This window comes from Schistocerca serialis, chromosome 4, assembly GCF_023864345.2.
Source record: "Schistocerca serialis cubense isolate TAMUIC-IGC-003099 chromosome 4, iqSchSeri2.2, whole genome shotgun sequence".
Classification (NCBI taxonomy): Eukaryota; Metazoa; Arthropoda; class Insecta; order Orthoptera; family Acrididae; genus Schistocerca; species Schistocerca serialis.
The window spans coordinates 788,413,974-788,558,152 of record NC_064641.1 but is presented as its reverse complement, the minus strand read 5'-3'; the positions used below and the strand labels follow the sequence as shown (position 1 = coordinate 788,558,152).

Genomic DNA, 144,179 nt, shown 5'->3' with positions numbered 1-144,179 from the left:
GGGCATGGATATGTGAGTGATGCCTTTAGATTAGTTAGGTTTAAGTCGTTCTAAGTCTAGGGGACTGATGACCTCAGAAGGAGCACCGGTACTATCTTACAAGGTGTCCCATGACTTTCGTCGTCTCAGTGTACACTACCGCTGTTGTCTACCGGTATTGGGAAAGTAAGCGTGGTAGGTTTTGTTGAACGTGTCGCGAAACACTGCAGGAAGTTCATGAAAATTTTAAATGGAATAGCGTAGATGGTACGATACGAAGGCTTCGTCTAAGAATACGAGAATTTGATTTAATTTTGTAATATGGTAACAATCTATTACCTGACTCTTTGCTGATTATCTGTGAGCATTTTATGGGACTACTTTCTGGAGACATTTACAGTTTTAAATACTCTGCGTTCCAACTTCAGTGACACAGAGGCTGACGCCGAGACGAGTGCGCTGAAGGATGAACTAGATGACGTTCAGGTATGCATCGTAACAGTACCTACGCACCGCCCGTACCCTGTCTTCATGAAACAAGATACTTGCAGATACAACTCTATTCGTGGTTCCTTACTTACGAGATGAAGCCACCGACCCGCTCTGGTATTCTGTGGGCAGCTCTTGGCGCTGATCGCTGCACTCTAGTAGAAAGCAGGCCAACGTGTTTACAATGGGCGAGGTTGCGGCCCAGTAAGCGGTCCGCATCCTAGAGTTCGCCTTCGTGACCAAACTGCTGCCTGCCAAAGGCTAGTGCGCAAGTACATCACGGCCGCAGCGTCTACCTACCGGGGAGACTAGAAATTATCTCGTAGACCTCGCTGTTGGCCTCCATTCGGAATTCTCTGATTCTCACGAATACGTTAAGTTTTGAAATTTTGCCTATCAAAAATCAGTGTCCGTTGTGTAGGGTACACAAAAAAAAAAAAAGAACAGGAACAACATTTTGTATGAAAAGTCTCTTACGATCGACTTTCTGTAGTTCTGTTTTCATGGGCTCTATTCCTCACACCCCAAAAGAAGACCATTTATAACTTTATGACACATACGGCGTAGCATTAAGAACGTCATTAGTTTTTCTTGTCATATAAACATAATGCATTTACGACTCTTTCAGTTCACAGAGTATCTAACCCTGTCAGATCTGCGTTAATAAAATACAGCAAAAATGTATTTGTCAATGAAACCGGTTGTTTCACTAATGTAAAACAAAAACCTCGATTGTGCTCGACCTCATGCATGGCACGAAGCTTCAGAGTTTAGCAATTATGTAGTGTAATTGCAGGAGGAGACAGTGTAAGTAGGCTGTTTAGGTCTTTATGTTGACAACGCCACGTAGTGCCCTGTATGAAAATCTCTGACTGCGCTGTGTGGCTGTGTGGCTGGTTGGGCTCATTGTTGGAATATTCGTTTGTGTAGTGTTGGGCAGTTGGAGGTGAACAGCGTGTAGCGTTGGGCAGTTGGAGGTGAGCCGCCAGCAGTGGTGGATGTGGGGAGAGAGAGGTTACTATGAGCGGACGAGATGGACGTGTGTCTGTCAGAAAAAGGAAATTTGTAAGACTGGATGTCATGAACTGATATATATATTATGATTTTTGAACATTATTAAGGTAAATACATTGTTTGTTCTCCATCAAAATATTTCATTTGCTAACTATGCCTATCAGTAGTTAGTGCCTTCAGTAGTTAGAATCTTTTATTTAGTTTGCAGTATTGGCGCTCGCTGTATTGCAGTAGTTCGAGTAACGAAGATTTTTATGAGGTAAGTGATCATGAAAGGCAGAGGTTGTTGTAGGTCAGGGCCATTCTTTTGTAGGGATTATTGAAAGTCAGACTGCGTTGCGCAAAAAATATTGTGTGTCAGTTTAGTGATGATCAGAATAAGTGAAGAGAGAACTGTCTGAGAACGTACAGTTTTGCTCACCTGTTTCAGTATCAAATAACGTAGAAGATTACCAGCACAGTCATTCTTTACATACAAAGGAGATGTTTCAACAGATTCGAATACAGAAAGCAGGCTGTAGTGAATGTAGGTTACACTATATAGGCATTTCTGAAGAGGTTTGCACAGGATAGATCAATCTGGAATCCTACATCAAACCAGTCTTCTGTTTAAAGATGGCAAGAACAACAGAAATTAACAGGATTAACTGATTCAGAATCAGTTATTGATAGAACTCACCATATTCCTGTTATCATCCGCCATACACCTCTACTTAGGGCGTCCTCTTCTCGAACATTACGATTAGTCATTACTTATCTTTCCAAGGGTGACCTAGTCTGCCGTCCTTCTGCTTTATAATATCAATACACCATATCCATAATGAATCGAACCGGAAACAGAAATAGCGCTGGGAAATAGAGAACATGGTTACTACAAATATGAACTTCGGGCAGAAAGTTGGTTATCCCGTTTGACCTGACGACGTAAGCGTTCTTCTAGAGGCACTGGACAAAAATATGGGAACACCGCCAAAAATGCTTGCTTGAACATACGAGTAAATATGAATGCTAGTAAAGCCTACAAGTTGCGATGTTGTATTTGACCACAACGGCGCCTGTGCAATACGCTCAGTAAGTTCCAAATGTCAGTCGCGGTTAGAACAGTGTTCTGTGTAGTCGTGAGGCCGTTACGTCCGATCTAAGAGGTCGAACGAGGGCAAATTTTTGGTATTCGTGTATGGTATTGCGTAAATAACGGAATCGAAGTGTATGGTGTTTAAGGAGGCACCACATCGAAGATTTATAACGCAAACGGGGAAAACGGATAAACTTCATCCGCTGAGTCACGACGCGAACGAAAGTGACAGACGGTCCTTGAAGAGGATTTTGATAAAAAATAAGAGGACGACCGCTGCAAAAGTCACTGCGGAACTGAATGTCGGACTTCTGTAAAGTCTGGAATTTAGGAGACGAGGTACTGGCAGAAGTAAAGCTGTGAGGACGGGGCGTGAGTCGTGCTTGGGTAGCTCAGTTGGTAGAGCACTTGCCCGCGAAAGGCAAAGGTCCTGAGTTCGACTGTCGGTCCGGCACACAGTTTTAATCTGCCAGGAAGTTTCATACAGGACCTGTATTTTTCCATTCCGAGACGACTGGAAGCTGTTTTGAATGCCAATGGGCTTCCTACATCGTATTCGGCAATGACTTGTGTTGTTTTTTCGTGTTTACATGTTTTGTCCCGTTGCTGTGTTGTCATATCCAGTACTTCGGAGTCCGAAGGTACTGGATGTTGAACATCTGGTCTGTCTACTTGAGTCGTGCAATAATTGAACAATTCACGGTCTCCTGTCACTCACGGGTTACGAGAATCGCCGCACGCCCATCTTTACCCCCCCTCCCCCCCCCCCCCCCACCTTCTGTAGAGGCTGTATCTTACATCCTCATACATCCGTACGTCCTTTGAAATGAAGAAACGTATGTGGGACTGAGGATTTTCCATAGAAATTTGGAAACTTTTGGTAAACTGCTGAGGTCAGTCCCTAGGCTTATACACTACTTAATCTGACTTACACTAAAGACAACACACACACCCTTGCCCAAAGGAGGACTCGAACCTCCAACGGGCAGGGGAGGAGGGGAGCCGCAAGAACTGTGGCAAAACGTCCCAAACCGCGCGGCTGCCTCACGCGGCGATTTTCCATAGACGACGGAGCGAATGCTGAAGTGGTTTACTGGCTCAAATGCCACTTTCTGTGTGAAACATTTGTGCCAGCGTACAGTTCGCTGATATCACATGAGTGATTGTTGAGAAAAATGAAGTTATAGTAAAACTAGTGTTCTGTCTTCTCAGTTATCTCTTTACTGGTAAAAACGCAGGGAGACGAACTCTTACATGCGACCGAAAAAGATGTCTACGTAAAACCATGAGGTTAGGAGATCATTTGCAAAGACACGCAAAATAAGTTAGCCAAACACTTCAAAGGCCCTGATTTTCTTCTCAAGCCTTGCTCTGGCCACAGCCGTGCTCCATCCTCGATGACTTCGTCGTGGACTAGAAGTTGAACACTGATCTCCATTCTTCAGATGAAAATTTTGTAGGTATAGGTAAAGATCAAAATATGCAGTACAGGCTGTTGATGTTTGTAGGTGTTGTTGTTATGCAGAGACGAAATGAATTAGGGCAAATTAGGACACATACAGGACGTCATGAAGCGTATTGCTTTGGTTGGGTGCTACGACCATAGATTCTCCTTCACTTCGTCAGCTGCAGCTTATAAAGCCATGAAGGGAGAGAACATACATCTGCAACAAAGAACATCAGTTGCTTCTGAATCAGTAACGGAGGATGCGAAAGAGATATCGACCTTGGCGCAGATGCGAAATTCTAAACAGACAAACACCAGAGCGAAGTTTAAACGCATCTGCTTACTGAAAAACATGAATTGATGCGTGTTTCATTTTCGACGGGAAATTCCAATAAGCTGACTGAAACAGTTGTCAACCTGCGAAATTTTATATATTTACTACGCGTAACAGTTGTTTCCCGCCGAGTTCGTTCACACTTAGTTTCTAATTTGGAATTTGGAATATCATTCAAAATATTGTGAACGTTTCCCATCTTTAATACTTCTTTGATTTTCCTGAGGGAAGAGTTAAACTATTTATTGGCTAGTATTCCATTTCATTAACGAGTATCGGGCAACAACTACGTGTCATAAAAGTCTATGAGGAGCTAGAATTTTTCGTGCTTATATCAAGAAGAATAATTTTTGCATTCGCAAGGCACTTTCTTGAACGACATTGTGCAGTGTGCTTTTATCACCTACGTTACCAGCATTGCGACTGAGGACACAGAAATATACTTCTCCTGGAGAGAGACATGTGAGGCTCTTAAGCTTCGTTGAGAACGAGCAGAGCAAAACGTTGACTCTACGTCATTAGAATCCATTTTCTTTAAAGACGATTTATGGGAAAGTCTGGAAACACTCAGCCAATAATGACTGGAGAGTCCCTAACACTAATGCCTGGAATCTTCCAAAGAGCAGTGACTGTAGATTCCATTTGACTACGTCTGCATATTGCCGAGGTGGCTGGAAAGATAAACTTAAAGAATTCTGCACAGGCTGTAAAGCGGAAAGAGGTGTGGGTACGTGGGCAACTGATGGCGCTTTAAATTGCCTCAGTTTGTGTAATAACACCATAAAATTTAATGGTCGCCTTATGCAGTGCAACACTGTATTATTCGGATTCATCGACTCGTCTACTTTCCTGTTAAGACGATCTTTTCTAAACTTTTAAATGTGTTTATCAAAATCGATACGTTTCTTCTGTCTACGATTAATGTAATACTGGAAGCGTCCGATTATGTACTAGGAGTTGAATGTAATGAGGTCCCTTGCGGCAGCTGTGAACGGATGTTCCTCTACCATATACATGTTACGAGCATAGGTGATCGCTTAAACGTGTATTGCGGGTATATTACATTGTGTCTAACAGCTTCGTACTTTGCTGTTAAAATATTACGAAAATAATACATGCCAAACGAAACAAGAGACAATAGATCATTCTACGGTATATATTAGTCTTGGTCTGTGGTAATCCGACAAGTCTGCTCTGTACTAACTTTGAAAATGTCTCTTCAGCTGCAGAAACTGAATGTTCTTATTCTATTGCGCAAAAGAAAACCTGGCTGGAAATTTAAATAATTTCTTGTAACGGTCTCTTTTTGCTTCAAGATCTTCAGTCCTTTTTCCCAGGAAGCTGTTAGGTTGACCTAATGTGGTGTAACATTAGCGTAGTTCAGTGAAAAGTTGAATTTAGTTTCATATGACGGACGCTCTTGATGTGGCTACACTGAAGTTAAAGAGGCAAATGACTCAAACTCCGGTAAGGCGATATCATTCCGTAGCATCCCGACTAGATTGCACGCTGGCAAGCTAGAGTATTTAGGAGGCACCTAAGGAGCGTTTTCTGCTACTCTCACAGGGTATTGCATTATTCAAGTGTTATTGTTTTTCACGTGTCCTTGCAGGAAATTTAATTGAGTAAAAAGTTTCAGAACACGTATTATAGTCAGTCTAATGGTCTGGCTATGGGTTCCTCTTTTACAATTAGCCCTATAGTATTCTAGTCGATTTAGAACAAATTCTCTTACAAGAAGAGACACTGAGTTGCAAAATTAAATACTAGATCAGGTATGCAGATGATGTGTTGTTTTTAGGGATTGGTACCAATGGATAATTAAATACATCGCTACAACATTTAAATTCCCAACATAAGAAAATTAGTTCACAATGGATCTGGGTGGCTCTTCCATAAATTTTTAGTCTTTAATATAGAGATTATCGCAAGAATATACATACTTAGCATTTAGAGATAAATAACATGAGAAACGATAACCCCTGCAAGCTCCCTACATCCACACGGTCACAAACATGCACCTTTCTATTTGATGGTACATCGCCTCATATATGTTCCATTATCTGAGTTTGCCTTTCAAACAGAACTACAGGCCATCAAATTTATCGTTTTCAGTTGTTGCTACAGCTCTGCTCCGAAAATGCCTAAATTTTTACCAGTTCTGTACGCTGACAAACAGGAACCAGTCAGTAATAACAAAAATTGGTGCATCACCCCATATGTTGGTATGCTGACAAAATTTCAGATAACCTCTCTAAAACTTTGAAGTCCCGCAACTGCAGACCTGCATTTGTAGTACTAACAGCACGCTAGGGAGAAACTGCAATCTTTGACAGAGAGTGGTGTCTATAAAGCCACATGCAAGCACTGTCGTGAAGTATATGTTGATTAGTGAGGCAGAGCTGTGGTAATTTGGTTATAAGAACGTGAGAGAAGCTGGAGGTTAAGAAGGACAGATTCAACCTTTGCCGAACATTTTTTTAACAGAAAACAACCCATATGACGTAGAGTGTGAAGTATTACATTCTGTTACGAAAATCAGAAAGACGACCATATTCGAAGTACTGACAGTTAATAAACATACGACACAGGGTGGCAGCGTAGTATAAAATGACCAAACTCAATTTACTTTTCCGCCTCCAATAAATTAAGTTTTAGTGATATAATTATTAGATTACGATTGTGTTACCTTTAACCCCACAAAAAATATTATTTTTTGTTTTTAATTAACTGTAACTATCACACAAAAATATAATACTTTCCTTTGTATAAACATTAAACAGGCCATCAATTATATATCTTTTGTAACATCTGCAGTAGTTACACATCATTTTATGTGTGTTCGCGACATTCAGTTGTCACCGGACGATGGCCTAAGAAGCCGAATTCCGGTTCGTGAGCAAATAAATATAATTTTGCAGAACATTAGGAAAGTGTTTCCTATTTAACATTTTCCTTTTCTTTTTTTAGGCACTTTTTCTCAAGAACATCCATGGATCTGTAGCAGCATTCATGTGCGGACTACTGTGTATTTGATGTGAGTACATTAAAATATATTGTTATCTTATTTAGAGCTGACAGTCGCATGAAACCTTTTAAAAGATATCATCGTTAACTTTCACTGCTACAATTATTAATTTATGGAATTCACAACTGCAAATTCGACCGTGACGCGTTTTCAAGAGGACCACAGCGAAACTGTGAAAACTGAATGTACATAGAGTGTCATGCACATAGCTGTTATATTATAGACCGACACATTATGTGTATGAGCGTGTGTGTGTGTGTGTGTGTGTGTGTGTGTGTGTTTGGTGCGTGTCACTACATTTGGACCTTTGAATGCGTTGTGCCCGCCAACTGCTTAAACTGCCATCAAACAACATGTGCCGGAGTTTGACGTTATTTATACACATAATGCCAAAAACGGAACTGAGTATATAGCTTACTTCATTTGTATTATGAAGATAGTCTCGTGTTCGCTTAACGTGGACGCATTCTTTCAGTTTACATAGTCAATCTCTGGATATATGCCATGAGTTGACGCATATATCTTTTGTTCTTAAATTCTGACATGCTCTGAAGCAAGAAATATCTATAAGGTATATTTGTATAATATAAATGTCACGTGCATAGTATTATGTAAGTGAAGTGACACGACTGTGTATGTACAATCCGTTTTTGCAGTTTCAAAAATGGTTCAAATGGCTCTGAGCACTATGGGACTTAACATCTATGGTCATCAGTCCCCTAGAACTTAGAACTACTTAAACCTAACTAACCTAAGGACATCACACACATCCATGCCCGAGGCAGGATTCGAACCTGCGACCGTAGCAGTCGCGCGGTTCCGGACTGAGCGCCTGAACCGCTAGACCACCGCGGCCGGCTTTTGCAGTTTCACTGTGGTTCAATAGAAAACGGCTAAAAAACGAAACTCCAGTTGTTGATTTCATAAATAATGCTTTCAACAGTCAAAGACGTCGATGTTAGCTTTCAAACGCAGCATCACGTTATCTGAGAATGTTATTGCCTGCTTAGGCCTATTGGCGATCCGTAACTTCGGATTTGTGTGCTTTTCAGTATAAATGTAATTAGAATGGAAGAAATTTACAAGCAATAGTATTTTCTTTGAGGCTATATATACACCATCTGCGGATTACACTACACACTATCAACTTACTTTGAGATAAAAACATTCTTCACTTCGTGACGGGATATCAGTCTTTTGCAAACTATCTTCTCAGTAGTACCACTGGACAGTTACATATATGCAATATGTTCTGCTTGGCTTAATTTATATGCTGGACTAGATTTCAGCACTATCATTTGAAAATGGCACATACGCGAAATCGCGAACGTGAAGTACATAAATCCAATAACAACCCAGGTGGAACGTGCCACTTCTGAAAAAAAGTTATGCATTTCTAATTAAACTGAAGAACTGTTCTCAAATCTTAAAAAAAAAAAAAATCATAAGCATTGTCTGGTGGCGCAGTGGTTAGCACACTGGACTTGCATTCGGGAGGACAACGGTTCAAATCCGCTTCAAGCCGTCCTGATTTAGGTTTTCCGTAATTTCCCTAAATCGTATCGGGCAAATGCCGGAGCAGTTCCTTTGAAAAGGTACGCCCGATTGTCTTCCACGCCCTTCCCTAAACCGAGCTTGTGCTTCGTGTTTAATGACGTCATTATCGATGGGACGTTAAACACTAATCTCTTCCTCCTCCTCCTCTGCTAGTTAAGTCTCATAGTGCTCATGATAAGGTAGTTCGTTGGTAGACAGTTTGTGCATACCACTGACATTCTAGGCATGATCATTAATGGGAAAAGAAGAAAAAAACTACCGTAATCTCTCATCCACAGACAGTTGATTTCGTCACTGTGACTTTTGTAAAACGAGGCAGTTTTTGTAAGAGGGCTTATGTAATACTTTTATTCATTCAACGTTCAACAGTTAGTTTTTGTGTGTTAGGGTTGCATTAAAATGTCACAAATATTCAACGGAGAATTATCTTGTTTAAAGCATTAATAGTGGAAGTATCGAGTTTCTTTTGCTGTCTAATTCACGTGTTGTTGTTGCTGTTGTTATTCTCGTTCTTGACTGCTGTTCTGATCGACACTCCGGTGACTGCTTTATTGCAGCTCTCCAAGTGAGCCTTTTCATTTCTGCGTAACTACTGCAAGCCACATCCATCAGAACCTGCCTAGTGCAGTCGAGTCTTTGTCGACATTTCCAATTTTATCGCTTAAAATTTCCATCTATTACTAAATGAACCATCCCTTGATGCCTCAGCGATGCGTTCTTTCAGCCAAGTTGTGCCGTATATTTTCTTTCCTCCCCGTTCGATTCACCATCTTTTCATTACTTACGCAGTCTACCCAACTAATCTTCTGCATTCTCCCGTAGGATCACAGTTCAAAAGTCCTTCTTCTCATCTCGTTTATACCGATTATCACTCACTTTCCACGCCCATCCACATATTTCAGAAAAGAATTTGTAAAACTTAAATTTATTTTAGGTGTTAAATTACCAGTCTGCATTTTACATCTTCATTACTTTCGCCACCATCAGTAATTTTGCGTCATAAGATTTCCATTGCTTCACGTGTTCCTACGTTTCCCGGACTCCAAACTGACTCCCAGTTCGGCTTCTAACAGTACTAGTGTCTTTCTGCGGACAAGTCGCCTTAGTATTTTACAACCATGCCGTGTGAAACTGATGGTTTGATAATACTCAGACCTGTCAGCACCCGCTTTTAATTTAGTATAGATCATAAAATTGCAGAACATGAGGAATCTATATGCAATTTATTTCCCTGGAAATAGCAACTGAGAGAGGTGGTTATATTAAATTTCAGCCTCGAGTTGCATAAGCGAAGAAACTTTACCTAGGTTTCGGCTATAATAATGTAGCCTTCTTCAGAAATGCCACAATATAAAATTAAATTAAAACATGCCAGATATTGGCCTTGTCAAACTTCAAATGTTAGTACCACAGTACATAGTCATAAGACTGCGTCTCTTCTACTAACGTTTTGCCGTTAATTCACATCAACGAGCAAGACAGGTGAGCCACGGGTGGGTTACTGGGTTCAGTGCTATACTTGCTTTCGGAAAACGCTGGCAACAAACTTCAAGCGGCTACCATGACTCATATGAGAGTCACAGGTTCTCCGTATCTAGCCACATCTGCACACTGAAGGAATTCAACTTTAAAATAATTTCCTTTCTTCTCAAGAATTAGAATTCGTTATTCTCATTGGTCTTTTTTTATTTTAAATATCCTGTCAGCCCAAGAAGTTTCGAGATAGGATCAACAAAAATAGAGAAACGGGAAGATGGTGGTTTTAATGCTTCACGAATTCTACATACTATCTCCTCACTTGAATACAAAGCACAAAACGTTCATATAGCCATGTGAAACTGTCAGAGAAGTCCTTTGGGATGTTGAAGTTGCGCGTCACATTGGCTTGAACGTCGGTTATATCGTCGAAGCGTTGACCGTTCATGACTATTTCTGAACTTTGTCGTTTGTGGTAGATTCGTATTGATATTTTCCTAAAAAGGACGGTCCGCATTTTGCATTTCAATCAAGTCACAGCTGGCGTCCACGCTTTTTTTTCGGTAATCAAGGTGTATGTGATAAACTCTGCACACACTTTTCTCTTCTTCATAGGATTCTAGAGAATGTCTTGAATACTTAAGTTGGAGATGCTCATTTCGTTGCTCCACTGCGATTTGTGACACAACAATGCTGACATACTACACTCGCTATCCCACTACCTAACACTACCTGCTCACAATTGACACGTCGAATGCGCATCTGTCGTTTACGTTTTTTAGTTGAAGCAGCCACGTAGTTATTGCGCTGACGTTGCTTACACGTCAGGAATAAGATCAGTCTCAGAACATTTTGGACAGGCGATGTATTATCGGACATGATATTGCCATGTAATATTGTAAGAATTGTATCAACGATAGCAGGAATCGTTTAAAGATAATCGATAAAACAGTAGCCGTGATTCATTGAACGCTATTTGTTACTTACCGGCTGAGGTACAGTGATGCTAACATCAATGTTTTTGTGTTCCGTAGGCGTGTGGAACATATCCTTATCAGAGGATCCTCGGGTTCAGTAAGTAATGCTGGAATGGTTTCTTTTTCAAGGACGATTCCCTTCGGCGTCCTTTTCGAAAAATGCTCCAGCTCAAATGACTCCGCTGATAACGGCACGTCAATCTCTTCCTTCTTCCTAAAAATCTGCAACAATAATCGTGAATCGCTATTTTACATTGCGTATTCATTTTCCTTCGGTTTCTATCATTGTAACGTAAAAGTTAGTTCTTACAAAAAAGTAAAAACTCTACAATTCACTGTTAATAATGCTATTTATTGGCAAAAAATAGTGCTCCGGTTTCGAACTGTCAGGTGCTTCTTCAGACGGCATTGTACGTTTAAAATTACTTTTAAAAAAAGACACAGGATTTTCGATATAATAAACTCAAAACTAACTAAGCTCTTATCTTAGAGTGTCTTTTATGTTATTTTAATCCAGTGTTTTTATTATTATTTGGCTTGAGTTTATTGAACCATACTGCCAACAGCTTGGTATAAGCATAAAATTACGTTTACAGAGAAATCGCAATATAAATAGTTTGAACAATGATTTTAAGCTATTTCACATTCTCTACATGGGCGCAATACTTACAGTTGAGGTATCTTGACTAATCAGCTGCAGACAAAATACAACATAAAAAAGACAGCACAACAGAAATTGGGAAGCATACACTTGGAAATTATAGTGTTCATGCAACTGCAAATAGAGCACCAGATTTTATACACGAACGTTACAATCTCGTTATGTCCAATTACGGTGAGGCAGTCCTCCTTCTTACATTTTTTTCTGTAAGGCACCACCACCCCAAGGAATTTTCGTCACAACAAAAATCAGCAAACACCACATGTACAGCATAAGCTATATGTAGTTTTAAATGTGAACAGCCGTTGGATGATGAATCTGTCGGTCCGAAACCGACTTAATAGATGGCATTATCAAAATTAGCTCATCGCTACTTTTACATTATTGTAATAATTAACTTGTAAGCGGGAGTACTTGCACGAAATACAGGGTTAATAAAAAAGATTTCAGTTGGTATTACAGAAAAACTATGACAGATAGAAACACATTGTATATGTCACTGGATGTAGGAAGATCTGAAGTTTTATGCTTCCACAGACAGCGTACAATACAATCAATATGAGTACCATGCGTTACTCGAGAAACGTCGAAACGGTAATCCATTTCATTCCATTCAACAGGTCCCTGTTTATTGAATCGTCAACTTCGACAGTTCGATTTCCCAGCTCTTGAAGAGATGCTGCCATAGGTGGGACAAAGACTCTGTCTTTTATTTACCCCCACAGAAAAAAATCGCAGGGCGTGAGGTCTGCTGACTTGGGGGACCAAAAGCAATGAACAAGATCATGTTGTCCACTTCTTCCAATGCAACGTTGTGGGTTGTTGTTGTTGTTGTTGTTAAGATAACGACGCACCTCAAGGTGAAAGTGAGGCGCCGTGCTGTCATGCATAAAAATAAAATTAGTGGAATCTTCGTGAAATTGAGGAAACAACCAATTTTGCAGCATGTCCAGGGATGACATTCTTGTCGCAGTTTTCCCCGGAAAAAAGTAAGACCCACAAACGTTTTGAACAGGAACGGCAAAAAACATATTCAGTTTCAGTGAGTCTCTTTCATGCTAGATGACATCATCATCATCATCATCATCATCATTTAAGACTGATTATGCCTCTCAGCGTTCAGTCTGGAGCATAGTCCCCCTTATAAAATTCCTCCATGATCCCATATTCAGTGCTAACATTGATGCCTCTTCTGATGTTAAGCCTATTACTTCAAAATCATTCTTAAGCAAATCCAGGTACCTTCTCCTTGGTCTACCCCGACTCCTCCTACCCTCTACTGTTGAACCCATGAGTCTCTTGGGTAACCTTGCTTCTCCCATGCGTGTAACATGACTCCACCAACTAAGCCTGTTCGCCCTGACTGCTACATCTATTGAGTTCATTCCCAGCTAGATGACAACGCCAGTATTTTGTTACCCTCAGTTTCGTACATTAAGGTGGTTTATTCTACCCGATAGATGAAACATCGATTCGTCCGAAAAGATGAAGCGTTCGGAGAAATTGTTAATTTGCCATACCCCGCAGAAACGAAATGCAAAATTCGTATCCTCTTTTATGGTCGCCAGGACATAGTTGCTGCAGTAACAGCGAATTCTAAAGCTTCATATGCAGGCTTCGTTTTAGAGCACACCACACCGTTGTTTGAGGGAATTGAAGTTACTTACTGGCCTTCCCGTCCTGTGGGCTTCCGAAGGGGGGGGGGGGGGGGGGGGGGCGTATGAACGCATCTCGGATACCCTCGATATTTTCACCAGACGTGCTTAGCCGGCCTGTGTTCTTCCCTTTGTATATGCAACGAACTTCCAAATATTTTGTGTGCCAGTCAAAAATTTAATTGTGCACAGGCGGCTTCCTGCTGAATCGACGGCGGGGTGCAAGTTGCACTTGAACAATGGGTTAAGTTCGCGCAAATTCCAACACAAAAATGATTTCTCTTATGGTGTAATCTCGATGTTGCTAAAAACAAACAGCGCAGCTGTGTCAGAACGTTGAACCTTCCTCTTTTCAATGACATACGCAGTGTGTTTCTATCTTTTATATTATGTCTGTAATAAACAACTGAAATCCGTCCTTTCTTTTTGAATAAATTTGTGAGGGAATGGAAGTAGTTGCTGTGTTTCAGTGGAAGTAAGTGGTGCTCTCGATCAGCGGGTTTCGCGTCTCAGTAATAACATTTTGCCGTCCAGCATTTGAAGAGCGCTCGGTATTCGGTTCAGCTGCCTGCTACAGAAGTTGCAGTTCATACGTCGAGAGCAGTGTTCGTAAGTGCGAACTTCACACCCGACTTGGCTATTATTGCGCGCGAATCGCAGATCCGTGGAGCGTGACTCGAGAGTCCGCCGATGTCATTCTCCTTTTAATGGCCGACCATTAGGCTTTGTGACGGCTGTCGACGAAATAATGACCGATGCGGCCGGTCGGAAACGACGGAACGGGGCGAGGCGGCGGCCGGGGTGCGGACAATAACTGATTGTTTCGAGCGGGCGCGAGAGATTCGGCGAGCTGGAAGCGGCGGCGGCCTCCCGCCGTTGCCGGTCTAACGGAATTCTTCGCGGCCCGGCGGTCATCAGTTCGAGCCGGCTCTTTGTCATGGAGATTATGCGCGCTGCCAGGGGACACACCGGCCGCTCGGCCAGTCGTCTTTAACAACCGGCGGCCGGACCCCGGATTAAAATAAAGGAGCATAAAGGCCGACCTCGACCGCGCAAGAGGGACTGGAATTAACTGGGCAGCCCCAACCAGCACCCCGCTATGATGATACTGTTTTCCGGGCCCATTGTGGCCTTGTTTCTGCTCGCCGTGTCCCACCGTCTGCCGCCTCGTGCTTCGCGCTTGCATTTGTGTGTGTGTGTGTGTGTGTGTGTGTGTGGATGAGAGAGAGAGAGACCAGGCGAACAACGCGCGCGGTGCTGACCGCTGGCAAATGTTTAGCAGCTGTGCGCGTGGGAACAATTGAGTTCTGTAGCGCACGCAGTACCATATGCAGATGGTGGCCGAGCTATCCAGCGGAATCAAATTATATAGGTCCCGTCCGAAGCGAGCTTTGTATGAGACTTTCAATGCCGAGGCGCTGACGAGAATTGCTGCTTTTGTAATTGCAGTAACACCATAGGCACAGTGCTCCTGCTAACTGCTGGAGTCTCTTATTATCAGCGAGCTAGGTGACGCTCTGATAAGACACTGCACACGTATTCGGAAGAGTAGCGGTTTGAAATCTCCGTTAGTCCATCCAGGCTTAGGTTTCCCGTGATTTAAACATCGTAAGGTAATGATGCCCGAGCCATGTTTTAAACGAAACTCTGTAATCCTGGGATTGAACAGGAAAGAGATCAAACTCATGACTGGAATGATGACCGGCCATGGGAACTTCAAAAAACACCTATACACAATGACCGAGCGAGGTGGCGCAGTGGTTAGCACACTGGACTCGCATTCGGGAGGACGACGGTTCAATCCCGCGTCCGGCCATCCTGATTTAGGTTTTCCGTGATTTCCCTAAATCGCTTCAGGCAAATGCCGGGATGGTTCCTTAGAAAGGGCACGGCCGGTTTCCTTACCCATCCTTCCCTAATCCGAGCTTGTGCTCCGTCTCTAATGACCTCGTTGTCTACGGGACGTTAAACCGTAATCTCCTCCTCCCTCTATACATAATGGGTATAATGGAAGAGGACCCTAAATGTAGGATCTGTGATGAGGGTGAAGAAACTGCATCACACCTAATCTTTGAATGCATGGCATTGGAGAGTAAAAGATACAGAATCTTTGGGACAACTAGACCTGAAGAAATTGTGTCTAACAAAAAACTGGTAGAGGGACTCCTTGCACTATTTAAGGGCACTGGTTGGCTTTACTAGATATACAGGGAGCGATACCACACAATAAACCTAGTTTCGGTGTGTGCAGTGGCGGGTTAGACCTAAGCTGTTTTAGCTCTCCTGTTAAAATCAATCAATCTATCCCGTGATTTATGATTTGCAGTGTCTATGTTGTTAAGAAGTGTTATGCAATGTTCCTTCGAAATGCCTGCATGTTCAAACAAACATTTCGTCGTACTTCTTAACAACACAGGTACTGTAATATCGTATGAGGCATATTCGGAAAGTAAGGTCCAGTTTGGCGCGAAATGGAAACCACTGTGTAAATCCGATGGAACTTTGCACAGTGGGCAGTGCCTTTATTGTGCCGGTCGATCGCTTCATGCTGCTCTTTTCAGTTTTGAGCGCGAAGTGATCACGTAGAAATTCAAAAACAACAGTGTCTCCGGCCAAGTATGTGGATCTGGTGAGAGATTTCGCCTGAAGCTATGCAGCCCACATAGCATAATTGTCATGCGTTTCTTTCTTCAAGACAATTCTCAGCCGCATTCTGCAGGGGCAGTGAAGAAGTTCCTGTACCGTTTTCGATGGGAAGTCTTTGATCACGCACAATACAGCCCTTAATTGGCTCTCTCCGATGTTCATCTCTGCTCACATCAACCGCTGGCTACGAAGACAACATTTTGGCACAAACAACGAAAGGCAGACCAGCATAGAGAATTGGTGGAAAGCACAGGCGGCTGCTTTCTGTCACAAGGATACTGGAAAGTTCGTACAATGCTACGACAAATGTCTAAGTCTTAGCGGTGACTATTTACAGAGGTAGCTGGAAGGTGTGGCTAACTGTCGCGAATAAAAAATTTTTGATTGCGGTTTCCAGTTCGCAACCGATCGGACCTTACTTTCCGAACAGACCTCGCATTTATCCGCCAATACGAGGCAGTGACTTTCAGTTATAATGGCCTCCTCTGTCCGGGAATTACATAATGTGTACGAGTGCAAGTCGTGACGCATGTACGGCGACATTCGGAGGTATGGGTATGACTGTGGCTAGTGCACAGACAGCCAAAGAAGTTAAGGGGACCGCTCGCGTGAAGCTGAAACTCCGGGTTCGTTTCCCAGCCCGGAAAAGATTTTCATGTCGTCATTCCTTAATACAGCTGATGGTTGTCCGTATTCCCAACTGTGAATACACTTCATGAATCACCTTGTTTTCCGTAAATCGTTTAAGGCTTACGGCTGGGTGGTTTCTTTGAAAGGGAACAGGCGATTTCCTTTCCTTTCCTCTCACAGTCCGACCTTGACCTCTGTCTCTAATCACCTCGTCGTCGACGTGACGTTAAACCGTAATCCTCCCTCCTCCCTCGTTCTCGTATAATTAGTCAACGCATCAGCGATGGGGGGTGGGGGGGGGGCGAGGGGGGAGGGGCGAAGGGGGCAGGATAAATATTTCTCCCCACAAACGTTCCTAAAATTTTATGGTTCTGCTCCCACTTCTCTGTGTTACAAAGGAGTACAAATTTACCATAGAGGCGTGTCATGTAGAGCTACATGCTACTTTCCTAGTTCCAAAATTTTTATTTAATGACGTCGCACCGGAGACGTCGTGATCATAGTAACTGAGTTTGGTGAACGATGATTATTAGATATATTTTTTTTAATTTTCATATTGACCACCTAGGATCACGTAACAACTTCAGTTCCTCTTCTTTCCTTATTGTTTTCTATTTTTCCAGTACTCCTTCAACTTCTCCTCATGTTGTCTTTTCCTTTCTTCTGTCCACGAGCCGGCCGGTGTGGCCGAGCGGTTCTAGGCGCTTCAGTCTGGAACCGCGCGACCACTACGGTCGCAGGTTCGAATCCTGCCTCGGGCATGGATGTGTGTGATGTCTTTAGGTTAGTTAGGTTGAAGTAGTTCTAAATTCTAGGGGACTGATGACCTCAGTTGTTAAGTCCCATAGTGCTCAGAGCCATTTTCTGTCCACGTTGTTCCCGATTTCTTATTTGTTCTGCGCTGAAAGTCTTCAAAATTTACTATTTTACTTTTTTAAATTTTGTTGCCTGTTATTTCCGATTCTTTGGTGTTGTTTCTTTCTATTTATTTCTTTATTTCTGCTATCGTCGGTTTCTTCTTCCTGAAATGCAGGAATATTTTTTTTGTCAGCCTATTCTCATTCACTGGTAGAGGTGTCCACTTATATATTATTATAACTATAACAATTCTTTTTCTGCTAATAAACAAATAAAGAAAAAAGGAGAGAGATTGAAAAGGAGTATAAACATTAAAATCGAATAAAAAATTTCCGAACATAATTTTTAATTCCCACAAAAGCTGCTTCAAAAATTTTGGCGTGAGTTTTGATTAATATTGAAACTTCTTACGTATAATAAAAGGATAACAATATAGAAATATTGGATGTTACTAGTTGGTACCTATACAACACAGGTATTGTTTAAATATTAAAGAACTCTGACAATACGTGATATTATAAGTGATACCCCGTAAGTCCTCGCTCCTGAATTGCACAGTTAGGAATCTTATTAGCGTAATGTTCTTATTAAGAGGATGCATAAAATTAGTAATGTCCATACTGTATGCATCAAGAAAAAATTCACACTGGACTCGCATTCGGAAGGATGACGGTTCAATCCCGCGTCCGGCCATCCTGATTTAGGTTTTCCGTGATTTCCCTAAATCGCTCCAGGCAAATGCCGGGATGGTTCCTTTCAAAGGGCACGGCCGACTTCCTTCCCTAATCCGATGAGACCGATGACCTCGCTGTCTGGTCTCCTTCCCCCCAAAAACAACCAACAACAAGAAAAAATTCATTGACTTCTTCTGGGTGGTCACCAAAGCCTCGATAAATTTGAAAACATTCTTTCCATAAATCTGTTTTTTTAAAACAGCACTTTTTCAAGCAATACTTGCAACTTTTCAGCGATGCTCTTTTCCAGAACATAATAACATACCTGAATTAAATGGCAATCAAAACATAAAAGAATTTACAGCTGCATCGAATGTAACAGATTATATAAACAGGGTGATTATTTGTAATAGATGTCGATACGCCATTCTCGTGAGGAGTAAAACACATAAATGACGTACCATACACAGGTACGTTTAGCATAGTCGTCAGTGATGTGTGTGAACATATATTCCAGAATTTGCTGCTTTTGGCTGTATACGGCTATTTTATTATTACTCTTATTATTACCGTTGTTATACTGTATTTTAGGTAATGTACACTGACGACCATGCTATGCGCAACTGTTCATGGCATCTTATTTATGTTTTTTACTCCTTAAGAGGATGATGTAGCCACATCTGTAGTAAATAATGACATTGTTCTTGAGAAAACGCTACATCCAGTGCAGTTGTAAATCCCTTTATATTTTCAAATCTATTGAATGCTGGTGTGTTGTTATGATTGTAAATGCGTTTGCCAATGATCGACGCTCTTAACTACCGTGTAGTACTTAATAAATGATTGTTTCCAAATAATAGCCTGGTGGAAACGATGCATTTATTCCAGTAAACATTAACATCACAATCGAAGGCGCAGCTGACAAATTAGTAACTATTTAAATGCATAAAATATGTTCAATGATTCTGTAATCCAGAAGGTGTCATTTGCTTCGTAATGTAAGTATTGAGGATGAACCGCTTCGCATCCCAAAATAAATAAATAAATAAAAAATAAAATGAAATTAAATTAAATTAAAAAATGAAATCTATTTCGCGTTTTTTTTTTTCTTTAACTAGGCCACTGACTGCAGCCACTGTACTGATTCGGGAAGTTATGTATCATTCACATTGCCAAACTAGCACACAAAATTTGTTGTTCTGTATTTTAGAACGAACAAATATTACCCTGGGAAGGTAGTTTTCACGTTTGCTTTCAGTTGGCATTCAACAACGCTCCACCAATCTTGTATAAACCTGTTTCATAGCTAATTATTCGTGAAAATGTACGGTGCACATTCTTCCCTAGCATCAACTATTTTATATTATAGGCTTTCAATCTCTGAGCGTACACACGATGCTATGCACTTCTCCGTCCAGAGATATAAGACCACTTTTGAATTGAGTCGCCTACATCTACATCACTCCTGTATAAATCTCCAACAACTTCATATGAATTTCTCTTGGCAACGAACCTGCGAAAACAGATTTTATGATGGCCCAGAATTCCACTTTATACAGTTCGATACTATTCGCATAACACGACCACTTTAAAAAGCTCTACAAATAAAACTATTCCATAGATGAAGTTGACTCTTGACATACGTCACTGTTGAAGATGTACCAACGAAATGAATCCAAAATTTTCGTTTTTATCATGTGTGTCCTTGTAAGATCTCGTGAAATTTCCTCCTTACGTTATTACTGCATGTTACTTAAAGTCGTGTTTCGTTCAGTTCACGGGTGAAGCGCTGGAAAAATGTTTTCTTATACGCTTTTGTGCGAGATGCAAATAATTTATCTTCACTGTCTGTGAGAGAATGTCGTGCAGGAGAATGAAGCAAATCCGCAGATTCCACTCCGAGAGGAGACTGTAAATTTCAAAGAATAGTTATGTGAGCTATAAGACGCCTTTCTTTGGTCGTGTCTGCGAGTTAAGAGCTCCTGGAACTTTTCTTAAATTTTCTCACCAGCTAAACAAGCCTACGATGTTTCGCACAGCGCTTCTTTGAAATGATTCGCTGTCCTCTGAAACAGACTCCATGCATTTGAGAAATAATCCAGCAAGGGCTGTACAAGAGTTTTGTAAACTCTCTCTCTGGTAGACAGAATCAGATTTCTCATTATCATATCGATGAATCGTAGCTTGCTATTCCCTTTACGTACAATTGATTTCACTCAATCGCTGCAAGTCATACCCTCATACATTGCTACTGGCAGATATTTTATACGTTTGACTGATCTCATTTGTCACTCATGCATTAAAGGTACCATTTTTACATTCCGTGAAGTGCACATTTCTGATCATTAAGGGACAGTTTCCAGTCTTAAGACAAGGGATACTACAACGTGTTTAAGCGGGTAATGTTTTCTCTTATTCTGATCGAAAACGTTGCTACTTCGGTTGCAATACCAGTTGTGCGTGCCCGTGCGTGCTTGACGGGTTCTCGAAATCGAGAGCGTTTATACGCACAGAGATATAACGCTGCGCTTGCTGGAACATTACGAGAAAGTCAACATGGCAGTCACAGCATTATTCAGAAGTTACCGTGATTCGACAACAGACAACCGTTAACATTTGTCACAGAAATTTCCGAGCGTTCGCCGTTTATGAATACAGAGTAAATGCTCTGCAGTCAATGCAAATGGAAAGCGCAGAGTACCGCAAACGGTTCATCATTTCGCTACTCGAGTTGATACTGTCCCGCTTAATGAAATATGTGCTGTCGACGGAAACGAGCCGTTATTGGGCGTTTTGAACATCCATCCGTGGAATATTTGTTTCAAAATCGCCGCCCCTCTTCGTGTCCATTTCCAGCCATTTCGATGTAATTCCGGGGGCAGTAATGGCGCCTGAGTGACGGCGCACACGCGTAATCAAAGTCCCGCCATTATCTATGCGGGAGGCGGGGGTGGCGGCGTTTGAGAGAGCACGGCTAACCGGAGCTTTATTCGTGCCTTAAGGGCGGCATTTCCCATTCTTATACTCTGTCATGCACAGGACAACAAATTGAAAGAGGCTCGCGTTTGAGAGCGATGCACTTTCACTCGACGTCCGGAATATCACAGGGCGGAGGCCGAGATAGTTTTTGACTGCTGCGGAATGAAAAACGTTAACTGTGATCTATTCTGAATGAAACGGTGATTGCCGTTCTCAAGAACAACTGCGGGATATGGAAGTGACTTTGCGTTTAGTGTATTGTCAGGTGATTAACTATAAGGAGTTTACCGTGGAGTGATCAAAGGAGGCACAGGTGATTCAGCAAGAAACGCCAACACAGGGAATTAGTAACGGGGAGTTAAATGTGTTATTGTCCAATAACGGGATTAATTATTTAGAGCGAGCCTCCGTGACCGGGCCGGCCCGCAACGAATCTTGCATCGTAATGCTAATGACGACTTCCGGCAAGCGCGTCGAATTATACAAACATGACCGGTAATTTTCAATGCTTGCAGGAAGTGGACGACCAATGAAGTGCGACACGGTAGTACGAGTGGAAAAAGGCCACCCCGACTGGTCCCCCCTTGTTCCGGGATTCTCCTGCCGTTTCAGCTGCTAGCGTATTCATGTCGGTGCTAACTGGTAAACCTGTTTTAAAACGTTATACGGTCATATTTAATCATTATACGCTTGAGTGTGTTCTAGGTTCGCTCTATTATCGTATTGTACTACTCCAAACAGCAACGAGATGCGTCGGTGCAATCACTCAAACTAGCGGTTAAGCCAAAAAATACGTATTTTCTCGAAAGTCTGTTTTCGTTTACAGGAAGGTCATATGATCAACGCTTGTCTGCTAGCTGATCTTGTATACAAATAAATATAATGTAATGCAATATCATATACACACCCACCTGCGTCATAATGCGTTTAGTTCCGTCTTTGCAATGTGGCGCAATTCCGTATTAATGTTTCGTTCACGTTTGTTTAGGTGTGTGTGTGTGTGTGTGTGTGTGTGTGTGTGTGTGTGTGTTTTGTTCATATTAGTGTGGTCTAACATTGATGAGAATTAAATCATTCATACTTTGAAGGAACAACAGCCAGTTCAGGTATCCAAAAAGTAAAGCAAGGTAAGCCATCCCAGGCTTTGCTTTTTGGACTACTTTTTCTCTTCAGTATGAAATTTTTTGTGTTTTTCAAATCTTTTGACTTCTGGCAGCATGTTCATCTAGTGTGCCATATAAATTTGAGCAGAAGACATGGCTGAGGCGTTACCACTTAAATATAAGAGCTGTGATAAAATGAACATATACCTGTATGGTCCATCTCACCCATAGACCTATGGGTGAGATGATCCATCTCACCCATAGGCCCTCACCCATGGGTGAGGCGGACCAGCGACCACAGCGCCCGCCTGAACAGCGTGACAGGGAAGCCATATGTTTATGTTTTCATAATTATTTTGTGGTACCTGAAGATGAAACTTAAAGCTTCGAAATAGATCGCGGAATGAATTAAGAAAATTGCTAGCAACTGAAGCTGAGTTTTATTCTATAAATATGTTCCTCGATTGCGTATGTTCACCTGATCAAATACCATTTATCAAAAGTTGAGCAACATTCATGTGAACAGCAAACTCACTGAATCCAGTCGTTTTCTTTATTACTTTCGTAATAGATTTCACCACGCCCAACACCTTCACCTTCATCCCACTCATCAAAATTATTTTCTTAGTCTTCTACAATGTCTGCATTTGATGAACTTGGTGAGCTACATGCAGTATTTTTCTTTTTCAGTTTCTTCAGTCTGTTTTCCTCTTCACTATTATTTCCTTTTTGTGATCTTTTTGTGCCTTTTTTGTTTCCTTTCTGTTCTTATCCCTCTTTTTCTTTGCAGTTTCAATATTTCCAGGAGATTTTAACCCTTTGTATATGGCTGCTGCCTTTCTCTTAAAAATCATGGTTTTATGAATAGAAGGAAAAGGTGAAATTTCTTCCAAAATGTTTATCTGTGTTGGCTTGTATGTAGTTAGTTTTGAGGTGGTAATATTTGATGTTTTAGGTGGAACCCGAAGTTGTATCAGTGAAGAAATATGACTCGCGGAGATAACTCTGCTCTTTCGATGAGCTCTAAAGTGGTTGTTCGGCCTTTTTTTTTAGATTCTGCACTTCCATTGGTTGGCACAGACGTATTTTCCGTCAATAAGCAAAGTCTGGGACTGTGGTCATCTTCAGTGGTATTATTCTATAAGTCTTGAAGCTAAATTTAATTGTGCTCCATCTCTTTCACATTAAAAAAAGTGGTCCACCTCTCCCTGTTTTCTGGAAGAGACGGACCACTCCGACTTCTGTCGTCTGCAGTGGCCATTTTAGATTGGTTTCATGCCTGCAAATTCGCAAGCTTGCATTTAAAGAAAACTATATCAGTATTGTGCAAACTAAAGTTTCATACGAAAATTATGTAATTACATGATAAAATATTCAGCTTATCAGAGCAGAGAATGTAATTTTTCTCCCGAATTAACACGAAAATGAGAGCAACACTTTGCTATTAAGTTTGTTCTAGCAGCGTATTTGTGTCCGTCTCACACAGTGGCCTAACTGCCCCGGACTTACACACACTATTACTGGAATTACTCATATCTGTCAGTTATCCAAAGTCATATAAATATGTCATGCACATAAATATGTGAGTAGATCATAAATTGTTAGATTTCACTCTAGATGTCACTGGAGTGTTCTAAACATGACAGGGTCAAAGGGTATCCTTCCAGAGCGGCTTAAGGTCGACCGATCGTTTAAATCACGTTATGAAGAAGACAAATGCCCATCCAAGATTTATCGTAGGAATACTCAATATTGTTTCACATGAGCAATTTTGTGGTTAAAATCGTCTACTCGTGTTGTGTGTCCGTTAACATGCCAAGATGTAAATGAGCCGCCAACCCCGTCGCGAGTTGATCGGTGAGGTCTATGACCGATTGATTGTGTCGAGTGTAGAGTACTAAAAATCCTCATTGTGCTGAAGACTGCGCATGCGTAGAGACAGCGGTACTGTGGAGTCGTTTGCTAACGTCGGAAGTTATAACCGAATATTGCTGCAATGTGTGATATTATAAAAAAGGTTTTTGTGGTTGTGTGCTTTTATTTCATTGTTCGCTTCGCGTTCATAGCACGTTGCAAATATGGTATGAGAGCTTGATTACTTTTCCTACCAGTGTTGTGCCACAAAAAAACAAATCTCTGAAAGCGAGAAACTATTTCGATTTAACAATACCTGGACAAAGAAAACGTCTACGTTTTACATCAATAAGAGGTTAAATAGATAAAAAAGGTTTTTAATTATTTTTTTCTGTTTTAGATAGTGAAAAGTTGGCTCTGTCGAAAGAGGAAAAATATTGTCGGTTATTATATGTCATTTAGAAAGAAAACAAGACACTAAGGCTAAAGTGAAAAAAAGAGGATATATATACTGCTTTCTAAATATTGTTCGATGTGTTTATTTGTATACATTTTCTCCAGCAAATAAGTGTTGATCTTCAAGCGACGTGACACTTTTCCTATACTTTCAACTCTCAGTAGTGGGAAGAAATGATCATACGACCTTCGTCAAAAACATACAGTATGAATTTTGTTATGGTTAATAAACTCTGTTGACATTACTATTACTATATTCCAACTTTTGTAAGGAAAGTCCCTCATTACCTCACTTTCACCATTCAGGCGCTAATTGCACAGCAGACAGCACACACAACACAGGTAATATTTTGGCGCCGACTACAGTTAAAGTAGAGAGGGTATAAAATCCATACTGGCTTAGCACGAAAAGCATTTTAAAAAAGAGGAATTTGTTAATATTTAATATAAATTTAAATGCCAATCAGTCTTGTTCGAAGGTGTTTATCTGCGGTATAGACTTGTACGGAAGAGAGATATGGAGACAAGCAATACCGATAACAAGATAACAGAAACTTTTGAGATGAAATGTTGTGCTACAGAAGAACGACGAAGTTTAGATGAGTAGATCGAGTAATTGATGAGGAGGTACAGGATCGAATTAGGAAAAAAAGAAATTTATGGCATAACTTGAATAAACTTTATTTTCGTGGGCAGATTATCAAAGACTTCTGTAGTTGTGTGTTTGACTACTTTCTGTTTCGAGGTTATATTCAATAGGCGGAAGTGAAGATCATTGACAGCTGTCGCACGCTCTCGATTATTTTCACGTTAATAGTGGTGAAGCTGAATGAAATTAGACGATAATATTTACCATGTCGGCACGAAGCAACAGCAAACGCTCAAAATGTAGAATGTAGTTTACAGTATCATTTGCATATTTCAATTCATTAACGAAGCAAGCATCCGTTGTCTCTCTAACGAGACTTTATCGGCTTCGCATTTGAAATTTGATGACGTTACTTAATTCTGGCATGCAAGTGAGACTGTGTACTACATATTAGTGACTGGATGAAACTGTCGATTCGATCAGGTGTCAGCGTATTTTTGGCTTGTGGTAACATCGTTGTTTTCTTGTTGGGCGAGCATGAATCGGCACTGACCGGGGGATGCTGTGCACCCTGCTGGCGCTACCGCCTATAACGCACCTCGCCCTCGCGGGTGGCATACGTCACACCCCTCAGGCGCTCTGATAACAGCAGTTGCCTCTCATATTCGGGTGCTGTAAATGGGGTTGTAGATACAACATTGAAGTAGAGACATATTTTCCAAAAGGCATCGATATACATCGACGACATAGTTCAACAGTACATCGACATCGAAATGCAATGTCAAGTGCCGATATTTTTGTTTCATATTATATTTTTTTCACAATTTTCGATAAGTATTTTAAGTTGTTCTTCTGAAATTGTAGTAGAATATAATTTTACTTTCACTGTGGGGAAGGAGTCTTACTACTTTTTGATCTTTCATCACGTCCAGTCTTTCTCTTTGCCTGTATGAAGCAAGTATAGATGGCACAAAGAAGTCCGATTGCACCGGGAATCGGCGGTGTGAATGGAATCACAAGATATCCAATGGAAGAAATAGCATACCAGTGCGTTAAAAAAATTTCTTCACATTCGCAATCTTCAAAAGCAGTTGCGAAAACTGATGAACAAAAATTTAAATGACAAGTTTGGTCTTTGCGGTGGGCAGTGACGTGCGAGGGGAAATGCTGCCGTAATCGGCGCTACCAACAGAAACTGCGACGTTTAACTTCACCACGCCATTTTGACAATACAACTGATAGTTCGCTGGCGTTTGCAGAAATGAAAAAACAAGTAAGTCGATATGAAGTGTTCCAGACAAATCCGGTATCTGACGAAACCGAACGACGAAGCCATCGGACACCTTTTATTGTGCCACTTACATGCAGTTACCATTGTTAGCAATGTGGTTATCGCCAAGCGTGAACGTGCATCGTTTTCCTTTCAATTCTTGCAGACTGCTAGCTTGCTGATGTACAGAATGCCTAATAATAAATCAATACTTAAATATACGGCTCTAAAACTGGCAGCATATTTACAATGTGCAGCTGATATTGTTTTGGCGGGTATGTCGATACTTTTCCCACCGATACAAAGATATATCGGTAATTTTCTCGATATTTCTATGACCGATAATGATATTTTTTTAAATACAGATATATCAAAAATATCTACAGTCTTAACTGTAAACTGATCTACCCCATAGCCAAATGCTGACGGTTGTAGTACAGAACGAAAATGTCGTACCATTATTTGTTTGCCTTATCTCATTGTAAAGAATCATGTTCACACAGACGGCATATGTAACTTTATACTTAAAACTATAAATAATTATCGGATGTTTTGTACTGATACTGCGGCCAGTTACTTTATGACGCTCCTTTTAAACACTGTCATTGTTCCTATAGCCAGTTCCCGGGACACAGTAGGTTCATCTCCAGATTGTATGTATTTACAGCCACCTCATGTTATATGCCAGGTGCAGCTAGTCACTGGATTTGTGAAACTGGAGAAAACAATTGGAATGTATAAAGATTATGCCTTTTTATGCACATAAATAAAGGCTGACATGTTAATTTTGTCGCATACTAGTTATGTAAATCCTGAAGTTGTACGTATGGCACTTTAAAGTGATCCTTTACAGAATAATGCAGCAAACGTAGCACGTAGATGCACTTAGTTTGACAACTCGTGCGTAAACACACGACTTAAGCGCCAAGAATCATAATTTATGAGATATGACACTTTTTCAATCAAGTTCTTTGGCATTTCGCAGTCAGTTACGCTAACATCATCTTGTACTGGCAAAGCTGCATACGCACCAAATACATCTGAAGCTTTGGATGTATGAGACGATGTTGGTCCAAGTATACGACAACAAGTCTTCCGAGAACTGTTTCCAGTCATATCAAAGAACTGATTTGGCAAAGTGTTGCATTTCATAACTTGTGATTCTCAGCGTTTAAGAGAAATTTTTGAACGCAAGTTGTGAAAGCAAGTGTATCTAAATGCTGTGTTTCCTTGGTTAGCGTGTAACGGATCGTCTTAAAGTGCCATACTCACAACTTTGGGAATTACATGACGTTTAAGAAGCAAAATAAAACAATCTACTATCTACGTGCAAAAACCGGTAGAATCAATGTAAATTCCAATTATTTTCACTATCATCACGATCCCAGCGACTAGCTGCACCTGGTATAAAACATAAAGAATATACAATTACTGTTTCTTTTTATAGCACTAAAAAGGGACTGGTTGCAGAATCAGTACAAAGCATGTGATATTTTAACCATAGCACCAGGTGTTTAACGCCATTATGGCTAATGTGGATAAAAATAATTAAACGCCTCGAAATTATTTTTTTAAATTTCTTACTTATCAATCACTGTAGATATGGAAGGGTTTGCTCCCTCGAAAGTGACAATTTTAGTATGTAAGCCAAGAACATTGGAAACATGCGATATCGAAAAGTCAATAATTAGTTTCTCCTGATCAGCACGTGTCACTTGACGAAGCGAAGTGTATAGCTGGAGCGACACTGGTGCAATAAAACCCGTTGTACCTTTGACCAAGGGTTCCCAAAATTTCCCCTGAAGGGACTCTTTTAGAATCCTAGTACTTTGATGTAACATCTTGTTTGCTCTGAAGGTTAACAAAATTTTGTAATATGAGCAAGACTTGTTTTATTTAGTGATTACTTCAGTTTTAAATCTTAACTTATAACACAGAAATCATAATAAAATTTTTAAATAATAAGAAAAATGTCGAAAAAAACTAAATATTATTAATAGTTTTTCGCGGTGCACTTATTCACTTCCAACGGATCACCACTGTCCGCGGAACACAGTTTTGGAAACTTTGCCTTAGACTGTGTGTCTTTCTACACTAATTTAGTGCTTGTTACAAACAACGCACGAAGCAACAAGAATGATACAATTCAGATTTTCTTCCTTATTTTAGATAACCCAAAAGGGGCTAATTTCAGTTTAATTTCGAAGTTTATCACGTGTGACATCACGAACTGTACGATTACTAGAGGCAGCTGCTATTCAGGAAGCCTGTTCGCTTGCGCGAGCTGTCTTGTTGCCATTCACCTCAGCTTCAAGATGTTGCCCCCATAACCTCTATGGGAAAAATGTACTTAAAGAAAGCGGGTGAGTAATTTACTTTAATAGAAAAGATTAATCTTCTAGAGTCTAATGCATCACGTTGTAGTGTATTGAACAAATAAACAACATTCGACCCGGTTTTCGGAAAGAAATAAAGAAAAAACGTAGCTGCAGCCGCACAGCAGATAGCAGCTGCTGTTTTTGGGTTGCCCATTGTCACTTTATCGCCACGAACAGTGCACGGGACCCAGAATTGAAAACGGAACTGAGGGAAAAAGTGAATGTAGCTTACCCACATTCAGTTCGCATAACTGACCACACTTTATTTGGGCGGATAACTGCCCAGTTAAAACGAAGGTGTTGGGCGCCTTACGACGCGTTGGTTGCTTACGCATTTTTATACCATTTCCGAAAAATTGTAGCAACTCATTTTCAACCTGGACTGATACACCCACTCGTTCGCTCTCTCTCTCTCTCTCACACACACACACACACACACACACACACACACACACACACACTCAGGCGCAGCACGATGCGAACAGTGCTGCCCTCTTCGACTGAACTAGCAAGCCCAATTGATGGACTCCGTACCCCATTCGCAAACAGCGTACTGGGTCTAAAATTCGAACACTGAACTCTAGATGAACACGTCCTAAGCAGATTGGCAGAAAATGCCGAATTTTCGGCTTCTTTTCATTGGAGAGGGCAATGCTGTCGAACTAGAAATAAATATTGTTTTCCGATAGTGGAACGAAGCCTCCAAGCCGTGTCGTGATTGGCAGATTTTTGAATTCAACGACTGATTCTAAAGCACTTCTTACTTTCATCTGATCTCATCTTTAAGCCATTTTCATGATTTTGGAATAATTCTACATCTACATCTACACCTACACGGATACTCCACAAAACACACTAAAGTGCCTGGCAGGGGGTTCATCGAACCACCTTCACAATATTCTTTATTTTTCCAGTCTCGAACACTGCGGAAAGAACATCTACAATTTTTCGTCCGAGCTCACATTTCCCGTATTTTATTATGATAAACGTTTCTCCCTATGTAGGTCAGCGTCAGCAAAATACTTTTGCATTCGGAGCAGAAAACTGATGACTGCAATTTCGTGAGAAGATTCCGCCGCAACGAAAAACTCCTATTTCTTAATGATGTTCACCCCAAATCGTCAATCATGTGCGTGACACTCTCTCCCCTCTTTCGCGATAATACAAAACGTGCAGCTCTTCTTTGAACTTTCTCGATGTATTCCGTTAATTCTAACTGGTAAGGATCCCAGACTGCGTAGCAGTACTGCAAAAGAGGACGGACAAGCGTAGTGTTTGCAGTCTCTTTAGTAGATCAGCTGTATTTTCCTAGTGTTCTGCCAATAAAACGCAGTCTTCGGTTTGCGCTTCCCACAATATTTTCTATGTGTTCTTTCAAAATTAAGTTCTTCGTAACTGAAAAACAGCGGTATTTAGTTGAATTTATGGTCTTTAGGTTTCACTGATGTATCGCGTAACCGAAGTTTAACGGATTCGTTTTAGCACTCATGAGGAGAACCTCACAATTTTCGATATTTAGGGTCAACTGCCAATTTTCGCACCATACAGATAACTTTTATAAATCGTTTTGCGATTTGTTTTGGTCTTCTGATGACTTAACTAGGCAATGAACGACAGCATCATCTCAGACAACCTAGGACGGCTGCTCATATTGTCTCCTAAATCATTTATATAGATAGGGAACAGCAGAGGACCTATAACACTACCTCGGGGAAAGCCAAAAATCACTTCTGTTTTACTCGATTACTTACCGTCAATTACTACGAACTGTGACCTCTCTGACAGAAAATCACGAATCCAGGCGATATTCCGTAAGTGCACAGTTTCACTACAACTACGAGGAATTTCTCGATGAGAGGTAGATGTATTTTACCCTTGAGACGACGATGTCCTTCGAATCAAGTACGATGTTTTGCGGTTATGTACCGTGCACTACATTTAGAGAATGAATCTGTCACTCTGTAATGGAGCGTGAAGTGTTTTGAAACTTCCTGGTAGCTTAAAAATTTGTGCCAGACTAGGTCTCGATCCCGGAATCCTGCCTTTCAGAGGTAATATTTTTACATTCTGAGCTGTCAAGGCAAAGCTCACGACCGCCCTTACAGTTTTTGTGCTAGTACCTCTCGGCCCATCTCCGTAGCGGAGGTCGACTTGGAGGTGAGCCGGTTCGAATCCTGATGGTTGGTGAAATTGTCACTGCTAGGATTTGACCAGTGCGGGAAGGATAAATGGTGGGGTAATGTTACTGATCACCAGTCTTTGCGCCAATATCCTGGATTAAATTCAATCCTCTCCGCAATGTCTCTTGAAGTGAGAACGTGTGACATTGATGATAATGATCCGTCCGTCTGATGGGTCCTTGGTACTATTCGAGAGAAGTAGGCTATCTGCCGGCCCGGATTTCACCTTCTCCCATCTCTCATGTTCCTAATACAACGCAAACACACTCAACAGTAAACACGCTTCGACTATACTCACCTACACTGTACAAATAGGCGTACGACAGAACACTCACATATCCGCAAGGAAAAGGCCAGTATACACGGTGGAAGAACACCTTTAACAGCAGGTGGGTAAACTCACCCTGTGGGTTCTCCCAGCTAACAATACCATACTTTTACATTTCCTTTTAAAACTAAAAAAACTCCGCCCGAACAGGCCAAGAAGATCCAACGGTGCCGACAGGCTGCCGTGCCATCCTCAGCCCACAGGCGTCACTGGATGCGGATATGGAGGGGCATGTGATCAACACACCGCTCTCCCGGCCGTATGTCAGTTTATGAGACCAAAGCCGCTTCTTCTCAATCAAGTAGCTCCTCACAAGGCTGAGTGCACCCCGCTTGTCAAAAGCGCTCGGCAGACCGGATGGTCACCCGTCCAAGTGTTAGCCCACCTCGACAGCGCTTAACTTCGATGATCTGACGGGAACCGGTGTTACCATTGCGGCAAGGCCGTTGGTCTACATTTACTTTCAGTATTACTGAATTACCTTCCAAACTTTACAGACATTTTCCCACATACCATTACCCGCAAAATGCAAAGGTACGGGTTGTATTCCTTATCAGGCTCACAGTTTTAAAACACCAGGAAATTTCAAAACAGCACGAAATCCACTGCAGAGAGAAAGATTCATTCTGAAAACATTCAGCTAGGTGTTTACCAAGCGGTTTCTCCGCGATATCCTTTCCACCACTACTCCTTATTCCGCAATGTGTGTGAGAGAACTTCAGTGAAGTTCCCAAAGTACTACGGGGATAATGACAAAGGTGAAGCTGTATGTCGTGCCTCCATAGCTCAGGCGGGGTGCCGGTACGGTAGCTCAGCGTGTTTGAAAAGAAAAAAAAAAACAAGAAAAATTGAGTGAAGTTTTCATCAGCGGACTTGGAGAGGTGTCTTGTGACGTCCGCATAGGACTACTGACGAAAACTAACAAAGAGACAGATAAAAATGGTTGAAATGGCTCTGAGCACTATGGGACCTAACTTCTAAGGTCACCAGTCCCCTAGAACATAGAACTACTTAAACCTAACTAACCTAAAGACATCACACACATCCATGCCCGAGGCAGGATTCGAACTTGCGACCGTAGCGGTCGCGTGGTTCCAGACTGTAGCGCCTAGAACCGCTCGGCCACCCCGGCCGGTAGAGACAGATAGGTAGAACGAGAAAAAAGATCGGTAATAGCATTTCCCGCGAAAGATGAGTTTCTGAGTTCGATTGCCAGTCCAGCACACAGTTTTAATATGCCAAGTAGGCTCACTCACTACAAGATACGGTCGTCATCACATTTATGAGCCTACGACGTTTGGTTCCCCTTGATGGGCACCGAACAAGATGGGGCAGTGGTCATTTCGCTAAGCTCGTACGTATTACGCATGAACAGAGCTCAAATACTCTATTGGTTGACCTGTTTACATTTTGGCTGATTTCTGTAAATCACTTCAGACGAATGCCAATTCAGTTACTTGGAAAACATCAGAGACGATTCCCACCTGCGTCGTCGCAGTGGTTAGTACACTGGACTCAGATTCGGGAGGACGGCGTTTCAAGCCCACGTCCGGCCATCTTGCTTTAGGTTTTCCGTGGTTTCCCTAAATCGCTTCAGGCAAATGCCGGGATGGTTCCATTGAAAGGGCACGGCCGATTTCCTTCCCCATTCTTCCCTAACCCGATGAGTCAGATGACATCGCTATTTGGTCCTTACCCCAAATCAACCAACCAACCGACCGACCGACCTACGCCGTTCCTGAGTTGGTGATTCAAGTCTTCATCATCTCGACGGGACGATAACCTATCACCTTTCTTCCATGCTGAGGTTCGAGCGAGCAGGTGACCAACACGGATGCCGGGACAAGTGGGAATGGACTGTTTATTTTGTTCCTAATGTTGTGAAAAAGCGGTAATTGGGAAGACAGTGACCGAGAGCGATAACGTTCTCAGAATCAGTTTCAAAATGTTAAAAATACCATCACAGTGGTGAGCAACTGCGAAGTAACTAAGTTTAAGTTCCCGCAAACATATACGTTACGTGACATTGAATTGCTTGAAATAACTGAGACAGCACACATCTCAACTGTCCTTTGTCACGAGTATTCAGCCTTTATAAAAATAAACATATCAAGATGCTTTTATGGAGGCTCTGCGTTGCCCGATACAGATTACAATTTTTCCGTCTTGTAACAATTACTGTGTTTCTTTAGAACAACACCGCCCACCTTTATCATTTATCCAGAAGATACTCATTTCATTGTTAATAATTTATGTGGTCGGTACGTAGATAAATCTGTGACGTATAATATTGGACGCACTTCAAAAAGTATTTAATATTTTTCATCGTATTTAAAAACATTCTCGATATCCAAAAGGCTGATTTCTGATGTGTGTCGGTTAATAAGCGTAGCTTTAGGTAATCGATTGATCACTGAAAGTGTAATGGCTTCGTGATTTCTTGCCGCAACCGCGTCGGCAATAGGATTTCCAGGAAGCTCGGCCACACATTCTCGGATTCTTCACAGCGGTCGTGAGACAGACGAATATGACCAATCGAATGCCTTGGAATGATTGATGAAGTTACGGCGCCCTGGTCGAGCGAATGTAAGTTTCACAGGTGGCTCGGCTTCATTTCCTGCCCGATGAGCACGGAAGCTCACTCCTGTTTGAGAAATAACCTCCGCCTATGTTGCCTTCTTAATGCCGCTTCCACCAACTGTTTGACCGCTGTGCGAAGCCGTAGCATGATATAGCTCTTCTGCTTAAGAATGCCAGAGGCAGCGTCGCTAACTTTAGCTCCTGTAGCTACAGGAGAGCCAGCGACGCACTTATAAATTTTGAACGCTCTGCGCGCTAACGTGATTTTCTTTTCTTCTGTCTTTTCTGTATTATTTTCTTTCGTCCCGATTCCGGTACTCGTCAGAAACAGATTAACATAAACGTCGCTATTAGTGAGAGGAATTCCCCTACTGTCTGTGACACGCTTGGGGATGTTATTAAATGTATTATTCGTAAAACCACACAGTTAGACTTGCTTCTGTACGAATCGGTCGTTTCTCTGTTGAATTCCGAATAACTTTGGAAAACTACTCGCACTTGCCCGTATAATAAGTACCATGAAGTCATATTGTGAAGCTGCATCCTCTCGCATCCCCCCCCCCCCCCCCCCCCCCCGCCAATCCACACACTCTCTGTCTTGAAGACATACGCCATTAACGCTTGCAGGCACCTAGGAGATAAGTTTGCCGCTCTGGGCACTAAAATTAGATACCCAAAATGTCGGCAAATTAGGTTATTGCTTCAAACTAAGGGAATAATGCGTTTGTATCAAGTTTCAGACTCGAACAAAGATAACAATGTAAAGTAGTGCATTTCACTAAATTTAAAAATACAGTGATATTTTACTACAGTATTAACGGCTCCCGCCTGTAGCCAGTCATGCTATACGATACCTGGGAATATCAAGTGAAATGAGCGTATAATCTCGGCGACCCGACTTCATTCCCAAGGTATATACAGGGTGGTCCATTGATCGTGACCGGGCCAAATATCTCACGAAATAAGCGTCAAACGAAAAAACTACAAAGAACGAAACTCGTCTAGCTTGAAGGGGGAAACCAATGGCGCTATGGTTGGCCCGCTAGATGGCGCTGCCATAGGTCAAACGGATATCAACTGCGGTTTTTTAAGTAGGAACCCCCATTTTTATTACATATTCGTGTAGTGCGTAAAGAAATTTGAATGTTTTAGTTGGACCACTTTTTTCGCTTTGTGATAGATGGCGCTGTAATAGTCACAACGTGTAAGTACGTGGTATCACGTAAAATTCCATCAGTGCGGACTAGCCTTTGCACCAGTATCCTGACTGAAAATCGAAGCTTCTCGGCTGTCACTCGCAATTGTTACCTCTGATGGGGACGTTAAGTGACACCGGCCCCTTTGATGGCTTGGAGGGCCTTATGCCGGTACCAGGTTTCACACACTCTCTTCTCGGCCATCATCGCATCAGCTAAAACACACAATCTTCTAACGAAAATATTAAAATGTTAGTCGGTATGATTCTTAATATGCGGGATTCTCGTAACCAGTAAATAAGAAATACCAAAAGAGAAAGAAAAGTCTGTACGTATATCGGACCCCTTAAACTTCGTCACTGACTTATTCTGCAGTATGTCCAAGATAAAAGCCACCCACCGAGTGGGTGCTGCAGTGGTCACCCCACATTCGGAAGTACGACGATTCAAATCGATATGATTTAGGTTTTCTGTGATTTCCCTAAATCGCAAAAAAGTAACATTATGATTTTACTGGTTTCCTCTCACCCAATATTCTGGTCACGTATCAGGACGGGTTAATTGTCACGGCTAGAATTGTTGCCTATGGACTGAAGTTACTGTGAGTGTCTTTTCGTCTTTCTCTGAGTTATCAAAGTAAAGTGTACCGTATTATGGGAATGAAAGGGAGTGTTTTGTTAAAGCTTGCGTCCATACTGGTTCCTTTAAGAAGGTTCGTGAAATTTTTCATGATCCGTTTCCGAACTTCATTATTTCTCCAATATATAATGCTCAGAAGTTGATAACAATATGACGGTCCAATGGCGATGTTTCTAATTGTAAAAATAACCATAAGCGTTCAGTCCAAACTTCGGGAGCGTTTGTAGAAGAAAGGAGGAGCTTGTAGGCCATCCACTGCGAGGTTATCAGCGCGGAAGGAGCGTTTGTCAAAATTTTGCAGAATATTAATGCTAGCCCGATAAAATCTGTCTGGTAGCATTCGCAACATACAGGTGTTGAACATACGTCTTGTCATTCTCTACTTAAGTCGTCTTCACCTGAAAACCTTACCGTGGTTTGGTATATTCAGGCATTAGTTCCAGCTGATAACGGAAACAGGGTTAAGTATTTCGACTGATTGCTTAAAAAGATTGTTGCTGGCGAACTTCACTCGAAACTGTATTTTATGAGTGATGAAGCTTCGTTCCATCTTTCCGGCCATGTGAACAGCCAGACTAATCGCTACTAGGCCACCGAGAAGTCTCATATTGCGCATCAAATTCCTATTCACGACAAAAAAAGAACAGTTATTTTGGAACGCCGTTTCTTGTAGTCAAACTGTAGACCCGACGCTCTTCGAAACCGCTGTCTGTACAGACATTTGTCTTCAGATTTGCGACAACTTCCACTCAGTTTAAAAAAATATGAGAGGCAGTTCTGCTTTTCCCCGCAATATGAATCTACGTGCCAAACATCTCGTCAATTGTTGTCTCGTATTCATGAAGCCTTCTCAAAGCAACGGACAACAAGCAAAGATTTGTAGCAGCCTCGCGCGCCGAACTCGTCTGCTTTTGATTTTTGTCTGTGGCGATATCTAAAACGAAAAAAACCTTAAACCCATGACCAACAAAAGCAAAACATCCACCAGAGTAATTAACTTCTACTAACTGGGGTTCAGATGCATGTACAAATTTGGAAAAAACCTCACGGTCACCTTTGACTAAAATTCTTTATTTGAACAACCCAGTGTTGCCCTAATCAAAAGTAAATAGTTGTGCTTTATCGCATGTCAGAACCTAAAAATCATCTGGCATATACGTACGTCATCAACGTATTCCTGCTCTGTGCCTTTAACTGTACGATTGCATATATATGAGGCGAGAGCAAAACTAGGTACATCGTGAAAATGACGCAAATCAACATACTTTTACTGTAGTGAGGTACCCGCAGATTAAGATTTAGATGTTAACGACGGAAAAATATGAATGATTTAAACCATTTTCACGATATACTTAGTTTCGCTCTAGTCTAATGCAGACGCAGTGTTACAGGTAAAGACCCAACACACGAATGTGACACCGACATGTATGTATGTCGGATGATTTTTAGGTTTTTTCATGCGTCAAAGCACAATTATTTCCACTTGATTACCGCCACAAGGCTGAAATTGCAATAGCGAATTGTTCAAATAGAGAATTCTGCAGTCAGAGGCGACCATGACGAGATCAATGTTACAAATGGCTCTGAGCACTATGGGACTCAACTGCTGTGGTCATCAGTCCCCTAGACCTTAGAACTACTTAAACCTACCTAACCTAAGGACATCACACACATCCATGCCCGAGGCAGGATTCGAACCTGCGACCGTAGCAGCAGCGCGGCTCCGGACTGGAGCGCCTAGAACCGCACGGCCACCACGGCCGGCGATCAATGTTACAGTTTTGCGTAAAGTGAGATTGAATGTGATTTCACGAAGACAGAAATACAAGAGCGGCCAGTTGTAACATACGTTGTAGTTTTTAAATTGTTGTAGTCATTTAAAGTATTTCCTATTTTAAATGAAAAGGAGTCTTTATACACTGTCCAGTCTCATTAATGTAACCACCTTTCAAAAGCCGAAACAACCAACTTTTGCAGCGCGAACCGCTACGGGACGTGCAGAAAGAGAGTCCATGAGGTTCTGGGAGGTATCGACGGGAATGTGGAGCCATGCTGACACCAATGCTGTGGACAGTTGCGATGGGTTTCTTGGTTGAGGATCCAAGGCGCGAGCGGCCCGATAAACGTGATCCCACAGATTCTCAACGGTATTTTAATCCGATGAGTTTAGTGCCCAGGGGAGTACAATAAATTGATCCTGGTGCTCTTCGAACCATACAAGTACACTGCGAGCTGCGTGAAATGTTGCGTTGTTCTGCTGGTAGATGCAGCCGTGCCGAGGGAAAACAATCTGTATGTAGGGTTTGGACGTGGTCCCCAAGAATAGATGCATATTGTTTAGATGCATTATGCCTTCCAGAATGACGAGATCACCCAAGGAATGCCACTAAAACATTTCACAGACCATAACGTCCCCTCTTCAGACTTTAGTGTTTGCTTTCAGACGCTTCACGCCGTACACGCCAACAGCCGTCTGTCCGATGGAGCACGAAACGTGATTCACCTAAAAAAGCCGCCAGTCGTAACTCAGTGGACATCTCGTTGCGGTATTGAGGTGCAAAATCCTATCTTCTTCGCCGATGAACGGCATTGAGCACGGGTGCATGAATCAGGCGCTTACTGCGTAGGCCCATACGCAGCAACGTTCGCTGAACGGTCGTTGAGGTAACAGTTTTGCTAGCCCATTAGTTCAACTGGGCGGTCAGTTGCCCAACAGTTGCACGTTTATTCGCCCGTACAAGTCTCCGCAACCGTTGTTCACCCTTGTCATCTATGGCCCGTGATGGGCCACAGTTGACTCGCCGCCGGCTTTGAATAGCGCCATTTTACCATGCACGGTACCCTTTAACCAAGGCGGCTGGCGAACAGTTTACAAACTTAGCCGTTTCGGAAACGATTCCACTCTTGGCACGAAAGCCAAATGATCACGTCCTCTTGGACGTCAGATAAACTGCTCCGTCTCCCCATTACGACAACTACTACCCTGTTTTCCACGTTACCCTCCACAGCTAGTGCTGCAGCCTGCCGTGTGTGAGTGGTTACTGCATGCTGGTGGTTCAAATGGCTCTGAGCACTATGGGACTTAACGTCTGAGGTCATCAGTCCCCTAGAACTTAGAACTACTTAACCCTAAGTAACCTAAGGACATCACACGCATCCATGCCCCAGACAGGATTCGAACCTGCGACCGTAGCAGCAGCGCGGTTCCGGACTGAAGCGCCTAGAACCTCTCGGCCACTGCGGTGATCACGTTAACGTGACTGGACCGTGTGTGACATGGCCGCTTTTGTCTTGGACGTCTCTAATACTTTTGCGGCAGTAATGGGAAACTACTACAATGTTAGGAAACTCCTCCCTTTCATCCTTTTTTTTCTACTTCAGTTTCATAAGCCTCATTATTCAAGGTCCGTTTATCACGTTGATATGTGACGTTACAGAAAATGAAACAAGTAACTGCTTCTTCAATCCTGTAGTGAAGCAGTCTTGTAAAATCACCATCTCTTTTCAGCCAAGGAACCAGATATAACTAGAACGTACGTTTTCCTAACGAATGTATAGGTTACACGGGACAATTTGAATAATCAGAAATAACATGTATCTGATAGCTGTAGGCATGGGGCTTGTCCAGGAATAAGCAGCTTAAAAGAAAGAACGTCTTTACGTCTCGTCCACGTCGAGCTCAGAAGTAACTCGCTGTTACGGTCTTGAAGGGATATTCCCAGCAGTCTCCCAAAATAATTTCGTGAAGCTACAGGAAATATAAATGTGGATGAACGGAGGGGGGGTTAAACTACACCAATTGTGGTAAAACGCCGGTCGCAGTGGCCGAGCGTTTCTAGGCGCTTCAGTCTGGAACCGCGTGACCGCTACGGTCGCAGGTTCGAATCCTGCCTCGGGCATGGATGTGTGTGATGTCCTTGGGTTAGTTAGGTTTAAGTAGTTATAAGTTTTAAGGCACTGATGACATCAGATGTTAAGTCGCATAGTGTTCGGAAACATTTGAAACATTTTGTGTTAAAACGACTGCGTCACCAGGATCGGTGAAAGAGTCAACACGGTCGAGCGATTATGAACAGAATATGCGCTTGTGTTGAAAGCAAAGTAGACAGATAGCAGGTCAACTGCACGTACAAAGTTCGTAAATTCCACGCAGATGAAGCAGTCCTGTGCTTACTTGAAATGAAAAAATTGAAAAGTGGGGTTCAAATTTCTGTTCAGCCAGCCTGATTCATGTTATCGCAGTTTCTGTAAATCATTCAGGCATATCGACAATTTCGTGATCCATCTCAATTATAATGAGCTTGTGCTCTAGCTCTGATGACCTGGTTGTCGGAAATTTCTTTCGTGTCGCTGAGGGACGGGCTTCAGATATTGGCTCACTTAAAGTTGAGTTTTCATTTCATGTCCTGAAGCGCGTACAGGAATCGTTTATGGTGTGTTCCTAAGGCTAACCTGCGCCGTATCCATGCGGTTCTGGTAGTGAAGTTGTCAAACATCCATTACAGAAATCGTGAACTGAAGTAACTTTTCTTCTCTAACTCTATTTAAAGTACAAACTTAGGAATCTGAACTGGATGCATATTTAGACATTAGTAACGTACTGATGATAGTCTCTATACCTGATACTACATGTTACTGACAAGTTTGTGGGTGCATCAAGAGAGGAGAGCCGGAAAACTTACATACACTGTATTCAGCTAACTAAGTAGTACAGACAATTACGATGCATATGGTAAAGCATTTCGCAACGGTTCTCTCAGTTTCATCGTTACGTGGATTAATAGTATCTCAGTATAAGATTTATTTACTACATAAAAAGCTATAACTATGCAAACTTCTTAAAAATCTCTTTCCTTCCACAATGTCGCCTGCAAGCAGTAGTTTGGACACGCTATCATATTTACCTGACTGTTTAACATTTATATGATGCCTACTTTAATTGCGGTATTCAACCACATAACACGTATCGAGAGCGCAAGCACTCATCTTCAGATTTTATTCAAGAAACTGCACCATCACAAAGCTTCTCCTATATTCAGCCATAGAGTCTAAAACGTAGCCGGATAACTTTCTTTGTCTTGCTATAAAACTGCAATTCGAAAGCTAGCGTTTGCAGTATGGACAGCAATTTTACAGTAGGATAAAAGCATCTAGTTGGGTATCTTTAATATCATGACGAGTAAGAGGTTCTTAAACCTAGAGCACAAAAGAGGGGAGAAAGTGTTATATTACTACTAAACCAATGTACCACTCCAAATTTACTGAAAGGAAGTCATAACTTATAGGCCGCGCATCAGTTAATTGGCTCTGAGGACTATGGGACTTAACATCTATGGTCATCAGTCGCCTAGAACTTACAACTACTAAAACCTAACTAACCTAAGGACATCACACAACACCCAGTCATCACGAGACAGAGAAAATCCCTGACCCCGCCGGGAATCGAACCCGGGCGCGGGAATCAGTTAATTACAATTATTAGTTCTCGATGGTATGTTACATACCAGATCAAGTATAAAAGGCCTGTTTTATACGCTAGTGTAATCGTCCATTTTACGAGGGTTCAGTGATCTAGGGTTAATGACATAGTTTCTTGGGCAAAACCTGAATGTGAGAGTTTGTATTCTCGAAAGTCATATTTGTTAAAAGTGACGAATAATTTGTGGAGCTGAATGCTATAATTGAAATACATACCGTGTATAAACTTGTTGCTATTGCGAGTAGACGTCACAGTGCCCATCCACAATGCTCCTATACGCTTTAAAGGGGCAACGTTATACTGCAAAGACGGCAGAAAGTTCAAGAATAACAAATATAAAAATTATCGATTAACTGTTTCGGTAATATTTATTTTAAAAACAACTACGTTTCCAAACGGCCATGCGATCAGCATCAGGTGTATTAAGATGATTTCACATCATGGAATTTACTTTTGACGTACACATGCCTCGTGCGTTTGTCATACAGCGACGTGGGCTGGATAGGTGTCGTCTTCCACTGCAGAAGCAACATTAACGTTATTTATAGCACTGAAACGTGTTATACACAGTTCTGTACTGACAAAAATTGAGTCGAATATAATCTTCGACACCTCTATTAAAGCCCTGTAAAGGAATAGGGCAGGAGCGTAACGTTGAATGTCAGGAGCAGAAGGCTAGATAATAGACCGTGGCCTTTTCAGAGGGACCGTCTCGGCATTGGCCGAATGCTGTTTAGGGAAATAGCGGAAAATCGTGAATGACCGAACAGGGATTTGAACGCAAGTATAATGCCTTAACCACGACACCCTCCTGAGAGAAACAAATTGGTAAGTGTGTGTTGTGAGTAAGACTTGGTTTAGTGCCGCGAATGTCCTACGATAAAAAGTAAATATGACGTGTTTTGAGAGAGACATTCCCCATTAAGGCACTACGTAATTTACCTCTTGAAATGTGATTATTACATTTTGTTTCGTTTGCTGACAGCAAATGTAACTCCAAGACGTTCGGTCACAGAAATATCATGTTTGAAATATCTAAAGTAGTGTACGCTCGTCTAAAAACGTCTGATAACAGTTAACTAAGAAAGTATCTTTTATTATGTTCATTCTGATATCTGTATTCACAGGTTTTCAAATCTCTACTCCACAAATAGGAAAGGTATAGTAGTTACTTGTTTCGATACCGAATGGTAATTTTCTTTACTGAAAAACTTCCTCGCCGGTATTAATTGAAGGGTTCCTTTTTAGTTATGCCGTTTTACAATATAGTATTACCCACGCGTGCAAATATTGCATTAGCCATATATTTTCTTATGTGCTGTGAAGATACATCGGCACGAAAGTTGCTTTGAACAGCCGGCCGAAGTGGCCGTGCGGTTAAAGGCGCTGCAGTCTGGAACCGCAAGACCGCTACGGTCGCAGGTTCGAATCCTGCCTCGGGCATGGATGTTTGTGATGTCCTTAGGTTAGTTAGGTTTAACTAGTTCTAAGTTCTAGGGGACTAATGACCTCAGCAGTTGAGTCCCATAGTGCTCAGAGCCATTTGCTTTGAACATTGCCGTCACTCGATGAGAGATTCACTAAACCAGCTGAGACGTTCAAATACGTGCAGAATCTAAACCGCTGTCGCACTATATTTTTCTCGTATGCAGATTATTGTTGGAGCGCAAACTCACTTTGAACGCTAGTCGAAACATGATAGAAAAGCATATATCAAAGGCTTTGTGTTGCTCTTTCTCTTTCGAAGAAAGAGACAGAAAGAGAGAGAGAGAGAGAGAGAGAGAGAGGGAGGGAGAGATGCATCCAAGTACGAAAGAATTTCAAAAAGTAAATTATGCAGTATTATATCGGGTTAAGTAATTCTGTTTCAGCTGCACTACGCTTCAAAGAGACATATATACGTTACAATATTTTTCAGCACACTCAGACAGTCTTCATAAAACAACAGTCTGAACTCTATACCATGGTTGAGTACCTCGATGAGAGAAATCCATCCCTTGGTCACGGAGCCTTTTGAAAACATCTGCATGAACGTCCGCATCGTTGGAAAATATCTTTTCCCCAGATGATAATTCATCCTGCCGAAATTATGCAAATTGCATGGTGCAGTATGTGGACTTCCTGATCAGCTTCACCCATGTCTGTGCGGCCTTGTTCAAACTGCTGGCGCCTTTTCATTTGGCGCGACGTTGCAGTTGGTCCACATACCGCCAGAATTTGATGGTGAATCTTTGTACAATTTAGACATTTTGCCCATAAGACACGTAGCGTCTCGCGTGCTTGTTTTTCTTTTGTTGGCTTTGGCCAGCAAAGACCATACAGCCAAGTGTAGTTACAAAAGCGCAATATTAACAAAATTGCTGTTTCCACGGTAGAACAATAAAAAGAGTTCGATGCACAAATGTAAATACTTATTGCAAAATAAAAACACTAAAAGACGAACACCAAAGGGCCAGCAGCAGTTACAACAGTGCCAAGTTAACAATAGTGTAATTATCACAATAGGACAACGATAAGAGCGTGAAGTACAAAGATAAGTTCGTTATATGAATTAAAAAACACAAAATTACGCCTTTGGGATCGAACCGGGCCGGTTGCAGAGGAGAATGACATCCACAGCAACTTATAATTGAAAGCTTTAAACGGCATCGATTACAAAATAAAAACATAAACAGACGTCCCAGTTTCCGAGCCGGGCTGGTTCCATGGTAGGAAAAGATCCACACAACTTACAGTCCCGCGTTCTTCAACTGTGGAGTACTTAGTTGCGTAATGGTCTTAGCGTAGGGCAACTTGCGTAACTTCTGAAGTCGCTACGTGCAAAACAACCGAAATTTTGTGTACCTGGTCACCGCTGGTATGCCGAAATAAATCCGTACAGTGATTGCGTAGGCGCAGTGTGTGGATATATCTGTGACTGCAACTGCAGAACTGAAAAATAATTGAAATAGAAAGACAATTTTGGAGAGTCAGGCAGAAGACTGTTTTGTACGTCTAGTCACTGTAAACGAATAGTAATGAGGCTAAGACTGCAGGAGTAGAGTGAAACGCTGAAAATTTCTCTTGCTAGGGAAGACTGCTGTTATCTGCCTTGAAATAATACTAGTCGACACGAAAACATAAACTCCTTGCTGCGAACCAAGATGTATAAAATGAACGGGATGAAACGTTCGCATACGAAACATTACAAAGTACCCTCTGCTACCAAAGTTACAGTATTTTCATGTTTTATTTTTAATACCTATTATCAAAACTCACTCATAGCCGGTCAGACTGAGAAGGATAAAATTTATGGTCGTGTAGTGGGAATACGCAAGGACAGAATGACCAGAAGGGTACTGGAGCCAAGAAGCAAGGCAAGAGAAAAGAGGCAAGAGCCGAAAGGACTAATAGACAGGCGTGGATCGGAGGTTCGGTTCTGGGAAGGGTATTTGAAGGAATGATCACTGTTTGTTACTGTCACACTCCCTCCCCCCATGCTGAATATCATCTGCCGTTACTCCCACTTTTAACATGCACAAATGCCTAGGACATTAATAATAGGTATTAACAGTAGAATATATCAGGTATCTTAATGTATCATTAATCTCTTTACATCGGTGTTTAGAAAATAGCCTTCGCTTAATTTCCAATAAATTGGAATTCAGATAACACATCGCTTTTTCCGAAAATTTGAGAAACACATCATGCAGTTAAGAACCATAGTTGCAACAACTATGACTACTTGATAAATAACACGATATAAAATTGAAGTGTGCACTATTAGTATTTCACTTAGTGCAACGGTTGTTAACAAACATCAGCCGACTGTGGCAATGTGAGGGTAACCGGGCAGAAAGCCGCTTCCATCGGTTGTTTCCGCCTACACTCGGGTTAGTTTGTTACTTTTTTTTAACGGAGAGTCTTTAACTTTCCGCCTTGCCTTACTGAACTACTTGTGGACTAGTGATTCTGCCCGTGGACTGAGGAACTGTGTCAGATTTGTTGCTAGCAGCAGCTATGATCAGCATATGAGTTGCGGCCTTTACTTCGATGGAATGTTTTCTGATGCTGTCAGGCTGCAAAAACAATCCCTCGAGCATGCACCAAAAAGTGTACTGTGTTAAACATAGCTTGTAATTTCTAGACTCCCTTGCCGTTTTTCAGACTTGTTCATGTTTGCCATGTTATTGGCAAAGAACATCAGTGAGCACTTTACATTTCACTATAAAGTTTATTCAGGCAATCCACGCATAATTTTACTGTTGAGTATACTGATTTCGACTGCCTAGTCATTGTCACAATTCATAAACATTCCTTAACCAATGGCTTTGTTAACCCTTAACTCACGAGGTGACATTTCTGTAACGTATGCTACGATATGTAGTCTTGACAGCCCTACGTTTAAACAGAAATCGAACTTGTAATTCATTTAAAAATTTTAATGTAAGTTATATGATTTTATTACGCAAAGTAGAAGGTCCAGTATTGCCATTTTATCACACAAAATCACCTACTTTTGTTCGGTTTTTTTAAGTAGAACACATAAACAAACTGATAGAGAACTGATTTTTACATTCTAGGAAAATATAGTATCTCTGTAGAAAGTAAATTTTCACATAAAACTAAGTTATAGGATTTAAAACTTGAACATAAAAATTGCAATCGTTATGTAAAAAAAGGAAATTTACAAAACTGAGATTCAGAGCTGATATCTACATTTTTCTTTACCGCCGCTCATAACACATTTGATTTTAACTAACACTTTAAGTATTTTACTGGAGAATCCCCAAAGGTTCCTATCACTACTGTCCTGAAATTCTTCCCCTGAATGATCCTCTCTTTCGCTAGCAGAACTCTCATCACTGGGTTCTGCAAAATCGTAGTCCTTTTCGTCGATTTCTCGACCCTTTTCACTGACATCTTCTTCCATTCACCAATTAAACTTTTTTACCAAACTTAGGTTCGTTAAAATTGACACGCTCCTGCGAACACATTTAGTACTGTACCGAAGGAAACTGATACGTAATTGAAGAGGCGCGGGTTAGGAGACCCACAACACGTCTGAACAACACGTGAAGAACAAGCAAAAGCGGTGATAATGCACCCGACAGTAAAACATTGTGGGGTTGGCGATTTAAAGAGACTAGGAGGGGTATCGAAGCATTCCGCCAGAACTGACCTTGGAGAGCGAGTTCGTAGATCACCTCACGGTCTGATAGAACTCACCTCGTGAGTTAAGGGTCAGAGCATGACAGAAGTCTATGCATTACTGAGGCTCCTACAAGACGACTCTAATAAAGTCTATGATAAATGTTATTCTCTCTCAGTTTTCATGCTACTTTATTCTACGAAAGTTAGATGAGACATTTGGAAACTGATGTATGTAAAAATATGAACAATTTGTAGTGCAGTCTTTTCTTTGGGAACGGGGGAGGGGGGGGGGGGGGGGTGATGGACCGCATGATCGTAATTTAGTGTTCTTTGGAGCAGGGGATGAACACCAGGACACCGTCTCCCCTTGAATCCACCACTGTTATTATACCAAAGAACGAATGGTCTGAAATGACTATCGAGGAAGGATAACTGGTGATATTTCCCAGAGCTGAACAGTGGGGAAGGGTACAGGTGCAATATGACAATATGAACACTCGCTGATTAGTTGGTATGGTAGAACAGTTGAGGAAGAAGAGGGGGAAAGAACGAAGAGTTTTTGGGAAGTAGATGGAGAACACGCGACCCACGAAAGTGCTACCGACGTCACATCGAAAAGGAAGAAATAATAATTGTCCATAAAAGTAAAGAATATATTAAGCGATTACGTGTTGAGGTACAGGTCAAATTCTTTCGGTGTCACTGAGTTGGAAGATAGTGGTAGTGTGAAAAAGTTTTCCGCACTTTGCTGCCGCGACGGAGGCAGCAACACCGCCGGCAGCGGGCGGTATAGGAGCGCAGATCGCGGCGTGGGACGCGTGCGTAAGCGGCGAGTGTGGCCCGCGGCAGCGCCGGAGTATGTGTTGTGGGAGGAGCGAGCGCGCGCCGCGCGCCGGCCCGAGCGGTCCCGCCGCCGCGCCAGACCCCGCCCCCCACTCCGGCCAGCGCCGCGCCGATATGCAAATGCCACCAATAGTCGTCAAGACTCCGCCCCCGTGTTCTCTCATTACACTCCCGCCCGCTCGCCGCTCTCTCTTGTTTCAACCCGTTCTCATTTACTCTCTCCTCTCGCGCGCGGGCCTCCTCTGCTGCGCGCTACTCCTCCTCGCCGCGTGGGAGGGGAGGCGCTCCCACCGCGCCCCGGCCCGGCGGGGTGGGGGGAGAGGGGAGGGAGAGGTGCGCGCGGGGACCGGACCGGTCCGGCCCGGCGTCCGTTGCAGCGTCCGCGCCGGCCGAGTTGCACGCCGGCATTTACCTGTACGTGTGCGTCCGAACGCGCGCTGCGTACTTTGAATAATGTGTCGCGCGCGTGTGAGTGGACAAAGTGCGCGCCGTGATTGGCCCGCGCCCGCGCCCTCTCCCCCGCCCAGCCCCGCCGCGCGGTCACTCAGGAGAGCGCTCGCTTCCCCTCCTGCACCTCTCGGCTGCTGTGTCTCTTCTCTTCGCCTTTCTCTCTCTCTCTCTCCTGCTCTCTCCTCCCTTTCTGCTCGCCTCTCCTGAACTGGTCATAATGTAATGACCACAGAGACTAAACGTGTTATACCGGCGGGGCGGCGCGGGACACAGGTATCGCGGCGGGGTCGGCTGCTGGCGACTCCCAGTTTTTGTTTCGAGCCGCGCTATCCGGCCACGCGGGGTGCCGGCCAGCTCGCCGCCCCTTCCACACCCCTCCGCCCCCTCCCTCCCTCGCTCGCGCGCTCTCTGTCTCTCGCTCTCCTGGCCGCGCGGCTCATCACGTGGTCCTCCCCTCCCCCCTGGCGCTGACCCCCTCCCCCTCCCCCGCCCGCCTCTCGCGCGCTTATTTTCCGTAATTAATTCGGACGAGCAAGCGGCGGCGGCGGCGGCGGTGTCTCTGGCAGTGTGGTAATTTAGTGTGGCCGGTGTGCATGTCCGCAGCGCAGCGCAGCGGCGGCCGCTCTCGCTAGTCGACCACGGCCGGCCCAGCTGTCAGCACGCAGAAACCGGCGCTGCTCGTCCGCTCCCTCGCTTTCTTCCGCACAAGTGGAAGAAGACGGAGACGCCGGCGCAGGAGCACCACCCGGAGGAGGGGGAAATGACGTAGCTTGTTGATGCTCGCTTTTTTTCTTCCCCCCGAGTGTGCATTTTTTTGCCTCGTAGCACGTGGCTGTTTGAGCAGCAGAAGGAAGAGGAAAATAAAAAAAAAGCACGTGCTGCGCGGCTGACGAGCGTCTGACGGCTACTGTTTAGCTGTCCCTAACAGAGCCGAGAATATTAATGAGAGGACAAGTTGATTGCAAAGTCGACTGCGCGAAGCGTACGCTTCGCGTAGTGTAAGCTGTCATGTATGACGGAAAACATTTTGGACACTCCGAACTGCAAGTAGTTTTAGGTATCAGGTGCAGTGTAAGTGGTACTTACTTTGAACTGTTTACATTAAGTGATCTTAATAGCCCCTACCTGGCGACCTGGAGGTGAACACACACTGACGTGTTTAATTGTCATATGGTGTAAACAAACGGCAGACAGGTTGTTAACCAGATAGTGAATGACAGCTACTCCTTACTGCTAGTAGGATACTTTACTGTGAGTTCAGGACAAGTGACAACACTGCCCCAATAGTGACGGTCTGTTCCTCATTGGACTTCCCTTATAGTGAAGTGATTAGTGTGATTGTGTAGTGTGAAGGAGACGTTCATCTCTACCGCTGCCGGAGTTATTCACAATAAAATGTAAGTACAGCGAGCAGATATGCAGCGTAAATAGTACTTGTAGTTTCCTATAAAACATTTTCTGATTAACTGGCACCACCAGCGCATTTTACAGAAGCATCTGTTACGTAGCAACGCCCAGATCGAGATATCTGCCTATAGTGAACCATTGTTTAGCAGAAATATCAGTCGTCAGTAAAGGCAAATCGGTGCTGTTCCTATGCAGCATTGGTTACTATGGAGCTGTTAGTGTGTCTTGGAAGGGAGAAGGAATTAGTAGTGTATAGTGCCCGGTCTTCTTAGTTACATAGCCCAAGTTACAGACGCAAAAATACCATTACAAGGGTTAGTACTGTAGTGACAGTACGAGTATTTGTGGAATATTTATTCTGTTCAAAAGACGGCATTGACATGTATAATTTATATAACGGCTACTGCGGAAGAGAGGCCGTAAAACAAGGAAGGCGTGTATTTGTTTTGTTCTACAAAAACATGACATTTGAGGATGCATAAGATCACCAAGAAAATATGATTTAAGAATAGTAATGACTTCCCTGCTGGTCTCGTTCAAGCCAATATAAACATGACATATTTTCATTGAAAAGATAACACAGTCAGCGGCATGTAGCCATCGCAATACTCTAAGAAATACAAATATTTCGTCTCGATCACATAGTATTTTTATTAACATATACAATGTCAGCTGCTCACGATACTGCAGCGTTGTTCGTAGCCAAGCATTTTATACCGTATGATGGTGCACAAGGCATTGAAGCCTTGTATTTATATTTACCAAAATATGTTGCGAGGAAGACAGAAAATCTTTACAGCAAACGCTTCCATTCGTAAGAGTTTTTGATTGAAGCTTCAATTGCCTATTGGTAGTAGAATGTGTACCTCCCCAGAACTGATGTGACTCAGCTTCACATATTGGTGAATCACTAGCATGTGAAGTCTGACAAGAGACTATATAACTGCGTGCAGCTCGCCACAGTATCGCAATTTGGGTCGGTGACAGAATGTGTCGCGTTTTCAGTACCAGTGACAATCGGACTCGCTGTCACATGGGACGGTAATTCGCACGCTCTACTTCGTGGATTTAACACAAAAGCACAAAAAGACAGGAAACTGGGAGAGGCGGGACGCAGACACGCATGAAACGACGAATCACAATGACCTAATCCAGCGAACAGCGCTGACTCGCGTTGCTGCGGGCTTTCTCATCAGCGTAGCTGTCACTTGGAGCTTGCTCTGTGCTCAACGAGAAATTATTATCACGCCGAACGATATATCACACTGTACGTTCTGTCACGCAGTGCGGTTGTTTATAAAATCTTTCTAGATCAAACCTATGGAGATTTAAGAACTGTGTGATCACTGACAATGACAATCTGTTTATTCGTTCAAAATAGCCATTTGCAATGCTACATCTCTGACGTTCAATTCGTATTGAACCGATACTTTGAAAAACATCTTGAAGAGAATGTTTCGACTTGTCCTGAAGAATGTCTTCAGACTTGTCCTAGTACAGTAACAGAAAACTTTAATTCAACCCCAAATTGTTGAATTATCATCTGTTAGTTGCGTCGCGGCATTATTTCTGTTTTTATACCATTCACCAGCTGTCATGTAGTGTAACATTCGTCGATTCGCTTACATAAGTGGATCTAAATTCTTAGTAGAATTTTATGTGCCGAGAATCAAATGGAAATTAACACTTTGGTCATCAAAATCTGACGTATTTAAAAGCGGTCTGTGCAGAAATCAAAATGTGTGTGAGATTCAGATTTTGTAGCGAACGTAGCTTGTCATTCTTTCGATATAGAATTTTGTGACATGACAATAAGAACAGATGTGTACATTGTTTTCGTTTCTTTTTTCTTTAGAAAATAAGTTATACGATATTCCATCAATAAACTTAAACATCTTCACACGGTTTCATTCTTGACCCGAAAATTATGCAAGCTGTAGTCCTGTTTTAAAAATAACAAATCTGTCGACAAATTCGCGCCTATTGTGGACATTACACTACAAACTTTTATGTTGATGAGCTTAATGGACATCAGGCTGTGCGTAATGAAAACCGGGAACAAGCTGAAGTATTCAAATAACTGTTAGTGTGAAAATTCTGCTTCGGATTAAGGTAAAGTTTCTTGGTTACAAGTAAGACGTCATGTACACTATCACCGAAAAACACACGAAGTTCTTTTTACACTTTAAGTTGTGAAGCAATGAAGAGTACCATTACATCTCATGTGGTCTCTGTGTAGTTCCTACGAACTCCTGCTAAAAGGTATCTACAGTTTCTACTTGCCACCTTCTGTTTATGTAGATGTATTGTTTAAGGCGATACTGAATGTCATGTTAGAATAGTTTTACGAAAGAGATTGTAATGCTTTGTAACATGCACGCTTAGAGAGAAGATATGTTAGAATATCCTCAAATCTGCTTTGATAGGTGTAGCTTGCAGCTGCTGAGTGTTTTAAGCGACTGTAAACTATGGCGAGCGTTTGTTTCATAACCAAGATTCTGCGACTAATGATTCAAGAGTTGTGGCACTAATGTTACACTTATCAAAAAGGTGACAGGACTCTGAATACGCTTCTTAGGGCTAATACTAAGAGACCAACGTTTCGCTGGATACTGAGAACTACGATTTCAACATACATGTATTTTTAATCTTCATTTGGCAGATCTGCTGCGTATTTTTTTCCACGGTTACCTAAGAGCACCAACGGTTTGGCCTCAGCAGGCTGTGTGTCGTACGTATATGGCTGAGAAAAGGACGCTGCTTTTGTATGGGATATTAGTGGTGGAATAACCTATTGCATGGGACAAAGATTCGCGATGGCATCTGCCTAGTACGTAGTATCCGTCATATTTCACTGGTTTAATGAAAGTCAAACTCGGTCGTTTTCCGTGGAAATCCCTAGCGTTTGTATAAGTCTCACTCACATCTCTGCCAGTATCTTTACCTTTTGTGTAATGATTATAAGAAACATTCAGTTTTCTTGTTTATAGTCGTTTATTCATATCTAGTCTCAGGCAGCGGCTATTGTTCTACGACCGGCGACTATCTCCAGCAATATTGTTTAGTTGTTTGTATTGTTTATTTTGCCGGTGCCGGTTTTACTTTCTCCCCATAAATGTATAGTTATTCGACGTATTATGCCGTTGATAAATAAGTGGGAGAGGAAAAGTAAAGACTTTATTTGTGGACTTGAGAGGTTCATATGAGGAGAACTCATGATGTATTTATTTTAAAGCATTAGTTTGAAAGAAATGAACCAGTCACACTTTCAGTCGCATTCGCCAGTGTGTTGGATGCGATGGAGTGCGCTCTTCAGAACTATTATACATCATAATAGTGGTTGTCTCGTAGTTCTGTCAAAGTCAATAGTTTAGGTACTGATCGAAAAACTCAAGTTTTTAATAGGAGACGACAGCAAATACGATCGACTTTCAAAAAGTGGGACGACTCGATGTAACTTATTCTGTATGAAAAGTTTAAAGGAATTTTATCACTCAGTATTTTGAGAGAGAAAACTTATTTCCTTGCAAAAGTAAATACTATTTAGCGTTCGATAATATTTGGTCTTTTTAATAACAAGACATGACGTTTGCTTCTCAATGAAACATTAGTCAACTTCAGTGTATAAAAATAATGTATTACATTTCAGTCCCTCTCGAATACTGAGCTAACTGTGGGGTTTCAGGAACCATTTCTGTGACTGGGTATTGCTTGGACGATATGTCAGCCAAAAGGGGGTTACGTCAGAGAAAGAAAGAATTTTCGTCTGATGCAAACTGGGTCCATCGATGATTACAATAAGAAGTCTTGGCTCTTTCATGTAACCTTCTTACATTAAACGTCGACACAAACAGACATGCATCCGTGTGTTATAGACCTGGGAGCGGCTTCACCATGAAATTGCGACGTCTTTAATCCAAGACCCTAACGGGTACGAAAAAGAGAGCCTAGCCACTCATTTGAATAACTATTTTACATAACGTGAAAAATGTTTTGGAGGATTAGGTCACCTAAATGAATTTTTCGTCTCGGAAGTACACATGATTACGTTGTACCCCGACAGGGACGCAAAGTATTGTATTCAGATAAACAACGTTGTGTTCACGATAAGAGATAATGCTTGCACTAAATAATTTAACGGCATAGTAGTTTTCCAAAATTGCTTTCGGTATAACAGAAAGTAAACACTTAATAATGGAAATAGCACTGCCAAAATTACCTAAAGTTGGCAGGAATAGCTAGTACTGTAGTAATACTTGGATTGCCCGTACCGCATGAATAAGAAAGGAGAAAACTGCTGCTGTATTGTCATGTAAAACCCTAGTCTTCATCAGTTCAAGTTCATAGTTTCCTTAGCTCGGTTTCAGATCTTCTTTTAGTGACTGTCAAGTCGACATGCAAAAGAAAATTTACACACCACCGCTGAAATTGCAGCCACCGTTACAAAATTAAGATCTGCTCATATGCTTCAGCTTTTCATGTGTCGAGAAAATGGAATCAAGTAGCATCTCCGGCGATGTCTTCGCCTGTCAGTCAGCACAGAAATGAGATTGCTGTCGTTTGCTAGAAGATGTGGGGAATTCCAACTGCAAAGATTACATAGTTTCTTCGCGAGATTATAAGTTAAATCGAATGGCGCCAAATTCTGTTCTGAAGTGCAGTTTTGATGACAGTGCGACCTAAAGTACGACTGTGGACTGATATCTACGACTTGTTGCCGTTTGCAGTGGCAGCTTTTTCTAGGGAACGGAATGAAGGTGGAAATTTTATAACTGTGTTGCATGTGAAACCTTTTCAGTTTTCAAGCAATGTGTAAGACGCTGAAATCGAACCGGGAAATGCAGAGTTTAAATCTCAATCACATTTTTCCAATTTAGCTTCTGTGTGCTTCTCGTAAGCACGTAAGTCGACTGACGGGTCGATTGCTTCAAAATTTACGCGTGTAGTCCCGCCTCCACTACATCGGCTAAGATCTAGACGTCGTCCAGATTTCAGTGAGCTAAATTGAGAAAAAAAGGAAACATTAATCTTTCATGTTTTCCTCGGATGTATCCTATTTTATCAGCGTCAAATAGTAATTCGTATGAAAATTTGGAAGTTTGCGTCCAGTGTCGTAGATCTCTCCTTAAGGACCCGTGGCAGTAGTAAGCTTTATTTTTTCCTGATGATGGAAAAGGGAGAAAACGTTTAGTGTCAACTCACACTGACGTGGCCAACATTTAGAAAGACTTTCCTGGAATTCAGCTAAGCAGTTAAAAGACACAGTAGCTATTGAACTTCAGTATAGATAATACTTCTTCAAAACTTTATGCTACTTTTGTAGACGTTAAGGACTATAAACATTCAGGGACCCTTCGCTCACCATAAGAATTAGAGATTGGATCAGTCGCGTTGCTTTTTCCAACATATCATTGAAGAAGCTGTTACTGCGTCCTAAACACCTCTTCGTTGACTGGGGGCTCATGCCCAATACAGGACAATGATATGAGAGCAGGTGCGCTCCTAGAATTACTTTAGATGAGTGACAGAGCGTGGATAAGGAGCGATTAGATTCAAATTCCCCATCAATCCATATTGAGGATTTAGCATTATTTCCGTAAGTAATTTGAGGAGAGTTCCGGGATGTTTCCTAAAGAGAAGGCAACGCTCTAGATCTGTGTTGAGTCAGGGTTTTTGCTTAATCTTTAGTGGCTCCAACCAGACGTCAATGTCTAACCTTTCAATCGTCCTTCCTGTATAGATGGGACGTTAGGCCTCATTTGGTAAGAAAGTTGTTGGGTTTATTTTGGATGGAGAGACAGCTGCTATAACACTTGTAGTCCACATCTAGACTCTGCGAATGGCTAAATTATATTGGCAGAGGATATCCACGATCTCATACCGTTCCATTCACAGATGGAGCGACAAGAGAATTTTTGGTTATATGCATCTGGGCATCCTTCCAATAGTCTTAATTTAACCTTTACGGCGTCTTTGTGCATCTTCCGGAGGAGTGGGTGTCGATTCTAATTCACAGTGCGTGCCATCATTTGTGACAAATATCGGGATGCCAGATTTGAAAACCGCACTTCTGATTTATTGTCCCTACCTTCTCCTGTTCGATTTTGTACTCTGACGCTAATGACCTTTTTGGCGACGAAGCGTTAAGTTCAAAGCTTCCTTCCTCCATGTGAACGATACGTAGAAGCCCACAAATTACTCGCGCAGTCAGTCCAGAAATCCAGCAACTGACCGTTCTAAAGCAAATTTTTAAAACTTATTTAGACCTCTTTGTAAGTGCCTTACAATTTTTAGAATCTCTATTACTATTTCTCGCCAAACAAACTGATCTGTGGTGTGTGTTTCTGTTTGCGCTCAATATATGCTACTAGTTTCACATTCTATGGACCCCGTGAACAGGACTCCAGTATAGGCCATCAAGCGATCTCTTCCGTAAGATGAATGCGATGCCAAGAATGCTATGTACAATCACGTCTGAGGCAGTGATACAGCAGTGTTAGCAGAATATATGGCATGTGGCCTGTCACCATTTCAGCGTCAGTTCCAAATTCGCTTCTTATTTATTCAAGCAGCGGGTATGATTCGGCCTCAGGAAGTTGGAGTGAACTGTGTGTAGGTCGTCCCACCACAAAATTCCGATTATCAGTGTTCGGTGCGCCGGCTAACAGTTACTCTCAGTTAACGCAGGGAATGTATTTGCAATTGCGAATATGAATCACCTCGGCTGTAAATTGGAATGACGACATTGAAAATTTATCCCTGTCAGAAGTTGAACTCGGATTTCCAGCCTTACGCGAGCGATCGCCGTCACCGCTTCGGCTCTCCGTGCACGAATTACGGCCAGACACAAATTTCCACATGTCGTCCGTGTGTCACAACCTGCACTCGCACGTTACGTACATCCTCTCCAAGAGGGACATATTTATTGAAACTCGAGGGCCTGATATTGGTGAATAAATACGAAAAGTACCTGTATTTTAAAGAAGTACGAAGCAATGTTCTTTCGGACATCGTAATCCTCAATAACACAGGGCACGTATTTACGGTCAGTATCTAATAGTCGTAAACAGAGGAAATTACACGTAGGTTGTCTGCAACTTTGACAAGCGACCACGAGAATAAGTGCAAGGGGAATCTGTTTTGTTGACGCAGGAAGTCAGATTAACGGGAAATACAGAGACGATTTAAAGAAGTGCGCTATTTGTCAAGGGTTTATTTAGCCGAGAGCATTTCTGAAATGCTGAATAAACCGCAAAGGGGAGGAGCTGCGAGAAGGTGCAGTGCATCACTTTGAACCTTGCTCGTGAAATTCTTGAAGTTAAATTTCCAAGAAACCTCATAAATCTTCAAATGTGTTTGAAATCTTGTGGGACTTAACTGCTAATGTCATCAGTCCCTAAGCTTACACACTACTTAACCTAAATTATCCTAAGGACAAACACACACATCCATGCCCGTGGGAGGACTCGAACCTCCGCCGGGATCAGCCGCAAAGAAACCTCAAGAAACGTACTGCTGCCTCCACTGCGAGTGTGCTATAACAGTCATGAAATAAACCCACGTTATTTCGATTTCATACATAGGATTCCGACGATAATGCTTCTCCCTAATGCGATAGGAAGATGGGACTAGATTCTACCACGCTTTGTTTTGCCGCCACACCCCTTGTGGTGGTTTGAAGAGGTACAGCTGCAGAAGTTTTCTGTAGTGAGATCGTAATGGTACAGCAGGTTAAAGGGCAAGAATACCTGTAGTGGTGTTCTATTTTTTCAACCTCACATGAGTGTGGCGCCTTCTGGCAGTGAAGGTCGTGCAGAATGTCCGTCCAAGAGTCGAGCCGGCGACTGGCGGCGCGCGAGGCGGGGGGTCGTGGCGACGCGGCCGGCTCGCAGCGCGCAATCGCGGGGGCGGGCGCGCTCATTGCAGCCTCACGGCCGCCGCCGCCGCCACCTCCCCTCGCGACGCCACCCCCGCCGCCACCGCCGTCGCCCCCGCCGCCCCCGCGCCCGGCCGCCCCTCGCGCAGCAGCATTAATTACATCCCCTCCACCGCGGCGTTGCCGGCGGAGGCGGCGGGAGCCCGAGCCGGCGCCTAGCGCCGCCGCCACCCCTCATGCAAATACGGGCCGGCGCAGAAGAGAGGCAGCGCGCCGCGCCGCAGGACGCACCACGCGCGCCACCCGCACTCACTGCCAACACTCAAAGTTCCTAAACACCTGCTGTGATCCGATCCGGGGGCACTCCTTTTCTGTTCCGCGCGCGCGCATCTCTGCGAGGGGAGGGGAGGGGGAAGCACGTTCCGGAAGACTGTCTGTCTCTCTCTCACACACTCTCTCTGCCGCTCGCTGTATACTTTTCGTTTTCACTCTGTCATCTCTCGCACTCCCCCCGCCCGCCGTATACAAATCTCGACCGGAGCCTCGCGCCCAGTGCCACGCTCGTCACACGACACATATTTTCTGACAATTCGATATTTTTGCGAGGGAAGTTTTTTAAGAGACTCACACGTGACGCGCTAACCTGCCGAGAGTCGCGGACGCCGCCGCCGTGCCGGTCATCGCCGCCGCCGCCGCCCGCCGCCGCCGCCGCCGCCCCCGCCGTGGCCGAGCAGCACCGGTGCCCGGGCGTCGCGCATGAGGACATGCAGCGCAGCGCCCTGCGAGGTGAGCTAGCGCAGCGGCCGCGCAGTGCAGAGCGAGGCGGCCCGGGCCCGGGCGTCGCGGCGCGCCGATGCCGGCGACTGCGGCCGGGGCGCCCGGCAAGCCGGCGGCGCGCTCCCTCGCCTCGCGTCGCCCGCCGTTCCCTTCTCTGGCGCTATCGATCCGGCCGGCCGTGCTCTCGCAACTCCTCCTCTGCTGCTCGCGTGTCCCTTCCTAGTACGCCACGGCACGGGGGCGGCCGCCAGCCGCCTCTGGCCTTGTTTCCTCCACCCCCGGGCCCCCTCTCCACCCTACCCCTCCTCCTCCACCTCCTCCCCACATGTTTACTACAGCATTTCAACCTTCCGCGCCGTCCCTGTCGAACATGTACTTACCGTCAGTTTCTGCAGAAGCACGTGGGCGTTCTCGGAACTCTGCCAAGGTTGACTTCCTTCTCGTGTGCGAGCTTCTGGCTCTCCCGACGCTGTGACGAACGCTAGTGGGGTAAACACTGGCAGCTGACCCGGCGAGGCAGCTGAACAATCTATTAAAATCTTCTAATGTTTCTCGCCACCTCGAGTAGCTAGAGCTCTATGCCCAAAACCATCGGCCTTGTTAAGTGGTACCTACCTCACTGCCGCCTGGATTATTGCACAGTCCTAATACAGAGTGACCTATGGCAAACGGACTTATTTAGTGTTGAAAATTGTATTTGAGATAACGGCCGCCAGTTGAATGACCGTGCAAATCAGATATTTGTCGTTAACCTATAATTTAACAATATTAGGAAAAGGATGGAATGCAACTCACCGTAGAGATGACCCGTTGAATTGCAGATACGCAAAAGGAAAATTGTGTTACACATTATGCCTTTCGGCCAAAGCCTTCTCCAGGAAAGAAACACCTAATGCATGCATGAACGCTAGCACCAGCAACTCCGCGTGTTTTTTGCTGAAGAAGGCTTTGGCCGAAAGCTATAATGCGTAACAGTATTTCCGTTGTACCTGTCTGCAACTCAGTGGGTCATCTTTACTGTGAGTGGCGGTCTATTGTTTTCCTAATATTCATGACATTTTCAACTTGGAGTTTCCATTGTCTGATTTACCAAATATTTTCGTATAAATAAAGATTTTATTCTTAAAAAAATCAACGTACTACCGTTCATCCGTTTTTCATAGGTCACCCTGTAGCCTTATATCCCTCACGGAAATCGTTAGCTACCACTTGACGGTAACTAAGCCAAGTTTGAAGACCTGAATATGGCAAAAAACTCGGGAAAATAAGTTAAACCGTGTCGCTTCGAAAGTACACGTCTGTAGAGGCTAGTATTCCGTCAGCAAACGTATTCGACACCACTGCCTGTTCACGCATCTGTACGAATTTTGGTCAGCGTACATGTTGCGACGCTTTTTCTACGTAACGAAATTGAACAGTTACGAAGAACCAATATCCGAGACGTACTGTAAAACAAATGCATTACTTTCATTGTGTATATAGCGGAACAACGATAAGAGCAAGCTAAGACCGCGGTACGTGACAACATTTCCTTTTTTTTGTTTTTTTTATCGCCTCCTATTCGTGAATGAGCATAGGATAGGGATGTGGCCCCCGTCGTGATCTGTACAAGCTTGTCGAATATTTAGATGTAAATGCTCGCACTGACGTATATTAACAATTTAATAGTGCCCGCATACAGGCAGCTAGTGCGAAAAACACGACCTTCCTGCCACGGTCAATCTCATGAATAGCTGCGAACTGTACATCCTCGTTACGTTTCATGTGATTTTCAGTTACAGCCCCTAGCGCTCCGCCACTGTAGTTCTAGAAGCTGGACGCTACTAGATATTTCGGTCTACCGTAATTGTGAAGTAGGACGACTGTGCAAACGCCGAGAAAATTCAATTTCGAAATCACTCGCAAACTGTGCTTCTCAAATGGCTTCGCATAATTACCATCCCCAGCTACTGATGACTCAATTTAAAAGGGGAAATAAAATAAAACGTGCCGTTAACGACCTGTTACGTCCTTCTCGCTCTATGAGAAGAGCACTCTTTTTCGGAACGCGGATAGAGGCAGATTTTCCGCCTATTTTGTAAGTTGGTGCGTCGTTAGGATAACGTGCGCTGCGTAGATCCTGTTCGTAGCGTGACTCGTACACATTGGAGGAATGCGATTTCGTAATAACGGGGTGAAGCACAAGCGAGGTGGATTTTGGATGCTTATCGCACCCGATCACCTCACAACTTCATAAAGAGTTCGCCACATTCGCGCCGCGTCATTTCACAGTCGGTTTGCGGACCGCCTTATTCGCCAGGAGCAGAGCTTGCTTTCTTAACGTTGCCAGTGCTCAAAGCCACGGTTGTTTCCGAACGCACCTCATACCGACAAGACTGCATCTGCTACCTAGAACTCCACAGCGGTTGTGGCGATAATAGCGGCTGAGCATCCAGACGATACTGTGGGGCGAGCGACGGCCGCAGCCAGCGGCTAGCCTGAGCGCGTGTGGACTCACCCCCTGTCCACAGCCCACTGGCCTAGTAGTGGAAACGTCGCGGCCGGCCGCCACAAGAACGAAATTCCCCCAGCGTATTCCGCCCTCCCCTGCCGGCGCACCCCCTCTCGCTTCCGCCTTTCCCCACTATTTATCTGCGCTTTTGCCCGTTCCTGCCGCTTCTTCCGGCGCTTTCCCTCCTCCCTTTACCTATACAGTTTTTTTTCCCCACGTTTGTTCCCTCCGCGCTTCCGCTACGGTCCGCTCCGCTCACGGGCGAGATCCGCGATTGACGGGGTAGGAAGGCCCGAACTGAATGAAATGTTGGCGCTGCCAGTCTAGACTGAGGGAAACACTGTGTGTGATGCGGTATCGCAGCGAGGGGGTGGGGTGACTGGGAGAGGGGCGACAGCCAGCAGGGGGAGGGGGGCGGGAAGATAGCCTGAGCGCTCTTGCATGTCAAAGGCAAATACGCCCCAGATACCAGCGCTAGATAACCTTACATAGCTCTTCTGCCCCCGTCACAAACATTATGATTAAAATGCGGCGTGGCCCGGCGTTCCGGTCGTGGCCGCTTATCTCGATTTAAATTGCTTTGACAGTCGTATATTGCCCTCGTTTGTCGAAAACATCGTGATTAACGTAACTCATTATGTTTTTAATGGTAATTTACGTAAACAATTTCCTGCCGCTGCTCTTCCCCCGGGGTGACGATGGCGCGCTTACCGCTCCCCGCTTGGCATGGGCGACGCACCGCAGATGGCCTTCGCCGATGCTGGTGACCGCTCATTGTTTCCCCCGAGTCTAAATTCTCGCGTCGTCTTGCCGGCCAACTGGAGGCAACCGATAGGCGTGTGCGTGTACACCGCCGATACCGCTACGAGTTCCTTACTATTATGCCTTCCCCACTAGCCAAAGCGCGTGCTTTGTTAGCGTTTAACGGCAAACACTTTACGCTCTGCACTCTGGTTGGAATCCCTGAAGATTTACACGCTAAATTCCTTACGTTATTACGTGCGACAACAGCGAAATATTCTGGACTACAGCGAATATTCTGCTACGTAATAGCTAGTTGAATTGTGCACCACCTATCACGTGCGCGTGGATGTCACATGCGCATTTCGTGCATAATTTGTGGTAACTAACAAACGACTTCGAAATATTAGGTAATAGCCTTTTCACACTGTCGCGGAACCCATCTGCAGGCATGCAAAGCATTTCTTTTCAGCGTAAGTTGACAAAATATTTGTGTCAGATACACGTTTTAAGTACTAGTCTGTTAAGAAATCTCAATTCCCAGTTGTAATTCCCTGTCCTCAGGCCGAAAACTCGGTGACAAATCGATACGTAAGTTTTATCATGTAACCTTTTGTGTGAAAATTCACCGACTATAATTTCCTGTATTGATTATTAACGTTTTTGAGTAACAATTTTTCACCCAGTAGCTCCTAGAGATCTCGAAATGAACGTAATAAGCTGTTATCGGATTCATACCTATCCACATGTTACTGTCACAAAAATCTCGAACTTTTCAAAGAAAGAAAAGTTATAAAAAGTCTATACAGCGATTTTATCGCAGAAAGTGCGAAACGAAAACAGCTGAAAAGAGTATACGGCTTTCTGCCTGTGTGTTACGAACAGTCACAATCTCTTTTATTGATTCGCTGTTACGTAAAACTTACATCTGATCAGAATGGACTCAACATTGAACTAAGTAGCACAGAATTAAGATATTTGTCAGCGAGTGATGGTTAGCAGTTAACATAAGATACTCGTAACACGCTAGAAAGCTTTTATTGTTCTTCCTTCGAAGGTTTATGACAGCATGAAATATTTAGAAATGTTTACCAAACTGTTCGTCAAGATGTGTTTGGATTTGGATGGAATAGACGGCAGTGTATAGCCACATTATAATGTGAACGCAAGCTCTATTATCAGATACCATCCGGAGCAATTTTAGTAGCATTCGAGTGTTAATATAACGCGAAACTACAAAACTTAAGTTCAGTTCAAACGTAACTGTAGTTAATATGGCTCCAGGTATAGTCATAATATTGTCAGCCTCCGCAAATAAACAGATGAGTGTGGAGTAAGTTACACGAGAATTCGCCTCTAATGGCGTTTTCCGCTCTAGGTTTTCGCAGGTACGACAGATGAGCGGCACACACTTTCGTGTGAGCTTAGTTCGATAGTCAAGTACTCTGACAGAATTACTTCGTATTTGTTAGCTCAACAAGGTACTAAGCACACTGAAACGGACCACATTCCGGGTTGGCTTTACACGTGATAATAGCGTTTCCAGTGCAGAAAGTTGTGACGGTGAAATTCGTCCCATTTTATTAATCGTTCATTTTCAGAGCTATGGGGCCTTACGGATACTCACTGGTGTCCATAGTACTTGCGTGAGAAGGTCGTAAGAAAGGGCGAAACAGCTGCATGTAGTTTCCATTCTGTGGCGCGGAGCAAAGAGAATGCTTCATAAGGACGTTGGTGGCAATTCCCACGTGAGGATAGGTACGTTAGACGTTTTCCCATATTTACACCTCCCCTGCAGACGCTTCCAGTAATGCTCAGTAATACTGATTTGTTAACTGCCTGAAGCCGGAGGAAACTTCATTTGAAATTCATCTTTCACGTCCCATAAAACATATATCTCACGTAATAATGTTCCAGTAAACTCACCTTCGTTCCTCGAGCATGACGTGACCGGCGCAAATGTGAACACGCAACGCGGTGGGGATTATTTTTATGAATGTTATACAGCTACCCATTCCGTCAACTGTTTCTTATCGCTCTGTTTTTTCATACCATTTCCGCGTTCAGCTTATGCTACCCTGTCTCTTTTTAGAGACTGATTCTTTCACATCATTGCTGTAAATCGATACTAAGGACGTAAAGATGAGTGACAAGTGAGATTTTATAATTTAATTTGCTTATTAATAGCTTTCAAAGCTGTCAAAATGAAGAATCTGAATAAAATAAATAATGTAAAACCTATATCCTATAGAAAGCTTTGAATCCACAAAAGACATTTAGCGAAATTAGAATTCAGCTGCTGACGGGCGTTGATATATATCAACGGGGACAGGTGAAACTGTGTGCCTCGACCGGGCTTCGAACCCGGGATCTCCTGCTTACATTGCAGGCGCTCTATCCATCTTTATTTTTTAATTGTTCTCATTTTTTCGATTTTGTTCGTTGCATTTGTTGGGTGCGGATGTCCCAGTACACTCGTTCTAGTTCAGTGTTGAGCCGTTGACTCAGTTTTTTATTACAGAGGGCAGCTAATCCTCTGACCGAACACGCTGAGCTACCGTGCCGGCTCTGGCCCACCGACGGCACAGAGGATAGTGCGACTGCAGGGACTATCTCACGCACGCCTCCCCCGAGACCCACATTCTCACCTTATATGTCCACACACTACATTCGTAGTGTCCCTACCCAACACACTCATTACTCGTGGAAGACATTCTTACCAAGTCTCGTAAGAGTTCGAGTGATATGTGTGCATCCACACAGAAGAGGAAGGTCATGGTCGGTATTTCCAGAACTATATACTTATATGGATATGGCGTCTATTCTTTCGGACGGCTGTAGGTCATCAGTGGTGTCTATCCATAAAAGTACATAACATTTAGCGAGGTTAGCCTAGTCTGACCCACCACATATTATCTATGTAATGCATTTCAGCAAAGTAATTTTATTTTACCGGCGGGTATGTAATTACGTAGTAGGATTTAAATATCAGTGTAACTAACGCCTAAAATATCGTTGATAATTGTTGATCAAATGTCGCTTAATTTTTTTATAATTGCGTTGTTTCTTTGAATAAAAGAGGAAATTCGATTACTGTGATGTTGCTGACGTCTCCCTCAGTGCCGCACTGAACTAAATGGCTGGAGATAAAGACAATGGAGACGCGGTGTTGAAATGTCTGTCTGTTATTCTGACGTAGGTTTTACACCATTTTCTTACGTCAGTCGGGCTAACGACTGTATAAAAAGCCCGCACCCTATCTCCGTCTCCCCACTTGCTCCTATCCCAACCGCGCTACTCCCAACTGAGTAGAACTTCCTGGCGACATGGGCGACAACAATACACTTGCTGATCTGTTATTGGCTAGTCACTGTCGCCTTATACCCGCATTATAACCAAAGATGTTCAGACCGAAACAATTCTTTACTAGACATGAAACCATTGCCAGAAGTAAAAGATTATATTAAAAAACTAGAAACCCGCCTCGATTGCGAAAAAAGCACCTAGTGTTAACCTAGGTTTCGGCGTAGATAACTACACCTTCTTCAGAACAATAAAACCCACAAGTGGCTGAAAAGACCTTTGTCAATGATTAAAAGGCAAACACCAACAGTACATGTATGTATAATGTACTGTTTGTGTTTGCCTTTTTTCGTTCATAAATGTATAGCTATGGTGGTCTTTTAATCATTGACAAAGGTCTTCTTAGGCACTTGTGGGTTTTATTGTTCTGAAGAAGGTGTAGTTATCTACCCCGAAACCTAGGTTAACACTAGTTTTCTAATACATTAACCAACGATTGATGACGCGCTGCGATGTTGAAGGTTCTTAGAAGTAAAAGACGTGATGAGTGGCCGACAAAATCTTAGGACAGACTGAAGATTGAAGGCCTTAGCTGTGGATTCGTAGTGTGACGCTACACTTGATAATAATAGTTTTATTGCAACAGCACTGTCCATCTAGTTATCTTAAAAGATAAACTAAGTAAACAATTTTTTTATTGCATGTTCCAGCCTCGCGTCACAAATTTGGTATAATTACCAGATCACCATCAGATTATCTGTACTCGTTACGTAGCAGCTCCTCAAATTAATGTGAAGAGACCAGGAGGAGGCACGCAGAAATATCTGGGTATTACAATCGCGTTCTCTTCCAAGATATCAGTATGGTGTGAGCCCTTGCACAATGGCCATGAGTTCAGATGTTAAAACAGAAGCATTCGGGCCACGTTAGAGCAGTCAGAAACTGTATGTGTCGATAGGTACCCACTATTTTTGTGAGCTTCTCCTTTATGGTTCAAATGGCTCTGAGCAAGCACTATAGGACTTAACATCTGAGGTCATCAGTCCCCTAGAACTACTTAAACATAACCAACCTACGGACATCACACACACGACCGTAGCGGTCGAGCGGTTTCAGACTGAAGCGCCTAGAACCGCTCGGCCTTCTCCTTTATGTATGGAGCTGTATTTCATTGATGTACCGCATAACCCACTCAGTTGCTTTATTGGCGGTATTTAACTACTTGACGGATTCCGAAATTTTACAATTTCATCCTCAGATATACTTGTGGGAGACCATCTCAATTTCAGTGTTTCGGTTGACATAGACTGCCACAAACACATCCCGAGATGAAAGCATATAATTACGAAATCGATTATCTGAATTACATGCCATTAATAAAATAGATGAATAGATTTTTTATTTGTTCTCGTATCAGTAAAAACAAACCATACATATGCTGTTATGAGTACATTACTTTTGCCCAAAACTTGGCCACTTGCAATGTATTTTCTATTCTTTCATGAAGTTAATCTTCTGTGCTGGAGGCTTCGCTCAGTCGGCGTTGAAGCATATGATGAACAGTAAGGTCTTCTCCACATTCACTTGATCAGTGTAGCCCCATATCGACAAATTAGCCTTTGATCTGCCAACTCTATATCTTAGTCTATCCAGGGACTTTCAAGTCGTCCTTCCCTCAACGGAGCAAAGGAGATAAAGTTTCAGAAATTCCTTTACAGCCAGAGCGAAGGCAGGTCGTAGCCCTCCATACTTCGGCCTAACTTTTTAGCAGTGTTCTAAGTGCCGTCGACGTTCTAAGGAAACGCATCATTGATTTCAGACGTTGCCGTTGCGGTTAGGATGGGTTGTCTTCTGTTGCACTTTGTTTCCCCATTCGCAGATATTTCTCTTCGAACAGGAGGTGGTGATGTTCCTGCGAGGTGGTAAAGCGTTTCGACTGGAGTGGATTTTCAAGGAAGATGTTACGATTCTGCAGGTGTCATTGTCCACCTGTGCGGCAAGTGTTGAATTATACATGACAGGACATGCGTTCTCTGCAACAGAACAGCGTTTCAGGTTGAGTACCCTGCTGTGATCTGGCCACTTTCCGTAGAAGATTGTCCCTGGTGAAACTTTTGACTCGCAGTGCTTCTTGGAAATAAGAGACCTGCCACGTCTCTTTCCGATTTTGGGGTCTCACAGTGTTCCAAGAACTACGCACTCAGTACCAGCGCCACATACTGTGCATACAGGAGACACACTGAAGTTGTGACATGCGCAAACCAAAATTGACGGAAAGCGTCCCGCCATTGAAAGACCACGTAACAAATATGGAACTGCTATCTTTGTTCTACCACATATCCAGATTGTATCCGCAGTAGAAGAGATTATCCAACAACAGTTTGTTAATTACCGTTAATTTATTGTAGCACACATACTTCGGTCAGATGCGACGAAACAGTAATGTAGAGAAGTCGTTACCATAGGTAACACTGCGGTGACGTGCCATAAAAATCGTTTTCCAGTGGGAGAAGTTTCTTTGAAATAAATACGTGCCGATGGTAGTAGCCGACCTCGGGGAAGATCAGTTTGGATTCCGAAGAAATGTTGGAAGACGTGAGGCAATACTGACCTTACGACTTATCTTAGAAGAAAGATTAAGGAAAGGCAAACCTACGTTTCTAGCATTTGTAGACTTAGAGAAAGCTTTTGACAATGTTGACTGGAATACTCTCTTTCAGATTCTAAAGGTGGCAGGGGTAAAATACAGGGAGCGAAAGGCTATTTACAATTTATACAGAAACCAGATGGCAGTTATAAGAGTCGAGGGGCATGAAAGGGAAGCAGTGGTTGGAAAGGGAGTGAGACAGGGTTGTAGCCTCTCCCCAATGTTATTCAATCTGTATATTGAGCAAGCAGCAAAGGAAACAAAAGAAAAATTCGGAGTAGGTATTAAAATACATGGAGAAGAAATAAAAACTTTGAGGTTCGCCAATGACATTGTAATTCTGTCAGAGACAGCAAAGGACCTGGAAGAGCAGCTGAACGGAATGGACAGTGTCTTGAAAGAAGGATATAACATGAACATTAACAAAATCAAAACGAGGATAATGGAATGTCGTCGAATTAAGTCGGGTGATGCTGAGGGAATTAGATTAGGAAATGAGACACTTAAAGTAGTAAAGGAAATTTCCTATTTGGGGAGCAAAATAACTGATGATGGTCGAAGTAGAGAGGGTATAAAATGTAGACTGGCAATGGCAACGAAAGCGTTTCTGAAGAAGAGAAATTGGTTAACATCCAGTATAGATTTAAGTGTCAGGAATTCGTTTCTGAAGGTATTTGTATGGAGTGTAGTCATGTATGGAAGTGAAACATGGAGGATAAATAGTTTGGACAAGAAGAGAATAGAAGCTTTCGAAACGTGGTGCTACAGAAGAATGCTGAAGGTTAGATGGGTAGACCACATAACTAATTAGGAGATATTGAATAGGACTGGGGAGAAGAGAAGTTCGTGGCACAACTTGACTAGGAGAAGGGATCGGTTGGTAGGACATGTTCTGAGGCATCAAGGGATCCCAAATTTAGCATTGGAGGGCAGCGTGGAGGGTAAAAATCGTAGAGGGAGACCAAGAGATGAATACACTAAGCAGATTCAGAAGGATGTAGGTTGCAGTAAGTACTGGGAGATGAAGAAGCTTGCACAGGATAGAGTAGCGTGGAGAGCTGCATAAACCAGTCTCAGGACTGAAGACCACAACAACAACAACAACAACAGCACGTGCCGATGAATCATTTCGCAAATCGTCGGCGTAGGCACTAGTTATGAAACCGCTGGGAGATTAAACGCGAGGTGATAACTGCGTAGTGTCAGACACTGCAAGAAATTTACCGACTGTTTCAAGACAGTGCGTGGAGCGGCTCTGCGAGTGACTGCGTCCGGCGGCGAGAATTTTGTGCAATTAAGGCCGCGTTGTTGGCTGGGAGGAGAGTAGAGTAGCGCTTCGGTATTGACGCTGCAGCCGGCGGGGGGCCGCTGTTTTTACGATCGCGTCCCAGCAGCCCCGCCTCGGCAACCCCCACACTGGGTAGGCTGTAGGCTGCTTACTGTCGCCACCTGGCGGCCACGTCACGAACCGCAGCCCCAGTTTAGCAGGGGTGTCTCGTGTTCTGACTGTGTAGTTGCGAAAGTTTGTGCCTGTTTCTGCTCCAGTACAATATGCAACATTTTGATTACAAGCAAACTTCTGCGTCACTTTAGCAAATCGGTGAAACCGTGTAGGGAAATTGAGCATTGCTCCATATTAAAATTACTAACTTACAGAAATAAATAAATGTGTTCTACGTTTATAACGCGGCATTATCTCCACTAACGTACTTAGTTTTCTGATACAAATTTCAAATGTCTTTAAATTTCAGTTGCAGTAAATAACAAATAAAATACCTACAAGTATCTTACATTTTTTTAAATTCATCATTTTCCGCTTTGCCTGTTAAAATTATGTACGTGTAAAAATCCACCATTCCAGTTTCGGTCTTTATCTATTTTCATTTGTTTGCTTATCAAAAGAGAAGTCACATATGTTATATAGACAGCCTGTGAAGATGGCCACGAAGTGACGACATCTGTTCATATTTGATATTTTTAAATATTGATATGTATTAAAGCATAAATTTTTTGCTGTGTTCCACTTGGAAAAGGCCGAAACGACAGTAGAATGTATAAAGAAATAATTTTAACCGCTCAGAGCGACAATTGTGCCTATCGCTAAGTTTTATATGACTGGGAATCCCACCCAAGAAATTTAATGGATATTTTAAACTTTGTCGCCATCGGCCCTGTCGGATTCTGCTCATTTACCAGGTTCGAACTCTACTGTTAGAGCACGCAAGTTTTATTCAATCTTACAGTATGATCAACTTTTCCAGTGTCGATTTCGCCTACATTAAATCACACAGAAAAACAACAAATTCATGGGAAATGCTAATTAATTGCGTTGGTGGGATTTCTTTGAAATTTCAACGATGCAAAAGTTTGATTGTCTTACAAAGCTAACCGACAAAGGTTATTGAGGATATTACTCTCAAAACTGTTAAACTTTCACACCGGACCATTCTATACGGTTTATTAAGACTAGATTGGGAAGGCGACCTTCATTGTAGAGAACCTGTGAAGGGAACGGTCAGACTTTGCTTGAGGTTTATTCCGCAGCCATCTCCACTTACGAAAGCATATGCCATAATCAATACTACGAATTTAACAGCGCAACATGTCATATTTTCTCGTTTAGTTGTGTGTTTTAAAATCTTGAATATGGCTGGAGGCAGCAACTGTGTTGTACTCTTCGTGTAAGAAAAGGTGAAAAAATAGTGAAATCAGTTGCAATAGTAAAACGTTTATTGAAAACCTTTGACCCAGGTTTCGACGTCCTTAAAAACGTCCTCTTCAGAAGATCGCTGATGAATACGCGTCACACGATGACGTGGAGGTACGTTAGATATGTAGCCATAAGGTATAAATCCACTTCCATAACAATGAAACAACAAAATATCGTGCTGACATTCATTATTATTTCCTTCACAAATGCGGCTAGTAAACTCAGTAATAATAATTTACCCAAATTTTAAGTAGATGGCTTGTAACTGTCCTCTCCTATGAAGTTAATACGTTTACTAAACAGAGTTAAAGGTTATAACGAAGCATTTGTAGTTGTTCCATTTTCTTCACACTATGTTCAGCAATATCTTGCCAACAGATTTACTGGATGAATAACAAGTACACTGCTTTTGTTGCTCTTCAACCTTAAATATGGAATCGTACTACCAAGAAACGGAAGAAACCACAAATTCCTCAAGATCTACAGGCCTTTCTCTGTATTTTCTTTTCCTTAAATTTCTTTGTCTTGAGGCGGACTACAGTAAACAGTACACTGTACTTCCTGATGTAACTTATCGTAGCTTTTATACGTGAAATATTGCAGTTATCATCGTCTACATTGCATGTGTGAACAGTCGCGAAAAATGCTGAGAGAGATGACATCTATTTTATATTTATAGACGACAGTAATTAGTGAACTGTGTAATATTATTTGTCTTACTTATTTCAGTCCTGTATCGCGAGAATGCACTAAACAGTATTTAGATCCATGGTGAGATAATACTGACAAACATATGAATAATGTTAGACTGTTTCTTCGTTATAGAGCTCGGACTTCCAAACTGTTTACATATAGTATTAAAAAAGGCTTTTTTTATTGTTTTGTTAGTGTTGAATTTTTACGACCATACAGCCATCTCCAGTAGATATATGAAAATACTCTTGCTTACTCATAAAATCACACTATTCTGTAGTCAGTTTACCATTTCGTTTACAAATACGCACGACGAGGTTGTCATGTCGTACCTGAAGAACAGTGATAGGTTCATGATATTTCGAAGAAAAGTTACAACATATATATAATACACAAAAATAATAACTTAAAAAGTTCCTTTATTGTCTTGTCTCTCTGCTACGGAAGTGGCTCTGTGTTGCACTTCGACAGCCGCAAGGTATTCCGACAGCAATCTGAAAATGTTGTCGTCGACTGTTATGAGGAGTGTTCCCATCCTGAAAGGACAACTGATAGAGAACTGACACCAGTCGCTATTTGTGGCACTGACTCAATAAATGTTTTTTGTTATTTGGTATACCCTGCAGGATGAAAAACGTGGAGGGTATTATTGTCATTGCCGGCCGCGGTGGCCGTGCGGTTCTAGGCGCTCCAGTCCGGAGCCGCGCTGCTGCTACGGTCGCAGGTTCGAATCCTGCCTCGGGCATGGGTGTGTGTGCTGTCCTTACGTTAGTTAGGTTTAAGTAGTTCTAAGTTCTAGGGGACTAATGACCGCAGCAGTTGAGTCCCATAGTGCTCAGAGCCATTTGAACCATTTTTTATTATTGTCATTATTGTCTATTAACACGAAGTTTTGCCGGCGCAGAAGTCGTCTGACGAAGCCTAATCACATAAGAAAATTTGTTTTAAGACTTGCTGCTTTAATTAGCACTGGTACTACAATGGCGGCACTGAGAGAGTTTTTTAAGGTATTCTACTTTCTCCGGTAGTACGCGGCCGCGTCTAGAGAAGACGGCAGCAGGACAGCGACACAAAGGGGCTAGGAAACCTGTTCCCCTGTAAATAATTCTGAAAGGAAAAATGAGGGGTTGTTTAAATAATAAATCAGTGAATAACAAGCTGTGGGTGGACCTCCCCCACGGGCGCCCTGCTCACAGAGGGCAGCAGACGAGTGAAGGCCCTAGGCCAGCAACTAGAGAACAGCGAGAAGTGTCTCCACAGCCTGCACACGTCTGGTCCTACCGTCTTTAATGGCACCATCAGGTCTGATCGCGGTAGACGAGCAAGCGAGATATTTCACACAAAAGATTCCGCTTTTGACAAGCTAAGTCTTTCACAGAAACTTCCTTTGCCTCGCTCCCTCGAAACAACTCTGAGCGCACGCTCGGTTTTTTAGTATTGTGACCTTTTAGAAACGATGGGTTCAAAACTGGTGTCGAAGTACTGCGTCAGTGGACGCTTGTTTCACAGAGAACGGAGACAAACGAAAATAAATTTTTGACGGGGCCAACTATGAACTATCGTAGGTAAAATACGAATTCGTTACAGTAACAAACTTCCGTTTGTTTCTTTTTAATTTACTGTTTATGTGATGTGTCTGTCTGTCTGTCTGTCTACAGTCAGGTACAGAAACTATCGCTGAGATACATTATTTCAGCCGTAGCTGTGCCGATGAATAAGACTACACACGTGTTCTTCTTACCTACACACAGAACTCACACGACAGATTCGAATCATTGCTGTCGTCTCAACATTGTTGGGGATCAGCTCGTTGCTGTGAAGCCGCACGTATGACCGGGGACAAACCTTGTCTTGTTTCGGTTCTATTAAAAATTTCTCAGCTTTGGTAGGCGTATGTATTGGTTACACTACATGAATATTTTCATGCTGTCGTCGCACGGTCTTCACAGCATTCCTTGCTCTCCAGTTCGTTAAAACTGACTGTGTCTTCAGCATTCAGTTAGTGCCTACTCCTATTTTATTCTCCCTGGCTGTACCCTACATGAATTCTTTTTATTTTAGGTGTGTCCATTGATGAGAGATTAAATTGGAAGAAACACATTGATGATCTGCTGAAACGTTTGAGTTCAGCTACTTATGCAATAAGGGTCATTGCAAATTTTGGTGATAAACATCTTAGTAAATTAGCTTACTACACCTATTTTCACTCATTGCTTTCATATGGCATCATATTTTGGGGTAATTCATCACGGAGGAATAAAGTATTTATTGCACAAAAGCGTGTAATCAGAATAATAGCTGGAGTCCACCCAAGATCATCCTGCAGACATTTATTTAAGGATCTAGGGATATTCACAGTAGCTTCTCAGTATATATATTCTCTTATGAAATTTTTTATTAACAACCAAACCCAATTCAAAAGTAATAGCAGTGTGCATAACTACAATACTAGGAGAAAGGATGATCTTCACTATTCAAGATTAAATCTAACTTTGGCACAGAAAGGGGTGAATTATACTGGCACTAAAGTCTTTGGTCACTTACCAAATAGTATCAAAAGTCTGACAGATAACCAACAAGTATTTAAGAAGAAATTAAAAGAATTTCTGAATGACAACTCCTTCTACTCCATAGAGGAATTTTTAGATATAAATTAAGGAAAAAAAAGAAAAAATATTTAAAAAAATAAAAAAATAAAAAAATAAATAAAGTTGTTATATTAACTTAAGTATGTTGTTAAATTAACCTAATTATGTCATGTATTGGAAAATTTGACTCGTTCCACATCATTACGAAATATCGTATTCATGATCCATGGAACTAGTATTAATCTAATCTAATCTAATCTAATCTGATGTGAGGCTGCCTTTGTAACTGGGAACGACAATTGAATGCAATTTTACGCTAGAATGCATCGTAGAGTCTAAAAGAAGGTTGGTTAAAATTTAGCATTCATATTCGGAAGAAGCGGTGTTCACGTACCATTCTGCACATTGCGCATAATTTATCTCACAGTTTCGTTGGATAACACGAAGCTCTTGTTAAGCTCCTTTTAAGACGACTGCGGCATTTCCTTCGCCCTTCCCCTTTTCAACTGAACCAACGTTCAGAGTAGTAGTTCTTGCAATACGCTCGATAGTTTCCATGATCAACTATGTCGCTTTTTTTCCTGACACACTCAGTTTTTCAATATAAATTCAGTATTTTAGAAGTTGACAGAGATGTAGATTACGTTCTATTTCGCTTTCTCTCTCCATATCAGCATTTTAAAAACCGAACAAAATAATTTTATTTTCATGTCGATAATCCGTCTTAAACATTTCACACCAGGACTGACACACAGAGATTTACTTCGCCTACATTTCCCCCAATCATATTCAAAACTAGTTCCTTTCGCAGTGGGTATGACTAGTAACATGTGGAATTTTCTAAGTGAGTATCTGAAAGGACTACAACCTTAAATGTTTTGTATGACGCAAGTCTGTTTCCTAGAGCAGTGAAAGACGTTTTCAGGCAAAGGGGTGAAATTTAACTTGTATTAGGGGAATGAAGACTTGGTTGAGACTTTCACCCGAGCAGCTTCGTTGTTTAAAATGAGATCTGACTTACTGCGGTGCTCATTCGCCGTGTGAGTTACATGTAACGTTTCAGGACTCGGCTCCAGTGTGTAGAATTGCTGCTTGTAAATAAGTGTAAAGGACTTTGAGGTATAGGCGGTACATGTGTTCGCCGATTAACTTTTGTTTAAAAAAAAAATCCGTTAACGAATACAAATGGTCTCTGTTACAGTTCATCCGTGCCCGTTAATTTATTTGAAAAGTGTAATCCCTTGCATTGCTATACTTCTGCTCGAATGTCAGGGTTTCTCCTACATACATTCCGTCATTACCAGGTTTTAATGTACACGACACAGATCACTTTCCACAATTTCAAAGTAACATTGCTTTTCATATCTGACTTTCCTAGTAACGATAATGTGGTGTATTAGGATAAACGAGACTCCACAACATTACGTTCCGAAGTATTTCAGCTTGCATAGATTGCTATAAACACAAACAAAAAGGCGATTCCCATCGAATTTCTTGTTGAAGTACCAATAAGAGTAAGTTGGCCAGGAATTCAAGAAAGTGTTCGTGGATATTTCATTCGTTCATTTTTGTTTACTAGCTTTCTCCATCAGCATAAATCAGACGCTCTGTCCGTGATGTACGTATAGTGTAGTTAATTTTTTTGCAAGGTATTTAATCTGTGTGTTTCCTTTATCGAAAATATTTGGTGAAGTTGTTTAGCCTCAGGCAGCGTTTATAGTCAACTACAAACTAAGAAAAACCTAAATTGACGCTTTTCTTCCTTCAAATTATGAAAAATAATCTAGAGCTTCTCTGTAACTAAGCTATTATGTGTAGAGAATTTTGTAAAATTTGTGACTGCGTTCTTCAGTCGGGATCGTGAAGATCTGATTCTTGTTCGTTTCCATCTCTTTTGCTTAAACATTTTTAGAAATAATGTTTGTGTTACTCCGTATCGCTCGGGGGTTACGCCTATTAAACTAGATATTGAAAACCTAGTTCGTTACTTTCTTCAGGTATGGGATAACGTCGGTTTCTGACTGTAATTGTGTATTTCTCGTTCAGAAGAGGACATACATAAGAATCGTCGAAAGGAAAAAAAATTTTTAATGTCGTGTCGACTGTAGGTAAATCGGGTATGCAATGTGCTGACCAGACACCATTGCAAGGGTCTACGATAACACCGAAGAATTCTAAATAGTCAAATTGGCAATTCAAGTAAAATTATGGAGAGTTTTGCTCTTGATTTATTAGGAGACGGACGATTTGTTACAGTTCAGTTTCATCGAAATTGGCTACCAGGTGTTTCGTGTACAGAGTCAGAGAACGAAGTATATGTGCTTTTGAACCTTACATCATGAACGAAGTGTTGGATAAGAATTATATTAACAATTCATAAGGCCGGCCGTGGTGGCCGTGCGGTTCTAGGCGCTTCAGTCTGGAACCCCGCGGCTGCTACGGTCGCAGGTTTGAATCCTGCCTCGGGCATGGATGTATGTAATGTCCTTAGGTTAGTTAGGTTTAAGTAGTTCTAAGTTGCAGGGGACTGATGACCTAAGATGTTAAGTCCCATAGTGCTCAGAGCCATTTGAACCATTTTTTTGAACAATTCATATCCGCTCTGGAAACGCGGAAAAGTTCACGATTTCCCAAAAAAAAGTTAGGACTTAACAACACCGTTACTGATAGAACCTAAAAAACAAAGAGTGATTCATGAGCGATCCGTAACATTTCAAGGAAGACTGTTTCATCACTAGAAATGTGCAAAGATGTTAAGAGGGTTGTACCGAGACTATCATAAGCATCTTCTGCAGCGAAAGAATGTCTTTTACGCAAAGTAAACTCTAGAGATCTTTGTGACTTAATTACAACGTTACCTAACGATTTTCCACTGTGGTAAGACACTGGAGACTTAATGAGGATGAGCCTGACTCGCATCGCAATCTGTCTATAAATTTAGCTTTTCTGTGGGTTTGCCCAAAAATATTACTGACAGTCTCAAAATTGCTCACTTCAACGAGATCGCCCTCGGATTCTTCTGATAAACGTGTGGATTGTGTTGATATCTCTGGAGACAAACCGACACTTTTCTTCTTTGGAAATGGGGAAACTACTATAGATCCTCAATTTAGCTGACGTAATGTGCGCTCGGTGTTCATGACCTGTTTCTGACATCACACATACGCATTGGTCAAGCTCAGTCTGATTTTTGTTCGCCCTCATCTTTTTTACTTAAATATTTCTTAAAATAACATGTTTGTATTACTCTTTCTCGCAACGGGGGTTTGTATAAATATCTTAAACGAGCTAATGTAAATATTTGTGATTGAACCCTTAGTCTCTGAGAGCGTAAGAATTACAATGGAAAAGGTAAAGAACAAAGAGAAAAAGATAAGGATAGAGAGAACGTCTTACAGTTATTTATCTGTTTATAGCGGAGTAGTGCTCTCTCTTCCAGCTTTTAAACGGAACGTAAGAAGCAATCACATTAATTCGCTCACGTTAATGGTGATTAACTCTGAGACTGTAGACTGAATTAGTTGAACGAAGCAGCCACTTTTTATATGGCTTTATTTATGCGAAGATGTGTACCGAGGCGAGATTCATCTTTAGTTGGCGTAATACATTTCTATCTTCGTCAGAATAATGCTTTGATCGACTGCATTTTGAATACCGCAGCTGCCTTTTGTTCTATAAGCTGTAGTTCCTTCTTCTGCCTAAGCATAGTACAAACATCTTTCGGTTCAGTGATACTGCGTAGCATTCGCCATGTGGCCGACAGTGCCAAAGGTGGGAAAAAAAGCTGCAAGTCAAGAATAAAAACCAGCTGCAGCGTTCAAAACTCGTTTGACAAAAACGGCTTATTGATGACGTTACAAATGCATTACGACAACTGATGATGGGTGAAAAGCAAAAACGCGATTTTGTGTAAATAGAACTTTGTGGAAAGGAGATAGATGCAGTATTTCATCGAGTAAACGAAGAAATAATGTATTTTTCGAACTGCTTTGTCATTTGTGTATTTGATACACAACGCGATAGCAATGGAAGTTTAGGAATGTAGCTCCGTTTGGTTGTATTCAACAGCTAAGCCGCCTCTGTCCCCCCCCCCCCCCCTTCCGCATCCACTGTCACCCACCTCTCCCCATGTCAACCACCAATCTAACAACGTAATAACTCTCTCTCTCTCTCTCTCTCTCTCTCTCTCTCTCTCTCTCTCTCTCTTTCTTCCTTGTTGTTGGAAACTTTTTAGAAAATTGTAAGCGGAAAACACAACAGATTATGTTACTTTCTATGAGTTCATCTACATCTACATCTCCATTTATACTCCGCAAGCCACCCAACGGTGTGTGGCGGAGGGCACTTTACGCGCCACTGTCATTACCTCTCTTTCCTGTTCCAGTCGCGTATGGTTCGCGGGAAGAACGACTGCCGGAAATCCTCCGTGCGCGCTCGAATCTCTCTAATTTTAGATTCGTGATCTCCTCGGGAGGTATAAGTAGGGGGAAGCAATATATTCGATACCTCATCCAGAAACGCACCCTCTCGATACCTTGACTGCAAGCTACACTGCGATGCAGAGCGCCTCTCTTGCAGAGTCTGCCACTTGAGTTTGCTAAACATCTCCGTAACGCTATCACGCTTACCAAATAAACCTGTGACGAAACGCGCCGCTCTTCTTTGGATCTTCTCTATCTCTTCCGTCAACCCGATCTGGTGCGGATCCCACACTGATGAGCAATACTCAAGTATCGGTCGAACGAGTGTTTTGTAAGCCACCTACTTTGTTGATGGACTACATTTTCTAAGGACTCTCCCAATGAATCTCAACCTGGTACCCGCCTTACCAACAATTAATTTTATATGATTATTCCACTTCAAATCGTTCCGCTCGCGTACTCCCAGATATTTTACAGAAGTAACTGCTACAAGTGTTTTGTCCGCTATCATATAATCATACAATAAAGGATCCTTCTTTCTATGTATTCGCAATACATTACATTTGTCTATGTTAAGGGTCAGTTGCCACTCCATGCACCAAGTGCCTTCAGTCGGCACACTAATTAGTCACCGAAAAAACCTGAGATAGCACAGTGGCTATTCAAGACACGACACGAACGTTGCAGTTCTATCTAGTCGCCCTACGGCGAGCAGTCCACGTGCCGATTGTCGCTGCCTGGAACCGGCTAATGACTTAGCCGCCCGAAAATGGCATAGAGGCAGGCTGGCGCAGCGCGGCGATGAATTCTGCAGGAGCCGGCCAGGCCCACTTCGCCACCCCCCCCCCCCCCAAGAACACACACACACACACACACACACACACACGCACACGCACACACACGGGGAGAGAAAGAGCAGAGAGAGGAACGCCGACGGCTGATAGCACCGGCAACGGGGGCGAGATTACGGAGGGATTGCTGCATTGCAGTCGCTCTTCCATTAATCAGCGCGCGCCTCGCACACACAGCGCCACACAAACAGCGAGCAGAACAAACGAGTGAGCGCCGGCAAAGGCCGCGGCGCTGCCCCATTGGGCGTCGCGACGCCGCTGTAAACAGTTGGAGCCGACGCCGACGCCGGTGTCGGCGTAGGCCAGGTTGTCCCCGGGCTGCAGCCTACGACGCCGCCTCCGCCCCCGCTGAGCTCGTGCATTATTACGGCAAAAATCTCATTTCTTTTTCCGGCTGCTCGTGCGCACACTTTCTTCCCCCCCTCCCCCCTCTCCCTCCTCCACGGCGCGCCCCTACCACCCGCTGCCGCGAGCGTCGTATTGATTCTCGTTATAATGAATTCCATCGGACTGTTGTCGGTCGGGCGGGCGGCACTGTAATTTCGTTGTTTGGCGCGGCCGCCCCAGCCGATTCCGCCGCCGCTCCGACCTGAAGCTGAAGTTGCTGCCTTCTTCAAGACGACTGTCGTCTGGTGTGCCGTGGTTTCACGTGACCAGGAGAGCTTCGTTAACTAGTGATCACTACTGTCGCAAACCATTCTGCTTTGGTTATCGTTGGCCGATGCAAGTATCATTTTGTCAGCTTGTCGTAGTTCTCTTCAACAAAAAACTAGGAGTTCCAGTGCAGGCGACAGATACTAAAGTCTTCGAAATTTCGCTGTAATAGTCCATACAGTATTTGTACGGTTAATCCATCCTATCAGTTTAATAAGTCATGGTTGCAAAATACTAACACGAATTATTTACAGAAGAATGCAAAAATTGGTAAAAGCCTACCTCGGGCAAGATTAGTTTTGTTTCCGGAGAAATGTAGGAACACGCGAGACAGTGCTGACCCTGTGACTTATCTTAGAAGATAGGTAAAGAAATGGCAAACCGAAGTTAATAGCATGTATAGACTTAGAGAAAGCTTTTGGCAATGTTGACTGGGATACTCTCTTTGAAATTCAGCGGATAGGAAAGTGCCATGAAAGTGGGATAGAAAATGAGCACCAACAAAAGCAAGGGAATGAAAGGCTCTACACAAATTCTACGGAAAGCAGACGGTAGTTAAAAGACTCGAGGGGCAGCGATTGAGAAGGGAATAAGACGAGGCTGTAGTCTGTCCCCTATGTTATTCAATCTGTAGGAATTGAAGTTCATAGAGAAGAAATAAAGTCCTTACGATTTGTCGACGATATTGGAATTCTGTCAGAGAGAGCAAAGGACTTAGAATAGTAGTTGAGCGGATAGGAAAGTGCCTTCAAAGTGGGATAAGAAAATGAACACCAACAAAACCAAAACAAGGACAGTGGGATGTAGTCGAATTAAATCAAGTGACGGTGAGGGAAATAGATTAGGAACGAGACATTTAACAGTACAAGAGTCTTGCTATTTTGGATGCAAAATAACTCACTTAGGCAGAAGTAGAGATGATACAAAATGTAGACTGCCAATGGTATGAAAAGCGTTTCTGAAGAAAAGAAATTAGTAGCATCGATTATGAACTTTGGTGTTGGGAAGTTTTCCTGGAAGTGGAAAATGGACGAAAAACGGTTTAGTCAATAATAGAATAGAAGCTTTTGAAATATGATGCTACAGAAGAATGCTGAAGATTAGATGGGTAGATCAGGTAGCTAATGAGGAGGTACTGAACAGAGCTAGGGAGAGAAGACATTTATGGCACAACTTGACTAAAACAAGGGTTCGATTGATAGCACACATTCTGAGACATCAAGGGATCACCAGTCTATGGAGGGAAGTGTTAGGGGAGAGATGAGTTAACATCTTAGAGGGAGACCAAGAGATGAATAAAGTAAGCAGATTCAGAAGGATGTAGGCTACAGTAGTTATTCGGAGATGAAGAGGCTTGGACAGGATAGAGAAGGATGGAGAGCTGCATCAAATCAACAACAACAACAACAACAACAACAAGAATGGTAGTGACTCGATTCCCACGTCCACCATTTTGCCGCATGTTTTCCCCGCTTGTTTTTTTATGAGCGACAAAGACATGCTATTTATTGTTTATTTATTTGGCCCTCAATAGCAAACGGCCATTTAGCCAGATAAGAGGTAAATAATTACTATACAGTACAAAACATAAATTGATGGCATAACATGAGAGCATACAAATACAAGTTTGGCAAAGGGTTTACAACCCTGTTGTTCATTGACAAGTATGTAAAATATTGAACAACAAGGTTTGGTAATTTAAAGGAGTAGATGGGAGAACAATGTAACAACATTTATGATTAACAGAGCTTCTGTGCCACAAAAATAAAGTAGTATACAAGTAACTTATAGGTTTAACAAAGGTATTTGACATGCTGTGAAAATTTTTATGGGATACGTAACAGTCAATTGTTGCGGCATTATAAATTTAAGAAATCAGACGAAAAGAATAGGAACAATAGAGAGACAAAGTTCAGTTACTAACTTGAAACAACTAAGCATGTAAAATGCATTTTAAAATGAAACTGCTGTTAACATAGTTCTCATTGCTATGTTATTACTACATCTGTATATCGGCAACTTATAAAAATTTAAAAAGCTCTTTATTATGTGGGGGATTACTCAAAGAAAATAGAATGACGGCACTTGTGGGCAACTCTACTTTCAGACGACGTAATTGTTGCAAAAACGGTCGTCTGTCTCCCTCCCATTTTGCACATGCAAAGAGGACGTGATTGATGTCACCTTCCGTAGTGTTAGTGCAATCGCAGAACGGGATTGGAATAATTCCAGGTCGGTGGATGTGCATCGTAAAACTACCGTGTTAGAACCTCATACGACAGTCATTGGGTTTAAACATCTGGGTAGGCAAACTACGTAAAACAAGGGTCCACATGGCATAAAATGCTGAACATAGGTATAATATCATCCACTGAAGAAGTGAGAAGTATTCCCTACCTACCGTATAGCATGGAAGTATATATTAGTATGACAACTTCCACGTATAAATGGGCTTGAATCGCACATTGGTACTTTTGGACTAGAAGCTGATGTTTGCATTGTGTAATACTCCTGTTTAATTTTGATAGCTAAAATCTTGGAATAATTTAGCAGCCTAGCTTTGATTTTTGTCCCCGTTGCCTTTTGGTTAAGGATGATCGACTCTTTTTTAATTTTTTTATTGGATATATTGCAACGGAACATCAAAAATGTTCAAATGTGTGTGAAATATTATGGGACTTAACTGCTAAGGTCATCAGCCCCTAAGCTTACACACTACTTTACCTAAATTATCCTAAGGACAAAAACACACACACACACACACACACACACACACACACACACACACACACACACACACACACACACACATGCCCGAGGGAGGACTCGAACCTCCGCCGGGACCAGCCGCACAGTCCATGAACGGAACACCGTCTGCATAAATAATATTGGATTTAAATTAGGTTTGTAGTAACCAAGACCTTGGTTGATTGCACTATTTAAAGAAATGCATTCTTTTTTAAACACAGTGGTAGACAGTCACTACCTTCGTCTTAAAGGTTTACTTTTAATCTCAAAACCGGTCGAGTACATCAAAATATCGTCACACGTTATCCTAGTGATGCGGTCCACCCTGGAATAAACTGACTGGCGCGGTTTACGCGAACATTGGTAATCGGCTCTCTGTGTTTTAGTGTTGAATTTTGGTAAAAAGTACATACTTTTTTTCACTAATCAGTATAATTGTAACGATTTAGAGAGAGTCTACGCGGGGCGAGGGCGACATTCAGCCGCCACTTCGTCCATCCACCTCTTTCCATTAAGCAATCACGACGACGACTCTCTGTTCACTGAGCAGCACTATCACCGACCCGGCACACTCGGCGCTCAGTAATCGATCTCCTACCTACGCATGACCCGCGTGAGTGCGTAGTGAATAACTCTGAGCAATGCATCATGGATCGCTTACGACTGCAATTTTGTATTTGCATTAAGATTACATTTCGATCACTTATCGAATTTAAAGGAAAGAAACCTTTGAGATAGTGACTTCGTTCCTGTGGAATAGTTTAGGATTTCCCTCTCCGTGTTAATACGAGGTGGTACCCAAAGAAATTATTTTTTAAAAGCTATATATTTTCAAATTGTTCACAAAACAACTTTGTACCCTTCAAAATACTCTCCATTACAACTAATATATTTTGTCCCACCGGTGCTTCCACTGTTCGAAGCATTTTTTGTAGTCGTGTTTAGAAATGGCTGACAGCTCCTCCGCCGTTTTTTTTCTTGACTTCTTCAATATTGTCAAATCGGTGTCCTTTCATGCGCCTTTCCATACGTGGAAAAAAGAAAATGTCGCACGGAGCAGTGGCAGGCGATTAACGTGCGTGCGGCAGCAGAAACATGCTATTTTCAGCCAAAAACTAACAGATACGGCTGCGCGCGCAGGTGCGTTGTCGTGGTGGAAGAACCAATCTCATGTCTGCCACAAATCGGGTCCTTTTTTACGAACACTGTTGCGCAATCTTCTTAAAACTTCCAAATAAAAGGTGTCATTGATGGTCTCACCTGGGGGAACAAACTCTGAATGAACTACGCCCTTCACATCAAAAAAGTAAATCAGCATTGTTTTGATGCTTGCTTTAACTTGACGATATTTTTTTTGTACGGTGGCGTCTTCCATTGGCTTGGCTATGGCTTTGTTTCAGGGTGGTAATCATGGTACCATAACTCTTTGACAGAAAATCTGGATAAATTTGGAGCTGTTTAGAAGCACGACATGTTTCAACTCGACGTTCTATTTCACTGTCCGTCAGAACCCGAGGAACAAACTTGGCAGCAAGCCTTGTCATTCCCAAATCTCCCGTCAAATTCACTGAGCGAGCTACAAGATAGCCTAGTAATTTCTGACAGTTTATCAATTGTCTCTCGACTGTCTTTAAGCACAAGCTCTCAAACTTTTTCAATATTCTCGTCGATTCGTGCAGATGATGGACGTCCAGAACGAGGTTTGTCAGCAGCCGACATCTCGCCATTTCGAAATCGAGCAAACCATTCACACACTTGAGTTATTCCTATAGCGTCATCTTGGTAAGCTGTTTTCAACATTAAAACAGTTTCAGCAGCATTTTTACCGAGCAGAAAACAAAATTTCACAGCTGCACGTTGATCGCTTAAACTTACCATCATAAAAAACGGAACAAGAACAAAACAGCGGTAGCAAAAATAGTCACTGCAGATGAACAGAGCCGGCCATAGTGGCCGAGCGGTTCTAGGCGCTTCTGTCCGGAACCGCGCGACTGCTACGGTCGCAGGTTCGAATCCTGCCTCGGGCATAGATGTTTGTGATGTCCTTAGGTTAGTTAGGTTTAAGCAGTTCTAAGTTCTAGGGGACTGATGACGTCAGATGTTAAAGTCCCATAGTGCTCAGAGCCATTTTTTAGATTAACAGAACAATCCGGGTCGACAACACAGGCGGCACTGAACTGGCAATGAGTTGCGCTATACAAGCCTAGCGGCAGAAATGCGTACTACACGAGTTCTGCTCACGGCAATGTTATTCCGCTTTTTTTTTATACCCCCTCGTAATTTATAATTTAACTAGTACGGGTAACAGTCGTCGGTATAGGCACGAATTTCTCAGAAGAGACCACGCTGTTTCCAGAGGATGACTGAGCCGAGTATTCACGTCAGGATAAAATTGAGACGCACAGTGCCACTTTTTTCTGGTTTGATGGGATTGATTACACGTTCTGCGAATCTCCAACATCGTACGGAGGTAATGATTTTAATTTTGCACCTATTCGGGAACGTATTTACCATTCGCACCAGAAACTGATGTTTTTCCTGACGTAATACGTACATTGCGTGATACTTCGCATGAGCAATATATAAAGCGACGCTAAATGAAATATTCATTCGTCAGAAATGAGCCACGCAAATCGGCCGTCAAGTCCATTTTATTTCCTGAACGTACCTGCTCGCCTTCGTAGACGTCTTATTGATATTTATATAAAAAAAATCCAATAAGCAGTCGCTGCCGAACCGCTCCGCCGCCACCTGAGTGACAGCTGTATTACTGCCTATCAAATGCGCTCGGCATTCCAGTAATGACTTCTCCATGGCTTTTGCTCGGGTCGAAATAGGTTTGTAGGGATTTACCCTCAAGGGTTCTGCGCCAAGCCTACGCTGTAGATCAACTGGTGATGAAGGGTGCCTCTCTGCGCGAAAATTTCTTCCTTCTTGGTGCAAAATGGCGATACTCGTAACGCCATTAATAATACTTTGAGCTTAGTTAGCATATATCATAACTAATTTGACTTCATTGCCGAAGGACTTCAAAAGAGATCATAAAGCTTACTACTCTTCTTCGATATAGGTATGTTTAAAAAATTTTTTTCGTAGAAGTTTTTCGTAGTGGATAAATATGTTGCCTGACCACCATATGCCCAATATACAGTGTAATTAACCGGAATTAGCGTCGTTTTTCTGAAATTTCGGATAGGATATCTTGTGTGCTTCAGCGCAAAACGTTAAATCGAATACTGTTCGTTTATTTTAACAATGAACTTCCGTATGAATCCCGCAAAGATCGGTTGATTTCTCTCTTATTCAAAACTGTCCTAATCGCATGTGATGGACTTAAACCAGTTTATCAATATCAATTCTTATGAGTCATCATCAGAAACAATAACCTGTTACGAAAGTAACACGCCCTGTTGTCATCAAGTGCCCAACTTGAGTGTTGGATGACTTAACTGAAGTGTTACTTTTGTACCAGGATATTGGTTCAGGCCATCAAAAGTTTACTATTAGTTTAAAAAGTATTTATTTTATCAAAAAAGACGCCGCAATTACATTGTCGGTTGTTTTCGTTAGCACTAAAAGTTAAATGAGCCATACTCTATTCTTTCATACTGTGGAACACATTTTCTATTCACTCACGTGACCAAGCTATATTCAGAGATTACCTTTTTTAATATGACTTTTTAGGAAACAGTTCTTTTATTGGGTAGTCAAGCTAACGACCGCGTAGGGCATCACCAAACTTTCAACCTATTTTCGTAATGGATATAACGTATTTTCAACTTGTAGATGCGTGTCCTTCAACCGAATAGGAATACCGAGAAGTGGAAACTAGGTACGTTCGGAATAGCGCTGTGCTATCGTTGGTGGCGTCCTTAACGACGAAAACAAACATCTGAGAATATTAAGAACACGCCATCTGTTCGGCCTGCCAGTTCGTTTCATGATGTACTTCGTTTAACGTATAAAATCTGAACGAGAGTTCAGAATGATTTCACGATCAAATTACATACTAGTATACACATAAAGAGAAAATGTCTGATCCTAAACATAAATCGTTTTCATAAAATACTTTCCGTTGGAGAATGTAAGATACGTTGTAACGTCTTATCCACCTAAGATATTTCCACGAATGATCGGTGCAAATTCTCCTATGCAGCACCACCACACCGCTTATAGTAAGGGTAGACATGAAGAATGTCCATGCTACGCTACGCAACGTGAACGTGAAGCGAAACACTAAAAAGAAGTGACTGCGAGTCTTCTCCTGCAACGGTTGGCTGCCGTAGGTGCTACTCGGTGGAAGTACTCCATCATCGTCCAGTTTCTCTGTTCATCAGAGTGTAACATCTTACGACTCGCACAACATTACCTCATTGCCTCTAGAGAGTTTACAAAACATTACGATGTTGATAAAATGGTAGTGAGGTGGGATGCAGAGGGCATACGTGAGTTGATAAGGTATTTGAGGTGGCAATAGCTATGGCGAGACACTACAGCATTCGAAAATATATGCATTAGAATTGCGCAAAGAAATGGCTTTGCAAGCCGAATTGACTGTATACTGCATCCGTTCGTTCATGCAATCAAATCAGTGGTAACCATTCTCGCTCATTCCAGTCATGTTTTTTTCGATATGTTTCATGTGTGTGTGTGTGTGTGTGTGTGTGTGTGTTTGAATTCCTGAGGCTCCAAACTGCTGAGGCCATCGGTCCCTAGACTTACACACTACTTAAACCAACTTATGCTAAGAACAACACACGCACCCATGCCCGAGGGAGGATTCGAACCTCCGGCAGGAGGGGCCGCGCAATCCGTGATATAGCGCCTTAAACCACGAGGCCACTCCGCGCTACTGTTAAATGTGGAATTACGTGAAGTGTTCTCTCAAGCTATCACGTACTTGGCTTTGGGACATAGTCCACTCAGCCAGCCTTTTATGGAACAAATTCTGCAGATTAAATATCATATACAATCTCTCTCTCTCTCTCTCTCTCTCTCTCTCTCTCTCTCTCTCTCTCACACACACACACACACACACACACACACACACACACACACACACACACACACACACACTAATCATGCAGAATATTCACAATCGTTAACAAACGCTGTAATTAGATCTTGACAAGCTCAGCCGCTAGCAGGATATACGACACACATGCGATGTCAGAAGCGTCTTTATTCTCGTGGGGTGTTGTCCTTGAGGCACTAAACGTTGCATCATACTGGTCGTCGCATGTTGTCATAGTGGGTAGCCAAAGTCGATCTGGTCGATGTTTTCCGCACCACAATTACATGGGGGTAAGTCATCGGGTATAGACAATGGAGGTGCAGTCGGAACCGTCCATCGATAAAGCGACGGTTCGTACGACGGAACAAGGAAGTGTCTTGGTCGCGAAGGGATGTTTGGTAATATGGGTGCGTGTCTTCGCCTTAGATGGTACGTTGAGCGCTACTTGTTGTTCCATAGGGTTATTACTTGCAGCCGTACGTCTCCGTCCCTATTTTAAGATAACATTCTGATCAAACACCTCGAAGAATTTGTTCAGGACAATACAAAATTTTCACTGATGTCGGTACATATTCGAAAACACTGTGACTCTTCGCTACTGGAAAATCACAAATGGTGTACAATAAACTGAAATTATTTGTCTTTTGTACCCTAAAGCCGACAACTTGAGATCAGAACGACTCCAATGATATATCCCGTTTATTGCGCTCGCAGTTTACCGTTTATTCCTGCAATTGTCAACAATACCCTAACGGCTAGAAACGTAAGATGAATGTATGTCATTTACCTGTGAATAGATATGCTCCTCCTAATTATCAATAAAAGTAATATGAGTTTCCAGATCCAACGAGATTGAAATGCAGTCACGTTAGACTGTCAATTTTTAATTATTTTTAAAAAAACGAGAAAAATTCATTTATAAGAATGTGCAGTGGGCTGTCTCATATCTTACGTATTACAAACATCATTGGATCCTAAACCATGCTCCGGAATGCACGACGATCTAAAACAGTCTTGTTTAAAGCAACGCCACAAAAAATTGTTATCTTTGACCTTTGCGATGCTGTTTTAATCATATGGCTCTAACAAATTGGCAAAAGGCGCTCTTTACGATATTTTGTACTTAACTATTGAGAAATGTGCATGTCCGTACTTGGGTTCAATACTTCGGAACTGACAGCGTCTGTCCCAATCGTATTCAGTTGCAGAAGATAACAAAAAAATGGTTCAAATGGCTCTGAGCACTATCGGACTTAACTTCTGAGGTCATCAGTCCCCTAGGACGTAGAACTAATTAAACCTAACTAACCTAAGGACATCACACACATCCATGCCCGAGGCAGAATTCGAACCTGCGACCGTAGCAGTCGCGTGGTTCCAGACTGCAGCAGATAACAGAGCAAAATGTATTTCAGTTGTAGTGTGGATTATTCCTCTTCCCTTACTACTCGCTCTTACATTATCATCACGTTAAAACAATGGTAGGCGATTTGTTACGAGATCGCAAGCGATTTCAAACTGATAACTGTGACTGAATTTGAATTTTTCTCTTGTTTTGTACTGGCATGCTTTGAAAATAGAGTAAGATATTCTGGTTTTCGGATGGTTCATTTGTTTACTGCATTGCTGTGACTTGTTTTAGCAGAGTGATTTTCAGTAAATGTCAGTAAATTTGAATTTAGGAACACGTAGGTGCGTGCGGTGCCACGTTTGAGCACCTATGTCTATATAGGCGTTCACGACAGATACACCCCAAGCAAGCTTGCTGCTTAATAATGTTGCGTGAAACCTCAGCATTCCACCTTAATTCTTCCTCCACGTCACTTCCATATCAGAAGAAACGTGACGCCACCTGCATAATAGCAGCGTGGGAGAAGTGATTACTTATTTCGTACCAATTATACCTGGCTTTTCTTTCGTAAGACGGTAATATACACGGGAAAAAGTATACGCTTCGATTCTGCTTTTTATTCTTTCCTTCCACATCCGTTCCAATACAGTGTTTAATGAGCAATATCGTTTGCACGATTTCTTTGGTTACAGCTGTATCGACGCACCCTATTATTATTAGCGACGCCGTGTTCTTTCCATGAAATTACTTCGCAGCTAGTAATTCCGGAAATGTTAAGTACAGTGACCCTTGATCAGCCGATACAAGCTACTGTTGTACCTGACACCGAGTAAAATTCAGTTTGGAATCCATCTCTTAGATTTTTTTGTAACTTCGTTGATGTGAATACTTCACTAATTTACAGAGTGCGTGTATATAAAACGATATACGAGCTCGACCTTTCCCTTTCGATACAGGGGAAATTATTATATAATTTGTCTCACCAGAAATTTCTAATTATTTTATTTTTTTAGAGGTCTTGTGACAGAGTAGCGAAAAACGTTCAGTGTCAACCGCTTTGATATGTGTCTAAAACAGTAGTAATTACAGCGTATGGGACTGTATGAATGTTCTGGGCCCGACGTAAAGCTCCGATAGTATTGATTTCCAGCATCTCTGTTGTACTGATCTTAGTCTGAATTTATTTCTTTAACATTAACCACAACACATTCATTGTGTGGCATATTGCATTGATTGGCCTTGCGGTACTGAACTAAATTACGAACTATTCTGAGAGCGCATCCTATACACTGTAAATTCTCCGCCGAAATAAGCATCAAGTCATTGCTGAGTGAGTCGAATTTACGCCTCCATACACACCGAAAACTGACGACTCCAAGTACTGCGCGTCTGGACTAACAAGCACTCATTCTTGCATCACCTCCTTTCAACTCAACATCAGAATGGCTTTCTTAAGGTATTCCATTTTGATGTTTCATAAATGTTTAAAAGAAAACGTGTAAGCGTTGTAAGGTATGGTCGTGAATATAACCGGTCAAAGGTGTCATGGTGAACGATTTTCTTTCTGGTTTTTGTAAAACCGTTAATCACTAAACGGCTTTCTTTCCCTGGAGGCGTGCACGTTGATTTATTTCCCGCAGTGAAATTTACGTTTAGCAGAAGTGACTATGAAAAGTCACCTGTTGGTGGCTTCAACGTAAGGAGTGAATATATATTGACGTAAAACAGAGTCGGACATAAGGAGCGCCCTTGTAAGTCTTACTCCACTCTCTTTCTTCCATAATACGAGAGATACTTTTTATTCTGTATTTGTAGCCTACTCCTGTTCGTACGGAAGATGGTAGTTGAGAATTAGTGACTACTAACATACGGATTTCAAAAGCTCACTTAGAGTTATTTGTTCTCGTGTCAGCGAACTTCCTAGTAGATTGGGATTTTACGCTTAAGATAAGCGGCCCATTGAAATGAAGCATGTATTATTTGCCTTTAAATATCGTTACGGAAAAACGTTCGCCGTCACTTGTTCCATCACCATCCGTCAGTTTTTTGATTCAGGTGCCATGTATTTTCTAATTTTCAAATATAACTTCACTCATGAGCCGAAAAAGACTTGCCTTCTCACGCACAAAATCAGATCTGTTTAAACAAACGCCTATTCGGAGTTATGTGTTGTTAAAATTACTTTCCTAAAAGGTAGGTTAGTTAACTCACTAAAATTAAATAAAAAGTCTAACAAGTTATTCAGGCAAAATTTCGCTGTTACGCCTATAGAAATGCGTAACTGTGAATAATATTCATTTGAACATTAAGAGACAGACTACCTTCAGAGAATATATTGGTTATTTATCTTACACGACTGTTAATGAAGAGTGTGTTGTAGTTCATCGGTTAAGAAGCTACATTCTTTTTGCGGAGTATCAAAGTTCATATCCCACCAGGGACTTTTTCCAAACCACTGCGTATTACGTTGTCAAGTCCTTCTAATGAGCTTATCGTATCCACATCGAGTTATGCTTTCATACATAACGCATCACATGTCAACAGGACACTTTATTCTCCTCCCGCTTAACACGAATTGACGAAATAGTGCAATATCAGTGATCATAGATTGTAGACAACATTGGCGGAAATAGTAACTTTTGAATCGGTACCAGTACCACGAACTTCTCTTTTTTTTTAACTGTCTATCATTTTAATGTGGCCCGTTTCGTGGGTCCGCAGCTCGTGGTCGTGCGGTAGCGTTCTCACTTCCCACGCCCGGGTTCCCGGGTTCGATTCCCGGCGGGGTCAGGGATTTTCTCTGCCTCGTGATGACTGGGTGTTGTGTGGCGTCCTTAGGTTAGTTAGGTTTAAGTAGTTCTAAGTTCTAGGGGACTGATGACCATAGATGTTAAGTCCCATACTACTCAGAGCCATTTGAACCATTTTAAATTTTGCTGTAGAACCATTTGAACCCGTTTCGTGGCAGCTACGACGGACAGTTGTTCCATCAAAATTAAATGCGGCTAAGCCGCTGATGGTACAACAGTGATTACATTATTGTAAACTTCGATCATTTTTCTTCAACAGCCGATCCTCTAACTCTTGGAAGTCCAGACATCCCACGACATTCCCGCTTGTAGGCAGGTGAAACAGTGGGTGAGATGGTGAGTTTGACGAAGAGATTCTGAAGAAATTCACAACGCTGGTAAATATAGTAACACTAATAAAACGTTAATTAATGTTACGGTATGTTGATAATTTTTACTTTGGGACTCTCTAATTACAACTGAATGAAATACAGTGTTTGTACTTCACTCTAAAAACACCACAACCACCATCATACAATCATGGAACGATGCACGAAAATATTCAGAATATCGGAAATATACAAATGAAGGAAAATTACCAATTTCAGACAGCAATTGCTGAGAACAAACATGCGATAAATGAGCACACTCGCATCGATAGGGACACTCTACTAAACTTAATAAAAGAAATGATACGATAAAAATTTTCCGATTATACTTGGAGCCATATTAAAACGTACTTATCCTCTCTCTCTCTCTCTCTCTCTCTCTCTCTCTCTCTCTCTCTCTCTCTCTCTTTCTCTCACCACAAAATTTGTTCAGTAGTTCAGATTCAACAGTTGGCAACACCAAACAAAACATAACTCAAAACACGTGTTCAGTTCGTGGTGCTGCGAAGTCTGAAAACAAAAATCCACATGACAATTATAAGAAGCATATTGGCGCTAACAAAAACACAACATGTAGAACTACTTCTATGAAACCTGTAAGTCGAACTTTAAATTATTTCTACACCATCGAAAAGCAAACTGCCATAACCTATATACACAAATTCTTAAATGTAAACTAAATAGTATAAACAAAACTATGAACATATTCCAGGCCACTGAAGATGACTTGCAAAGAATAAAGGCGAAGCGCGTATGGCACAAAAAATTTGTTTCGTTCATTTGCAACCGAACGGGGTAGCGCTGTGGTTAGCACACGGGACTCGCATTCAGGACGATGACGATTCAAACCCGCGTCAGGTCATCCTGATTTCGGTTTTCTGTAATTTTCCTTAATCGCTTAAGGCAAATGCCGGGATGATTCCTACGAAAGAGCACGGCTGCTTGCCTTCTCCATCCTTCCTTAATCTGAGCTTGGGCTCCATCTCCACTGACCCTTTGTCGACGGGACGTTAAACACTAATCTTCTCATTCAGTTTTAATTAGAGGATCCTAAAGTAAAAATTGTCAACATATCGTAATGTTATACGTAACTGTGGATGACAGGACTGCTAAAGTTGAAGGTAAATTAATGTGTTTCTGCGACAAATTAAAGTGATATTAAGATCCTCTTTTACCCAATATCAAAATTTTTGACGTTACGATTGAAGATGGGTGAAAAATCAGAACACGACTTTGCATAAATATAGCTGTGTATGAAGTGTCAGGTTGCTGTATTTCTTACAATAATTTAATCCGCAGCCAAGGAGCTTATCCACCATCATCAAGGGTAAATTAATGCATAACAATTTATTCAGCGAGGCTACGGCGATTCCTTTCCGTATATCTGTAATCAGTGCTTTATTTATAAAAAAAAAAAGTTCGAGGATACTCCGACATTGGATATAATGCAGTTCGCACACGAATTATTGACAGTTTTTGGTTTTTTAGATGCAGTAGAACAAGTAAAGTAGTTTGTTAGTTTTCTGCTCATCTCTCACCTCCAACTTCACTTACAAGTTGCAACGAAAGACAGGACACACTGTAAAACTTCTCACAACCGACAAGAACGGAACAGCAAACGCAAACGAATTAAGAACAACAAAACAAAGATGGCAATGAATCGCGAAGTATCATGGTAGCGGGACCGTAGAGACATCTATCGGTAGCTCGGCGTTTGAGCGTACGCATATCCGTTGAGCACAACCATCGTCCACTATTGGCGGGCGAGGGCACTGCACGCTTGTCGAACTGGCTGCCAGCCATTCAATTGTCGAGAACGGTTGCCGCAGCTTCGAAATGCTTGAAACAGTCAATGACATCGCTTTTCCCACCAAAAACTGCACCGGTATCGTTCGTATTGAAATTACCAACACGAAAAAATGAAATAAAAAAATTTACGTCCGTGAAATAAATCTTTGGAACTCTTCCAATTTCTCAACATCGTAAAAAAATTCACTTTGTCGACGAAAAAGTTTAGGGGTACGCGTCCCACAGCGGTCCCCCAGAAAAACAGCACCGTCTGTAATGAACTGGTAGTTGACGAGACGTTCACGTCTATCTTCCCTCACTTCCGGTCAGTTATTCACGCATAGGTCATCTCTTTGGCCACAGTGGTTTCTCGTCATCTATGGTGATTATGTAGTGTTAGTTACAGCATAGCAAGGGCACGAGCGGGCCTGCAGTCAGAGACAGGTGGACAGCGGAGCGTTGCATCTGAGAGAGAGAGACTCCGGGGTGCATACCAAACAAATATTGCGCGGCGATCAGCGCTGGCGGCAGCGTGAAGCGAAGCGTGGCAGGCATTTGTTATCGGCGGCGGCCATCTGCGCCGGCTCTGACCCGCGTTCTCTGCGCTCCCCCGACGCACGATGACGTAATTGCTTCCGACGTTTGGAGGGCCTTCCACCTGCTAACAGGGGCAAGGTCGCCTCGCCGGAAGCATCTGGACAGCAGCGCCGGCGTCGGCACGCACCTGCTGCAGAGGCCCGCGGCCAGGCTCTCCCACAACAAACACCGAACACTCCCCTCTACACATCCTCTGGAGCAGAACACGGGGAATACCAAAGAAACACACTGATCTTTGTCAAGACACACTGATCTTTGTCAAGCTCCATATAATCTTACGTGGTGTTGTTTTTGTTGTTGATTTCAGTCGGAAGACTGGTTTGATGTAGATCTCCACGCTAGTATATTCTGTGCAGTCCTTTCATCTCTGTATAACTGCAGTAACTACAGGGTGTTTCAAAAATGACCGGTATATTTGAAACGGAAATAAAAACTAAACGAGCAGCGATAGAAATACACCGTTTGTTGTAATATGCGTGGGACAACAGTACATTTTCAGGCAGACAAACTTTCGAAATTACAGTAGTTACAATTTTCAACAACAGATGGCGCTGCGGTCTGGGAAACTCTATAGTACGATATTTTCCACATATCCACCATGCGTAGCAATAATATGGCGTAGTCTCTGAATGAAATTACCCGAAACCTTTGACAACGTGTCTGGCGGAATGGCTTCACATGCAGATGAGATGTACTGCTTCAGCTGTTCAATTGTTTCTGTATTCTGGCGGTACACCTGGTCTTTCAAGTGTCCCCACAGAAAGAAGTCACAGGGGTTCATGTCTGGCGAATAGGGAGGCCAATCCACGCCGCCTCCTGTATGTTTCGGATAGCCCAAAGCAATCACACGATCATCGAAATAATCATTCAGGAAATTAAAGACGTCGGCCGTGCGATGTGGCCAGGCACCATCTTGCATAAACCACGAGGTGTTCGCAGTGTCGTCTAAGGCAGTTTGTACCGCCACAGATTCACGAAGAATGTCCAGATAGCGTGATGCAGTAATCGTTTCGGATCTGAAGATGGGCCAATGATTCATTTGGAAGAAATGGCGGCCCAGACCGGTACTTTTTGAGGATGCAGGGACGATGGGACTGCAACATGGGGCTTTTCGGTTCCCCATATGCGCCAGTTCTGTTTATTGACGAAGCCGTCCAGGTAAAAATAAGCTTCGTCAGTAAACCAAATGCTGCCCACATGCGTATCGCCGTCATCAATCCTGTGCACTATATCGTTAGCGAATGTCTCTCGTGCAGCAATGGTAATGGCGCTGAGGGGTTGCCGCGATTGAATTTTGTATGGATAGAGGTGTAAACTCTGGCGCATGAGACGATACGTGGACGTTGGCGTCATTTGGACCGCAGCTGCAACACGGCGAACGGAAACCCGTGGCTGCTGTTGGATCACCTGCTGCACTAGCTGCGCGTTGCCCTCTGTGGTTGCCTTACGCGGTCGCCCTACCTTTCCAGCACGTTCATCCGTCACGTTCCCAGTCCGTTGAAAATTTTCAAACAGATCCTTTATTGTATCGCTTTTCGGTCCTTTGGTTACATTAAACCTCCGTTGAAAACTTCGTCTTGTTGCAACAACACTGTGTTCTAGGCGGTGGAATTCCAACACCAGAAAAATCCTCTGTTCTAAGGAATAAAGCATGTTGTCTACAGCACACTTGCACGTTGTGAACAGCACACGCTTACAGCAGAAAGACGACGTACAGAATGGCGCACCCACAGACTGCGTTGTCTTCTATATCTTTCACATCACTTGCAGCGCCATCTGTTGTTGAAAATTGTAACTACTGTAATTTCGAAAGTTTGTCTGCCTGAAAATGTACTGTTGTCCCAAGCATATTGTAACAAACGGTGTATTTCTATCGCTGCTCGTTTAGTTTTTATTGCCGTTTCAAATATACCGGTCACACACACACACACACACACACACACACACACACACACACACACACACACACACTCCCAATCCCTTGATGTCTCCTGATGTGGCCCTATCAGCCAACTCCTCCTTTTAGTCTTGTAACATAAGGCTGTCTCTTTCTCAATTGGATCGAGTACCTCTGCATTAGGGCCTAGTTATTCGCTCTAACCATCTAATCTTCAGCATTCTTTTGTTGCATCATATTTCAAAAGTTTCTACTTCTGTTTATGTTCCACGTTTCACTTCCACACAAGGTTACACTACACACGAATATCTTCAGGAAACTCTTTCAACTACTTAAATATACGTGGTTGTCAGAAACAGTCTGAAAATCTTGTAAGGGTGTTGCGGTGTAGGTAATGCTGAGAATCAATTGTTGAGAAAAAAAATTCCATAAGCTGAGCCGTTTCCGAGATAATTACCGTTGAAATTAGCCAATCACGCCTCTGATCTCGCAAATACAAGAGGCCCGCCGATGACAACAGTTTCACCAAAAGTGTACTTCGTTTTGTTTCCTAAATCCGAACGAGAGAGCGATACAAAAATTGGACGTAGTACGGTAGTAAAGATCATCAGTCTCGTGCGGTATCACCTACGCTATGAGAACAACTGACACTAATCGTATCTGGCGGGCCGCTTGAATTTGTGTGCTCAACGGCAGGTTTGGCTGTCTTCAATGTTAGTAACTCGGAAACGGTAGAAGTATCGAATTTTTTTCTTGACACTAATTTCTCAGCTCACCCTACACTGCAACAGCCGTACAAGCTTTTCAGACTATTTCTGACCACCATTGACGATTGTATTTTTAGAAATGCTTGTCTTGCTATTATCAGTCTGCATTTTATGTTCTCACTATTTCGCCCTTCGTCAGTTTTCAGTCAAAATTAAAACACCCATCTGCTGTATGGTGCAGAATAATTACCGCTAGCAGTCACAAAAGCTGATTTTACTTAACACCCAACCGGTTTCGCGTCTGTGCACATCTTCAGCTGGTCTGTATTCATTTACACGTTTCCTCACTTCTGGAAGTGGTTAAGCCACATGTGTTGAGAATTTTCAACTCTTGTCACTAAAGCATTTCTAATTTTTTCAGTATCTGTTTAATCACCATCACATTATTTCCTTCATATTTAAACAGTTAATTCCAACAATCAATGTGAAAACATGTAAATGAATGTAAACCACCTGAAGACAGGCACAAAGGTGAAACCGGTCGTGTATTAAATGTTGAAATGTGTTTGAATTCCAAAGGGACCTAGACGTACACACTACTTAAGCTACCTTAAACTAACTTATGATAAGAACCACCCACCCACCCACCCACACACACACACACACACACACACACACACACACACACACACACACACACACATTCGAATAATAGTATGATTTCACGATGAGTTGGTGATTTCGCGGAGATTATTCGTTACGTATACTGCTTAAGATTTGAACAATGCTTGACATTCAGTTCCGTCGGAGGAGAGCGAAATTCTTAACTATTAGATGCAAAAGTTATTGTCGAGGATAAATGAGAAAACTAAGACTACATCCTTAGATATACAGTTGACTGGCTGTATATTTTCCCTCATATGTGAAGTACGTGTGAAACAAAGATGCTTCCATCTATCTCCATGAGATTGCAACACTGTATCCTACTTTTGTTCTACATTGGACTACAGTGTGTAGGCTCACATTTTTTTGTTGTTATAGTTTCTCTGTATTCTCCCTGCGACCGTGGCAGGCTTCGTATTACTCGTATGAGCAGTTCAGGAATTTAAGGACATGTAGAGGTGTCGTACTCACAAAAAGAGAGTGTATATTTTTGAATCTGTTAAAAAGTAAGTTTGAAATTACTGGTTAAAAATGATAAAGCTAGACAAAATTATATCGATCCAGGTGTTCAATACAAGTAAACAAATATACTGTCTATCAAAAAAATGACAACTGTAATGGAAAACAACGTGTACTAACCAAAGAAAATTTGAGATGTTTTCCAACATCCGAGAGAGATACAGACATTTCCTCTTTTATACTGAGCCATATCATCTGCATCTGTCGTAGCTTGGGGACAGGTTGACACTTGATTGTGAATGTCCTGCAGCAGAGCAGCTGTAATGTCTCCACAGAGTTGCTTCTGTGGAAACACAACATTACACACAAGCAATGTATCTGACACGCAGCCTTATCAGTGATATTAAATAAGGCCGCTGCTAAGTAAATAAATAAAGATCTCAGTCTTTACCTTTTTTATAGTGTTGGTGTGTACATCACCCTACAGCGATATACCTTTTCGAATCAACTGTGACATATCTTTTCCTCAATTAATCTTCAGGAATAGCTTCTGGATAATGGAACATTCCTATTTCGAAGCTAACAATATGCTCGAATGCATTAGTGATACGGAAAATGTACGGACAGGGAATCACATATGAGCGTAATGTTAACTCAAAGATTGTCCCCTGGCTTAATACGATTGGAGAACCGGTGCTTCTAGCAGTTTGTATGGGCAGTCAAAACCGTAATACATTTTTTGTTTTGTATTCTCAAGCCAGACTTTATATTATAATATAGCCTAGCACGATTACGGCTTCCCAGTGACATCATATCATATTTCAAAAAATACGATTAGTGTTGAATTGATGTGCAGCCGAGAGCGAGAAACACGGCGATATATATAGTGTGATTCAGCTTCAGCTACCTGTTGGTTTTATACAACCTGCAACGCCTTCAAATACCACGAACAAGATTTTCGTATTTTCTCTATCGCTACACACAAACTGTCCTACAGAAAAAAATGAACAGTGTCTTTTTGTAGGAAATTTAATGCAGTTAAGTTTTGTACTGGGATAAGTTCTCGACGGAGGTCGATGTTTTCTAATCAATCAAGAAAGACGTACTTCAAACGCGTTTTTCTGGAATAACTCCAAAACCGTGGCTTCCATGGGAGACATACCCGAGTTCGAAGTTTAACTACATTACATTTACTACAAAAAGGTTCTATTCATTTTTTCTGTAGAACTAATAGTTTGCGCAAAGCGAGCGAGAGAGTATTAAAAATTTTTAACAGCGTTGTGGTTTCATAAAACTGTAGGGCCAGCTATGGATGCAGTCATTTGCAGGGATGTGAAATAGAATGATATGATGATCACCTAGGCTCAGCTGTAGGTAAAGTAAACTTAGATTCATCGGGAGGATACTGGGAAAATGCTGTCAGTTCTACAAAACGCTTGTGCATCCCATCTCAGAATATTGCTCAAGTGCGTTGTACACATACTAAGTAAGACTAGCAAAGGATAATGACCGTATGCAAGAGTGAGCGGCACAAATGGTCAAAGGTTTGTTTGACTCGCGGTGAAGTGTCAGGGAAGTGTTAAAACAAGTGAATTGACAGAGTATTGAAAATGGCTCTGAGCACTATGGGAAAGGGACCGATGACCGTAGCAGTCTGGTCCCTTTAATCCCAGAAACCAACCAACCAGCACTATGGGACTTCTGAGGTCATCAGTCCCCTAGAACTTAGAACTACTTAAACCTAACTAACCTAAGGACATCACACACATCCATGACCGAGGCAAGATTCGAACCTGCGACCGTAACGGTCGCGCGGTTCCAGGCTAGAGTATTGAAGATAAACTTCACTTATCCCGAGAGGGATTATTCATAAAGTTGGAACAATCATTATTAAGCGAAAAATGTTGTGACCAACGAAGCAGTGCTATCTAAAACTAACTGCAACACTATTTCAGCTATCTTGAAGCAGAGACGACTCATCTGGCTGGGACACGTCCACCGTGTGGGTCCTGACAGATTACCACGTGAGGTGATGCTTGGAGAGGTCTCTATAGCCAAAAGACCTGTAGGACGTCCTGTATTGAGGTTCAAGGACTCCTGTAAACGAGATGTGGAGAGCTTTGGAATCGACACAAGCAGATGGGAGGCACGGGCTAGCATGAGACCAGAGTGGCGTGATGATATATCATCTGGAATGTCGAAGCATGATGAAGGCTTGTTAGACAGATTAAGGCAGAAAAAGCTTCGCAATGCTACCACTGCTCCTGCCTCCGCAGCCAGATACACTTGTGACAATTGCGGCAAGAGATGCCGTCCTGCCATTGGCTTGACAAGTCATATGAAAATTGCAACCCATAAACACACAGACACTGCAACAATCATGTACCAAGATGTCGTGGCCAATATATATATATATATATAGGACCGTAAAGACAAAATTAGACTCGCATTCGGGAGGACGACGGTTCAATCCCGCGTCCGGCCATCCTGATTTAGGTTTTCCGTGATTTCCCTAAATCGCTCCAGGCAAATGCCGGGATGGTTCCTTTCAAAGGGCACGGCCGACTTCCTTCCCTGTCCTTCCCTAATCCGATGATGAGACCGATGACCTCGCTGTCTGGTCTCCTTCCCCAACACAACCAACCAACAAAATTAGACTAATTGTAGCATGCACAGAGGCATTTGAGCAGCCATTTTCCCCGCGATGCATACACGCCAGAACGAGAACTTGCGGCACAATGCTAAGTACCCTTTTCCGTGCACTTCAGAGTGGTTTGCATAACATGTATCAAGATGCAAAGAAAGAAACAGTGATGGGAGATGCGGTTATTCAAGAAAACTGACTCTTGAGAGACGTCTAGAGCAGCTCATGATGCGACCAACGCATTAGACAAAATAAAGAGGATAATTAAAAATATGTTTGAAGATGGCAATGCCGGCCGCGGTGGTCTAGCGGTTCTAGGCGCTCAGTCCGGAGCCGCGCGACTGCTACGGTCGCAGGTTCGAATCCTGCCTCGGGCATGGATGTGTGTGATGTCCTTAGGTTAGTTAGGTTTAAGTAGTTCTAAGTTCTAGGGGACTGATGACCATAGATGTTGAGTCCCATAGTGCTCAGAGCCATTTTTTTTGAAGATGGCAATGAGAACGTAAAATTGGTACCTTTGAAACAAACACAATTCACGTTTTACAGCGAGTACCAGGATTTCGTAAACGTTATAACGTTCTATAGAGCTACATCAAGGCAATTGTCGCCGTCTTCATGTGATATATGTGGTGCTCTGATATAACACCAACCCATGTCGCACATAAATGTATGGGAGGGGCCCTCGCCGTAGAAGGCAGTGAGGCTGGCGCCACGGCTATGGAAGCCGAAGCAGATCCGTCGTCCTTGCGGCTGCGGCTGCGACGCTGGAACAGAACTCTCCTAATGCGGAACTTAGTGCAGCGCAAGCGTGTCCGTATGTTTCCTTAGTCGCTCTAAGCGACCTCCCCAATGACTACGTAACGGGGGAGCTAGCCTTTCGCGACCAGGCCGAGCAAATGGAGTCAGAAGGAGATGTACTGGTATGACCGTCGAATAAAGAACGTCGAAAAGGCCACCAGCACGGTATTCGTTTAGGAGATGTGTCTGTCTCGTTCCCGTGCCGGCATCTTTGAAATAAGAGCTGCTGCCCGGGCGTCCTTGTTTTATAATGTTCGTACAAGAGGGGCTGCATCTTTTTCCCAGGCTGGTATGACCTTTTACAGGTAAGTGTTGCGTATCTGCGCAGGTTACGAGAATCAAACTCGAGCTGTTTTGCCCTTAAAGACGAACCTCCGAATGTCAGGTAGTGTGTTAAAGGCGGGGAAGAGGACAAAGAAAAAAAATGGGCGCAACAGCGTATTTGTTTCGTGTGCTCCGAGTGATCGCAATAAGTGTAAATATGATTTCTTTTGTGCTAAGTTATGTGAAAGAGACGCTTGAGACCGCGGCCTGTGGACATGAGAGAGCGATACCATACATTGTACAGATTTATTCGAGCTCAGTAAGAGCGAGTGCAACTCCGTTTTCTTCAGTTGAAAGACACAAGAATCGCAAAGCCTAACGGGTGTGGAATCACTCGTCAGTTGTAAAATGCTGCCAGCAGTCCAACTAGCACAAAACACTGTGCGTAGGGATGCAACGGTCGAGCAATTCCTCAAAGCCGCATATTTCTGTAGTTGAGGTGGTGTAAAGGGCGACGCCAGCTGACAGTAGATGACGGGAAACGAGTGATGACTCACGCTGTACCCTGTGCCAATTCGATGGGAAGAGTCTCGGTTTAGTGAATGCTTGGAGAACGTAGCTTGTCATCACGTGTAGAGTCAGCAGAGAAGTACGGAGGAGGTGATGTTACGATATGGGGGTGTTATTGGTGGGTAGGGTGTGGTCACCTTATTGCGCTTAAGTAAGCTGTAAATGTGGAGGGCTATAAATACCTTTTAAAGCATTGTGTACAGGGTACAATAATGAGCAGTTTTGAGGCGATTTGTTTGTATCAACATGACAATGCTCCATGTTAAAAAGCATTTCTGTGAGGCAATTATTTGTGGAAAACAACATTCTTAAATGAGGAAAAAATTGGAAATTTGTGGTAAGGTCTTATGGGACCAAACAGCTGAGATCATCGGTCCCTAAGCCTACAGACTAATTAATCTAACTTAAACTATGGACAAAACACACACACACACACACACACACACACACACACACACACACACACACACACACACACACGCACACGCACACACCCATGCCCGAGGGAGGACTCGAACCTCCGACGGGGGGGAGCCTCACGGACCGTGACAAGGCGCCCCTGACCACGCGACTACCCCGCGCGGCATGAAATGAGATATTTTTGTATTTTTCATTTTCTAAAATTTTATCTCAGTTGCATGAACATACAGTTTTCCAGCACTCTTCACCGGGTTCGGGCTGACACGTCCTTTCTCAAACCACACACCTTGTTATTAACCTAACTAGTTATACAGTATAATCTCAAAAGGCGCGAATAACCTATGTACAGAAAGTAAAACTGCAAGCAAGAAATACTCTCATTGATAAGTCAGGCTGTGTGTCTGAATGACACAGTGAAAGAGAGTATGTGTTGCAAACAGTTGACTTCCTGCACAGAAGCCATTCGTGCCTTTTGACACCATATTGTACTACTAGTTAGGTTAATGACAAGGTGTGCGGTTCGCGAAAGGGCGTGCCAGTCTGAAACCGGTAATCACTGCAGCAAAATTGTATATTCATGCAGCTGAGAAGGACAAAATAAAGAAAGTTATCGGATTTTCTCAATACTGATAAGTTGCGGACCTACCACACCGTGGTAAAATTCCTCCAATCAGCATATTTCTGAAATGGACTGGCCTGCCCAGAGCCCCTACCAGAATCAAATAAGACACCTTTGGGACGAGCTGGAAGTCGACTTCACTCCAGACCACAGCGTGCAACATCACTGCCTTCTCTGGTTTCGGCTTCTGAAGAAGACTGCGCTCTCATTTCTCCACAGACATTGTCACCTCATAGAAAGTGCCAACAGCAAGGTTCAAGCCATCATAAAGGCAAAGAGTGGACACACCTCAAATGAATATCCACTAATAGATGTCTGGATACCTTTGATCACTTGGTGTACGTGTACTGAATCTTCCTTCATTCTTTCCGATCACTGCTGTTGCAACAGAAGCGGGACTGTTCTTCTTATGCCGTAGTTTAGATTCTCAGCAGTAATGTAAATGCTAATTTCTGCTGTCAGGATTGCCGCACATTTTTGGGCTTTTCGTAGCTAATACTGAGCCATGTGCGGCGATGCTAGATGTCCTTCTCCCTGCCGAAGTGAAAGGAGCACGAAGAAATTTGTACTAGCAAATGAAATTCGTGTTTTTTTGGTGTTGTCTTTCGTGTCATTGATACACTCGGAGATTAGAAACCAAACAGCTTATTGCTATACCAAAAGTCGCATTCCGTAGTACACGTTTACTTGGATCGACAGAAGTTTATAACCCTATCTGTCTTGCAATTAGTGACTGGTGGTGGCAGCACTGACGGACAACTCAGTGCCCATGTCGTGAATATGTATGTCTGCGTTGTTTTACTTGAGACTATTTCCATAGCTGTCATGCCTTTTTCTGGATGGTCTAGCCTCTCAGTGGCGAGGTTTTCTTCGATGCATGGAGCAAGGCGTCGCAGTGGTTAACAACTAATTCGCGCTGGAGGCTACATGTTTAAATCCCGGTACGGCCATCTATATGTAGGTATTTCCAGTTTCCCTACACGCGAATATCGGGGTGCCTCTGATTATTTTTTACCGTTTCCCTTGCCGTCCAGGATCTGTGCTTCGTCTCTGATAATCTCGTCGCCGATGAGACATTTAAATCACAATTTTCCATACTTCCTTCATTTTTCTGTTGATTTGAAAATAGAAACGAAATACCTGAAAGTGTTGTTCTCCGCTCTCTTATTCTGCCAGCTGGCTGGTATTTTGATGATCGAGACATTTTAAAACATCTGACGCTGAACCGTGCCAGAACAGTCATAAATACAGTAATAGATATTCTGTTGTCAAAAGATACTGCTCGTTTTCTATTCTGCGAGTATTGTGACTAGTTATCATATCAAAAGTACTGGTTGCACATTGTGCGGGTATATGGCGTTAAACATATTTCCATCGGTACCCTTGCGTATTTTGTATTGAAACCGGGGACCTAGAAACGACGGAGAGGCTTCGCCCCGCCATAGCCCTCAGTGGTTCACAACCCCACAACAGGCCACAGTAGTCCACCCACCCCACTGCTGCCCCACACCGAACACAGGAGTAACTTCAGATGTTTGCCTGATAGAGTAATGGTGGTGTGTGTGTGCGTGGAGATAGTGTTTGCGCAGCAATCGCCAATATAATGTATCTGAGGCAGAGTAAGGGGAACCAGCCCACATTCGCCGTGGTAGATGGAAAACCGCCTTAAAAACCATCCACAGTCTGGCCGGTACACCGGACCTCGACACGAATCCACCGCGCGGCTAGCTGGGCGGGCATTGGTAACCTTACTTGACTTTATTAAAACTCGGTGTAGCTCAAGACAGCGATGAGAATTACCTTGGAAGCTAGTCCTACAGTAAGGGAACATCTCTCACATTTGAACAAAACACTATGTTTCGGAAACAGGGGCCGAACATAGAATGTAGGTGCTTTTGGGACTTAACTGAAACCCTCTCTAGAACGCGCCACTAGTCGATACACGTGTTTTGTTGTTATTGGCGCTCTATAAGAGAACCAGTTATATAACTTATTTCAAGGAGACGTAATAAAAGTTTTGAAAGAAAATTAAAGAAAATTCCAGAAGATAAATCCAAGTGCAAGCTCAGCAGATACCAGTCCTATGGCTGGCAAAGAGTTCCTGTGGCTGGAACTACGCAATACATATATTAACTGTGGAATGAAGCTGACAGCAGTTGTAGGGTTAACAAAGGTAAGAAGCAGGTGGTTAGGGGTAGACAAGAGAATAGAGAAGATCAAAATTAGGAATCATACGGCATGAAGTGAAAGATTTATATCTAGGAAGAAAAATTGTGCGGAACTGCCAAAGCAGGGAGGATATTAGAGCATAGGAAGCGAAATAAGGACCATAAGAAATCTGCAGAAGAGAAGCTCAATGTACCTGAAATGTGGAGCCGTAGAAGGATATCAGAAACTAAATAGATCGATAAAGAATTAAACGGAGGGGTACTTTCAAGGACAGGCGAGTAAAGACGTTCCTGCGAAAGGAAAGGTATTGAGTAGCGGAACTTTGCTATGACACTCATGAGTAGTTTGTTTTATGTATGATAGACCTGTATAGGGAGACAAATCTAGGGGATGGATAAACTGTGTGAAAAACAGTTTATGTAGTATGTTCCGTGTAATAGGTTTGTAGAGATGAAAAGGTGATCGCAACGTAGGAAGACTGACGAGATACAAAAGTACTGTCGCTAATTACCGTAGCAGTTTTGTGCCCTAAAACCACAACAAAAAAGTACTGTCCGAGATAAGTTGAAATTTTGAAGAAACGCTGAATCATTACTAATTCCAAGCCATATTACAAAGAGAAAGTCGGTCTACAAGGTGTAACGTAGTTTTAGAAATCATATTGAAGTGGAAAACTTACAATGTATTTTCTATCTGTGATAAATCTTCAGTTCAATTGAAAGCGTTTTCTTCTAGAAATCCTCATGAATGGTAGCTCTGGAGGCCTTTTTTCACTTGCAGTTCCATCAAAATATTCCAGAAATGCTGATTTCGACTTTTTAATACTTAACTTTATCATCATCTTAAACTCTTTTGAAGACTGTTGCGATATTTTTTCGTCACACACATTTCTTCACTATACAGGAAACCTAAGATTTTATACGGTTAATACGATAAGGGGGCCCAAATTTCGCCACCTTAGTACGTCAGAGCCTGTGGTTACGGAAAAGGCTACAAATTGTTTTGTATATATATATATATATTCCTGAGTTTGTGCTTCGCTAGAAGGAAAGCTACAATTAAATTGTTGTAATAAGTTAAAGCTATTATTTGACACAAATAATAACACTGGAGAAAGAGAAATACAAGAAACATCCGTAATTTCCTCCCCCATAAAATTCTCTAAAGTACCATTAATTTAAATTTATTTTCCCTTTCTGAAACTGCCAGGCAGTTTCACTAATATAAATCACATGAATATCATGAATGAGCAATCTTTTCTTGTTTCTTCAACCTTCCAAAGGTGTTTACCATATGAATTTCTATGTCTGTGTAGTTAAACATCATGTTTCGTGATAACAAACCAAGTATCCGTGCAACGAATCCATTTCTCTCCCCTTGCGTTTTCTCGTATCAAAAAAAGTAAAGTATTCATTATGAATAGCAAATATCATCAGTGTAATAACAGTACCAAATTTCGTCCCCGGGATGAAAATAGGAACTGTACGGGGAACCTAAGAACATCACCAGATTTATCATATTGGCCGCTAGAGCAGCATGGGCCACACCCTTACTTTAACGATTACACACCAGAAGCTATAACACACGAATAAAATATAGCCCAATATTTGAACACGAATCAGTGCTCATACTAGGAATTGCAGGCTGTTTGTTTGACTGCTACACTAACCAATATCAACGTAAAAAAATGACTTCCTTCGCACATGCGTGCTCACGTGGCGCACACAACGAACTCTTATCATCAATGTAATGGGCAGAGGTCACCCATGTACTCGCAGCTAAACATTTGTTACCAACTGTGGAAACCGGAAATTCCTAGGGGTGCGAAATTAGAAGAGGGGACGATATTAGAGAATGAATGGAGATTAAACTCTATCAAATTCCAAAGTCTAGTACCGTTATCTATCGAAGTCTGATAACAACCAATAATGAAACAACCTACTCCTTGTTGAAAACTCGGGACGCTATCATTAGATATGTTTTGTGAGATAGACGTTCTTCTGTTACTGTGTGATATGGTTGCAGCTGACCGTCTTTGTCTACTCTGTCAAAGCTTATTCTGCCGATGCCGGGTTGTCGATGAAGACCGTTTCCATTTTACTTCCGAAAAAGGCATCGAACTTCGTCATGCCTAGCAGTGCGGCGGGAGACGGGCGAAGGCAGTGACAGGGATAGGCAGGCGGGCTGTTTACCGTTGTTTACATATTTCGGTGGCTTCCTCCCCAGCCGCCCGCGAGGACACTTCATCATACCCCCCTGGGCTCTGAGGCGCGCCAGGAATACGCAGTTCGTTAGGACGTCGGAATAGGGGGACCGCACGCAAGCCCGCCCGGGCCTACAACTTTATTACTCAGTCACGTCATCGAGCCGAACGCTTCAACTTTTTAGAGGAGAGTCCCAGACCGCTAGCGTTTGCTGCATTTATTTGCTCGCCATAGGACGCGATTAATTTACGTGTTTTCTACGCGGCACCTCAGAAGGCTCCGTTGCAATACGAGGTATTTTAACAGTCCATTTATACCGGAGCGAAATATTTCACGCGTAGCTCATTACCTGAATTTGTATCGGATTCAAGGCATATGTTTTCGGCGAAACGTTGAAAAACAATTCATTTATCAGGTCTTTGAAAGCTGATTACTGATTTCAGTTCAGCTAGCTTATGTTTTGTTACGTATCTACAGGTTGTCTCAGGAGCAACAGTCAATATTCTGGTATATGTCAGGAACACTAATTTGAAACGAAAAACTTGGTAGGCCCAATAATCCGAATGGTTCCCGAGGTAGAACTCGTTTAATATTATATTTGTCTCCATTATTACTATTCATTGATGAAACAACGTTTACGCGGAATGGAATCAAGAACACACGTAATAATCGTAGATGGTAGCAGGAAGATCCACAGGCTATAGTGAAAACCAGTTGTGGCATGATCGGTGGCGTGTCGACAGGTCCAGTCATTTTAGAAGAGCGATGATGATGATGATGATGTTTGGTTTGTGGGGCGCTCAACTGCGTGGTTATCAGCGCCCGTACAATTATCCAATCTTTGCTCAGTCCAATTTCGACACTTTCCTGGATGATGATGAAATGATGAGGACAACACAAACACCCAGTCATCTCGAGGCAGGTGAAAATCCCTGACCCCGCCGGGAATGGAACCCGGGACCCCGGGTAGAAGAGCGAATGATGGGACAGAATTACTAGCATTTTTTCGAAAATTCATTTATTGAACACCTTGGGGACATTAGTCACTCAGACTGCAATGAACTTCAAGGATCACGGAGCCTTTCTATATTTTACCAGACGTGTGCGGGGACCTCTCAACCGCACTTAACACTAGTCGCTGAATTGGTCATGGTAATATAGTTAACTGGCCACCAATATCGCCAGACCTTAGCTTTTTGTTTAAGGAGCTGGATGAAGTCAGAGATGTACAAATGAAAGGCGAATATACGAGATGAACTGCTTGGTCGCATCGTGGGCGCTGCTGCCGTCATTAGGAAACGTTCAGAGGCTTTCAGATTAGCAACCCAACAAGTTCTCCCAGTGGTACAGAAATGCACGGAAGTTGAAGGTGGAATATTCGAACATATATTTTGAACTGTACAACATCTGTAATGGCGCGTACGATAATGGTTAGAGGTGAATGTGTTAAAAAGAGGTATTTTTCAATATTGAACGCATGTTGTATTGTTTTGTAACTGTTGTACATGTCCCTATGTGCAAACGTGTGAGCGTATTGAATAATGCAGAAAATAAATAACAATGTACATTAAATGTACTGCCGGCCAGTGTGGCCGAGCGGTTCTAGGCGCTTCAGTCTGGAACCGCGTGGCCGCTACGGTCGCAGGTTCGAATCCTGCCTGGGGCATGGATGTGTGTGATGTTCTTAGGTTAGTTAGGTTTAAGTAGTTCTAAGTTCTAGGGGACTGATGGCCTCAGATGTTAAGTCCCACAGTGCTCAGAGCCATTTGAACCATTAAATGTGCTCTACCTGGGAAACCATTTGGAATGGAGCATGCAGTATATCCATACGAATTTTTTTGCTTCAAATGATCGTTCCTGTCATTTCTCTGAACTTGACTGTTCCTCCTGGGGACTTTGTGTATAGTTTAATTTCGCAGAAACTCTTGCTATATTATGAGCCAAAAAATTACTGCATTGTATGTTTCAGTCATAGAATAAACCTATAGTTAGAAATACAGGATCACCTAAAACTTGCTCCCCTTTTATTTCGTGATGAGTTCAAAGTATCGAAATGAGGATTTTAGAATTATTGTAGGCAAAGGGATTAGTAATTCCATTGTGAGAGTAATACTCTCAACTCTTATAACACCATGATACTGAAGTAAATACAATGTAATTTATTTGACGGCAATCGAAAGCTCCTGAAAGCGCGAGTACAGTGATTTAACGCATGTTAATGTTGGAAGTTTTCACAAAGCTATAAGAGAAATTTACTAAAGTTGAAGGGTAGGGCGGCAGAAATCTGCTATTACCTTGTAAACTCCGTCAAGTGTTGCACTCATGCCAGGCTCCGTTGTTACACACAGCAGGAAGATAGGCCCACATCGCTAAGATAAAACGTATATTGAGTTGAACCCACTATATACGACATAGATTTGCTAGCTACGATTGTTCTAAATAGAACAATGTGTTAACTTCTGGCGTATAAAAGGATTTTCGTAAAATATGTGTAAGTACTCATATTTAAATGAACAGCTTTCATGGAAACAAGTAAACAGCCGAAAAACTTTATACAAAGCGGGAACCTAGCATGACAGCCCACATTGGTGGTGTTTACCGCTGTAGCTGATTCCAGCGGCCGGGCTTTGCCATGCCTGCCTGCATATTTATCAACTATTTTTCCGAATTGTTTCAATGCCTGCATTAAGAGGCCTTATCGCACTGTCCTCGTGTTCCCAAGAGCTTTCCAAAGCCGCCTAAATAGGTACATCATTCCATTAAAAAAATTATATTTGATTCTGTTCGTTTAAGACTTAAGAGTACTACTTACATCTTCAGTATTCAGGGATCTGAAACAAACGATCATTCGAAGCAGAAATGCCTAGCAAACATGGGCTATAAAACCCATACTTTAAGCACTATGAGGACTCGTTCAGTAGAAGAGATGTGTTTCACAGTGCCAGAGATGAGAAAGTGTTCATAGCTCTTAAGACATGCATTTTAGAGCCCACGTTCACCTGATTATTTTTTTTTTTTTTGTTTTGTTTCGAATGATCGTTCTTGTCATATGCCTAAATATTGACCAGTGTAACGGAATTACTTGTCTCTCTACCATAATTTACCGAAAACCTCGTTTAGACATCTTGAACCGATCATGAAAGAAAAGGCGTGCAGGTGATTAGCCCTGTTTATATCTTTTCGGTTACTCATTTTTTTCCACTTGACATTCCTGTTATTCGAACACAAAGTCGTATACCGCTCATATAATAAACCTGTAAGAGCTGGTGAAGGATTAGTAAAGCGGAAAGCGTTTTTCAGAGGCGGCTTCCAGTCAGACACTGTTGTTGAGTTACTTAAATTATTTCATGAAGCAACTGTTTAGAGTTACAAACGTCATTTTGAGGCTATAATGGTATTACGGAAAATATTTATCAAAAATACGAATAGAGAATAAAGATTAAAGCTACTGTCTACACTTTTGTGATGTGCTGTGGTCATCCTGAGAGGGAAGAGGAGGACAACCTATTACAGCCTGGTGCTCACATAAAATTTTTGAACAGTCACTTTGTTCGTTTGAATTCGCTGTCTACTTGTGGTGTGGTTAGTTACCTCCATTGCTTCGGCTGTTGGTATCTTATTAATCATTGTCTATAAACCTGCAAAGGACGGTTAAAATACGTCATCACAATCAACTCTGCTCTGCAGTAGAAACAAGATAGCAGTCAAAATAAATCTTGTTTTATCTGTCACTTGCAGTGTCTTATGCACATCTTGCTTTCACATCTCTGATGTCGGTCGGCGAAATATTCTACAGTAAGAGAGACGGTAATGGTTTGGTGTCGAAAACGAGAATATAAAAATTATTTTAAGGACTAACAGAAATATTGCTGCTGGAACAGACATTCATATATATTCTTAATTGTTACATATTTTCTGTTTTGACGGCAATGGACTGAACCTGATGAAGAAATATGATTTCTCGAAATCTGTAATTTCGTTTAGGATCAATTTTTTCTAATTTTGGCTGTGGATGAATATTTTCGTTTTCTGTAATATTTCCGTTTTCTAGCACTTGTCTAAAATATGCAATACTTTAGGTAGTTGTATATTACAGCACTGTTTCCTGTCTCAGCTACATGCTTCGGTATAACTTGTTAGCTTTGTCACGTATTTTTGAACAGCACACAAACAAACGAAGTGGATACTTCCTTATATTGGGTTATCCTTTTCCCTCCACAAGATGATTACAGCAGATGCCAAGACTATAAAGAACAATTTTAATGTCAGTGTCTAGTTTATGTAAATGTTCTTTTTTATATTGTAATAGTAGCCTGAACATGAGCTTTGCAACGCCCCCTTAGAAAAATTTATAAATGACAGTGCTGGAAAACCTCTTACGTTATTTGATTTTCAAACAGCTGAGCAAAACTGAACGTACTCAGACATTTCTCTCTTTACTTTTTCTGATCATTACTAAACTAACACACAATATTTTTGGCGCAACGCAGTCTGACTTTCAATAATCCCTACAAAAGAATGGCCCTGACTAACAATAACCTATACCTTTCATGAATCATTTACCTCACAAAAATCTTCGTTACTCGAACTACTGCAATACAGCGAGCGCCATTACTGCCAGCTAAATAAAAGATTCTAACTACTGAAGGCACTAACTATTCATAGGCATAGTCAACAAATGAAAGATTTTCATAGAGAACAAACAATGTATTTACCTTATTAGTGTTCAAAAGTCATATATATATATATATATATATATATATATATCAGTTCATGACATCCAGTCTTACAAATTTCGTTTTTCTGACGGATACACGTCCAGATCGTCCGCTCTCAAAGTTCTGCTATCTCTCTCCCCACATCCACCACTGCTGGCGGGCCGGCCGGTGTGGCCGTGCGGTTCTAGGCGTTTCAGTCCGGAACCGCGTTGCTGCTACGGTCGCAGGTTCGAATCCTGCCTTGGGCATGGATGTGTGTGATGTCATTAGGTTAGTTAGGTTTAAGTAGTTCTAAGTTCTAGGGGACTGATCACTTCAGAAGTTAAGTCCCATAGTGGTCAGAGCCATTTGAACCATTTTTTGAACAGTCAATATGGCTTTAAAATGGTTAATAACATTCAATAATTTCACATTACGCACAACGCAGTGGCGTTTTTATAGGGTGAGAAGCGTTTGCCTAAAAGATGAATAAGAAATAGGGCAACATAAATTCTGTAGTGTTTTCTCAGAAAATCTAAATTCTGTAGTGTTTTCTCAGAAAATCATTCTCGATTACAATAAGGGAATTCAGCTTATAGAAATATGCAGTAAACAGCGAGAAAACGGTGATTTAACACGTAGGCTGTTGTCGTTGAGTGCGCATGTCCGGAGGAGATTATAACAGCGCAGTTGTAGTTTTTTTTCCCCTCGCAAGTTAAACCGAGTGCCACCAAAAGCAAAGCCACAACTGCGTTTTCACAATTGCATTTGCGGAGAGAAAATTGATTATACCGTGGCGCGCTGGGACTGTCGCCTTTAAAAGCCCGGACTTGGGTGCTCGGAGGATAACTCACACCAACAAGCGCAGGCCTGCCAATTACTGACACAGCGGCCTTAGCGACGGAATTGAAAGCTGGCTCTCCAAGTCGAGGAGGCACTTCACGCGTTCGGTGAGCTATTGTGAGTGACGGCGCGCACGCATCCGCACGCACGAGCAGGCTGGCAGGCGGGCGGGCGAGCGTCCGCGCACTTATTAATAGTGACGACTCTTATGAGGGGCGCCCGCGCTGGCGTCGCCTTTATATTTAGCGCTAACGAAGCTCCTCGGCGGCGGAATTAGCGATGCCACATTAGCGGACTGCCCACGATCGCGGCCGCGCCGCTTTTAATTGACTCTTTGTAGGACGCGCCCCGGTGCGCCGCGGACGAATATTTCTGTCCGGTGCGGGGCGCGGTTCGGCGCCCTCTGCTCTTACTCGGAAGACCATCTCTCGGACGGCCACCATACTCCAGGGATGTGACAGTGCAGAGCCGGTAAGCGTTTTGGTATCGACAGCAGCCTGCAGTAATGCAGAACTGCTACAGTTAAACTACTTAAGTTGCAGAACCCAGTATGTTGTCCTCGACGGCTAGTGTTCATCGGAGACAAGTGTGTCGTCAGGAAGTGTGATAGGACCGCTATTACTCTCTGTACATATAAATGATTCGTGCCAACGGCCTTGCCGCAGTGGTAACACCGGTTTCCGTCAAATCACCGAAATTCAGCGCTGTCGGTCTGAGCTGGCACTTGGATGGGTGACCATCCGGTCTGCCGAGAGCTGTTGGCAAGCGGGGTGCACTCAGCCCTTGTGAGGCAAACCGAAAAGTTACTTGATTGAGAAGTAGCGGCTCCGGTCCCGGAAACTGACGTACGGTCGGGAGAGCGGTGTGCTGATCACATGCCCCTCCATATCCGCATCCAGTGACGCCTGAGGGCTGAGGATGACACGGCGGCCGGTCGGTACCTTTGGGCCTTCATGGCCTGTGCGGGAGGAGTTTTTATATATAAATGATTCGGCGGACAGGGTGGGCAGCAATGTGCAGTTGTTTCTGATGATGCTGTGTTGTAGGGTATGGTGTCGAAGTTGACTGACTATAGGAGGGTACAAGATGTCCTGAGCAAAGTTTCTAGTAGATGTGATGAATGGCACCTAGCTCTGCGGATAAATAGGAAAAACAAACTTGTAACGTTCGGATACACCTTTAGTAGCATCCTGCTTGAAACAGTCACGTCGTCTAAATATCTGGAAGTAACATTGCAAAACGATCTGAAATGGTATGATCATGCAAGAATTGTGGTTGGAAAAGCGAGAGGTCGAATTCGATTTATTGCAAGAATTCTGGCAGACTGTGGTTCATCTGTAAAGGAGACCGATTATAGGATGTTGTTGTTGTTGTGGTCTTCAGTCCTGAGACTGGTTTGATGCAGCTCTCCATGCTACTCTACCCTGTGCAAGCTTCGTCATCTCCCAGTACCTACTGCAACCTACATCCTTCTGAATCTGCTTAGTGTATTCATCTCTTGGTCTCCCTCTACGATTTTTACCCCCCACGCTGCCCTCCAATACAATCCCTTGATGCCTCAGGACATGTCCTACCAACCGACCCCTTCTTCTTGTCAAGTTGTGCCACAAACTCCTCTTCTCCCCAATTCTATTCAATACCTCCTCTTTAGTTATGCGATCTACCCAGCTAATCTTCAGCATTCCTCTGTAGCACCACATTTCGAAAGCTTCTATTCTCTTCTTGTCCACACGATTTATCGTCCATGTTTCACTTCCATACATGGCTACACTCCATACAAATACTTTCAGAAACGACTTACTGACACGTAAATCTATACTCGATGTTAACAAATTTCTCTTCTTCAGAAACGCTTCCCTTGCCATTGGCAGTCTACATTTTATATCCTCTCTACTTCGACAATCGTCTTTTATTTTGCTCTCCAAGTAGCAAAACTCCTTTACTACTTTGTCTCATTTCTTAATCTAATTCCCTCAGCATCACCCGATTTAATTCCACTACCGTCCATTATCCTCGTTTTGCTTTAGTTGATGTTCGTCGTATATCCTCCTTTCAAGACACTGTTCATTCCGTTCAACTGCTCTTCCAGGCCCTTTGCTGTCTCTGACAGAATTACAATGTCATCGCTGAAGCTCAAAGTTTTTATTTCTTCTCCATGGATTTTAATTCCTACTCCGAATTTTTCCTTGGTTTCCTTTACTGCTTGCCCATTACTCTCTGTATACATAAATAATTTGGCGGACAGGATGGGCAGCAATCTGCAGTTGTTTCTGATGATGCTGTGGTGTAGGGTATGGTGTCGAAGTTGAGTGACTATAGGAGGGTACAAGATGTCCTGGGCAAAATTTCTAGTAGATGTGATGAATGGCACCTAGCTCTGCGGATAAATAGGAAAAACAAACCCGTAATGTTCGGATACACCATGAGTAGCGTCCTGCTTGAAACAGTCACGTCCTCTAAATATCTGGGTGTAACATTGAAAAGCGATTTGAAATTGTACGATCATGTGAGGATTGTGGTAGGAAAAGCGAGAGGTCGAATTCGATTTATTGCGAGAATTCCAGCAGAGCGTGGTTCATCCAAGGACCGCTTATAGGATGCTAGTGCGACGTATTCCTGAGTGCTGCTCCAGTGTTCGGGATCCTTACCAAGTCGGATTAATGGAAGACATCGAAGCAATTCAGAGGCGGGCTGCTAGATTTGTTACTCGTAGGTTGAACAGCATGCACGTGTTACGGAGATGCTTCGGAAGCTTCGGAACGTAAGAGGGAATCCCTGGAAGGAAAGTGACATTCTTGCGAGGAACACTACTGAGAAAATTTAGACAGCAGGCATTTGAAGCTGACTGCAGAAAGATTCTGTTGCCTCCAACATACAATACGCGTTACGACCTCGAAGATAAACTGCGAGAATTTAGGGCTCATACGGTGGCAAATGTACAGTCATTTTTCTCAGATTCTATTTGCGAGTGGAAAAGGAAAGGAAATGACTATTACCGGTATGGGGTACCCTCCGTCACGCACCCTAAGGTGGATTGCGGAGTATCGATGTGGATGTAATTACGAGTCTTAATCCTTAACTACTTTCGCTATTTAGACTGATACATGTAACTTCGTTCGGCAGTTTTCGACCCCAAAGAGAAACCATCTTAAACTTATTTACTTCTCTGTTTCTCTAAATTGCTTGCAAAGAACTCAGTAAAAGAAAGGCTTCTATTTACTAAAATCAATCTTTATTATAAAAGAAAATATTATCTTAGCAAGGATTATTGTTCTTATATTAACAATAGTTTCTTAACCGAAGTTTTTTGAATTAATGTGAATAATATTTATGTCCTATGTTCTACTAAATGTATTGCAGGATTCGGACTGGAGTGGAGAAAACGAGTAAAATTGGCCAGGTGGGAGGAATAGGACTCGCGCACTGAAAGTTCCGTCCATACTTTTTTGTTTTTCCAATGTACTGTCTTTCAGGAGGTGCCCAGTCAGCTAGCTCAGCAGTGGAATATCAGTTATGACGATACGAGCGTAAGGGAAACATGGCACCCAGTCCCCGAGGGGAGAAAATCTCCGACCCGGCCGGGAATCGAATCCGTGCCCGTTCGCTTGGTAATCCGACTTGCTGACTTCGCAGCTGCCGAGCCGGACTTAATTGTGTATATAGATAAGCTATTCGTTTCGGGAATCAAGCATACTGAGGATTTTTGCTTGGTATAGACATTGACGCTGGCAAGAGATCGGTCCCATGGGATTTTGGGATTTTCGAGACTGTAGTAATTAAAAGTTTGAAGTCGGATAACAAATCACAAAAGAAATATTTTTTTCGTGTGGTATGATTACAAAGTAACGGTTTCGGATTTTCCACTTTACGTGTACTATGAAGCCTTGCCTCTCGCCATATTTCATGATTCTAGGCTAACGGGAAACAACTTACAGGTTTTGATGTGTGAGCTTTCGAGTATCAAATTATATGACATAAATGACCGTGTCTTTTGATTTAACTGACTTAGAAGCTTAAAATTTTTACACCGTCAAGGGACCATAGACCTCAATGTGTGACATAAATTTGAACTTGAGACGTGTACTCGCCCCTGACAAAAGGGAGTCTTCACACACACACACACACACACACACACACACACACACACACACACACACACAACAAAGCTATCCTATAGGAGGCACGGAATCGTAAAAACAAAGAAAATCTACTTGAATAACGTTTAGAAACTTGTCTCGCTATCAAATAATGATAAATTAAGTAAAATATAAAGGGTACTAAGTAAAGCGTGAACTAAGTAAACCATAAAGAGAAAAATAACCTTACTTTTTATGTCTTTAAGACGTGGACATATGTAGCATTGTGACGATTTGACTTTTTTGGTAGACTCGGTCGCGCTTGGACTTGCCCTGCAGATTCGTCGGCCCTGCAATCATTTTCAAAATTTTTGCAAAGAACTTCGTCCATTGCAGTCCACAAGTCCATAGAAAAATTCTGGAACTAATTTCTCTTCCTTTGATATTTGCTTTGATCAGTGGCATGCCGAGTGGTTTTACAAAATATTTTTGCGCCATCTTGCTACCGTTATGTATAATGTATTCTTCCAAAAAGTAGCCACACTACCTTGCTATTTCTTGGCTTCCGCCCCGAACATTATCTTCTTCTGCTTTTCATTATCCTCTATTTTACTGTCAGTTTCACGATCAGATATTTCTGTTTTATTTTCAGTAAACTCCGCTACATCTTGAAAAGAATCCGATGTATCCAATGAGTCAGCAGTCCTCGTTAGCTAATAGTAACCCTAAAACTTGATCATCGTTCACACGTTGCTCCGTTCTGTTTGAAACAATTAAAAGCAATTCGTGATGAGACACAAGGAAAGTATCACTTATAACTTAGTGGCGTGGATTTCAACCCCAACTGGTACGTACTGCGACGGAAATAGTGGCCGATGGTTAGCACACGCCCGCACAAAGCAGAAACACAGCCGGTAGTAAGATTACATAGACGCGGAGTGACAACATTGCAATAGGAACAGAATTGTAAACAAAATATCCCACGAACTTTGTTAAGAGTTAAATTGTTCTTTGTTCTCCATGATCTTCCCCGTTACTTCATTAAGAGAATTTTATTGGCGAGTTCGCACGTGATAAAAGAACTTGTTTTGGAAATGGGTGCTCTACAGCTACACTCTGTTTTTATTTTATTTATTTAACTTCCCTTCTTAGCAACTAGTTCCCTGGTCGCAGCCTCACCCGAAACGATCATTCCTGCCATCAACCAAGCCGTCAGCCTCAGGAAAGCCATACTAAAATTGCATAGCAATTCCTACGAAATGTTTGTTTTTCTGTGAAGAGTAGTGATACCTGATCCCAGCCTAACGGCTGGAATAACTGCTTGAGGACGTGGCTGCGACCAAGAAACTGGTCACAAAGGACGAAAGATAAATAAATAAAATAAGTTTGATTATTATGAAACATAAGAAACTTGCATATACATGTGACTCCGGCAGCTAGCGCTAAGTTACAATTATTTTACATTTAGTGGCAACATTTATAAGCAACGAGTTGCCCTAGCAGTGGGAACATGCATATCTTGTACCATCACTACACATACACAAATCATTTGGAACAAAAATTGTTGAACAGCTAAACAAAATTGTATTGTCTAGGATATATGTAGATGACACACTGCTGGTGGTAAAAGGGGATGCCAAAGACATAGTGGACATTCTAAATTGCTTCAGCAGTCTACACCAAAAATTACATTTACAATGGAACACGAAGAAGGAAGAAGCATCAGTACCTGTGCCTACATGCCAAAAGACAAAATGTTCAAATGTGTGTGAAATCTTATGGGACTTAACGGCTACGGTCATCAGTCCCTAAGCTTACACACAACTTAACCTAAATTATCCTAAGGACAAACACACACACCCATGCCCGAGGGAGGACTCGAACTTCCGCCGGGACCAACTGCACAGTCCATGACTGCAGCGCCTGAGACCGCTCGGCTAATCCCGCGCGGTGCCAAAACACAAAAATACACGTAGGCCTACATTCAAAATTTGCAGCACGAATACAGTGACCACAACGCAATCCGTGCAACTTCACATCACGCAGATATTTATAAACAAGCGGCATAGAAATCAATGCTGCACAGGGTAATCAAAATATCTTTGAATCAAGAAAACATGCAATAGGAAATAATGAAACAGATTGCAGCTGCCAATGACAACATCGCTTCCATGGCTGACTCAGTACCAGGCAAAGTAAAGAAAGACTCAAACACAAACAGCACCACAGAAGAGAAAGATGAAAATCAAGCTTTCCATATTTCGTATATCTTCCATATATTGCAATTATCTTCTAAACCAGAAAGTAAAAAGCGGATTCTTTACATCTAATAAACTACAACAGAAACCAACTCATAACATAAAGTATAATCACGAACAATATTCAGATTCTCGAGTACAAAAAATAAAATGCCAAGGATAGTCCATGTTAAATAAATGTTATAAAATGAATACTTTGGACCAACTGGAGATATATTAACATCTCAAAAAATATGAGGTCAAAACATTAAATGGGAAACTGGAAGGTGAATCAGTGAATTTCTTCAGATGTATTAGTATGTTTAAATATAAATAGTGATACATAGAAATAAGTACCTTTGTAAATATATACTGGGTGCTCAGAAACAGTCTGAAAAACTTGTTAGACTGTTCCAGGGTAGGTTGTGCTGAGAAATAACTGTTAAGAAAAAAAATCGATATTTTGCGCCGTATCCGAGATAATCAGAATTGAAATTAGCCAATCAGACAGTTGCGCGCGCGGATTCATGCGGTCCGCCAGATACAATTAGTGGCAGTTGTTCTCATACGGCAGATGACAGCGCTAGAGACTGCTCAGCCTGTGGCTCGGGTACGATCCTTACTACATTCCCACGTCCAATTTTTGTATCGTTCCCTTGTTATTAGGAAACCAAACGGAGAACCTGTTTGACGGCATCGTCTCTGGTGGGCTGTTCGGATTTGTGCGCGCAAAGGCTGATTGGCTATCCTCAATGCTGCGGCGCAACGTATCGAACTTCTGTTGGTTGGTTGGTTGGTTGGCTTGCTTGCTTGTGGGGGTTGAAGGGACCAGACCGAACTTCTGTCTTAATAATTATTTCTCAGCACAGTCTACCCGCAACATCCTTCCAGGTTTTTCAGACTGCTTTGGAACAACCTGTATAAGCAAATAGTGACGCAGATTGTCAAGATCAACACCCTGTGTAAGTGTTTTTATATATTAGAGACAGTTCAACAATGCAGCGCCCCACACATCGAAAACATCACGAATAAATAGCATAGCACACAAAAAATGCACTTGAAATGGGAATCATTCCACGAAACGCGTCGTGGACAATATAAATAAAAAGAAAATCACGACTGGTAGCAGAAAATTTATTTTATAAACAACCCCGACAAAATAAAAAGAGAGTGTAGTTGCAGACCTCCATTTCCAAAACAAATTTTCTTAATGCATTCATCACAGGCAAGGGATAAATGTTCCTGTGGCCGAGAAAGATTCTAGTCACTGTCGTAGCATCTTCATTTGTCCATTAATTCATGTTTGGATCTACCGGTACTTCTCGCATTAGTCTCGAGAAGTGTAGATTGCGGAATTATTTGTTAATTTTTTTGGTGACCTTCAAAATTAGTATATATAGGCACTGTAAAACTGGTTTTGTAATTCTCTCACATACCAGAATGATGCAGTGTTGCTACGAACGATCGAGTTCAAATTAACGTACGTTACCGAAGCACGGCTTCGCAGATACAGTGTACACCGTAAAGAGTGGATATGACGAAAACTATTAATTGGGATGAAGTGATTAGTGTGACTGGCGGTGCAGTATAAATTGAAAAAAAAATCTCTTCCGATAATGTGTTCGATTTTTACACATCTGTCTACAGTAATCACAAAATCAATAAAAAAACGGCCCCGCGTAACACGCACATCCAGTGATAGAAAACATCATTTTATTTAAAATCAGGAGTCACAAATCACAGCATGTTGCTTAGAAGCGAGAACGCTTTTGCTTCGGAAGTATTATAAAACCTACCTAAAATTTCAGGAATGAATTTTTTGTATTAAAGCTGTCACAAATATTTATGGTGTATCACAACAAAATGGTTCAAATGGCTCTGAGCACTATGGGACTTAACTTCTAAGGTCATCAGTCCCCTAGAACTTAGAACTACTTAAACCTAACTAACCTAAGGACATCACGCACATCCATGCCCGAGGCAGGATTCGAACCTGCGACCGTAGCGGCCACGCGGTTCCAGACTGTACCGCCTTTAACCGCTTGGCCACACCGGCCGGCTGTATCACAACAGTTTGCGTTGATTACAAATTCGAACAATCTGTATGTTTCTATATCGTTAGTAACAAACAAGGTGTCGTGACTGATCAGAAACTGATGGCCAGGTTCTGTAAGATTGCTTTCAAGTACTTTCTTGTGCTCAGTACTCTTAGTAAGGCATTTCTCTTGCAATAGCCCTTGTGAAACTACTAGATGTTTTTGTTTCATCAAACCGTAGTACTGCTGGAATTACAGGATGAATTAACTCACAGTGGCTGCATTTGGGTTTTGGTGTTCCTATTCGTTTTGCCAGTTTGCTGTCAACTACTTTCTGAGTACGAAAATCACATGCTTTACTGCGATTTCCTCATTTATAGGATTCCAGGATGTTGCTTGGCGAGGACGTCTAACTTTATTTCCAAGAGTTTTTGAAAAGGATATCATCCAAGCCATTACGATTTTTCGAGGTATAATCTTCATCTCGGGCGCGATGTCAATGACTTGGTGGAATTGTTTTGCACTCCATCGATGTGTGTATGTTATGTCACTTTTTAGCAGCTGTCGGCGTAGCTCACTTTAGTTGCCCCTGTAAGCTTAAGTAAAGCATCTGATCACTCAGTGCTACTCTCTGGAGTATTCGCGATTATAACAAACGTCTCAGTCTTATAAAGCCACAGTTTGTTGATGAAACTCTGCGAACAGGTTCTAGCTTAAGAAGTAATGAATCCTTTGTGCACCAGCCAATCTCTTCATTTCAGGACAGAATGAGGAAGACGGAAACTAGCTTTCAACTGGGAGAGTAATTAAACAATGAGCGGCGGAGAGCACGGGCGCTAAGAATTTTATTGAAAGTAATTTGTCAGTGAGTTCTCCCGCTGGTTTCTTGTGAGTCGTCAACCCCATATGGTTTTCTTTCATCGGGGAGTATAAGCCAATGATTTCGCATGACGTTTTGATGCAGATTAAACTATAGCATACGAGGCGTTATCAAAAAGTAACGGGAATTTTTATATTTCTTAAAGAACATTTACTTATTCATCTACTTCGCCCCCCTTCAGAGTAATCCCTTTTAGATGTAATACACTTGTACCAGTGCTTCCTCCAAAGTTGCAAGCACTTCCCGAACTCACTTTCACTTATGATGTCTAGCGCCTTTAGCGATTCCGTTTTTGTCTCATCAGTGGTGGCAGAACGACGTTCTTCCATGGTTGTCTTCAGCCTCGGGAATAGAAAGAAGTAGCAGGGGACCGTGTCCGGAAAACACGGTGCTGAGGCAACATAACGATATTATTCTTTGGCAAAAAATCGTGAGCTGGAGCTTTATCGTGATGCAGTTTCCACTAGTAGTTTTGCTACAATTCTGATCGTTTTCTTCGGACTGCTCCAAGCAGACGGCGCATAACTTCCAGGTAGTATTCCTTATTGACCGTATGACCGTGAGGCAGGAACTCATGATGCAGTATCCCATTGTAATCGAAGAAAGCAGTAAGAAGAACCTTCACACGTGATCGAATTTGTCACTTTTTTTTATCAGCTGTTCAGGCAATTTCTATTCGGACGACTGGGCATAGGTTTCGACATTATACCAATACACCAGTGTTGCGTCACCTGTTATATAACCTTCTTTAACATTTTTGGAACAAACTTTGCTGTTACATCTTTCATGCCAAAAACATCCAAAAAATTGCTTGGAATAAACCAGAGGATGTGCCGACGTCATCAGTAACTTTTCTGATGGTGATTCGACTATATTCCAGAAGCATTTTTTGTATTTCTTCCACATCATCGTCAGTAATTGATGTGCTAGGGCATACAGGGCATGGTCATCATATTCTCCACACCCTTTTAATCGTTTATAGGTCTCGATAAATCTTGTACTCCCAGAAGATTTGCAAATAGCTATAGTCAACATTTCCAATGCGATGCTGCACTTCATTCCATTTTTCAAGCAAAATTTAATGCAAATTCTTTGATCCATCTTTTTCGAAAGTACTTTTACGAATTCGCCGAGAACTCGAAAACACGTGTAACCTTTTTGGCTGTCAACAGTAAACTAAATGTTCGAAACAGCTGAAAATGCAAACGTACATCAGGAACAAGATAAAAGAAACTAAAACTCGGATCTATAAAGCCCGCGAAATTAAAAAAAAATCCCCTTACTTTTTCATCACACGTCGTAAGTAAAGGAAGCAGTATGATCCTTGAATTACACACTTTAAAATGGTACTAGCTGTCTGTTAATAGACGTTTACCGTTTTACCAATTGTCAAGTCACGCCATTCTTGCACGTCGCTTTCGTAAGCTTTACACAGAAAAATTTGGTATGACTTTGGAGCTCTTCTCGTGCGTTTGTTTTATATTGCAAGTACAAATATTTTCGACTTCAAAGGCGTTGCCGCGCGGGATTAGCCGAGCGCTCTCAGGCGCTGCAGTCACGGACTGTGCGGCTGGTCCCGGCGCAGGTTCAAGTCCTCCCTCGGGCATGGGTGTGTGTGTTTGTCCTTAGGATAATTTAGGTTAAGTAGTGTGTAAGCTTAGGGACTGATGACCTTAGCAGTTAAGTCCCATAAGATTTCATACACATTTGAACATTTTTTTGCAAAGGCGTTACTCTACTGTCACAGTATCTCCCACCTGCATTGACAAAAATAACAAGAACTTTTTCTATAAAAAGCTCAAGACCCGGAACAGCACTTTTGGAAAAGGTGTAACGCGAAACAGAAGACCCTTTCCTTTTACGTTCGTCATCGTGTTATGTCTCTTTGTTACGAAGAGACAAGCTACCTTTGACATTATTAGTATTCTGTCATTATAAGGAAAGATGTGCTACAACTAATAGTATGTCGACACTACTGAGTAGAGACTATATAAGTTGCTTTCACGTTGTATTCTGTTTGACAGGCATCTCAACTGCATGACAGTGGCTCATCTCCCTGGCCAATGAACCAGTAAACAAATGGCAAGATGATTGTCACAAAACAGCTTCTTTTTAATTAATGCGACGCTAACAAGCGGTGCAGCATTCGCTGAACGGCAGACGAAAAGAAACGTCGTTAAGATTGAACCAGATTTAAGCGACCGTAGGTCGGCGTATAGCAAGCTGCATGAGTCCGCAGAAGGACCTACCTCCGCGTAATTTCCCTAAGTCACCACTGAAGGCGAACGCTGGGGGTGGTTCGTTTGACAAGGGCACGGCCGATTTCCCTTCCCATCTCTGTCCAATCCGCCTCTCTAATGACCTCGCCGTAGACGGGCCGTTAAGCACTAATCTCGGTGCTTTTCTTCCGATCTTCGGAATGTACTTCAAAGCGAGGCTTGTTGCGCCGCCAGAGGAGCCCTTTAATTCTCGAGATCTCTCCACTGAGGACCGCGAAAGGGTGGCCTGAATGGCATTTGGCGTGGCCGCGGCGAGAGGCACCGGGGAGCGGAGGTCGCGGCGGCAAAGGCGGCGGCGCGCGCGGCCGGCACGCCCGCCTTTTCACCGGCCCTGCGCCCGCAGAGCGTCACGCGAATTCGCCACCACACGTGTCGGCCGCGCACGTGGCCCTTTGTTTACGCCGAGGAGGGGCTGCCTTCTACATAGCGATCACTTAGCCTCCCTGCGTGCGTGCAATCCAAGACAATGAGGTTCTAAGTAGTGTATCGCCTTTGTAAGAAGCAACCAAACACTCGACCTAACTTGAAGACACCCCGCTTCCTCCCCCACCTCCCAAACCCCCTCCCCACTTTCTATATCAACATCTACATCTCTATGACCACTCTGCAGTTCACAATCGTCTGCCAGAGGATTCCCACTCTCGGAGGGCCGCGGGAAAAACGAACTCTTAAATCTTTCTGATTTATTTTATCGTGACGATGATTTCTCCCTCTGTAGGTGGGCGCCAACAGAATATTTTTGCAATCGGAGGAGAAATTGGTGATTAAAATTTCTTGAAAAGATCGTGTTGCAACGAAAAACGCCTTTGTTTTTTGATTACCACCCCAATTCCTGTATCATATCCGTGACACTATTCCCTATTTCGCGATGTTACAAAGCGAGCTGCCCTTCTTTGAAGTTTGTTGATGTCTTCCATCAGTTCTATTTGATATGGGTCCCACAGCGCACAGCAATACTTCTGAGGAGGGCGGAATAAGCGTAGTGTAAGCAGTCTATGTACTAGACCTCCTGCGTTTCCTGAGTGTTCTGCCAATAAATCGAAATCTTTGATTTGCTTTCCACACAACACTATCTATGTAATCGTTTCAACTTAATTTATTCATCACTTTAATCCCTAAGTATTTATACAGCCTTTAGATAAGTGTAATTTATCGTGTAAGCGAAGTTCAGCGGTTTTCTTTTAGAGCCGGCCGAAGTGGCCGTGCGGTTAAAGGCGCTGCAGTCTGGAACCGCAAGACCGCTACGGTCGCAGGTTCGAATCCTGCCTCGGGCATGGATGTTTGTGATGTCCTTAGGTTAGTTAGGTTTAACTAGTTCTAAGTTCTAGGGGACTAATGACCTCAGAAGTTGAGTCCCATAATGCTCAGAGCCATTTGAACCATTTTTTTCTTTTAGAGCTCATGTGGAGTCCTCGACACATTCCATTATTTATGATCAATTGCCGCTTTTCGCACCTTAGAGATTTATTGGTTCAAATGGCTCTGAGCACTATGGGACTCAACATCTTAGGTCGTAAGTCCCCAAGAACTTAGAACTAGTTAAACCTAACTAACCTAAGGACATCACACACACCCATGCCCGAGGCAGGATTCGAACCTGCGACCGTAGCAGCCTCGCGGTTCCGGACTGCAGCGCCAGAACCGCACGGCAGAGATTTATTGTCTAAAATATTCTGCATTCTGTTTTGATCATCGGATGGCTTTACAAGACGGCAAATGACTCCATCATCTGCAAACAATCTAAGAGGGCTGCTCATATTGTGTCCTGTGTCATTTAAGAGTATGTGGATCAGGAACAGGAGAGGGCCTATAACACCTCCCTGGGGAGCGTCAGATATTACTTCTGTTTCACTCGATGACTTTCCATTAGTTCTTACGAAGTTTCATACCTTTCTGACAGGAAATCACGCGTCTAGACGCATAACTGATAGTCCATAGAACGCAATTTAATTGGGAGACCCTTGTGAGGAACAGTGCCAAAAGTCTTCTGGGAATCTACAAATAAGGAATCACTTTGACATCTTCTGCCCGTAGCGCTCACTACTTCGTGAGAATAAAGAGCGAGTTGTGTTTCACAAAAAAGATATTTTCTGAACTGGCGCTGTCCATGTAAATAAATCGTTTTCTTGGAGGTAATTCATAATGTTCGGACACACACATGTTCCAACGTCCTACTGCAAATCGTTAGTGATATGGGTCTGTAATTCAGCGGATTACTCCTTTTTTGTAGATACTAAAAGTTATATTCTGAAAATCCTTTACATTATTGATAAAGATCTGCAATCCATTATAAGAAAAACTGAATATTACAAATCTGGGTCAACTGGTGGTGACGAATCACAAAAATATTGAAAAAAATTCATATTAACATCTCAGACAAGAGACTTAACTACGCGCATTCCAATAAAAATAACAAGATTTACCTTACAATACATGGCTATGAACTGCTCTGTACCAGCGACAGACTGCAACTGCTCTGTAGCAGCGAGCGACTGCAACAGCTGCCGAGACTGCTCTGATTTGCGACTCTATTGCAGCAAAGATATTTTCTATCGCAGGCAGCGCGTTAGCAATACATCAAAATTACATTTGCTCCAGCAGGGTGGTGAACCCCTTATAGTGTTCTCTGTCCAATGGCATTATACCCATACTCGGCGCAAATGTTTCTGTCTACCTCCGTTGCTGTCACCCATGTATTGGACTCAAGCGGAAGCATATGTCAGAAATGTTCCGATATCTCCACTTGGCACTCCATTTTCCAGAGTCCTCAGCTCCACTCACTACCTCTAAATGACAAAAAGTCAAAATGTGAACTCAAATAGCAACAGTGAACTACAAATGTGAAATGACACTCGACAAATGAACCCATGGCAACCGGAATACCAACATGCAAAACAAAAACGCTACGAACTTATGCAGAAACCTTGTGGTGTCACCGCCAGACACCACACTTGCTAGGTGGTAGCCTTTAAATCAGCCGCGGTCCGTTAGTATACGTCGGACCCGCGTGTCGCCACTATCAGTGATTGCAGACCGAGCGCCGCCACACGGCAGGTCTAGTCTAGAGAGACTCCCTACCACTCCCCCCAGTTGTACAGCCGACTTTGCTAGCGATGGTTCATTGCCTACATACGCTGTCATTTGCAGAGACGACAGTTTAGCATAGTCTTCAGCTACGTCATTTGCTACGACCTAGCAAGGCGCCATATTCAGTTACTATGTCTTCTGAACAGATAATATTGTGACTCATGTACGGTCAAGAGCGACGTTCATCATTAATGCATTAAAGTTAAGTATCAAACTAATTACGTCCGCTTTCTGAATTCTCATTCCTTGTCATGTTCCAGACCTCACGTCAGTATAGTTCTTCCCTCCTCACGCCAGCCTGCGTGAGCTAAAACGCATGCATTTCGGCCTCCATTCGTAACACGGTGTTGGCTCTTCAGCCAACACAACAAACCTAGTTCAGTATCTGGGTACAGAGCGCGTCCCTTCAGATAGTGCACAATGCCAACGATTGGTCGAAAGTCGCCATTGCCAGAAACGTCTCCGGGAGATGTCGCAGACCTCGAAGCGCTTCGTAGGCGAGAACCTCGGTCTGTGTAGTGAGACGCCGGAAGGCGCGGCTGGGTGGCGCCCTGCCGTGTCGGGCGCAGTGAATCTCTGGACGCGACGCGACCCCGCCACCGCCGCCCGCTCGCCAATGTGTATTTATTAAGAGCTCGCCGACCGCCGATACATTTGCGTAAACGTTCCACGCGGCCTCGCCAAACCAGCCCTGCCCCCTTAACTTTATAATTACACCCTGCCCGCCTGCGCTCTCTCCTAAACAGAAACGCTCCGATAAATTTCCCTACTAGTTCCATCTTGTGAGGCGCAGCGAAATAAATTGCCGCTCAGTGCCAAGAAGGCGTGGCGTTTTTCTCCTTCTCCACTGTAATAGATTTATCCTGTTTGCTGTATATCCTTGTGCTGCAAAATAAACGCCGTCCCGCTAATGCTTGCTGGCTATACTCGTGCGTATACCAGCGCGATCAGAGGTGGCTTTTGGCGTGGTAGCCCGTAAAGACGTATTTCACAGGCGTAGATGCCTCGTTAGGCACTTATTCACTGATGCTGATTTGCTATTTTCATAAAAATTTATTACTGTGAGGAACCAGAAATTGCAGTACTCAGACTTGTGCAATAGTGTAGGCTTCACAACACAAGCCTCTCTCAGGTGAGAAACAGTGCCCTAGTTCACTCAAGGCGAGTACGTCAAAATCATGTGCCACTAGAAGGCTCGAATGTGACGTCTCTTTCGATGATCTCTACCAAGTGAGCTGCTCGTATATACTATCTGATCAAAAGTATCCGAACACCTATCAGTAGGCATAAATGTTCGGTGTGTCCACCCTCCGCCTTGGCTGCTTTAACTCTATGGAGGAACAACAGCCCATTCTTTCTCAAAAGCCGAAACCAGAGAAGGTTCAAATGGTTCAAATGGCTCTGAGCACTATGGGACTTAACATCTGAGGTCATCAGTCCCCTAGAACTTAGAACTACTTAAACCTAACTAACCTAAGGACATCACACACATCCATGCCCGAGGCAGGATTCGAACCTGCGACCGTAGCAGTCGCGCGGTTCCGGACTGAGGGCCTAGAACCGCTCGGTCACCACGGCCGCCGGCATTCTACAGGATTCAGGTCCTACTGTAGATAGGCCATTCCATTTCAGAAATGATATTGTCTGCAGACCATTGCTTCAAATAGATGCTGTTTATTACAGTGTGCAAAGTCATGTTGATACAAGAATAGTCTCCTAATGTGTTCATATATGGCTTATAGCGTTTTCTTAAGCGCAATAGGGAGAGCACACCTTAGCCATGAAAAACACACCCATACTGTAATACCACCTCCTCCGTCTTCACTGTTGGCACCACACATGATGGTAGGTAGCGTTATCCAGGCTTCCGCCAAACCCAAACCTTCCATCGAACTGCCACAGGGTATAGCGTGATTCACAAGTCCAAAAAATTCGTTTACAGTCTTCCGATGTCCAGTAGTATCGCTTTTTACACCACCTCAAGCGTTACATAGCACTAACTACAACCGGCCGATGTGGCCGAGCGGTTCTAGGCGCTTCAGTGTGGAACTGCGCTAGGTTTAAGTAGATCTAAGTTCTAGGGGACTGATGACCTCAGATGTTAAGTCCCACAGCGCTCAGAGCCATTTGAATCATTTTCTAAAATGAACACGTTGAGAGGTATGAGCACTTGTTCATTTTCGATACTGCGAAACACATTCTAGTATTGGAACTCTATGCTTTCCATATTCTTGGAGCAGATAGTAAGGACCAAAACTAGAGAATTAAAGTCCATTAAACAAGGGCTCAGTAATGCTTACCTTAAGAGCTATGACCAATGTTCATTAGAAGAGATGTGCTTTGCTGTAACACAGATGAAATAGTTTGATATCTCTTAAGGTATGCATTTTGGAACCTATATTTAGTGGACTCCTTGTTTTGGTTCGTCGGTAGAGTTTTGATTCATCCTGTGTATTTAAAAAAGCGCTTCAACGGTCAATTTATGGTTTTGAAATTTTGCCTGTACGTGTTTCGTAGCGAAAGTTGTATCATTAGGTTTTTTTTAACATTCACATGAGGCAAAATTGTTAAGGCTTTCGTGGCCACTTGCTGACAAACTGCCTGTTGACTTCTGTATCGGGTTCTTCGACCGACGTTCATCTAATGAACCACCGGCAATGGAGGGTGAAGCTTTGACAATGCGAGCCACTCGTGCTGGCGAAACGTCAGTAAAATCATAAGATGAACGACGGCCGAAGAACTCCATACAGAAGCCAATAGGCAGTTTGTCATTCACGTGAGGTTTCACGTCTTGAAACGGTGGCACAACATCCAAGTTCGACTGGTTCACTACTTTAAGATGGAAAGCGTCATTTGAATGTTGAAAACGGTGATGATTGAGTTTCCGCTCCAAAATACGCATTGGGAACAACGTAAAAATTGAAATAGAAACAGTCGACGGAATTTTATTCATAAAATATATAGCCTTTCGTTTAGTCTACATCTACATACATTCTCCGCAATCCACCATACGGTGCGTAGCGGAGGGTACCTTGTACCACAACTAGCATCTTTTCTCCCTGTTCCACTCCCAAACAGAACGAGGAAAATATGACTGCCTATATGCCTCTATAGGAGCCCTAATCTCTCTTATCTTTGTGGTCTTTCCGCGAAATATAAGTTGGCGGCAGTAAAATTGTACTGCAGTCAGCTTCAAATGCTAGTTCTCTAAATTTCCTCAGTAGCGATTCACGAAATGAACGCCTCCTTTCCTCTAGAGACTCCCACCCGAGTTACTGAAGCATTTCCGTAACACTCGCGTGATGATCAAACCTACCAGTAACAAATCTAGCAGTCCGCCTCTGAATTGCTTCTATGTCCTCCCTCAATCCGACCTGGTAGGGATCCCAAAAGCTCGAGCAGTACTCAAGAATAGGTCGTATTAGTCGCAGATACACGCTTTATACCAGAAGAAGATAGCCTACCAAAGATTTCTTTGTTAGCAGCTCTTAATGCTAAAAAAATTCTTCATTTGTTTACGAGTTATGAAGCATCGCTTGGACAAAATATATTTTATTCAGTGTTGTGTTCCGCGTAGTCAGCGCGTACACAACTTTCCCACTAGAGCGCGCCCCGCTAAGCACAACAGCGCAGGCGCAGCGCTCATCCGTCTCCGCTCTACGAGATGGCGCTGTCATAGAGACGGACCAAATTCTGCTTCCGCCGATCCACGTATTAATATGAGATTGCTGCTAACGTAGAACCTTTTCTCCTCGCGAATCACACTCGCGCAGTGATACCCGAACGCTCGAGGTATTACAACGAGTGTACAGACCTCTGATTAGTCAGTCTGCATTTGTCTGCACCTGTCTGTACCAGTCTACATTAGTCTGTACCAGTCTATAGTCAAGTTTCAGTCTGCGCCTAATAAGATTATCATATTCTTGTACATAGTCATGAAGAGAAATGTATAGACACTTTGTCAAGTATCAGAGATATGTGAGAATAAGATTAACGTACCAAGACCAAAGGAACTTCAGACTGTCCATTGTAAATAGCATCCAGAACCAAGTTAAGTTATTTTATGCTTGTTATTATTTTAATAAATGTGTGTGAAAATTAATCAAGTTCTGTGTACTGTGTAAAGTTGGTCACCGTCAATCTGCTACTCTAAGCGTGCAAGTGGCATTTCTATCGCCTGACCTAACGGCAGAAGATAAACACGCCACGATAAGACCACGAGACATATTGCTGACACTCGCCTACTTCGTTAGAGCGACAAGTCAAATAATCTGATGGCGTGTGTACCGAAGGTCTTACAGTGCGCACACCACATTCAAGTTTTATCACTACTGAGATTCCAAATTAAATATAGCATAGAGGTAAATTAGCTTCGTGCGTGAGGTTACTTCCGTCCCAAATTACAAGTGTCACTTTATGTAATGAGTCCTGAGCGACTTACCGTGTGAAGCAGAGATGTGAGCATGTTGCCTATCTCACGGGAGATTGGACAGCTAGTGGTAAGTTCTGTACTGGGGGCTCGTGATACTGCCTTGCCGTTCACCGGCCAAATAAGACCAGGAACGATATAAAAATTGCCCGGACTTTGTTCCAGTCTGCTAAGGATGCACGAAAGGAGCTCGGCCAATGACAAATGCAGCCGCCGCCACCTCATTGTCCGGCTGCCTAATGGCCGTGCCCGCTCCGGAAATCGCAGATGACTTTGGCGATAGGGTAGTCCGAATACAGAAAACGAGATGCGGCGCTCACAAAGGGTGGCCGCGGCTGTCGCCGGCGTCAGCGGGCCGGCACCTGATTTATACAGAGCTGGCGGTAATTAGAGTGGCCGCTGAGCGGACATCTAGATAGCGCGCGCCGGCCCAGGTGGCTAACGAAGGCCCGGCCGCAACCTCTGATCCGCGCCGACCGCATCGCCGCGCGATCTTCACAGCTCCCGCTGTCCGCCGACAACCTGCTGCATTGCTGTCCGCTCGCTGCGTGCACCGCGTCGCCGCGGATGTGCAGCGCACGCAGTCACACGCGAGAAAGACGCACCGCGGTTGAACGCAGACAGAATGGACCGTACACTCATTTACTCGAACAGTTTCCGGAACACCGCTATCGGGTACTATAGTTGGAGTCACGAACGACGAAGATCGAGTTCACGCTTGTTCTGCGCACCTACGTCACGCATACTCCAACAGCCAATGAGCGTTCAGTAGTGTTCTGAGCGTGCTGTTCTGAATGCCGTAGCTAATGCGAGCGTTAAACGCGATCGTAGCGAGTTGTTTAGTGAATTTCTATTTCATTTGTTGCGAGTTGTCATCGCTGACGATGGTGGTAAGTGATAAATTCTGCATAAGCAAACGATAGACGTAATTTGCAGGATATATGCTTCCTTCAAGCGGAAAACACGCGCATGCGCGTACTGCAACAGTGATTGACGTAGTAACATAATAAACACGCTCTCGAAAGATGCATGTCGTGACATGCAAATTTTTGCATTCCTTTGAATGAAAATATATATTTGGGTGATTTTGGGTGTACTGTATACTATATAGAGACCTCTTGCGTATTCCTCACGTCAAATACTGCAGTAGCTGAATGAAACGTATCCTGACCATTGCGTCGGTCGCGCTGGTTTTGCTTGGCCAGGAAGGTCTCTCGACCTTTCTTCAGTAAATTATTGATCGGAGAGTTTTTTGCAGACCGATGTGTACAAGCAGAACAAAGTAAACAAGGGAGGAGTTGCTCGGTTGCGTTACAGAACATTAAAGGTACACGAAAGAAGAAAGTACACACCGGCTCCGATTAGCAACAAATCATCTGCAGAGTTGCAGAATGATCAGAAGGTTGCAGTGATATTTTTAAGCGTGATCTGTAAAGACAAATTAACGATCTATTCATTTGACACAATCTTCACTGTTCCCATTCCTGTCACTTTCAAGGAGACTATTCCCACTTAGCAGACCACCGAGCAAAGATGGTATGTCCGGGTTCCCGGGTTCGATTCCTGGCGGGGTCAGGGATTTTCTCTGCCTCGTGATGACTAGGTGTTGTGTGATGTCCTTAGGTTAGTTAGGTTTAAGTAGTTCTAAGTTCTAGGGGACTGATGACCATAGCTGTTAAGTCCCATAGTGCTCAGAGCCATTTGAAAGATGGTATGTTTGTCTGATAGTATCTCTTCAGAACAGTCACTACGTCCAGTTCCTCCGCGTACGCCAGTTTCCTCGTGAAATAACATATTTGTGGAATAAATCAGTCGCGATCCGTGTGAGATAACGTAGTGGATAAAGACACTGGATTCTAATTCACAGGCAGTTAAAATGACGGCTTTGCAGTAATACCTTGCTGGTTCGTTTAAGAAGAGCATTACACTTTTCTGCACTCACCAACTGCAAATGAAACGAATGTTTTGGTTTCAGTAACTTCAGTGCGAGGTCGTATATTAGCTAAAGCATTTAACTAATAACAGAAGGCGAATAACGAGGAATATAGCAAGAGACGTTCGACTGGTGCGACTTTCAGCCGAGATCACACCCAAGGTTACTTTGGTAGGGTTCCAAAAGATTAGCGAACAGTAATCAAACTGCAACACCCTCATTAGGAAGACTGCTGTAAATAATTAAAAAACGCCATTTACATAAATTACTTACATCAGTTTTGAACCAAGACCTACTTGTAGCGCATGAGGTCAAAAAAATTCAGTGTTGTATCAGTAAACGAATAATTAGCAAGAGTTATTCGTTATCACAAGTAAAATCATTGAGTGGGCATGTAGTAATGTGCATTTGAAACAGCAAGGTAAACAACGAAATTTATGCAATGAACGAATGTATCCCTGCTGATCCTAAACTGAAAGCGACTTAGTACCATTGAACATACACGTTACAATAGCTTGTGGTGTATTTCACCAAAATCAAATTTTATAGTCTGTGTGTGTTTTTCATCTCCGTGATGAAAGAAATAAACTAAGATCTTCGGCATCGTTGTAAAATTTGAACATGGTGTATGACAAAATGTTCTGTTAATAATGTAAGAATTTGATCTAAAGGAATATGACTTTACTCAATAATGTCATTAACAATTATGAGCTATATCAAAAGAAATAAAAATACGTAGAATATATTTAAAAAGTGTATCTAAATGGAATAGTAGTAACATATTGGAACTACTTGTGTAATACAAAGATCGTGTGCGGGTACAAAAAGCTTTCAGATGTCTTCTGTCATTAAGCTCAGTCATTCTCGTTGCCTTTGCTGCAACGTTTAATAACAGACTGACACATTTAGGAAAACCGACCAACATGGTACAGCGATTAAGGCACTGTACTGCTATGCGGGAGGAAAGGGGCTGAAGTCGCCGCTAGGCCATACAGATTTCTTCGGTAACTCTAAATCAGATCAGTGCGAATGTAGAGTGATATTTACAGTTGTTAACAACAGTTTTCATCTTCCATTTTCATCCGCGCTAGTTCTCTGCATCAAATGATCATGCAGCCGACGCGACGTTAATCCAAAATACTGTGGAAAAGATTCAGCTGTACGTTAGGGGAGAAGTGTGTATCAGAGGAGAAAATCTTCCAGTAGAATGATCAGAACGAAATTTCTGATTTAGGCGAAGCAGCATATAATACGTTCAAAGGATTGTCCGTAGAGGTCACCGTTCACCAGAGAACAACAGGCAACAGTCAGGCACGTACAAAAAAAATCGAGAGTGCATCCAATCCTTCTTGTGCAAGCCCTGGACTAGCTTCGGGCTTTGTACTGACAAAGCCCACCGTCTGGACCGGTTCATCCCTCTTGAAGAATCGACAGCCTGCCGCCCGTATTGTTCTTATACGTCGCCGTAAACGCCCCGGTTTAGTGTCTACTTTCTACCCCATAGGGTCGATATATGTAACGACCACCTCTGATATACTGCCCCTGAAGAGCAGACGCCACCAGCACGCCCTTTACGGTCGCATTAATAGCGTTTATTCCAACGTCACTATCGCCGTTAGGGAGCTGTTACAATGCCTACTGAATGCCTTCTGTTCTAGCAACTACGACGGAGTCACTTACTATGTTAGCCCCTCCATTCTCGTTCAAACTCTCTCTGTCTCTTGTTTCCTAATTCTTTGAATTATCTTCACGTATTTTTCTGACGTTCTACATTCTACTTCCACATCTCACTAGTGCAAATAGTTCGAATTCTTCAAATACGTATCACACTTCTATGCCAATTTTAAGAAATTTGCATTACTTACCCCCTTTCATATCTTCAGCACATTTTGTTTATGAATTAAGGTTTTGTCCAACCCCTGTACGTTCCGTCACTGCGTGTCACAGAATGCAATTGATGACCTGAAGTTTCAGGTCATCAAAGATATGGAAACACCACGAGAAATCCATGCTTGAATGTAAGTACATTCTGCTAGGCAAACCTGCAGGTTGCGCTGTTGTATTTGGCCGTGGACGACACCTGTGCGGTGTCCGCAACACATTGTGTCAGCCGCGGTCAGAACAGTGTTCTCTTTAGCTCTAAGAACATAATCTCCGAGCTAAGTGAATTCGAACGTGGGAAAAATGGTTGGTACTCCTATGGTTGGGTGTTTTCGTGGCCAAGGAAGGCGAAGTGTTCGGTGTTTCAAGAGGCACCGTATCGAAGATTTCTACCGCGTACAGGGAAAGCACAGAAGCATCATCCGTTAAGTCACAAGGCGAACGAAAGTATGTCTTGCGTGATCGTGGTAAATGGTCATTAAGTGGACTGTGGCGAAAAATTAGAGGTCGACAGCTGCAAAAGTAACTGCAAAACTGAATTTTGTATTCTCGAACAACGCAAAGGGAGCTCCATATGGAGGCATCTCCAGAGCGAGCTGGAATTCCAAAACCACTCAACTGTGATGCAAATGCTCGTAACAGACGTGACTGGATTCGTGATTTTCTGCCAGAGAGGTCACAGTTCGTAGTAATTGACGGAATGTCATCGAGTAAAACAGAAGTGATTCCCAGCGTTCCCCAAGGTAGTGTTACAGGCCCCTTGCTGTTCTGTATCTATACAAACGATTTGGGAGGTAGTCTGAGCAGCCCTCCGAGGTTGTTTGAAGATGACGGTCATTTATCGAGTAACAAAATCAGAAGATCAAAAAAATTGCAGAACGATTTAGAAAAGATATCTGTATGGTGCGAAAATTGGCAACTGAAAAGTGCGAGCTACTCCACATAAATCCTGAAAGGAATCCGTTAAACTTCGGTTACACTATAAATCATACAGTTCTAAATGCTATAAATCCAACTCGGTACTAGGAATTACAATTACGAACAACTTAAATTGGAAGGAACACATAGGAAATCTTGTGGGGGGGAAGGTTAACCAAAGACTGCGTTTTATTGGCAGGGTACTTAGAAAATGTAACAGATCTATTAAGGAGACTGCCCACACTACGCTTGTCCCTCCTCTTTTAGAATACTGCTGAATGGTGTGGTATCCTTACCAGATAGGATTGACGGAGTACATCGAAAAAATTCAAAGAAGGGCAGCACGTTTTGTCGTATCGCGAAATAGGGCAGAGAGTGTCACTGAAATGATGCAGGATTTGGGATGGACATAATTAAAACAAAGGCGTTTTTCGTTGCGGCGGAATCTTCTCACCAACTTTCTCCATCGAATGTGAAAATATTTTGTTGACACCGACCTACATAGGGAGAAACGATCACCGTGATAAAATAATGGAAATCAGAGCTCGTACGGAAAGATATAGATGTTAGTTTTATCCGCGCGCTATACGAGATTGGAACAATAGAGTATTGTGAAGGTGGTTCGATGAACCTACCGCCAGGCACCTAATGTGATTTGCAGAGTATCCATGTAGATGTAGCGCCGAAGCTATAAAACTGGGCTGTGGAGCACTGGAAGAAAATCATTTGGTCGGATGAGTCTTGTTTCACAATGTTTACAACTTCTGGGCGTGTTTACGTCCCAATAGCGAACGTGGCTGGGGTTCTGTGATGATTTGGTCAGCCATATCATGGTATTCTATGAGCCCTGTTGTTACTCTACCATATCGAATTTCTGCCAAGCATTATATGACCGTTTTGGCCTATCAGGTCCATCCCATGGTACTGTGTTCGTTCCCCAGTGGCAATGCTTTGTTCCAAGACTACAGGATCTCTGTTCATGTAGCTCCTATCGTCCAGATTTGGTCTTGTAAGCACGAGGATGAACTGTCGCATCTTCCCTGTCTACCACAGTCATCAGATAATAATATTATTGGGCCTTTGTGGTCTGCTTTGGAGAGAAGGGTGCGTAATCGCTATCCTCCTGCACCATCGTTACCACTACTTGCCACTTTTTTGCAGGAAGAATGGTATACGATTTCCTTGAAAACTAAGGAGGACCTATATTTATCCATTCCGTGACGACTGGAAGCTGTTTAGATTGTCAACTGTTTTCCAACATATTTTTATCCATGGTAATGTGTTTTTGGTGTTTCCATATTTCTGTCCACCCCCAGTAATGGTACGACTTAACCTGTAGGTACTGTCGAGAAAAGCGCGTACCGAACAGATCACCGATTTTTCTAATCTTTCTCGCGACTTTAGTACATATCAAATGTAACAAATGTTTTTTCTAGTAAGATGCTATCCTCAAACGTTTTTGAGGAATCGATGTTCAAAGTCTGTTGAACACCAGCTGCCGTCGAGTTGCAGCTTTAACGCAACCGGCAAAGATGAGAGGCAAGAAGTCAATCCGTTCAGCTTTATAATTATGTTATTTTGTTTACCTTCGGCAAATAATGATTCTTCGGAAAGGCACTATAGCAACAATGATGATCATAATGATACATTCGCGGCGATGTATAACCAAGGTATAATAAGGAATCGTAATGAAATTAACAGTTATCGATATAGTCATGCGTATGTGGCAAATGTGCTTAAGTTATTCAAAGGAGATATAGCCTGGTATGACATCTCTGCAATACGCACATGAATGTATCTATAAATATATGTAAACTTCTTCTCTATTCCTTATTACAGCTTGATTTCACCGCTTCACGAATTTACCAAAATCATTATCATTACCGTTACTTTCCGAAGAAACTCCACTCATAGCAGCGGCACACGTGTTTGGTGAAACAGTAGAAGAAAAAACCTGCCTTTAACGCAGAACGGCAAAACTTGTGTCTACCGCCTTGGTCAGTTACGCTAATGCCGCTATTAGAGCGCTGTTCTTCTCGTATGGTATTCAACAGGGCCGAAAACTTTTAATCTCGATTCCTCGAAAACGGAGTCTCTCATTGCAGTACAGAAGCATCTGCTACTTCCCAATGTGTAGTATAACTACATTAAACACGAGCAAAACCGATGACTCCTTGGGAATATCCTTCCCTTGTAATATGTAGAATATCACTGTCGATATGATGATCGAAATTCTTCCGTAACTCAGATATAGGGAGTACCAACAGTTCCTCAGGAGCATTGCTAAATGCTGCAAGTTAGTCTCAAATACATGTAATAGAGCAATTCTTATGAGGAGTTCGGCAACGGTTTAATGGATGCTGCTAACTCTGGGAGTCTGTGACAACATTTTACATCTTACTGATAGCGACGTGTCAAGCGTTGTTTGTGAAGAAGGAAATAAAGTTACAAGGCATAAAGACTAACGCAAGCACTATTTTCCCTGGCAATTCACGCTTGTAGGACTGTGGGGACTTTCTGGTAAGAAGTAGGGGCCATCATCCTGTAAACGCAGAGTTATGAAGTTGATATAGATAGCAGAGACTGAATATAAAAATGCGGGTCTCTCCCTTTTCCGGAAGTCGCCCTAGGCGAGAATTACAGGCCGGGGCCGAAGCCCTTGGTCGCTGTCTTTAAAGAGCACGTTGCGCGCGTTTTACATATTGATGTTCTCATTTGATGTAGTTTGCTCCTTCCGCGCCGCGTTTGCATGCTCTAGCTTTTAATGGGGCTCATCGTAAAACGGTTACTTTTAAATGTTGTAATTTGGGCCAAGTCCCACATGTGAAGTGGTTAAAAGCACGCAGAGACAAGATGCGCATGCGTAATGATATGGTAATGAAATTAAAAACAAGTTTCCGGTGATTTTATTTTGATCATTTAGCTATCTTTGTTTATTGGTTATCACTCAATAATTTTAAAAGCTTAATGCTACGTCGTTTGTAGAATTTATATTCCGTCCCGTTAATGCGCTGGCTTCGACGAACACTTCTGAGGACGACAATTGGGGGCATAATAAGTACGAATACGTATCAGGTAATTAACTATACTCCTATTTTCGAAGCAACTGTGTTAGCAACGGCTCGGTTTGCTTTCCGTATCATCTGCTACGTTTTCTGCACTTTGCCGACACACTGCTGGGAGTGGAATTTTTATCCTTTGCTAAAATCACCAACTCAGTACTAGTAATTAATATTTTATGCTGCACCACTACATTTTGTGCCTATGGTGTGCACAGCGCGGGCAGTCGTCCCCTTTGACATGTATCTTGCGGAGCGACTGTACCTCTCGTCCTGGCCCTCATTAAACCATTAACGTTCTCTCGGGAAATATGCAGATCCACTAATGGCGGTGACACGATTTCATGGAGCCGCGGTCGTTAGCCTATGTTAGTTAGAATGCTAATCGCCGGCGCGTTAAATGAGCGACTCTGGCTCGACATAATTGCCCGGAGACCGTGCGCTGTTTTACAAATTAAGAGCAGAAAGTCCGCCATTGCGCGGAGACGCCGCCCCAGCGGACGCCACAGACGAACTGCTGTTCTCATCTGGCTGTGCGACGAAGACGCGCCCAGAAATGCAGTAAGACAATTAGCATCGTGTTTCTGGATCTGTGGAAACAGTGCACACGTTTGTTCAGGAGCTAAGCGAATGTCAAGTACGAGGAGCACTCAACAAGTAATGCCACACCTTTTTTTTCTGAAAGCAGGTCGGTTTTGTTCAGGATTGCGAAACACCAATTATTCCCTACTCTTTTGGCTTAGAAAGTCTATTTTACAACATAATCTCCGTTCAGTACGACGGCGTTACCCCATCGTACTGAGATGGCCTGTATGGCTGCGTGTTATCACACTACTGGTTGACGTCGGAGCCAAAGACTTGCTGAATCAGTAACCGCCCACCATCCAGCGGATGGCATCCTTCACTGATTCATACAGATGGTAGTCGGAAAGTGCGAGATCCAGGCTGTGGTGTGGTTGAGGAAGAACAGTTCAATGAAGTTTCGTGATCTGTTCTCGGGTGCGCGGACTTGCTTCAGGCTTTACGTCGTGATGGAGAAGTTCGTTTGCATTTTTGTGGCGACGAACACGTTGAAGTCGTTTCTTCAGTTACTTGAGGATAGCACAGAACACTTAACAGTTGATCGTTGCACCACTAGGGAGGACATCAAACAGAACAACCCCTCCAGACGCCCGGAAGTCCGCCGCCATGACTTTACTGGCTGAGGGTACTGCTTTGAACTTTTTCTTCCGAACAGATGGGTGGGGATGCCACTGTATGGTTTGCCGTTTCCGGTTCGAAGTGATCAACCCATGTTTTATCGCCTGTGGCGATGTTCGACAAAAAATTGTCACAATCAGCTTCGTAATGCGCGAGCATTTCCGCACAGATGGTCCTTCGTTGTTCTTTACGGTCTTCTGCTAGGCGGCAAAAAACTCAGGGGGCACACACCTGGTGGACGGGTGTGTCAGCACTACCAAAAGAGACGTCCAGTTTTGCAACGAGATGTTTGACTGTGATCCGTCGATCACCTTGAATGAGAGTGTCCGCACGTTCCAAGACTGCAGCGTGCGGTCGAGTGGCAGGCGGGAGATGGGACGGTTTGCGCGACTTTGTTGCGATGATGACAGACGCCACGCCCAACGACTGTTTAGTGCGAGACCTCCGTTGACAGTGTCCAAGCGCCTATGAATATCTGCGATGCTGTAGTTTTTCACCAACAGAAACTCAATGACAGCTCTCTCCTTGGAACGCACTTCCGTCACGGACTCTGTTTTAAAAGCTACGTATAGCACCGCCACCCATCGGAACTCCATGAAACTATAGGGTCTGAAGCGGGAAAATTCCACCATTTCCCACGACAAATTCCGCATTTTTTGAGCCAAAACTGGTCGAGAAAGAAAAGGACTACATTACTTACTGAATGCCCCTCGTACAATAATATACTGCAGCCATGTGACCAGTTGAACATTCAATTCATTGTGGATTGAGGATTGGGTAGAAAGCGAATTCAACGGCGCGGTATCCAGAAAAAAGGGTAGGAAGATTAAATTTTAACGTCTCTGCAACAGCGAGGTCATTGGAGACAGAGCACAGGCTCGGATTACGGGCCGGCCGGGGTGGCTGAGCGGTTCTAGGCGCTACAGTCTGGAACCGCGCGACCGCAACGGTCGCAGGTTCGAATCCTGCCTCGGGCATGGATGTATGTGATATCCTTGGGTTAGTTAGGTTTAAGTAGTTCTAAGTTCTAGGGGACTGATGACCTCAGAAGTTAAGTCCCATAGTGCTCAGAGCCATTTGAATCATTTTTTTTTTCGGATAACGGAAGGATGGGGAAGCAACTGGCCGTTCCCTTTTCAGAGGAACCGTCCCCGCATTTGCCTTAAGCGATTTAGGGAAAGTACGAAATATCTAAATCGAATGGCCGGATGAGGATTTGAACCGTCGTCCTCCCGAATGCGAGTCCAGTGCGCTAACCACGGCACCACCTCGCTTAGTTATTGAGAACCCGGTCTGTCGTAGCCGTGATTTTCATGCATTGAGCATATGACAAAAAAAGTGTTCCGTGTTTAGGATTCTGCATTAAGCTGTAAATGCTCCTATAACTGCATGGAGGAGCCACTTCTCGGGTTGGATTTGCGCGTAGGTACTACTTCCACCAGAACTGTGCAAAGTTTTGCTAGATAAAAGTGAGCCAACCACCCATATTTCCGAAATATATCGTAGTAATAAGACCACTTTCACTGCTAACGCAGCCAGATTCTTCAGTATATGCTGAGCTTGAAGCACATGTAAAACAATTATTGTTTATTTAACAGGAAATACACTCGGGCGAGATTTTTCTTCCAAAAATTTACCGCCTCTCTGAAATTGCTACCGTGGGCACGACTACATGTTGCCAAAGTATGAAGACGGGCCGGCCGGTGTGGCCGTACGGTTAAAGGCGCTTCAGTCTGGAACCGCGTGACCGCTACGGTCGCAGGTTCGAATCCTGCCTCGGGCATGGATGTGTGTGATGTCCTTAGGTTAGTTAGGTTTAAGTAGTTCTAAGTTCAAGGGACTTATGACCAGAGATGTTGAGTCCCATAGTGCTCAAAGCCATTATGAAGACGGTCCTTCACCATCACAATTACTAATCCACCGCTTAATTACGAATTCATTACAGGTGGTGATGTGGAGGATGGTTTTTATTTATATTTATTTTTCAATTTAACTCGCTCTACCACGTAAGTTCTCCACTTCTTGGGAGAAGTGTGCTTAAGCCATACTAATGGTCTCTGATAGGAGCATGGGTGGTACATCTGTCGTTTGGGCCTATGGAGTGTTTGGTTGTGGTTGGTGTCTGTCCACGCCCGCTTGAGTTACGGACTAAAGAAATCGTTCTTAGATGATCAACGACTGTGCGCGATACGAGAACACGTGGGCGTCGAAGTATTCGGCTGCCCATGAAATGATTACAACCGGCGAGGGTTATTGCTGCGCGAAATCTTGGCGGCTATCGCGTTAGGTAGCGCGTCGCTACGAGCGAGCTATAAATAAAGACAAAAAGAAACGCTTCAGGCTGGGCCGGCATTTAATTGCCCGCACCTATAAATTTAACGTATTTGCATTTTGGCCCGAGGGATCTTAGACGAAGCCAGAGTACAACTAATTGGACGGGAATTTTAATCAGATGGGAAACTGCGAACTACTTAAGACTGTGGTCCGCCCGCTGTTTCGGTCAGAAGAAAAGCATTTGACCTTCGTAATTACCGAGTTTCTTTTTTAATTGCCTCGCTTGATGCAAAGCCCTAGCCACCATGTTTAACACGTGTTCCGTATCTTTGCATGTCAGTCTTTAGCGTGAACGTATGTTAATTAAGATAATAAATTAAAGTAATTAATGGGACACACCGTGCAGATTCTGCATCTATGCTTTTTTGTGCTTTAAAAGTGCCGTATATTGCGAAATTTATATACCTTGCTTTGTGCTATTGGATAGTTAACTTTCGTTCGCTGCATTAAAATTTCTACAGCGTTTCCACTTCTTGCGCACTGCTATTCTTCCTTGGAAGGTGCCTCATAGTTACTTCATATGAATAAAAAAGCTATTAGTTGATAAAAAAAAGTCCTTTTTTTCATTTTTATAGCAGAAAGCTGATCATTGGTCTTTTGTTCATATTTAAGCAATAAGTAGAAACATACATCAGAGAACATTCGAAAAGCTATTTGTAAGCTGTAATGTTAATGTCAAGTAATTCATGAGCACTCCTAGAACGCCCTAAGCGCCCTATTAATAAATAAATGAACGACTGATGCTATTTATTGCTTAACGGGTTGTCCTGTGTCACGATGAGAAAGTGAGAAGCGGTAGCACAACGTGGGTTGCGGACGCAGCTGAGTATTACACTAGATTCCACGGGCAGCTGAGTCGTAGTGTCCTTAGTATGCTGAGAAACAACTGCCTTTTTGTAACGAGTAAGTCAGTGTAATATAGATATTAGATATGTAACAATTTCCTGTAGTCTTCATTCACAAACGTAGATTATTTCGAGTTACGTAAATAAAGCTGTTGGTGTCAGTTCAGACAGAATTTCTCAAATAATATATTGATTAGCACTAGATACCAAATTCATGTCCTGCTGTCAAGAATTAGGTG

General features: G+C 42.7%; 1 protein-coding gene across 1 annotated transcript; it reads left to right on the top strand.

Moving 5' to 3' along the window:
- Positions 1 to 57,181: 57,181 nt before the first annotated feature.
- On the top strand, positions 57,182 to 142,482 carry LOC126474768 (ena/VASP-like protein). Its single transcript, XM_050102244.1, has 4 exons — positions 57,182 to 57,322; positions 57,894 to 58,026; positions 113,087 to 113,217; positions 142,360 to 142,482. Exons 1-4 carry the CDS (start codon positions 57,182 to 57,184, stop codon positions 142,480 to 142,482), a joined length of 528 nt encoding a protein of 175 aa, XP_049958201.1.
- The last annotated feature ends 1,697 nt before the right edge of the window (positions 142,483 to 144,179 follow it).

Excerpts from the sequence above, each read along its gene's own strand:
- LOC126474768 (XM_050102244.1), top strand. The coding sequence starts at position 57,182 with ATGTCCGTCCAAGAGTCGAGCCGGCGACTGGCGGCGCGCGAGGCGGGG. Across the intron at positions 57,323-57,893 it reads CGCCGCCGCCACCTCCCCTC|TCGCGGACGCCGCCGCCGTG; the intron begins GCGACGCCACCC and ends ACCTGCCGAGAG. Across the intron at positions 58,027-113,086 it reads GCAGCGCAGCGCCCTGCGAG|GACGCGCCCCGGTGCGCCGC; the intron begins GTGAGCTAGCGC and ends GACTCTTTGTAG.